Below are 144,179 nucleotides of genomic sequence, written 5' to 3' on the forward strand. Positions count from 1 at the left end.
ATGGTAGTTGTAGCATTGTGATAGTTTATAAAGCATGTAAAACTGTAATTACAGAAACAGAGTGGGATCATGAGAAGCCCTGAATCAGAGAGAGTTGCTGGTAGAGGATGGTGACAGGCCAGGAGGACATGGAGAAACAGGTAGAGAAGGAAAGCCATCAGATATGATACGACAGCCTTATTTCTTTGAATTGTGATGTTGTTATTATAGCTTGAGAATATTAGCTGAGTTAACAGCTCAGCTGTAGAGTTCAATAGTATCCTTGTTTAATTACTCAGTGTTCGCATTCAAAGGACAAAGAGAGGAGTGAGAGAGAGAGCTGGAGAAGGAAAGGGAGAGAAAGAAAAAGCTGGCTTAAAGAAGGAAAGACGGGCAGAAGAGCTGAGGCAGAAGGCTTTGGAGAAAGAGACGGAGGAGGAGAGAGAAGTAAGGAAGAGCAGAGGCATCATGAGGTGGAAAACCAGTGGGATGAGAGACTGAGGGAGACAGTTGTAATGACCTAGGGAGAGACCCACTTGGCCGTGAAACAGCAGGATAGATTGAGGGAGTTCAACAGACTCAGAGAGATGGAGAGTCTTACCAACCTGGACAAAAACAGGTTTGTATGTATTGTCTGTATATGTTTGGATTTGTCAGTGTGTATGCTTGATGATGATGTGTAATAAAGTCCTTGTCTTATCTAGCAGAAGATGGCAAAGGATAGAACGGTTGGAGAGGAAAGGCGGAGAAGGCGCAGAATAAGGTGCAAAACGAGAACAAGAAGTGGGAGCCGGCTATGGCTGTGCCCATGTCAAGGTTCATTGTCTGCAAGGGAAGGTCTCATGCCGACCTCACATCTAACTGTTGTCTCCAGACCCAGAATGACCCAGCTCTAGAGTCCGACCAAAATTGCCAAGCTCCAGAGGCCACGATGGCTGCTGCCGACGCCCAATGTTAGGTACTGGACATTGAGTTTGATGAGAGAGAACGTGTAGATGTAGATGTGGTTTACAGGGGACGGATCATTCCCCTTGAAGAGCCCCGAGAGGCTAAGCAGCGGCTCCTCCAGGAGGCTGGGGACACTGAATTCCAGGCCGAGGCCAAATCCAACAAAACTCAATGCAGGAACTACATTGACCAGCTGAAGAGGAACTCAAAGCCCTTCCTAGTGATAGAGGAGGAGGAGAAAGAGTCCAGTGGCAGCGAGAGCTCCAGCCTCAGTGGTGAGACTAAGAAGATGGAGGCACGTGCCAATGAGGAGGAGGGGAAGGACCTCAGAGAGGAGGAAGGAAGTGAAGAGCCCAAGAAGGAGAAGGGCAATGAAGGAAGGTGATTCGCTGGCTGAACGGAAAGGTTAAAGACCGCTACCAGAAGAGGAAGGAGCAAACCGACTACAACGAGGAGCAGAATGGGGTTCTAGGGGGCGTATGACATCACCCACACAGAGCAGGAGCAAATGAACCGGGCAAAGCTGCTGAAGGCTGAACAGAAGAGGCAGACGCTGGAGGACCGCTGGACAGGGTGGGAGAAGGAGAGGGCTTAGAAGAAAGAGGCCAGGAAGCTCGAAAAGAGGGAGAAGGAAGGTTCCAATTCTAGAGACAACATCAGCACATTGAAAATGGCCAGGGTAAATATTGAGCTGAGCTGAAAGGACATGGGGACGAGTAAAATGAGAGGTGTTTTTAGTATTTGAGATCAAGGTCAAAGTTTTCTGTGGGATGTACATCACTAGTATGACCCAAATATTACAATTGATATTTTGCTTTAATTAACTAGGCTAACACTCATTTGCCCTTTTCTGACCTGTTGTCCTTGTATTTTTCAGCTTATGGTGTGCTTGGAGACTCTTAATGGAATTCAAGTCCAGGCCACCTCCCCCACCACATGACCTTTAATTTATTTCCTTGTTTGTTTCTCCTCTACTATCTTATTCTTATTACTTAGTAGAAGTAGTACTTCTAACTATGGTTTCTAAGAATTATTGCTAATTTGTGGCTAATGAAAGTCAATATAGCTAATTGTATTGTTCCTTTGTCTCTTTGAGAAGCCAATTAACCAGACCTATTAATATTGTCTCTACATGTCACATCTTATGGTAGAGTAGAATACAATCAATTGCCAAATTGACCTCATGGTAGGGCAGAAGTAATTATGCGTTTTAAATGCCAGGCTTTTGGTTGTCTACTACTTATGTCCTTTTTCATAATCATAGGGCCTTGGCGCCACCATGTGGCTTACACTACCCAGTGACCAAGACCATTTTAAGCCAAAGTGCATCTACATTAATTTACCGAAGGGCGTCGCTGCAAGAATGCAAGTGGAGAATAAGAAAAACGTTGCAGACCGTCATGTCCCAAAACCACCCCTATTCATGCACTCATAGATAAAGAAATGGGTGACTGTGAACTAATTGTCTTGGGACTGGGCAGTGGGCACAGGATTTGCATTATCTTGGCTTCGTGGTTGCACGAAGACTGGTGACAATAAGGGACCACCGTCTTTTACCCATGTCACTCACCTGTGGAGTTCAAAATCATTTACAATAATAACAAGACATAACATGACAATCGATAATAAACCATTCAAATGTACCTACTGATCGCAACTGTAATGTTGTCTTGTGTTGAACTTAATTTTGAAGCATTTTACATTTTAGTCGTTTAGCGGACGCTGTTATCCAGAGCGATTTACAGTAGTTATGTAAGTATCTTGTTACCTGCGCTGGTGGACAAAGGACAATTCAGTGTCGAACAAGAATGTCGCACATCAAGGCCACGTCTTTATCGTTTTTCTTTACAGCCCTTTGGAATGGGTTATGGGTGAAACGTGTTATCAGGCTTGTAGGCAGTATGTGTTATAGGGCTAGGCCTAGTACATTCTAGGAATGTGAAATGGAATTTGCAGAGGGATGATAGCTCTAAGTCAATAGAACAACGAGTCAATTGTGTGTGGGAGATAGGTTGTCTAAGAATGCACAATAATGTGATGGGTTATCTGATCAAGTGTTGCAATTTCTAATCTATTTTTACTGTTATTATAGGGTGTATCAAATGTCAGGGCCGGAAAGAGCAACCTACTAGGTAAAAAGAAGCCTAGACATCCGGATAGTTTTTTTTTTTAACGGCTCTTCGCTGAGTCATTTGTGGATTGACAGACTTGGAGGTGACTTCGATACACTGTGGGTACGGACCATCTTCTTGACTTTCCAGAAGCAACAAAGTGTCATAAAAAATTGTTCAGACCAAAAAAACCTGACCATGGGTATGGTGTTTTTCATCTAAGGGAGTCCAAAACATTTTGGCGCCGATGAATCACTTTAAGGCAATCCGTGTCGTTTCGGAAAGAAATGTAACACTGGGTAGGTTGAGCAGCCACTCACAGCAGATAGGCCTAGTCGTTGTTTAACCCGCCTCCAAACTACCCCTCCCCCTCATTGGGCGGCTCAGAGAAAGATGAGCTCATATTGGTTAAAAATAGGTTCACTCTTTGAGGCTAAAAATAGCCCGGTATATAAAGCAGCAGTTTGACTCTACAGTGCGCTACTACCAAACTGGCCTCGGTCGGTGGAGGCTGAGATGAGGGAACAGGCCGAGAATGAAAAGGCGGCAACGGAGGCTTTTTCAGCTCTAGCCTCGTGTCACGGCTCCTCTCAAACATTGCACAAGAAAGAGCGAAGCTGTGCAATACATCAGCCTTTCTCGAGATGGGTGTTTGGGTGTAACCGGCTCATGGTTGGGGCTCGGTGACGGGTTTCCTTCCTTTTTAGCAGCTGTGTCAGATTTTGCTGCCTCAAAATGGTTATCCGTTGTTTTTTCAGTTGTAGTCTTGACAGCGGACAAATATGGAAGCTCCGCAAACAGAATGACTTGTCTCAACACTGGCACGAAATATTTTGCGCCAGCTATGAAGTTGTAATTTACAAGCCAATTGTCATATAATATAAGGGGCTAGAGGCTTTACCTTACAAACAGCCTAATTGATTAATATTCTACAAGAATGCATTAGTAAAGAGGGGAAAAAAATTGGAATCCTTATTCCTTAATCCAAGCTTTGTCAAAAAATAGCCAACCCAGAATTGGACTGGTCACCACTGAGCCTAGGCTAGGGAGTTTTTCCTGGCCACTGTGCTTCTGCATTGCTTGCTCTTATGGGTATCTGTTAAGCGTTTTGTAACAACTGCTGATCTAAAAAGGGCTTAGTCAAATAAATTAGATTGTTGTCAGGTGGTTCTCAACCTTTAACGTCTCAGAAAAACATCCTCACTCTAGTGCAGTCATTCAATTCCCACACCACAAAAAAAGGAAATGTGTTAAAGAATGTAATTTATTACACAATGTAACTAAGGCTAGTTTAAAAATACAGTTTCCAGTTATGTACGTGTGTACATATGAATATACCCATGCCTTATATTTACAGATTTGCATACATCATGTTTTCCTGTTTATTTGTTTCAACACTTACTTTACGGTTTCACATCCAAAAACTAAGAATGATTTGTACATAACAGACTACAATTTAAAGCAGTTATCAGCCCTGTTTGTGTTCCAAACAAACTGAAAGCAGCCAACACAGAGTCCAGGCAGGCAGAGCACTTAACTGGCAGTCCCGAGGCCAGCCCTTCTCCCGACAGGCCCAACAACAGCATTTGGAAGGTGAAAGATTTCAAGGTAAAGCATTTTAAAACCAAAAGCAGTCCCGGGTTCTCCCCTCACCTCCAATTTAAATACTGATAAATCTTTTCCATTACTTTTTTTTTTTTAAATGAGTAAAAAAAAAAAAAAAATTTATAACTAGAAAAAAAATCTACGTTCAGGGATCATCTCCCAAAGCAAGGAGACAAGCTCCAGCGGCCAGCGAGTGTGAGGGGGGGAGGGGGTCAGGGATTTGGTGGGATGTAAACGGGTGCTTCTCCAACCACACACTTGCCAGAGCCCCTGGTACATGGTCCTGTCATGCACTCTACAGCAGGAGACATTTATTGCTCTTCTTGCCCCTCCGGGCCTGTAGCGCCGCCCTGGTGGCCATCTCAAACACCTCCCGCACCCCATCCTTCGACTTGGCTGAGCACTCCATGTAGCCGAACGCTCCAATCCTGTTGGCCATGTCGCGGCCCTCCTCTGGCTTCACTGGCTCCTACAGAGAAAGTTAAGAGACACTGTCAGGACAACCAATGCACTGATCATATAATGGGGAAAGAGTGATACAGTTTAATGGTATATGCCAGGGATGGAAAAGGCCGTCATTGTAAATAAGAATCTGTTCTGACTTGCCTAGTTACATAAAAGGTCAAATAAAAAAATATTAAATAAACTGGCAGCCAGTGGGCCCTTTTTAAGGCCTTCGTATCAATTGTCTGATTCTCTGTAATAATGGTACGGGAATAACAATGCATTTTATTTTGAAAGTGGTTTCTTGCATCAAACATTTTCAGTCACCTTGTCTGAAGGACAAGTGGATAAACAGGTTAATGTCAAGCCCCGCATATACGTTTCGAAAGTCTCGTGGAATGTAGGCCTATATTGAACACCACACATTGGCTGCTACTGGTAGGCTGAATGATAGAACGGCTATTTCCATGTTTAAATGTTATGGAATGCCTTTTCTTATATTGTTTTTGGTGGTAGGCAACTCTGGTAGGACCACATTGTGATCATATAGCCACAGTAGCCTAATTGGCAACTGTTAAAACTTAAAGCAGGTACAGCCTCAGTGTTCACAGTAAACGCACGCTGGAAGTTACACTTCATTTCGATGTTTAAGTTTGCGCTCAGCAAACCAGTGCCGGAAAGAATTTGAGGGAACATTGCCTGGTGCCCCCATAGATTTCTTTGGTCAGTCTCACTCAGATATCATATTAAAAACTACAAACAATTCTTTCCACCCTCGTGGCAAAATGTGTAGAATTGCAGGAAATTGCTTCTAAAACAGACAATTTTCCACCTTCACCTCATGGCAAAACAAGCAGAATAAATTACATTTGTTATAAAATTGCTACATCGTCTCTTCCCCCTCCGGCAAAGTTTCGAGTGACAGCAAACCTGCTTTAAAACGGCAACATTTTTCTCTACTACACATTTTGTCATGGGGTGAATTGCATGAAATTAACTCTAAAACTTCAACAATGTCTCCCCGCTGTCAAGACGGGGGCCACTAACATGTTTTGCACACAATGTGGGAGGGATGGATGTGGGTACGCAAACCCCCCGAGCAACTGCGGTCCATCATGATGAGTTCAGATTGTGTCCCCCACCCCCACCAAAGGTGCCCCTCCCTGGTCTAGACCTAGGGCAAGTTCCCCAAAAGCTTTGTGGCCCTTTATTTCTCAACCCAGTCTGTTTACCAGCTGAAGAGTTGGTGTAGAGATGGGGAACATTGGTGTTCTTTCTACGTGCCTGTTTCATCTTGGCCAGCTCGCGGCGTGTGTGTTCATCATTGCGCAGGTCCTTCTTGTTGCCTACGAGGATGATGGGAACATTGGGACAGAAGTGTTTGACCTCAGGAGTCCATTTCTCTGGAATGTTCTCTGTAAAAGAGCAAAAGGTTGGGGGGGGTCAGACAGGCACACGCGCCAATGCTCTAGTGTGGTAGGCCAGCTGTAGGTAGTGTACAGTACAGAAGGTTGGAGAGAAGAGCTATTGCTGTCTTATGCTTGTGTGTGAGCGAGTACTTCACTAGCCAGAATTGGCTGAACAAACCACCTTTATTCCCGTAATGGCAATGGACATAAAAGGAAACTGTGCTGATGATGGCAAGACAGAGGGCAAGTCTGAGTGTGTGTGTGTGTGACCTCACCCAAACTGTCTGGGCTGTCAATGGAGAAGCACATGAGGATGACGTCAGTGTCGGGGTAGGAGAGGGGGCGAAGCCTGTCGTAGTCCTCTTGGCCAGCTGTATCCCACAGAGCCAGCTCCACCTAGTACAGAGTAGACAACCACCACTGGTAATCCACATTGGGCTAGACGTGCAACAACAAATCTCTATACCGTTGAGGATTGTTATACTTTATGGACTTGCTATACAATACACATACGGAACTGCAATATGTATCAAACCGGGACCTTGTTTTGAAACCAGGGCTGTACTACCAGCAATCCAATATATCTATTGTTCATCTTAGAAGACTGCCCATTTCAAAACCATTTCCTATTTAGTCCGTACTGAACAAGGTGCTGCTCCTATTACCACACCAAAAAACATTTTCACAAAGTGGCAAGTGTATGTGTACAGCATCCGTTAGTGTTCATGTGAATGGATGGCAGCTGTTTTAGTGTTCATGTGAATGGATGGCAGCTGTTTTAGTGTTCATGTGAATGGATGGCAGCTGTTTTAGTGTTCATGTGAATGGATGGCAGCTGTTTTAGTGTTCATGTGAATGGATGGCAGCTGTTTTAGTGTTCATGTGAATGGATGGCAGCTGTTTTAGTGTTCATGTGAATGGATGGCAGCTGTTTTAGTGTTCATGTGAATGGATGGCAGCTGTTTTAGTGTTCATGTGAATGGATGGCAGCTGTTTTAGTGTTCATGTGAATGGATGGCAGCTGTTAGTGTTCATGTGGATGGATGGCAGCTGTTAGTGTTCATGTGGATGGATGGCAGCTGTTAGTGTTCATGTGGATGGATGGCAGCTGTTAGTGTTCATGTGGATGGATGGCAGCTGTTAGTGTTCATGTGAATGGATGGCAGCTGTTTTAGTGTTCATGTGAATGGATGGCAGCTGTTTTAGTGTTCATGTGAATGGATGGCAGCTGTTTTAGTGTTCATGTGAATGGATGGCAGCTGTTTTAGTGTTCATGTGAATGGATGGCAGCTGTTTTAGTGTTCATGTGAATGGATGGCAGCTGTTTTAGTGTTCATGTGAATGGATGGCAGCTGTTTTAGTGTTCATGTGAATGGATGGCAGCTGTTTTAGTGTTCATGTGGATGGATGGCAGCTGTTAGTGTTCATGTGGATGGATGGCAGCTGTTAGTGTTCATGTGGATGGATGGCAGCTGTTAGTGTTCATGTGGATGGATGGCAGCTGTTAGTGTTCATGTGGATGGATGGCAGCTGTTAGTGTTCATGTGGATGGATGGCAGCTGTTAGTGTTCATGTGGATGGATGGCAGCTGTTAGTGTTCATGTGGATGGATGGCAGCTGTTAGTGTTCATGTGGATGGATGGCAGCTGTTAGTGTTCATGTGGATGGATGGCAGCTGTTAGTGTTCATGTGGATGGATGGCAGCTGTTAGTGTTCATGTGGATGGATGGCAGCTGTTAGTGTTCATGTGGATGGATGGCAGCTGTTTTAGTGTTCATGTGGATGGATGGCAGCTGTTTTAGTGTTCATGTGGATGGATGGCAGCTGTTTTAGTGTTCATGTGAATGGATGGCAGCTGTTTTAGTGTTCATGTGAATGGATGGCAGCTGTTTTAGTGTTCATGTGAATGGATGGCAGCTGTTTTAGTGTTCATGTGAATGGATGGCAGCTGTTAGTGTTCATGTGAATGGATGGCAGCTGTTAGTGTTCATGTGAATGGATGGCAGCTGTTAGTGTTCATGTGAATGGATGGCAGCTGTTAGTGTTCATGTGAATGGATAGCAGCTGTTAGTGTTCATGTGACTTGGTTTATCAGCAAAACCCGGCAACAGAAATAAACCATAGATGTGCCATCTATATAAAGTGAGTAAAATGTAAATTAAACAGTTAATGAGGTCTGCCTACTGCAGACTTTCGTGAACACACAGGACATTGTTTGGAAAAATTGGATAAACGGATATTGGTTTTAGAGGTAGGTCAACTTCAATAACTAATGAATAGAGGACAATGTCAGAAAAACAAAACTCTTTGAAAATGGATAACTGGACATTTCATTAAGGCATTCATCACTGACACACTAAAGGGAAAAAAGGAAATTCACTACCAACGGTGAGTGGGGAAAGCAAATTAGAGCAAGACACTTCTACGAGTATGACACATGAAGTGGAATTAATATAGCCAATAAAAACTAGGCTAGACGTCCCAGATTTCTAGTCAAACCATATTGAGGACAGGACACCTGGGTTTATAACCGCCTCGGACCTCTATCTAATAAAGTGCCATAAGGTCTTACATTACAACTTTAGATTACATTTGCATTACATTATTCAGCAGCATATGCTGCGCCTAATATGTTTTTATTACTTGGTCAACTGAATAAACATATGCCATGCCATTATACCCGTCTGCCTCTATAGCTACTGGTAAATTCAGCTCAATCCCAACCAGCCAATGCCACGACAGCCAAGACCAGCAATGCCACCGTTGAACACACCAAAACCGAAGCCACCCCTGAAAACCTGCTAGCAATTAGGCCTATGTATTTCACCTAACCTGGTTTACACCTTCAACTAAGAAATAGACAGTGTGTGGCTGTGTCTGTATGCATTACCTGCTTGCTGTCCACCTCGATGTCAGCCACATAGTTCTCAAAGACAGTGGGTACGTAGACCTCGGGGAACTGGTCTTTACTGAAGACTATCAACAGACAGGTCTTCCCACAGGCACCATCTCCCACGATCACCAGCTTCTTACGAATCGCCGCCATGCCTGAGAAGAGAGAAGACACATGAAGAAACAAGCAAGAAATCCTGTTCAATATGAGACAGCTTTTCACAACGTCCGTGGCCTCGTAGGATCAGTGTGATCGATTGACTGGACACTTCAACACTATTGTGGGGAAAGCAAAGCTAACAGCCAAACTTGTATTCTTGAATGACCCTCCCCAGAGGAAAAACATAGGATTCAGCACCAGCAGAGGTTAAGGGATAGTTTACGTTTATATTTAACCCAATGGTTGTCTGTCAGTGTCCTACAAGTCCCTGCCTGGGCAGAGGACAACAACCAATGTTAACCAACCAGACTGTTGATCCAGAACAAACTGCAGGTTTAACCCCCACTAATAACCGTTGAGTGAGGTTCCTCATGTAAATATGTGTGCAGGGAGGAGGGAGAGAGAATGATGCCGTCCATTTAGTTATTGAATTGATGGTCGGGTTAAACTAATTGTTGACCGTTGGGATCACAAGTCAGGACCCACAATGAATGGTGCATTCAAGGTGGAAAACACGTCCCATGTATTTTAGATTGAGTGACGTGTGGCCACACCACACAGAACGCAGTGCAAATGCCCCTGCAACTCAATGCTGCAAGGCAAATACAGTGTTCCGTTGGAAATTAATGTACTTCTGGTGTGCCAAAACGCAATTACTGTCGAGGCGTTAGCTTCTACCACGGCATGGTGTCCACAGGGTCGGTAGTCAAATGATGGCTTGACAGAAATGGTAGCAGAATGTCAATGTTGAACTTTTGTTGCACCCGTATCCAGATGCTGCTGCATAGCTACCATTTTGCGCAATAACACTGTTGGTGTGATCGAGGGGTAAGTATGTATGTCACGCAGTATCGTAGTGATCAGTGATGTCCCCATTAACCGCATGAGCAGCGCAATGAAGTTCCTCACATACAAGACAATCAGAAACCGTCACGCAGATTTTAGTTTATTGGCTGACCAGACATCAACCCCGACTTTTTAGGACGGGCAAGAATTTAAGTAGCTAACGCTAGCTACTATAGCTAAGTACATTTGCCTATAGGGTTGGTCATTAAAATGTTCAGTAAGATGGCGTCAAGACATCAACAGATCGTCACATTCCAAACAAACTCACTTCGCTAGCTCTCCACCAGCTAAACAGTCTCTGGTCACTGAAGTGAAAATTGTAAAACATTTAATACAAAAAAAGCTAATTAGAGACCAACGCTAATACTTGCAATGTATGGGCCGAGCTGAGCCACCCAATCAGATCTAAACAAATGGGGTTTGATAGCTAACAGTTTGATAACTAGTAGAGTAGCTAGCTTACAGGCTTGCACGTAAAAGTAAAAAAAAAAAAGCCACAGTAGTTAACTACTTGGCAGAAAACAGTTAACATAGCTAACTAACTGATCAGAATATGGTCGTGTTGATGATCGATAACGTTCGAGTTTGGCTAGTTTGCATTGGTCAAGTTAGTTAGCTAACGTAATTGTTACGTTAACTAGCAACAAACTGACACGCCGGTTTGTTTGAAATACTGACTTGTTACTGCTAGCTGTACCAAGTGAACTTCTGTGGATACGTTAGCTACATGGGCGTGATTCGGCGATTCAATTCATTTGAGGATAACAACTTTGTGATAAAACAATGGAGCTTATTTGTCAACGGTGTTGGCTAACTAGCCCGTTGGCTGTCAGTGCGGAAGCTATCGAGGACGTCCTCGGCTCGATTGGAAAAGCGAGACAGACGACGGTAAGGGACAACTTTCTAACAATTTATCCTACAATTACACTCCACCAATGTTGTCATATGAAACTTTTATTGCGATAAGTGATTCAAAAGTAGTTTTACCTGTTGTTTAGAAGGCTAGTAGTCGTTTTCCCAGGGCAATGGTGCTTCGTCGATAACCCTCGTTTCAATCCGATACAATGAATTACTTCGCGTGTACGCGAAAGGGGCTAGGGGGAGGGGTGGCGGAAACGAGCGTGAGCCACGCCTGCGCGTGCACGTTGCATGAGTAAAGTATTTCTGCCTTAACGTATCTCCGTTTGAAGATTCGGTTTCGATCCGCAGCCAACAGTTTTTTTGGGTTGTTGACATAAAAGCTAGCTAAGTGCATTCAGAAACATTTCCACACCAAAAAGGATGCAAGAAAGGACCCAAGAAGTGACTAACTAGTATTCTGCCAGCAGCACAAACGATAACGTCACTTAGTATGGTAATCACTAAACCTTCAAAATAAAAGCACGCATTTCTAAACATTGCAATATGATAAATAATTCAAATTATATCATTTTTTTAAATCAATGGCCACTTTTATTGTGCCAACAAGAAAATTCCATTAGTAATTTAAGAGAAAAAACAATAATGAAAAAAATACAATGTTGACACTGATAGAAGTATGTTGACAATATTTAAAAATATATATATATATTTCACCTTTATTTAACCAGGTAGGCAAGTTGAGAAAAAGTTCTCATTTACAATTGCGACCTGGCCGTAGAGATATTGGGCTGCAGAGAGAACTTTTCTACCTGTCTCAGCTAAAGGGGGGTGGGAAATAATCAGTAGGATATAACCAAATGTGGTTAGTTTTGGAGGGGCACTGTGTTTATATCAGTTTTTTGTTGCTTGCCCTGTTGCTTCCGGTGTGAAATAAAATGTAAACAAAGACAAAGACACAATGTAAACAGTGATGTACTGGCATACCTGTTAACGACCTAGATTAACCTAATGGTGATGGTAATAGCTGCACCTATACACATTTAAATCAGCCTAAGGCCAGCCTTCACAAATCAAATCAAATTTGATTGGTCACACACACGTGTTTAGCAGATGTTATTGCGGGTGTAGCGAAATGCTTGTGTTTCTAGCTCCGACAGTGCAGTAATATCTAACAAGTAATATCTAGAAATTTCCAAACATGTACACACAAATCTAAGTAAGGAATGGAACTAAGAAATATATATATATATATAGACGATCAATGTCAAGGCAGGACTAAGATACAGTAGAATAGTATAGAATACAGTATATACATAGGAGGTGAGTAATGCATAATATGTAAACATTATTAAAGTGGTCAGTGATTAAGTCTACAGTTGAAGTCGGAAGTTTACATACACCTTAGCCAAATACATTTAAACTCAGTTTTTCACAATTCCTGACATTTAATCCTAGTAAAAATTCCTTGTCTTAGGTCAGTTAGGATCACCACTTTATTTTAAGAATGTGAAATGTCAGAATAATAGTAGAGAGTGATTTATTTCAGCTTTTATTTATTTCATTACATTTACATTTACGTCATTTAGCAGACGCTCTTATCCAGAGCGACTTACAAATTGGTGCATTCACCTTATGATATCCAGTGGAACAACCACTTTACAATAGTGCATCTATATCTTTTTTTTGGGGGGGTGGGTAGAAGGATTACTTTATCCTATCCCAGGTATTCCTTAAAGAAGTGGGGTTTCAGGTGTCTCCGGTCATCACATTCCCAGTGGGTCAGAAGTTTACATATACTCAATTAGTATTTGGTAGCATTGCCTTTAAATTGTTTAACTTGGGTCAAACATTTTGGGTAGCCTTCCACAAGCTTCCCACAATAAGTTGGGTGAATTTTGTCCCATTCCTCCTGACAGAGCTGCTGTAACTGAGTCAGGTTTGTAGGCCTCCTTGCTCGCACACGCTTTTTCAGTTCTGCCCACAAATTTTCTATAGGATTGAGGTCAGGGCTTTGTGATGGCCACTCCAATACCTTGACTTTGCTGTCCTTTTGCCGTTTTGCCACAACTTTGGAAGTATTGTCCATTTGGAAGACCCATTTGCGACCAAGCTTTAACTTCCTGACTGATGTCTTGAGATGTTGCTTTAATATATCCACATAATTTTCCTCCCTCATGATGCCATCTATTTTGTGAAGTGCACCAGTCCCTCCTGCAGCAAAGCACCCACACAACCTTTCAGGTTATGTCGACATAGGACTCGTTTTACTTTGGATATAGATACTTTTGCACCTGTTTCCTCCAGCATCTTCACAAGGTCCTTTGCTGTTGTTCAAGGATCTCCTTCATGAGCGGCATGATGGCTGCGTGGTCCCATGGTGTTTATATTTGCGTACTATTGTTTGTACAGATGAACGTGGTACCTTCAGGCATCTGGAAATTGCTCCCGAGGATGAACCAGACTCGTGGAGGTCTACGATTTCTTTTGATTTTCCCATGATGTCAAGCAAAGTGGCACTGAGTTTGAAGGTAGACCTTGAAATACATCCACAGGTACGCCTCCAATTGACTCAAATTATGTCAATTAGCCAATCAGAAGCTTCTAAAGCCATGACATAATTTTCTGGAATTTTCAAAGCTGTTTAAAGGCAAAGTCAACTTAGTGTATGTAAACTTCTGACCCACTGGAATTGTGATACAGTGAAATAATCTGTCTGTAAACAATTGTTGGAAAAATTACTTGTCATGCACAAAGCCACTGCTAGCTAGCCTACTCCACCAGCCAGCAGTACTGTATCATTTTCGTCATTTTAGTCAATAAGATTTTTGCAACGTAAGCCTAACTTTCTGAACATTCGAGACATGTAGTCCACTTGTCATTCCAATCTCCTTTGCATTAGCGTAACCTCTTCTGTAGCTTGTCAACTATGTGTCTGTCTATCCCTGTTCTCTCCCCTCTGCACAGGCCATACAAACGCTTCACACCGCGTGGCCGCTGCCACTCTAACCTGGTGGTCCCAGCGCGCACGACCCACGTGGAGTTCCAGGTCTCCGGCAGCCTCTGGAACTGCCGGTCTGCGGCCAACAAGGCTGAGTTCATCTCAGCCTATTCTACCCTCCAGTCCCTAGACTTCCTGGCGCTGACGGAAACATGGATTACCACAGATAACACTGCTACTCCTACTGCTCTCTCCTCGTCTGCCCACGTGTTCTCGCATACCCCTAGAGCATCGAGCCAGCGGGGTGGTGGCACTGGAATCCTCATCTCTCCCAAGTGGACATTCTCTCTTTCTCCCCTGACCCATCTGTCTATCTCCTCATTTGAATTCCATGCTGTCACAGTTACCAGCCCTTTCAAGCTTAACATCCTTATCATTTATCGCCCTCCAGGTTCCCTTGGAGAGTTCATCAATGAGCTTGACGCCTTGATAAGTTCCTTTCCTGAGGATGGCTCACCTCTCACAGTTCTGGGTGACTTTAACCTCCCCACGTCTACCTTTGACTCATTCCTCTCTGCCTCCTTCTTTCCACTCCTCTCCTCTTTTGACCTCACCCTCTCACCTTCCCCCCCCTACTCACAAGGCAGGCAATACGCTTGACCTCATCTTTACTAGATGCTGTTCTTCCACTAATCTCATTGCAAATCCCCTCCAAGTCTCCGACCACTACCTTGTATCCTTTTCCCTCTCGCTCTCATCCAACACTTCTCACTCTGCCCCTACTCGGATGGTATTGCGCCGTCCCAACCTTCGCTCTCTCTCTCCCGCTACTCTCTCCTCGTCCATCCTATCATCTCTTCCCTCTGCTCAAACCTTCTCCAACCTATCTCCTGATTCTGCCTCCTCAACCCTCCTCTCCTCCCTTTCTGCATCCTTTGATTTTCTCTGTCCCCTATCCTCCAGGCCGGCTCGGTCCTCCCCTCCTGCTCCGTGGCTCGACGACTCACTGCGAGCTCACAGAACAGGGCTCCGGGCAGCCGAGCGGAAATGGAGGAAAACTCGCCTCCCTGCGGACCTGGCATCCTTTCACTCCCTCCTCTCTACATTTTCCTCTTCTGTCTCTGCTGCTAAAGCCACTTTCTACCACTCTAAATTCCAAGCATCTGCCTCTAACCCTAGGAAGCTCTTTGCTACCTTCTCCTCCCTCCTGAATCCCCCTCCCCCTTCCTCCCTCTCTGCGGATGACTTCATCAACCATTTTGAAAAGAAGGTTGACGACATCCGATCCTCGTTTGCTAAGTCAAACGACACCGCTGGTCCTGCTCACACTGCCCTACCCTGTGCTTTGACCTCTTTCTCCCCTCTCTCTCCAGATGAAATCTCGCGTCTTGTGACGGCCGCCCGCCCAACAACCTGCCCACTTGACCCTATCCCCTCCTCTCTTCTCCAGACCATTTCCGGAGACCTTCTCACCTCGCTCATCAACTCATCCTTGACCGCTGGATACGTCCCTTCCGTCTTCAAGAGAGCGAGAGTTGTACCCCTTCTGAAAAAACCTACACTCGATCCCTCCGATGTCAACAACTACAGACCAGTATCCCTTCATTCTTTTCTCTCCAAAACTCTTGAACGTGCCGTCCTTGGCCAGCTCTCCTGCTATCTCTCTCAGAATGACCTTCTTGATCCTAATCAGTCAGGTTTCAAGACTGGGCATTCAACTGAGACTGCTCTTCTCTGTGTCACGGAGGCTCTCCGCACTGCTAAAGCTAACTCTCTCTCCTCTGCTCTCATCCTTCTAGACCTATCTGCTGCCTTTGATACTGTGAACCATCAGATCCTCCTCTCCACCCTCTCCGAGCTGGGCATCTCCGGCGCGGCCCACGCTTGGATTGCGTCCTACCTGACAGGTCGCTCCTACCAGGTGGCGTGGCGAGAATCTGACTCTGCACCACGTGCTCTCACCACTGGTGTCCCCCAGGGCTCAGTTCTAGGCCCTCTCCTATTCTCGCTATACACCAAGTCACTTGGCTCTGTCATATCCTCACATGGTCTCTCCTATCATTGCTATGCAGACGACACACAATTAATCTTCTCCTTTCCCCCTTCTGATAACCAGGTGGCGAATCACATCTCTGCATGTCTGGCAGACATATCAGTGTGGATGACGGATCACCACCTCAAGCTGAACCTCGGCAAGACGGAGCTGCTCTTCCTCCCGGGGAAGGACTGCCCGTTCCATGATCTCGCCATCACGGTTGACAACTCCCTTGTGTCCTCCTCCCAGAGTGCTAAGAACCTTGGCGTGACCCTGGACAACACCCTGTCGTTCTCCACTAACATCAAGGCGGTGACCCGATCCTGTAGGTTCATGCTCTACAACATTCACAGAGTACGACCCTGCCTCACACAGGAAGCGGCGCAGGTCCTAATCCAGGCACTTGTCATCTCCCGTCTGGATTACTGCAACTCGCTGTTGGCTGGGCTCCCTGCCTGTGCCATTAAACCCCTACAACTCATCCAGAACGCCGCAGCCCGTCTGGTGTTCAACCTTCCCAAGTTCTCTCACGTCACCCCGCTCCTCCGCTCTCTCCACTGGCTTCCAGTTGAAGCTCGCATCCGCTACAAGACCATGGTGCTTGCCTACGGAGCTGTGAGGGGAACGGCACCTCCGCACCTTCAGGCTCTGATCAGGCCCTACACCCAAACAAGGGAACTGCGTTCATCCACCTCTGAGGAAGCACAGTTCCCGCTCAGCCCAGTCAAAACTGTTCGCTGCTCTGGCACCCCAATGGTGGAACAAGCTCCCTCACGACGCCAGGACAGCGGAGTCAATCACCACCTTCCGGAGACACCTGAAACCCCACCTCTTTAAGGAATACCTGGGATAGGATAAAGTAATCCTTCGAACCCCCCCCCCCCTTAAAAGATTTAGATGCACTATTGTAAAGTGGTTGTTCCACTGGATATCATAAGGTGAATGCACCAATTTGTAAGTCGCTCTGGATAAGAGCGTCTGCTAAATGACTTAAATGTAATGTAATGTAAATGTAAGTAGATGTCCTAACCGACTTATCAAAACTATAGTTTGTTAACAAGAAATTTGTGGAGTAGTTGAAACACTTAGCTTGGAGTCATTAAAACTAGTTTATGTAAACTTCCGACTTCAACTGTATGTATATAGGCAGCAGCCTCTCTGTGCTAGTGATGGCTATTTAACATTTACATTTACATTTAACATTTACATTTAACAATCTGATGGTCTTGTGATAGAAGCTGTTTTTCAGTCTCTCGATCCCAGCTTTGATGCACCTGTACTGACCTTACCTTCTGGATGATAAGGTGGTGAACAGGCAGTGGCTCGGGTGGTTGTTGTCCTTGATGATCTTTTTGGCCTTCCTGTGACATCGGGTGCTGTAGGTGTCCTGGAGGGCAGGTAGTTTGCCCCAGGTGATGTGTTGGGCAGACCGCACCACCCTCTGAAGAGCCCTGCGGTTGCGGGCGGTGCAGTTGCTGTATCAAGCGGTGATACAGCCCGACAGGATGCTCTCAATTGTGCATCTGTAAAAGTTTTAGGTGCCATGCCAAATTTCTTCAGCCTCCTGAGGTTGAAGAGGTACCGTTGTGTGGGTGGACCATTTCAGTTTGTCAGTGATGTGTATGCAGAGGAACTTGAAGCTTTCAACCTTCGCCACTGCGGTCTCGTCGATGTGGATAAAGGGGTGCTCCCTCTGCTGTTTCCTGAAGTCCACAATCATCTCCTTTGTTTTGTTGACGTTGAGTGAGAGGTTATTTTCCTGACACCACACTCCGAGTGCCCTCACCTCCTCCCTGTAGGCTGTCTTGTCGTTGTTGGTAATCAAGCCTACTAGTGTTGTGTCATAGGCAAAATAGATGATTGAGTTGGAGGCATGTGAGGCCAGGCAGTAATGGGTTTAGCAGGGAGAACAGGAGGGGGCTGAGCACGCACCCTTGTGGGGCCCCAGTGTTGAGGATCAGCGAAGTGTAGGTGTTGTTTCCTACCTTCACCACCTGGCGGTGGCCCGTCAGGAAGTCCAGGACCCAGTTGCACAGGGCGGGGTTCAGACCCAGGGCCTTGAGCTTAATGATGAGCTTGGAGGGTACTATGGTGCTAATGCTGAGCAATAGTCAATGAACAGCGTTCTTACGTAGGTATTCCTCTTGTCTAGATGGGATAGAGCAGTGTGCAGAGTGATGGTGATTGCATTGTCTGTGGATCTATTAGGGCGGTAAGCAAATTGAAGTGAGTCTAGGGTGACAGGTAAGGTAGAGGTGATATATTCCTTGACTAGTCTCTCAAAGCACTTCATGATGACACAAGTGAATAGTCATTTAGTTCAGTTACCTTTGCTTTCTTGGGTACAGGAACAATGGTGGCCATCTTGAAGCATGCGGGGACAGCAGACTGGGATAGGGAGAGATTGAATATGTCCGTAAACACACCAGCCAGTTGGTCTGCGCATGCTCTAAGGACACGGCTAGGGATGAGCCGGCAGCCCTGCGAGGGTTAACACGCTTAAATGTCTTACTCACGTCGGCCACGGAGAAGGAGAGCATCAGATCAATTGCTTGGCCTGACAAATAAAATATCCTGCATATATAACATACACCTCTTTGAATTATCTAGTAGTATAGCATTTTCAGATAATAACCCATTTGGGAAATAGTACACATTACATGGCAAATTCAAGTATCAATATATACCTTAGAGAATGTCCAATAATTCCTGAAGCAAGCTGTGTTCTATCTGGTATCGTATGAAAAGTAGCATAGTGAAAAAGTGCCATTTTTTTTCAGAAAGACAAAAGTAATGTGTTCTGCTGAGAAATGACTCATCTGGGTCTAAACGTCATATTCCAGAGACAGCCAAAAGTCTTCCATCTCCACTTGCTAAAGAGGATTATTACATATTAAACAGTGACAACAAGTTGTTCATTGACCGAATAACTGATGGGTTCAATGATCTTTTGAATTCACATCTGAAGGAGCAATTTGTGTTAATGTCTTTTGTGAGTCAGGAATTACGGAGCCTGTTTTGTGACAGCAAAGAGGCTATGCCAAATGTGCCTGGAACGGTGCACGATTGGTGGCGTTTTGAGCATGTAATAGTGCCTGTCAACTTAAAGTCACATTGGACAGTTATAGCCATAGATTTGCAGCATATGGTTAGCAGCAGTAATTGCATTACATTACATCTTAAAATGTATGGATTGCTAAACCAGTATGAAAGAGAATTAAAGGACACACTACTTCCACTTCAGAAATACATGGCATTACAGTATCTGGCAATGCATGGATTTGTAGTGGATGTGACACTAAACTATGATTTTCTCATTTGGTCACACCATTTATAAAACTGTTAGATGCTAGTGGTAAGGGTGTTTGTGTGTGCTTATTCTGTAAAGCAGTCTTATTAGAGGGCAGTGTGAATATGCTTTGTCACAATGGCATGCAAGTGTATGTTTTATATTTTAAACTCTACAGAAAAAGCATTTGTTGACCTTGATAATACATAATACAGAGACGGGATTATCTTTCAATCTTGTCTCTGCTATTGGTTTAGAAAACTTGGTTGATAGGCATTTACAGTATACTGCTAAAACAACACATTAGAGGCCTGTAACTTAAGCTTGTGTCAATCATGTTGAAGCTGTTGTTAATAGAAGTAGTAGTATTCTGTTCACATAAGGTGTCATTGAATTCCCTTTGGTTTTGTCTCCATGTTCTCCATTGTTGTTCTGAAAGCTTGATTGTACTGTTTACTGTCAGCCTTGTCCTCTGTAATGCATTGTAAACTCTACAAAAAGTGCCTTTGCTGTCCTTGATCGATAATCATGACAATATAGCTTGTAAATAATCCACCTTTTTTGTTGTTGTTGAAACTAGTTAATAGGCCTTTACTGTATACTGCTAAACTTGATAGATCAAAAAGCACATATCGGCCTACAACTTGTAAATATTTTTCTTCATTGCTGTTCAGAAGGTGTGATTTATACTGTGTCCTAGTAGCCTGGTTAATCATCACATTTCATTTGTAAATAAATTCAATTTATTTTTTATTTAAAAAAACATTAAGCTTTTGTTGTTGAGTGTGTATTCATTTCAGGACCACATTTGGTTAGTAGAGACCTTGCTGAGTATTTCCCACCTCACTTTAGCTAGGACAGGTAGTAAAGTGTTCTCTACAAGCCAATATGTATCTCATATACAGTCTATTACAGGGTATTGAATGAAGTAAGTAGAGTAAGAAGTCACCATCACTCTTTATTAAATTGATTTCCCAGCACCAGAGACCCATTTCACTTTTGGAGACTCTATTGAGTAATTCTAATAACATATATTTGTATTTTATTAAGTGTATTTCTTTAAATATAGCCTACACAATAGCTTTCAACATACCAGTATTTGTGTAAACTTTCAAAATAAATGCTGGTATAAATAATACAATGTTAAGAATAAAGTACATACCATTATCCATACACTTTTTCAAAGGTGGTTGCAATGCTGTAAAAACAAGATGTACTCCACTAGAGCAAAAAAAAAAAAAAAAATCGATATTCCCAAAGTTTAGCATGTCTTTTGCAGGGAGACTCTTATTTTGAAAAAAATGTATCTGCCAACATAATATACTGCTGCAAGGAGAACGATAATCAAGGAGTGGACCGGTTATGCTTCCTTACTTCCTTTAACAAATTTAAACTACCCTTATCACGGCTGTTAGTGTTAGTCACACATATCAGAAGTCAAGCTAGATACATGCTTAACATTACCATTAGGCCTTTTAAAGTAAATCAAGGCCACCTAAATAAGGCTAAGAGTAAAGCTTGTCACTTCAAAACTCTTGTCACGTTCATGACATTTTTATTTATTTTATTTCACCTTTATTTAACCAGGTAGGCAAGTTGAGAACAAGTTCTCATTTACAATTGCGACCTGGCCAAGATAAAGCAAGCAGTTTGACACATACAACAACACAGAGTTACACATGGAGTAAAACAAACATACAGTCAATAATATAGTAGAAAAATAAGTCTATATACAAAGTGAGCAAATGAGGTGAGATAAGGGAGGTAAAGGCAAAAAAGGCCATGGTGGCGAAGTAAATACAATATAGCAAGTAAAACACTGGAATGGTAGATTTGCAGTGGAAGAAAGTGCAAAGTAGAAATAGAAATAATGGGGTGCAAAGGAGCAAAATAAATAAATACAGTAGGGGAAGAGGTAGTTGTTTGGGCTAAATGATAGATGGGCTATGTACAGGTGCAGTGATCTGTGAGCTGCTCTGACAGCTGGTGCTTAAAGCTAGTGAGGGAGATAAGTGTTTCCAGTTTTACAGATTTTTGTCGTTCGTTCCAGTCATTGGCAGCAGAGAACTGGAAGGAGAGGCGGCCGAAGGAGGAATTGGCTTTGGGGGTGACCAGCTGCTATGGTGACCAGCGAGCTGAGATGAGGGGGAACTTTACCCAGCAGGGTCTTGTAGATGACCTGGAGCCAGTGGGTTTGGCGACGATTATGAAGCGAGGGCCAGCCAACGAGAGCGTACAGGTCGCAGTGGTGGGTAGTATATGGGGCTTTGGTGACAAAACAGATGGCACTGTGATAGACTGCATCCAATTTATTGAGTAGGGTATTGGAGGCTATTTTGTAAATTACATCGAAGTCGAGGATCGGTAGGATAGTCAGTTTTACGAGGGTATGTTTGGCAGCATGAGTGAAAGATGCTTTGTTGCGAAATAGGAAGCCAATTCTAGATTTAACTTTGGATTGGAGATGTTCGATGTGAGTCTGGAAGGAGAGTTTACAGTCTAACCAGACACCTAGGTATTTGTAGTTGTCCACATATTCTAAGTCAGAATCGTCCAGAGTAGTGATGCTGGACGGGCGGGCAGGTGCAGGCAGTGATCAGTTGAAGAGCATGCATTTAGTTTTACTTGTATTTAAGAGCAGTTGGAGGCCACGGAAGGAGAGTTGAATGGCATTGAATCTCATCTGGAGGGTAGTTAACAGTGTACAAAGAAGGGCCAGAAGTATACAGAATGGTGTCGTCTGCGTAGAGGTGGATCAGAGACTCACCAGCAGCAAGAGCGACATCATTGATATATACAGAGAAAAGAGTCGGCCCAAGAATTGAACCCTGTGGCACCCTCATAGAGACTGCCAGAGGCCCGGACAACATGCCCTCCGATTTGACACACTGAACTCTATCAGAGAAGTAGTTGGTGAACCAGGCGAGGCAATCATTTGAGAAACCAAGGCTATTGAGTCTGCCGATGAGGATGTGATGATTGACAGAGTTGAAAGCCTTGGCCAGGTCAATGAATACGGCTGCAAAGTATTGTTTCTTATCGATGGTGGTTAAGATATCGTTTAGGACCTTGAGCGTGGCTGAGGTGCACCCATGACCAGCTCTGAAACCAGATTGCATAGCAGAGAAGGTGCGGTGGGATTCAAAATGGTAGGTAATCTGTTTGCTAACTTGGCTTTCAAAGACTTTAGAAAGGCAGGGTAGGATAGATATAGGTCTGTAGCAGTTTGGGTCAAGAGTGTCCCCCTCTTTGAAGAGGGGGATGACTGCAGCTGCTTTCCAATCTTTGGGAATCTCAGACGACAAGAAAGAGAGGTTGAACAGGCTAGTAATAGGGGTTGCAACAATTTCGGCAGATAATTTTAGAAAGAAAGGGCCCAGATTGTCTAGCCCGGCTGATTTGTAGGGGTCCAGATTTTGCAGCTCTTTCAGAACATCAGCTGACTGGATTTGGGAGAAGGAGAAATGGGGAAAGCTTGAGCGAGTTGCTGTGGGGGGTGCAGTGCTGTTGACCGGGGTAGGAGTAGCCAGGTGGAAAATGCTTATTGAAATTCTCAATTATAGTGGATTTATTGGTGGTGACAGAGTTTCCTATCCTCAGTGCAGTGGGCAGCTGGGAGGAGGTGCTCTTATTCTCCAAGGACTTTACAGTGTCCCAGAACTTTTTTGAGTTTGTGTTGCAGGAAGCAAATTTCTGCTTGAAAAAGCTAGCCTTGGCTTTTCTAATTGCCTGTGTATATTGGTTTTTAGCTTCCCTGAAAAGTTGCATATCACGGGGGCTGTTCGATGCTAATGCAGAACGCCACAGGATGTTTTTGTGTTGGTTAAGGGCAGTCAGGTCTGGAGAGAACCAAGGGCTATATCTGTTCCTGGTTCTACATTTCTTGAATGGGGCATGCTTATTTAAGATGGTGAGGAAGGCATTTAAAAAAAAATACCAGGCATCCTCTACTGAAGAGATGAGGTCAATATCCTTCCAGGATACCCAGGCCAGGTCGATTAGAAAGGCCTGCTCGCTGAAGTGTTTCAGGGAGTGTTTGACAGTGATGAGTGGAGGTTGTTTGACCGCTGACCAATTACAGATGCAGGCAATGAGGCAGTGATCGCTGAGATCTTGGTTGACAACAGCAGAGGTGTATTTAGAGAGTAAGTTGGTTAGGATGATATCTATGAGGGTGCCCGTGATTACGGCTTTGGGGTTGTACCTGGTAGGTTCATTGATCATTTGTGTGAGATTGAGGGCATCAAGCTTATATTGTAGGATGGCTGGGGTGTTAAGCATGTCCCAGTTTAGGTCACCTAGCAGCACGAGCTCTGAAGATAGATGGGGGGCAATCAGTTCACATATGGTGTCCAGAGCACAGCTGGGGGCAGAGGGTGGTCTATAGCAGGCGGCAACGGTGAGAAACTTGTTTTTAGAGAGGTGGATTTTTAAAAGTAGAAGTTCAAATTGTTTGGGTACAGACCTGGATAGTAGGACAGAAATCTGCAGGCTATCTCTGCAGTAGATTGCAACATCGCCCCCTTTGGCCATTCTATCTTGTCTGAAAATGTTGTAGTTAGGGATGGAGATTTCAGAGTTTTTGGTGGTCTTCCTAAGCCAGGATTCAGACACGGCTAGGACATCCGGGTTGGCAGAGTGTGCTAAAGCAGTGAATAAAACAAACTTAGGGAGGAGGCTTCTAATATTAACATGCATGAAACCAAGGCTATTACGGTTACAGAAGTCATCAAAAGAGAGTGCCTGGGGAATAGGAGTGGAGCTAGGCACTGCAGGGCCTGGATTCACCTCTACATCGCCAGAGGAACAGAGGAGGAGTAGGATAAGGGTACGGCTAAAAGCTATGAGCATTGGTCGTCTAGGACGTCCGGAACAGAGAGTAAAAGGAGCAGGTTTCTGGGGCGATAAAATAGCTTCAAGGTATAATGTACAGACAAAGGTATGGTAGGATGTGAATACAGTGGAGGTAAACCTAGGCATTGAGTAATGATGAGAGAGATATTGCCTCTGGAAACATCATTGAAACCAGGTGATGTCATCGCGTGTGTGGGTGGTAGAACTGAGAGGTTGGATAAGGTATAATGAGCAGGGCTAGAGGCTCTACAGTGAAATAAGCCAATACACATTAACCAGAACAGCAATGGACAAGGTATATTGACATTAAGGAGAGGCATGCTTAGCCGAGTGATCATAAGGGTCCAGTGAGTAGTGAGGTTGGTTGGGGTCACGGCGATTCAGACAGCTAGCCGGGCCGTGGGTAGCAAGTTGGCAGAAGATGGAGGTCTGTTTTTAGCCACCTCATGCATTTCCGTCGGTAGATTAGTGGGGTTCCGTGTGGTAGAGGGGACCAATCCAATTGGCAAAATAGTTAGTGGCCCAAGAAAATTGGCCGATAGACCTATTCAGATAGCAGCCGATAAGACAGCTAACGATTAGCTGGCCGCAGATGGGCATTCAGGTTACGTCGCGACGGAGGGGCCAGTTGGATAACTCCCTCGGGCAGATAACGTCGGTAGTCCAGTCGTGAAGGCCCGATGGGGCTCCGCATCGGCAGTAAAACGGGTCTGGATACGTGATTGTAGCCCAGGAGTGGCTGATGGAACTCTTCAGCTGGCTATCTCCGGAATAATTGATGTTAGCTCTGGGACCGACGTTAGCCAATAGTCACTCGGATAGCAGCTAGCTAGCTGCAAGATCCAGGTGTAAATGTCCAGAGCTTGCGGTAGAAATCCGGGGATATGGAGAGAAAATAGGTCCGATATGCTCTGGTCTGAGTCGCGTTGTACAAAACTGGCGATAGCTTTTCGAGCTAAGGGATAGCTGATGACCGCCAACCGTGGTTAGCTGAATTCTAACCTTAGCTAGTGAACTGGCAAACTTCTGGCTAACTTCTGTTGTGGATTTCATATTTGAGGTAAATAATACTTATTTTTTTAAATTGGTGAGGCGGGTTGCAGGAGAGTGTTTAAGTTGAGTGTTTAGAAAAAATATATAAAAAGATATGCGAAGAAAAGATGTAAATATATATATACACACCGGACACGATAAGACGAGGACAAAGGACGTCTGACTGCTACGCCATCTTGGATTGATGTAAATGCACATACAGTGCATTGGGAAAGTTTTCAGACCCCTTGAATGTTTCCACATTTTGTTACATTACAGCCTTATTCAAAAATGTATTAAATTGTCCCCCCCCCAAAAAAACTAACGGAAATATTACATTTATTCAGAGCCTTTACTCAGTACTTTGTTGAAGCACCTTTGGCAGACATTACAGCCTCAGGTCTTCCTGGGTATGAAGCTACAAGCTTGGCACACCTGTATTTGGGGAGTTTCTGCAGATCCTCTCAAGCTCTGTCAGGTTGGATGTGGAACGTCACTGCACAGCTATTTTCAGGTCTCTCCAGAGATGTTCCATTGGGTTCAAGTCTGAGCTCTAGCTGGGCCACTCAAGGACATTCAGAGACTTGTCCCGAAGCCACTCCTGAGTTGTCTTGGCTGTGTGCTTAGGGTCGTTGTCCTGTTGGAAGGTGAACCTTCACCCCAGTCTGAGGTCCTGAGCGCTCTGGAGCAAGTTTACATTAAGGTTCTCTGTACTTTGCTCAGTTCATCTATCCCTCAATGCTGAATAGTCTCCCAGTCCCTGCTGCTGAAAAACATCCCCACAGCATGATGCTGCCACCACCATGCTTCACCATAGGGAAGGTGCCAGGTTCCCTTCAGATGTGATGCTTGGCATTCAGGCCAAAGAATTCAATCTTGGTTTCATCAGACCAGAGAATCTTGTTTCTCATGGTCTGAGAGTCCTTTAGGTGTCTTTTGGCAAACTCCAAGTGGGCTGTCATGTGCCTTTAACTGATGAGTGGCTTCCGTCTGGCCAATCTACCATAAAGGCCTGATTGGTGGAGTGCTGTAGAGATGGTTGTCTTTCTGGAAGGTTCTCTAATTCTTGGAGCTCTGTCAGAGTGGCCATTGGGTTATTGGTCACCTCCCTGACCAAGGCCCTTCTCTCCCTATTGCTCAGTTTGGCTGGGCGGCCAGCTCTAGGAAGTCTTGGTGGTTCCAAACTTCTTCCATTTAAGAATGATGGAGGCCACTGTGTTCTTGGGGACCTTCAATGCTGCAGAAATCTTTTGGTACCCTTCCCCAGATCTGTGTCTCGACACTATCCTGTCTCGGAGCTCTACGGACAATTCCTTCCACCTCATGACTTGATTTTTGCTCCTACATGCACTGTCAACTGTGGGACCTTATATAGACAGGTCCAATCATTTGAATTTACCACAGGTGTACTCCACTCAAATTGTAGAAACTATCAAGGATGATCAATGGAAACAGGATGCACCTGAGCTCAATTTCGAGTCTCATAGCAAAGGGTCTGAATACTTATGTAAATAAGGTATTTCAGTTTTTTTTTTTTAAATGTGCAAACAGTTCTAAAAACCAGTTTTCGCTTTGTCATTATGGGGTATTGTGTGTAGATTGATGAGGGCAGCTGTTTCTGTTGTCAGAAGAGTATAAGAGACTGTGTTAACTGCTCCGCCTAGTGGCACATTTGAGGGGCAAGCAAGCAGCACCCTAAATAAATATCAGCTGAATTGTCCTATACTACTACCTACCTACCCAGTGTTGCAAAAAGACAATTCATTGTCACATTTCATACAATCGTATTTTATTTCATATAGAGACAGAGAAATATCTGAAACTAAACAGGAGTCTGCGCAACGGTCACGGTACAAAGAGAAACACATCATTAGTGGAAATCTGAGGAACCTGTCTGGTGCACGGAAAACCTGTGAAAACCAAGCTTCCCCAACAAATTAAACAGAACTGCATCCGTATTGGCATCATTCACCACACCTTAACATTTCAAACCTCATAAATAAGGTGTTTGATTTAAAGACTCACGAGTGCAGATCTTATCTTAACCAACGTTCAGAGACGTGACACAGATAGTGGGGGAAAAGGAGAAACTAGAAAGAAACAAAGAGCAAGAGATTTCGACAAGATGTTCCCTGGGGAGAAGAGAGCCTGTCAAGACTGCATCAGTGGCTGTATTTCGCCGTCGTTGTCAAAAGCTGCTGAACTTTGTCGGGCCAAAACCATCCAGGAATGACAGGAAACCACTGTGTACAACATCTACCTCTCCCTGTTACACACGTTTGGATAAAAAGAAACAATAAAACTGGCTGGCCAGAAAAACTAAAGATTCTGACAGAACTCAAATCAACAGTATGAACAAAAATGAAGATAGACCCACACACCTTCAATCTATTATGGCCAGGGTTCCCCTTCGAGTAATCCAACTCCGACTTCAGAGCAAAAGTAAACAACTCAAAACAGGAACCACATCATCATCATCATCCACAGAGCAACTTGTCCAATTATCAGGTGTCCCATAAATGTTGGAAACATTTGAAAACAGAAGATCTAGCAATGGTAAAATAGCTGGGGGAGGGGGGTAAACCTAGACCTACAGTTGCGGCCAAATATATTGTCACCCTTCTAAAATAAGTTGAAATAGAAAAAAAAGTTTGGTCTCCACACATTGTTATTGGATTTTCCACATTGCAGAACCAGTTTTATTTTTGTAAACTTAAATTTGCAATTTTAATTTAGAAAATAAAGACAAATGGCATGAACAAAATTATTGGCACCCAGGAGCTAGTACTCAGTCAAGATACATTTCAACAAATGCTTCTTGTAGCCATCAATAAGCTTTCTGTACCTTTTCTACTGGCAAAATAGCCCACTCTTCAGCAACAAACTGCTCTTATTCTCCAATGTTTGACAAGTGCCCTCTCTCGCCATAGATGGATCATCACAGATGTGATTCAGATCTGGACCCGTTGCTGGCTATTGGAACAGTCCAGGGTGCTTTTTATGCGTTTTTGTGGTTGTTGTCCTAATGGAAGATCCACAACCTTCGACAAAGACACTGGGTTGAACATTGCACTCCAAAACACCTTGATAATCTGTGGATTTCCTAATGTTCTGCACACATTCAAGACCCGCACTACCAGAGGCAGCAAAGAAAACCTACAGCTTTATCAAACCTCCCCATGGTTGATTGTAGGGGGGGGTGTTATTTTCTTTGAACGCTTAATTTGGTTCTCGGTAAACATAGGAAGACCCCACTGCTGGAGACAAAAAAAGCCTGTTTGAACTTTTCAAAAACCCACCTAAACAATCCTAAATCCTGGGGAAAAGGTTCGGTGGACCAACGAAACAAAATCAGAGCTCTTTGGCAATACAGATCTGTGTTTACTGACATTATTTCAATGAAAATAACACCCTCCCTACAATCAAAGATGGGGGAGGTTTGGTAATGCTGTGGGGTTGCTTGAAATTAGCAGATTATCAGTTGTTTGGTTGTCCAGTGTTCAACCCTGTGTCCAAAAAATGTGTCTCCACTGAAGGTTGTGGATCTTCCAGCAGGAAAACAACCTCACACACACATCAAAAAGCCTCCAGGAATGGTTAAGAGATGCTGGACTGTTCTGAAGTGGCCAGCGAAGTCACATCAAAAACTTATTGGCGAGATCTGAAAACCGCAGTTGGTGGACGGCCCACCTGAAGTATTGAAGAATTATAGAAGTATGCTGCTGAAAAGTGGGCCAAATTGTCAGCAGAAAGGTGCAGCAAGCTCATTGATGAGAGAAGCGTTTATCTGCAGTTATCTTGGCCAAAGGTTGCCAATTATTTTGTCCATGTCATTGGACTTTACTTTCTAAATTCAAAACAAGCTAAATTGGTTCTGCAATGTCGAAAATCCAATAATTTTGTTTGTTTTTAATCAACTTATTTTAGAAGAAATAGGGAATTATTTAAGAAAAGTGCAAGTGTGCCAATATATATTTGGCCATAACTGTATTTCAGTCTTTCAGTGATGGAGAAAAGAAAGATGTCAAAGACATTGAAGACGAAACACCAATCAGCACAAAAGGATGACCTAGAAAACCACTGAGAATCTGCATCCGTTTGCTGAAAGCTTGCTCTGGGACAATAGTAACACACAGCAACAGATGGGGAGTTTGCCAAGAGTCTCTTGCTCCAGTCGTAGCGTCTCAGACACAAGGTCTGGGAGTCAGACGAGCAGCAGGTGTGGAGCAGGTATTTCGGGTCAAAAGAGCTGTAATTTAAAAAAAAATACATTTTGTACGACCATTCAATAGTTTATTCAGGACAGACGTGACAAACTAGGGAGAGTCCAATGTGTTTGTACATTGCATTGTTTCAATGGACATATGCGGGTGGGGGCCAGGAGAGCAATCTGTGTACAACTTCGGAGAGTCAGAGCAAAAAACTGATAAGCCTGACAATGTGTCAAAAACTGCTAGAGCTAATGTGTGTGTGTGTGTGTGTGTGGGGGGGGGGGGGGTGTAGTCACTGTAGTGTGTGTGCTAGTCAAAACTTAGTATGGCTGAGTGTGTATCAGTGTGTCTTATGAGCTGGAGGGGGCGTCCTCAAAGCTGATGATGCTGGACTCCTGACCCGTGGTGTTCTGGGAACCATTAGAACCCCCTGCTGGCGAGGTTCTCTCATGTCCAGAGAGCAGCGGGGTGTCGGCCTGAACCTCGTCCTCATCGTCGTCCTCTTCGTCGTCCATGCTCGGCCAGGCCGACTGGTCCTCCACCTTCTTCAGTCGCTCGTTCAGGGCCTTCAGCGCCAACTGCCTGTAAGACGACCAGACAGAGTCAGTTGTAAAATAAACTGTGTCTGCCCATTACCAAGCAAGGCCGAGCAAATGTTTGCATTACATCATGGCATAGCAGGTGTCTCGGAGTCCCTTTCAAACAGCCACTGATCCTCTCCAGGTGCAGAGCGAGGTGATATGTAGGCCTAACTGCCGTCTACGTAACAGAGGACAAACAGTGTATGCATGACAGCTTGCAAGTGTGTCAGCCACATAAAGGAGGAAAACAAATATTGGGCTGTGTGCTGTAATGGATCCCTGTGTGTTTATTTGGGCCTCTACAGCACTCACCTCCTCCTCTCTGTGTCCTGGGGATCCGCCCCCGGCAGACTGATGGTGATGGAGGACGGTGCCCCAACGTCATAGCGCTTCACCATCTTCCTGCACACCTTGATCTTCACCAGGGCTGCGTGCACCAGGCCAGCCAGCAGCCCCACCACTGGCTGTACCGCTTCAGGGAAGAAGGAGGCAAAGGCAAAGTGGTCTGACATGTCCCCGCGGCCCCGGCTGTGCCTCTGGTAGAAGCGCAGGTAGACCCAGCCTGCCAGGGCACCAAAGCTGTAGGCCGCCAGTGGGGCGGCATTCTCCAGCAGGCCAGAGAGGCGTAGCAGGGCCAGGCAGAGGAGGACCAGCGCCGGGGACGCTTTGAGCCTCACCTGTGGAACCCGCAGCACAGTCGTGTCCCCCATGGTCTGCTTGAGGGCCACCAACACCCCCCCGAGGAAAGCTGGTGCCCCATGGACACGCACAGCAAACAAGTAGTCCAGGTCGAAGGTGGCGACATACGTGAGCAAGTAGCAGAGGCCCGCAAGGAGGCCTGCAGAGATGTTGACCACGGCGAAAAAGATTAGCAGCTCCAAGGCGCCCCACAGAGGCTCCAACAGCCGGCCACAGGCCATGACAGTCCCAACATTGGCCACCAATCCCCACACATGCTGCTCCACCACGGCATGGGTCACCAGGGTCCAGATCCAGAAGTTAGGGGGGAAGAGGTAGCCAGGCGTCACACCCAGGGCGTATGGAGTGTCAACTGCCCATGAGAGCAGATACAGAAGTAGCACTATGGCACTTATGGACTTCACCACAACGCTAGTGTTGGTTAATGCGCCCAAGAAGTGCTGTCGTGCAACTGGCAGATAGCGATTCATTGTGTCGTTTGTCAGTCACCAGGGCCGATCAGTAAGTTCGTATGACCTGCAGCTGCTCACGTGTTGGCCGTTAATCAGCAGTGCCAAGAAGAACAAACGTAATCTGCTGATACAGACAACATCCACTCTCGACAGTGATGCTTCATAGGGGAAAGAATCTGATTGACCAATGCTAATGGGTGGTTTAAAATTAACCTTTAATGTTATCGCTGTTAGAAACACTTGATGGGGAAACTTTCCTACCTCGCGATAACCCTTTATAGCTGCCGAACTGAAGTGACCTTACTAGTGTGATTAGATATTAAGAGTAGGTAACTGGGCTAATTTACTAAGCTAACAGATGTAGCAACCTGTGAATTACTCTCAATTGACACCAAACGGTGTCATACTCGAAGTTTACATACATCACAAATATTAAATAGCTACTGCACTTTAGGAATCATACCAAGAACTTCAACCAGCTAGCTAAATTAATATTTCAGCATTTGCTTGCTGGCTAGCAAGCACTGGAATAAGTAGCTTTTAAGCTAAGTTAGCTAGCTTATTGCTAAATTACTATTAAATAGCTAGGGAAATAAGTCTGACAGTTTGTTACGATGTTTTATATCCACCATTCGAATTCATAAGATGACCAGTCAACATTTGATTAATGGGTTTGAGTTGTATAACTCCAAAAACGATAAATTAGTACCAGCGCCTCTTGTTTTCCTCGGCCCAGGAATCACCGCTAGTTAGCTACAGTAGCTCGAGTTTTTCCTGTAACGTTAGTTAGCTGTAGCTTACAGGCCTTCAAAACAATGCTGTCGAGGTGATCAAACATCGGAGATTCACGCGGAAATCTTCACAATGTCAGAGAGCCTATTCGGTTACGTCAACGTTATTCCGATATAAAATCACAGATTACTGGCAATCCAGCGTTTCACACACTGACCAACAAAAAAAACTGAGTCTTGGGCTCACTGTCACCGTCACACGAAGCGTCAAGTCACGCCAGCGTGGTGCACTGGAGCACTATGGGAAACAGTTTTTTTGTTGTTGTTGACTTCTTCATTATGGTGGGCCGCAAATAAATATTATAGGTGCATGCCACCACCTACTGTATTGACTGTGCATCAGCCTACTATCATGTAGTATGAATTCATTACACTATGTGAAAAAAATTGCCCTACCAACTAACACTACACCCTTTAAAACCTCATCACTATTCCACTACTTTGGCCCCATTTGATCCTACACCAGGCAAGCAGCCTAGGAGGACGGGACACTATCGTTTACATCACCTTGTAACTCTTCTACAGTAAAATCTCGTACACCCAAGTACTTCTCTACAGCTGCCACCACAACATCTATCCTCTGTGATTTTCATTCCATTCCTGCGGTACAGTTGATCACCATGGCTATGAATGCCAACAAAAAAAAAACCTACTGAAGCACATGCTATTCCTACCACTACTGATTTCAGAGGGGTTGGGTTAAATGCGGAAGACACATTTCAGTTGAATACATCCAGTTGGACAACTGACTAGGTATCCCCCTTTCCCTTTTTTTGGCCTCAGTCCACTCATTGGGATCCTCTTAGGATCCCTCACCCTGGACCCATCTTCCTCTACTACTCTCTTCCCTGCCTCAGCATACTACAACTTCTGTACTACTCTGATGCTGGCAACCTCAACCTGCCTTTCTCTCCCTGGACACCTCTGATCTCCAGCAACATGGGTACCCCTACAGTTAAACATACAACATTTCCCACCGATACTACACATTTCTATGTCTCAAGTCCTCCTGCACACTTCTCACATCTAGGATTCTCCCTCCTACACACTGCTGCCACACGACCATAAGCTTGACACCTAAAACACCATAATGGGTTTGGGACAAAAGCTCTCACGGGATAACTGACAAATCCTAACTTGACTTTAGACTCTGCATCAAAACTCAATAGTACAGACAGTGTCTTCGCTGTTTCACCACGCTCTTCACCGGGTCTGCATCGCACCAAACGTTGGGCGTCACAGACAACAGGAATCTTCAACTTCAGTTGACCCTCCTCAACACTTAACGCCACTCCAGTTATCACTCCTTTCAACAGGGCCCTGCTCCGGAGAGGAAAGCAAAACACAGTTATTGTCCTCAGGCATGTGGTGCGGAGCGCATGCTCCCTTTGAATGGCAGAAACGCAAAAAATCGACACGATTCCACTTCAAGTCACTTTCACGACCCTACATTCCCCAACCTCTTTTATCCACCCAACCTGACACTACATATGGATCAGCCAGAAGGCAAGGATCCATTTTCTCCCAAAATCTCACTCCCACTGGGCAAAAATCATCTTTATCACCATCTGGATGAGGCTCAAACTCAGCGGTCTTGAACCGCACCTGCCACCGCAGTTAATTAATCCTCACTCTCATCATGTTCAATTTCCTGCTGCAGCACTCGATATTCACTCTTAATGTGTTCCACTTTCTTATTTTTTTCCCTGCCCGTCTTCTGGCCGACCTCTATGGGTTCCCCTGACTCCATCTCCAAGTCTGACAAGCATTCTGGTGTACCCACCATCTTGTTCCACTCGCCAGATACCCGTTCACCCTCATTTAGCTCCACATGGTAGGGCAGCCTATAGATGGGTTAGCTGACAAGCAGAAGTCTGTGAGATGTTGTGATTCTGGATGGCCAGATAGCTAGCTACCAACAATGACAAGAAACTGCCATGTGGTGAATCGGGACTCGTTGCAACTAGTTTAATCTTGTTTTTGATACCATGTCTTGATTTGAGGTGTTTTGACTGATTTCATGTCAATGCTAATATCGTTAAAATGCAGTAGCTAGCTAACCAACAGCTGTAATGATGTGTTTGAGAGTCAAGTGCTCAGTGTGCAAATGTATGCGTTTTCAATAAACATTGGAAAGAAAATATTGTTTAAATGTTGCCAACCCTGTTTGTTTTGCACCATAGTTTTTTTTGCTAAACAATCAACCCGTCTATGGGTCATGGATAGCTTTTTTACTTGGATTATGATCTAGGCTAGGCTGCTCTTCAGAGACTAGATTTATTTCAAATTTAGCACAATTTTGTGTCAACCCCCCCCCCAACACACAGCAGTCAAGGGATGCTCTAGTCTAGGTGCCTGCCTGTCAGTCTCCAGCTCTTTATGCATAGCCTAATTCCCAACATTTATTTGCTTTGAGGATTCTCTTGCAATCAGTTTTTTTGTGATAAGCCAATCCTTAATATTTTGTGTGTTTACATCATCCCTGGTCCATCTCTCTGCCCACCTGGAATACTTACCTCAAATATCATCATGTTGTTTTTGCCAGAGATCTTATTACATTTTAGGGATTCTATATGGAATTCTATAGATTTTTACTGGACTGGCTACAAATGGAGTGTTAGCTGTCTGAGTAGTGAGAAGCTAATCTGACTACGAAAACATAAATGTATTCAAACTGACATGTTTGGAGATGGACAGCAGCACACCACCCTGCATTCCACTGCTGGCTTGCCTTTGAAGCTAAGCAGCATTGGTTGTGGTCAGTCCCTGGATGGGAGACCTGATGCTGCTGGAAGTGGTGTTGGAGGCCCAGTTAGAGGCACTCTTTCCTCTGGTCTAAAAACATAACTCAATGCCCCAGGACAGTGATTGGGGACCTTGCTCGGGTGTATGCAGTCTTTTGGATGGGACGTTAAACAGGTGTCCTGACTCTCTGTGGTCACTAAAGATCCCATGGCACTTATTGTAAGAGTAGGGGTGTAAAACCTGGTGTCCTGGCTAAATTATAATCTGGCCCTCAAGGCCATATAATCCTCCCCAGCTTCCATCTGGCTCATTCATCCCTCCTCTCCCCTGTAACCATTTCCCAGGTAACTTACCTGGTAAAATAAGGTTTAAAAAAAAATGTGCGTGTTGAACACACATTGATTAAAGAGACAGAAATGACTGGGATAACTGCATACACATTCATTTTATTCAGTAATTAAATTGCCATTAAAAATATTACACTAAAGAATTCACATTTCAGGTGTAAAAAAAGACAAAACCCTCTGCCAGCAGAACTCTATGAGAATCAAACATCACAGATAAAGAGAGCACAGCAAAATCTGATCCGAAATCAAACCAAGACAACGTGAATAGCTCACTGGCAGAAAATGCAGTGGACAATGGTTGGCTACCAAAAAAACAAAACAAGTGAGGGACCTTTGACTGGCAAAGAACAATGGTGCGTTTGCACGTTGTCCTCTGAAGACAGGCATACAAATGGACACACCCGCAAACAAACTACCAAAAATGTGTAAAGTTAGCAGAGTTGTAATGCGCTTGTCCACTTACAGTGATAAAAACACGAGACAAAGGCTGTTTTATCGAGACCCAGATGAGACATGCTTGGATCTGGGATGCCTCAGTGGAACTTTCCTTATACAACACTCGACGCAATTGTACTGCTCTGATATTGACATTTGAAACAATGTCAGCATTTTGGAATATTTATGCATCTCTCTGAATAACAGTTCTGCTTTTACAGAATCAAAAGACAAACCACTGGTGCTGTGAGGTTAAATTGTGAGTGTGCGATGGTGGTGAGGGAGACAATTTGCATGAACCAAATCCCTGTGAACGCTTGACTTATGTAAAAGGGTTGGTTTATGTAAAAGACCAAGGTTAGGCAACCCAAACAGAGTCTTCAATTCAAAAACACACAAATATCCACGCGTCTTGGTCATGTAAGAGGACCCATACTGGGACAGAAAACCATGGCAGTGTGACAGTCCCAGATCTCTGCCTGCATCTCCCATTCCCAAGCCGTTCCAACTTTACATTAGAGATCAGACGGCAACGCAGAGCTACAACACCAAAGAGCGGTAAACACATCAAGTGACATCCAGTCCACCGTGGCCAAGCTTCCTGGAATAAGCAGACATCATGGAATTCCTTTTTACAATGTTAAAATACGTAAAAGCACTTGTTCCCAGATACAACTGAACAGAATCTGCTTGCATAGCTGATGATGAAAATCTAAGGCTAAGTCATTTAAGATATCACTGGCGAAGTCGATGTACAGAATTTCAGTTTCATAGTCAAAACATGTAAACATTATCAACTTGAAGGCTGGCAGACTTCTCATTTCACCAAAGCTGATGTAAACACTAAAAAGCATGCACCAGACAACTATAAATTAATACTACATACAAAACAGTAAACCTGTCTCCGTGTAAAGATAACAGTTTTGATCGAACGTGTTTGTTTCTACTTTTAACGCATTGTCATCCGGGACAAGTGATTGAGTGGCTGACAGCTATTCTCAATTTTGCCCTCTTCATCTGATTTCAGGTCATGTCATCTGATGGATATGACTCTGGACAGGTCTCTAGGCCAAATGCTCAGTCCCCTCCAAAAGTGAAGCGAAAGAGTTACTTATGTTCAGATCGTGCTTGAGAATCTGTGTGTGAGATAAGATACTAGTGTGCGATTAAACATTTGCGTTTTTATCAAAGTAAATGAACTTGAAATGCCATTCAAAACATTATTTTATTTACAAAAGATCTTAAAGCCATCCATTGTTACATGTCCATTCACAAACGATGTACTGTACAGGCTTTGCTAACCATGCTAGCACATACTCAGACTTCCTGTCATCGTGCCAACGCTAGTTAGCATTGGCTCGCAAAAAAATACCTCTAACTTCCCGAACTATCCCTTTAACTAAATGGAATTTACTTGACAGTCAGTTGGTTGCTGACTGAATCGATTTATAAATAAATACTGAAATTCAAGTAGAAAGCTATGAAAAAGATCAGTTGGTACAACAACTGAAAACATTGAAAACTGAGGGAACTACCTTTCATTTGCCATTAGGATATATAGATTCAAATGAACATCTGGATGATATGGACATGAACAAAAACAAAAGCACTGGGTGACATTTTCTCTCTGCTAATGAGTGGTTTGACCGCCCGTGACTGGTTGGTCCTGAAACTCACACACCGAGTCAGATGTCTAATATCCCATTTCTCAAGTCACGGAACACAATAAAATCCACGTGTTCCAGTAAATTAACATTAAAAAAAATTCCCCTTAAACAAAAACAGAACAAAAAAAGTACAAACATTTAAAATAACAATGAATAAATATGCACCGTCATAAATACATTAACTTGGTAAATGCAAACATTGAAAAAAGAAAAAGTACATTAAGTATGGTATGAATGAAAAGAAGAACAAGTCTGATGATACTAGGGTATCGTAATCAATGCAAGAATTGGAGTTTAAAGCTCCTGCTGAAGAGACTCAAGGCTAGGGACTTGGTGGAGGTGGTGTGCTGGCCTTCCCTCTTCCCAAAGTGGGTTGAATTCAGACAGTAAGTCTATGTAAGTAATGAAAGGGGCAGTAACAGTCAGAAGTAACGAAAATGAAAAAGTGCTGGTTATTAAACAGAACCAGGTCTCACACACACCTGACCGTCCCCTCCCCTCCCTCCCCTTTACAATGAGCTCACAACGAAGTCTGTAATAACATTCTGTGACCAACTTCGAAAGACACCCTCTCTTCTTTAGGCCAATAGCAGTTGGTGACATTTGGTCGCGTCAGAGAATGATCCTCTCCGGAGAGTGCTTTAAGTTTTTTTTGGCACAGCTATTTTTGAATTTGCTCAAATTATTTTGGTTTGACAATGACCTCTTGAACGCTGTTTGTTTTTTAGTTGAAATCACATATGCCAGAGATGAGACAAAGGAACAGAAAACAAGTGTTCAAGCTATCCACCGAGACAGAGCGAGCCATTATGAGACAAGTTCTCTACTCTAGAACACTTGTGTACCCAATGCAGAAACAGACAGGGAAGGAGACACACACAGAGGGGTCACAGGTCATATTTGCATCACTTAGAAAAGCTACAGTAAGACTATGGGTGAGATCCAGGTCCTAGGACTGCCCGTCTCGCTGTTTCTCTACTCCCACTAGGTAACATTCAGAGACAGAGGCAAGGCATTTTCAATTCACCGTCCCTTTGGACAGTTGGCGCTTCGCAAGAGCACAGTTTCACATCACCACCTATAGACAGGCAATCAATTAGAAAAATGCAGAAGATGACATAAAACGTGGAAATCAGATCTTCCCAAAAGTGATGCCTGTCCCAAAGATCTGCGTTAAAGGTGTAAATAAGCGTACATTCTTTGAGTTGAAGGTTCTTCCTTTAAAATTTTCACCCAACAAAGAGCCTAACTGTTTCTTGACTTCAGTCTCGACTAGTCCATTTTCTGATTATCATCCAATTTCTCAAAAAACTCAACACTTCTGTCCTGGCAGTTAATTCAAGAGCAAATCAAATTGATTTTGAAAACAGTTTTAGAGTAGGACTACCATATAAAATAATATTCAGTAGCAAATAATGACAATCAAGAACAATATCATCTAACAGATATTTTGTGCCATACCATAATTACTACCAACTATGTCTCTCAATTAGATTTATTAACTCTAGTCTATTGTCAGTTAGTTATTAACCTAGTCTATCATCAACTGTTGGAAAAATGCAAAAAAGTTATAGAAGACAACCAAGCGAATTAGTCAGTCTTCTGAACAAACAGTACACCCTGGTGGCGATTCAGGGTCACTGCAGGTTCAAACCCAGCTGTCGCTTCAGTGATTTGAACAAGGACAGGACAGAACATTTTGGAAGCCCCAAGTCCATTTCCTTTTCATCTACGTTCTCTCTGGTGCTCAGTTCTTCTATTTTCTTCTTTTTAAATTAGATATTCAGCATAAGGATTTGTTGCTTTGTCCAGTTTGTGTTATATTCCAATACAGACTCGTTTTCTGAACGGCGTGCATGTTGCACTTGGGATGGGGAAAAGGGCTAGTGGAGGTGGATGGGGCTTGATTGTCCCTTCCTTTCCTCTCCAGATCTCCTAGCACCAACAACCCACTAACTGTCCCCTACAACCCACATGCCTCTTCCCTACGGTTGGAGGCTCTCATTGTCCAGTCACCTCAATGACATCATCGTCATCATCGTCGTCGCTGTCTGAGCTGCTACCAGCGTTCTCTGCCGAGCCGTGGGCGTCAGAGCGACCCAGCCCCGCCCCCATCAGGTCAGAGGAGGGGAAGTGGGAGAGGAAGCTGGAGCCAGCGGGGCCTGGGGTGGCGGCCGGGAGCCCCCCAGGGAGCAGCGAGCTAGGGTACATGCCCACGGACTGGCCGTAGGACAGCATGCCAGCCATACCAGCACCCAGCATGAAGGGAGCCAGGGAGGCTGAGTCAGAGGCAGCCGAGGAGGAGCTGGTAGTGGTGGAGGAGGAAGACCTGGAGGAGGAGCTAAGTAGGGTGCCGTCCCCCTGGCCGAAGTGGTCAGAGGTCATGGGGAACATGAGACAGGGGTCACCCAGCTGGCTGTGGGGCTGGAAGTAGGGCGAGCCAGCCCCCATGAAAAGGGGTTGCTCAATGGAACCCAGCATGGCCGGGTTGAGGACCATGGGCGGGAGGCCGTAACCCCCGGTGAAGGGAAAGGCCCGGGGGGGCAACGGGGCCGAGGTGCGCTTGCCGGTGGCCAGCTGCTTGTTGTTGGCCCATTCGTCGGCAGACGGGGTAGAGGCTTTGCGCTTGGTGCTCTTCAGGTCCAGGGCGGCTGTGTAGTCTGTGTTGGGCTGGGCCGCGGTCTCTCCCCAGGGCTTGGCATGGCTGGTCATGCTGCTGCCATTGGTGCTCTCTGCCAGCGCCGTCTCCAAGGATCCTGCAGACGGAGCCTTGGAGGCCTGCTGCTGCTGGATCTTGTTTCCGGCTGCAGCTGTGTACCTCTGGAGCTCGCTCAGGATCTCGGGGCTGTCAGGGGAGAGCGGGCGAGTCACACAGCCACTGGGGCCGTTCGTCGAGTCCTCTGATGCCTTCTGGGTGTCTGAGGGAGGGGAGGGAAGACAGACAGGTCAGATACTGCTCTCTGTTCTAGATTAACAGAAACCACCAGCACTCAAAAACAGATCCATATGGACCAAATGGGTAGAATTTATACTGACTAAGAGTTGAGTTGGGATTGTTACTTTTGGGTGCAACGGCTGAGTTCTCCTCCCCTGCCTTGAGCTTGCTTGCAGCACGGATGGCAAAGATCCTCCCGTCACAGGTTCTGATGTAGGTCCCTTTAGTTCCTCTGATGACGTGGATGCTCTCTCCTGCACTGATCCTGGCCTTGACATCAGTTGAACTGTTGGTTCCTGGTATCACGATATCTGTGGTGGTGACTATCTTCTGGACGAAGACGCCTGCCTTCTGCAGGTAGTTGACGGGAAAGCCCGAGCTGGAGTCGGAGTCTGCCGTGGAGGCGGAGGCATGAGACGCCTGGCGAGGCAACATGGGAATTGGAGTTGACTGAACGGGGCGGATGCTGGCCACGGCCTTCTCATCTTGGCGAGGGGGTGGGCGCCTGAAGGGGGGTAGGGGTGGGGGAGGGTCAAGGGAGAGGAAAGATGAGAGGGTGGCGAATTGGCAGTCCAAATTGAGGGCGGAGGGGTTAAAAGAACAGTTTAAAAGAATTAAAAACTTGGTATCACATTGACTAAGCAATTGTAGTATTGTACAGTATGTTACTGAGAAAAATAGATTGATCGGGTGAAAACAGGAACTAAAAGAGTGTCTGTCTTTGGGGGACCATCTCACCAGTTGCGCTGGCTAAAGGCAGGGATGTTGGTGAGGCTCTGGTCGCTGGCGGGGTAGTAGTGGGCGTAAGAGGGCCGCGTGTAGGGCACCGACGCACGCTTCTCGTCCTCGTAGCTCTTTTTGGCAGCCTTCTTCTCTGCTTTGGTGAGCTTCATCTCCCGCCGGTCCACCAGGAGAGAATCATGATGGAAGGGTTGCTAGAGAGACCGACATGGAGAGTAGTTTGAGTAAAATTATAATTATATACTGAGTGTACAAAACATTAGGAACACCTTCCTAATGTTGAGTTGCAACCCACTTTGCCCTCAGAACAGCCTCAATTCATCGGGGCATGGACTCTACAAGGTGTAAAAAACTATCCACAGGGATACTGGATCCAGGCATACTGGGACACTGGATCCAGGCATACTGGGACACTGGATCCTGGGACACTGGATCCAGGGACACTGGATCCAGGGATCCAGGGACACTGGATCCAGGGACACTGGATCCAGGGATCCTGGGACACTGGATCCAGGGACACTGGATCCAGGGATCCTGGGACACTGGATCCAGGGATCCTGGGACACTGGATCCAGGATCCAGGGATACTGGATCCAGGATCCAGGGATACTGGATCCAGGATCCAATGCTTCCCACAGTTGGGTGGTGGACCATTCTTGCGACACAGGAAACTGTTGAGCGTGGAAAAAAATAAATAAATCAGCAGTGTTGCAGTTCTTGACACACTAAAACCGGTGCGCCTGGTACCTACTACCATACCCCGTTCAAAGGCACTTAAATCTTTTGTCTTGCCCATTCACCCTCTGAATGGCACACACACACAATCCACGTCTCAATTGTCTCAAGGCTTAAAAATCCTTCTTTAACCGGTCTCCTCCCCTTCATCTACACTAGGGGTCGGCAACCTTTCGTGTGTGGAGCGCCAATTTACAATTGATCCTCCCATTTCTAACGATCTGCGTGCCAGTTATGATTGTCATACGTGCATTACAACTGTCTATTGAATATCTAATTGCCTACAAGCGGAAGAATTCCACAGCTCGCTAAACAGAGGCGCTGTCCATTAGCACCACAGGCTTGACCTTAGAACAGATTCTCTTGGTGAATGATAGTGACACGGGGTGGCCAATCTCATCTTCAAAATCAGCTTTGCGAATCTTTTATGTTTCCCCACCATAGCTTGGGGCACCGGCAGTTGGAATAGCGAATACGTTAAGAAAATCGACACCTCTCCTCAAAATGATCTGTTAAGGCTTTTGCTACATCTTCCCCTTTAGTAGTATCATGCATGGGTTTGAGACAAAGCAGCTCCTCACGTACCTGCGCTGAATCACAGTATCTCGCAACAACTGCCAGACGTGGAATGTTATTCACATCCACTCTCATCAAAGAGCCACATAGGTGCATTTTTTTTTAACGCTACAGTTTGCTGCTCCTATACATTTCCAACCGTCTCTGTAACGCGCCTTTCAACAGTTCTGGCAGACGCAGGCATGTCTTTGATCTATGAGATGATTGTGTCTTCGTTAGGCAATCCATCAAATAAAGCCTGCGAACTACTGAGGAAAGCCTCCACGGCCCTCGATTCCTTCAGCCTTGTCCACCTCATCCTTGAAGTTTTCCTCATGTCTCGTTTCAAAATGACGTCGTACACTTGATGTCCGACACACAGTTTTACAACACAGAGCGCAAACAGACCGGTCCTTCAGTAAAACTAATCCATATTCCTTAGTCCAAGAGGCAATAAATGAGCGGACATCTGCCTTATTTTTCTTTGCCGATGACATTTTGCGCCCTGAACTTTTTTTAAATAACAAAAGAAGGCTTGCTAGCTGATAGCCACGTGAAAACGAATCTCTCATCTTCAGTGCTTGGTTTTGAATTTGACGGGAGAGGCGGGTCATCTTGCACTGAACTAATAATATGAAACTCCTGCAAAATCATGAAAGCCCATTGGCTAAATCAGGATTGACATACCAATGCAATTTCAATTATCTTCTCCAGTTTATAAAAAAATTTGATAAGTGAGATAATAAACGTCAAGCCAAGGCTTAGCAAGCCACGTAGAATAATACAATATATCCATTTATTTTTGTATTTTTTGGGGGGGTGGCCAAAGCAGATACCCTCACGTGCCAAGGCTGGCACGTGTGCCTTAGGTTGCCAAGCCCTGATCTACACTGATTGAATTGGATTTAGCAGGTGACATCAATAAGGTATCATAGCATTAGACTGACCAGGTGAATCCAGGTTGTCATGGAAAGAGCATGTTTTGTACGTTCAGTATAAATAATACAGAGGTTATTTAACAGTTGGGCACCAAACCTGTCCCATATGAAATAGTGAAATCTATTGTAGTTATAACCTTGGTCACCAGATGTGGGTAGAGTCTATAATACAGTATGGTGTTTATGGATATGTACAGTTTCTTCAGAAAGTATTCAGACCCCTTGACTTTTTCCACATTTTGTTAGGTTACAGCCTTATTCTATAATTGATTACATTTTTTTTTTTTATCTCGTCAATCTACACACAATACCCCATAATGACAGAGCAAAAACAGGTTTAGAATCTTTTGCTAATTTATAAAAAAAACAAAGGCATATATATATATATATATATATATACACACACACACATATACACACACACACACACACACATATACACACACACACACATACACACACACACACACACCTTGGTGATGAGGTGAGGGTAGAGCTGGCAGGCCTGTCTGATGTAGTGTGTATATAGGTGTATATAGGTGTATATAGGTGATCTGTTACCATGGTGATGAGGTGAGGGTAGAGCTGGCAGGCCTGTCTGTCTGATGTAGTGTGTGTATATATAGGTGATCTGTTACCTTGGTGACTAAGTGAGGGTAGAGCTGGCAGGCCTGTCTGATGTAGTGTGTGTATATAGGTGATCTGTTACCTTGGTGACTAAGTGAGGGTAGAGCTGGCAGGCCTGTCTGATGTAGTAGTGTGTACATAGGTGATCTGTTACCTTGGTGACTAAGTGAGGGTAGAGCTGGCAGGCCTGTCTGATGTAGTGTGTGTATATAGGTGATCTGTTACCTTGGTGACTAAGTGAGGGTAGAGCTGGCAGGCCTGTCTGATGTAGTAGTGTGTACATAGGTGATCTGTTACCTTGGTGACTAAGTGAGGGTAGAGCTGGCAGGCCTGTCTGATGTAGTGTGTGTATATATAGGTGATCTGTTACCTTGGTGACTAAGTGAGGGTAGAGCTGGCAGGCCTGTCTGATGTAGTGTGTGTATATATAGGTGATCTGTTACCTTGGTGACTAAGTGAGGGTAGAGCTGGCAGGCCTGTCTGATGCTCGCCTCCATCTCCTGGCGGGACTGCAGCTGCACCTGTGACACGTCAGGCTCCTCCTCCACAAAGTGCAGCAGAGACTCCACCTCCCTCCGTGTGAACGACAGCATCGGGTTCAGGTCATCCACCACTCGGTCTGCAGAGAAGAGAAGAGGGATTGAGGGAAGAGAAGGAGTTAGTCTACTACACAAATACAGAGGAGAAGATTGTATGCCTTTAGACCCTCCCTGTGTGTATAGGACCACCAACAGCTAAATGAAAAGTTATCTGTGTGCAACATGAAACGTGGCATACAGAAAACCCTGGCCATGTATAAAAATGGAATAAATCTGTTATTTTTCAACTAAAATTCTAAGAGTGTGGGCCTTCTCTGTTTGTGTATACAGCATAGCTGAAATTGGAGGGGACCGACATAACGTGTTAAGAAAACAATGATGTCAAAGCACTTTGGCCGTGGTGCACGTGAAGTAGAGTAGGGATGCATGGAGTGCACTTAGCCTGAGAGGAGTCATGACTTCGCAGAGTCCGACAGAGCTCAGAGGACTGCTGTACATCACACACAATGTTTAGTATGCTAGTGAAGCGGACTGGCCGGATGAAGTGCAATTAGCAGGGGAGGCTTGGGGTAAGAGTAGACTGCAGTACTGATAAGAGGTTCACGTAATATTGAGCCTAATAGACTCAGCAGGCCAGTGAGTAGTCTGTATCTATTCCATGCGTTTGTTTGGCTAGCTGGTTACTTACCAGACATGCCCTGCTTGGAGATCTGTCGGTCGTAGATCTTCTTCTCCAGGGTGAAGTCACAGACCAGGCGGTAGATGTGGCAGGGCTTCTTCTGGCCGTAGCGGTATACTCTACACACAGCCTGGGCGTCGTGACAGGGGTTCCAGGAGGCATCGAACACCACCACGCGGTTAGCCCCAATCAGGTTCACCCCCAGGCAGCCAGCCCTGGGGATGTGGAGAAGCACACGTCACTGACCTGAGGTGTGTTTGTTTTGTGTGTGTAAGACTGTGTATGTGTGTGTGAGAGAGAGAGTGTGAATGAGGGATTGTGTTTGTAACGAATGTGGTTTCTAGTGTGACTGTACAGAAGCATGATTATAAACAAATGCTAATTATTTCTGCCAGTGTGTTCCTGAGGTCTATTACCTGGTGGAAAGCAGAAAGACCAAGGTGGAGGTGTTGGACGGGTCGTTGAACTGGTTGATGAGTCTCTCTCTCTCGGAGGCAGACGTGCTCCCATCCAGTCCTAAGGAAAGGAACCATAGAAAGAGTCATTCCCCGGTCTCCAACACACAGGACCAAGAACAATGGAGAGATACCAAGATAACCAGCAGGTGGCGATAGTCAATGTAAGTCAATAGGAAAAGTGGCAGCATGGGTTGGAGAGGCTGAATAACAGTTTGTATAGCTACAGTAAAAGATCTCACTGGATAAATGGAGTCAGAGAGGTGTGGTGACAGCAGTGGTTGAGACATTTTAGAAAATGTATTAAAAATAAAATACGGAAATATCACATTCAGACCCCTTTACTCAGTATATCATATATCTTAGTCATTTAGCAGACGCTCTTATCCAGAGCGACTTACAGTAGTGAATGCATACATTTCATATTTTTTTTTTGTACTTTGTTAAAGCACCTTTGGCAGCGATTACAGCCTCCAGTATTCATGGGTAGGACGCTACAAGCTTGGCACCTGTATTTAGTGAGTTTCTCTTATTTTTCTTTGCAGATCCTCTCAAGCTCTGTCAGGTTGGATCGGGAGCGGCACTGCACAGCTATTTTCAGGTCTCTCCAGAGATGTTCGATCGGGTTCAAGTCCGGGTTCTGGCTGGGCCACTCAAGGACATTCAGAGACTTGTCCCGAAGCAACTCCTGCGTTGTCTTGGCTGTGTGCTTAGGGTCGTTGTCCTGTTGGAAGGTGAACCTTCGCCCCAGTCTGAGGTCCTGAGTGCTCTGGAGCAGGTTTTCATCAAGGATCTCTGTACTTTGCTCCGTTTATCTATCCCTCAATCCTGACTAGTCTCCCAATCCCTGCCGCTGAAAAACATCTCCACAGCATGATGCTGCCACCACCATGCTTCACCGTAGGGATGGTATTGGCCAGGTGTTGAGCGGTGCCCGGTTTCCCCCCAGACGTGACGCTTGGCATTCAGGCCAAAGAGTTCAATCTTGGTTTCATCAGACCAGAGAATCTTGTTTGTCATGGTCTTTAGTACTTTAGGTGCCTTTTGGAAAACTCCAAGCAGGCTGTCATGTGCCTTTTACTGAGGGGTGGCTTCCATCTGGCCACTCTGCCATAAAGGCCTGATTGGTAGAGTGCTGCAGAGATGGTTGTCCTTCTGGAAGATTCTCCCATGTAACCAGAGGAACTCTGGAGCTCTGTCAGAGTGACCATCGGGTTCTTGGTCACCTCCCTGACCAAGGCCCTTCTCCCCCGATTGCTCAGTTTGCCCGTGCGGCCAGCTCTAGGGAGAGTCTTGGTGATCCAGACTTCTTCCATTTAAGAACGATGGCGGTCACTGTGTTCTTGGGGACCTTCAATGCTGCAGAAATGTTTTGGTACCCTTCCCCAGATCTCTGCCTCTGTCTCTGTCTCGGAGCTCTACGGACAATTCCCTCGACCTCATGGCTTGGTTTTTGATCTGACATGCACTGTCAACTGTGGGACCTTATATAGACAGGTGTGTGCCTTTACAAATCATGTCCAAATCAATTGAATTTACCACAGGTGGACTCCAATTAGTGGTGTAAGGGACCGTAGTTACTCCGTGATCCGTACAATCCCCCCCCACGGTTCGGCACGCATGTGAACCCAAGGTTTAACCATCATAGTGTGAAATACTGTTTTACTGCCGCTGTTACTTTTTAAAGTAATAATTCCCTAAATCTCGATGCAGAGTTGCAGTGAAAAGATAAAGACAAGACAGATGCGCGTTGTGTTTTACTCTGAAGCCTGAAGGTTGATTTGATTTTTTTTTTTTAAAGCAGTTGCGTGTACTGTTCACGTGAACGGAGCATGTTGAATCCCAACGAATCAGTCCTGGATGCTCGCGTTGTAAAAAGTAAAATAGAAAAAAGTGCAATGACAGCCATGGCTAGCGGAGGAGCTGAAGAACTGGCTTCATTTAAGTCTCATGTATGGGAGCATTTTGGCTTCCCTGTCAAATATGACGACGGAAGAAGGGTGGCGGGCAACACAATTACGGTGTGTAGGCATTGTGCCACAAGAAAGCCGTATGATCATGAACTACATGGAGCATGGCCACACATTTAAAGCGTCATCACAATGGTGTGTCAGTGACGGGAGCCAACTCAGCCAAGAGACAACAACTTCTCACTGCAGCATTTAAGCAGCACTTTGTTACAGAATCAGACCGGGCTAATCTATTGGGATGTTTATCGCTGCAGACATGAGGCCATACTCTTGTGGAAAACAAAGGGTTTAAAAATACGGTGAAAGTGCTTGAGCCACGCTACGAAATCCCCTCGACGAAATCCCCTGGCGCAGCCACTTCAGTATGAAGATCGTGCTAGATCTTTATGAACAGGAAAATATCAAAATTGTCGGCGAATTATCCAAGGCATCCTGTGTTGCCCTCGCCACAGACGGGTTGACCTTCAGGGAAACGGAAAGCTACGTGACTGTGACTGCTCACTACACCACAGAGGAGTGGAAGATGCGAAGTCCGGTGCTACAGACATGCCCCCTCAGAGTCACACAGGCACAAATCTGGCGCAGGTACTGCTAGGAGCAGTAGCAGAGTGGAAGCTAGAGAGGCCCAATAGCAATATCCCAACCACCACAGATAATACCAAGAACCAAGTAAATGCAGTGATAGAGGCTGGACTGGGGCCACAGATAGCGTGCTTTGCATATGTGATCAATTTAGCATCCCAAAGGGGAATCTCAGTGAACCAGATGGACCGCCTCCTTGGGAGGATCAGGAAGGTGGTTTCTTTGTCCACCGAAGCACAGCCGCCGCTCATGTGCTTAAGACCAAGCAGGAAATGTTACAGCTACCGACCCACAAGTTCATCACGACGTCACAACAAGATGGAACTCCACTTATGACACGTTGGAGCGCTATCTTGAGCAGCAGGCAGCTGTATACTCTGCACTGACAGACAAGACCATGAAAAAAAAATAAAGACATCGTCACCTTGTCTGATGACGTGAAAGTGGCAGAGGAGGTCCTCCAGGTCCTCAAACCCCTCAAAACGGTTACAACCCTACTGAGCACTGAAACTGCACCGTCTGTGTCCATGATCCTACCTCTGAAAACAAGGATTCTACAATCCGTGGCCCTAAGTGAGGAAGATGGCACCATCACTAGAGATGTCAAGGCTGCCATTAGAGAGGACATGAACCCCAGATACCCCCCTAATGTACAGGACTACCTTCATAGATGTACTGCACTGGATGCAAGGTTCAAGTCCCTGTCTCACCTAGACCCTGCCCTACACCGGAGGACATACAGTGATCTCACCACTGACATTGTGGCCACCGAAGAGGTAAAACAATAAAATAAGAGTGAATTACTTAATAAATATACTGCAGTCTAATGTTAGTCTATGCTATTGCTGTTAGAATCATCCATTTTTTATTTGGAATAATAATGGCTTTTATTAAATGTTATTGCCACAATTATAGTTCTATGAAATATGAAAATAAATAGTTAGTTTAATAGATCAAGTCATTTTTTTCTGCAGGGTCAAACCACAGATTCGACAAGACCAGACTCAGAGGCATCTCCGCCACAAAATCATTCGGCCATGAAGGAGCTTTTCGGGGAGACCTTTGCGAGCAAGGACACAGGCAAGATGTTTGCCAACACCATCAAAGAGGAGGCATCCTACAAGGCAGCAAGCAGCATTCCAGTGGATGGTGATCCACTGGCATGGTGGAAAAGCAATGAGTGTAAATACCCTCACATTGCCATGATGGGAAGGTGCTACCTGGCTGTGCCTGGCACTTCAGTTCCGAGCGAGAGGGTGTTCTCCACGGCAGGGGACATAGTGACTGCAAAGAGGTCAACCCTCTCCCCAGACAATGTAGAAATCATCATCTTTTTGAAAAATAATTTGAAGTTATAAGCTCAGGTCTGCTTTGCTTTCTTTCTTTTTTTATGATGTGGACACAGGCACATTTTTCATTCACTATTGTTCAAAGGAAGAAGGTATCATACCTCATATTGCACTTTAATTTAACAATTGAGTATTTTAAGATTTTATTTCAACATTAAAAAGCTCCTTGCTTTAAGTAATAAATGTAAAGCAAAGTTATATTTGTCTGTTTTTTTTGCTGATCCGAATAATGATCCCATCCGCGACTCAAAACCGTGATCCGATCCGAACAGTGGGTTTTGTGATCTGTTGCTCCACTAACTCCAATCAAGTTGTAGAAACAGCTCATGGATGATCAGTGGAAACAGGATGCACCTGAGCTCAATTTTGAGTTTCATAGCAAAGGGTCTTTACTTATGTAAATAAGGTATGTTTTTTCTTAATTTGCAAACATTTCTAAAACCTGTTTTTCGCTTTGTTATTATGGGTTATTGTGTGCAGATTGATGAGGAACATGTCTTTTTTTAAATCCATTTTAGAATAAGGCTGTAACATAACAAAATGTGGAAAAAGTGAAGGGGTCTGAATACTTTATGTATGTATGTATGTATGTATGTATGTATGCATGTATGTATGTATGCATGTATGTATGTATGTATGTATGTATGTATGTATGTATGTATGCATGTATGCATGTATGTATGTATGTATGCATGCATGTATGCATGCATGCATGTATGTATGCATGCATGCATGCATGTATATGTACACACACACAAAAAATACAGTCATGGGAAGCACAAATAAAACATACTATAGTAGTTGTGGTTACGCAGCCAGTTTTGGTTGTTTCCCTCTCTGGCACTGCCTGCCGGTATGGGCCTCTTGGCCAAGAACTCCTCGATGACCGACAGGGTGGACAAACTCTGGCTGCAGGAGACATAGTGGAGAGGGCGATACGGTGAGGAGGGGTCCTTGGAAATTACAGTCAAACTAATTAAACCATTTGAGATGAGGTTTGTCCGTCTATATATGCTACTATTTTACATTTACGTCATTTAGCAGACGCTCTTATCCAGAGCGACTTACAGGAGCAATTAGGGTCAAGTGCCTTGCTCAAGGTCACAGACGCTAGGCTACCTGCCGCTGGTTAAGAATTTACATGGCAACAGTTGTTTTAAAGCGGCTAAAAGAAAAATTAAGATCAAAACAGTAAAACTTGGTCTTGTTTTTGTGCCGACCTGAAGACCAAGATCTTGTCTCCCTTCCTGACGCTCTCGTCGATCAGGTGAAACAGCAGGACCATCTTAGCAGAGTTTTCCAAAATCCCTGGCTTATAGTCAGACATGATCTCCTTCGCCTGCAACAGAGAGAGATAAGTCAGTACAGTCTAATTGTAGTGCACAGGTAATAACCAGTTTTCACTGAAACCTATGACAGTATCCTTTCTAAATGAGCAGTCCTCAAATTGTTTTCCAACTGGCATAAATCCACGATGACAACCAACTGCCACTTAAACGGAGTGGGAAACCAAAGGCTTGGCAGTGTTGTGTGGCTGCGTACCCATTCGTAGGTGATGACCTGATTGGCCTTCTCCTGCAGAGCGTTGAGACTCAGCCCGCCGATGCTGTTGGGGTCCTCCGGAGTCTTGCCCTTCTGGTTGGGGGCGGGGCAGCGGGCGTGGCTGTTGGTCATGTCATCCAGGTCCAGGTCCTGCTCATTGGCCAGATTCTCCTTCTGCAGTGCCTCGTACAGCACGTCTGTGTGGTTCCAGATCTGGTGCAGGCAAACGTTACTACAATATTAGGATGACGTTTGAATGAAATGTGGACTTGAATATGTACTTCACAACGGTTTTTAATTCCTGTGCATGTCAAAACACACACACACACACACACACCTTGCAGCAGACGCAGAAGGCCTTGAGTGGGTTGAGGCTGAGCCAGCCACTGTTGCCTGCCTCTCTGAAGCGGTTCATAAACTCTGTGTAGAGGGCCCTCTGCAGGGGCGACAGTCGCACCAGTATCACATGTTCGTCCTTGGAGGGGAGCTGGTCCCTCAACACGTCGTGACCACGCCTGGGAACAAACACAACCCGAGTTAGACCACAAATATCTCTGCCATATACGGTGGATCTCCACATTCATGAACAAACACAACCAGACTACAACTAGAATCTCTATTGAAAGTGCTTTTTAGTCCAGAAACAGACTACTGTACTAGCATCAGTTCATGTGGGTTCTAACCAGCTGCACCAAGCCAGAGATCTCTCAGTCTCACCTCTGGACAAAGCCCTCCAGCAGGCTATGGAGGACATGACTTCGGTATCTCATCAGTTGGACGTCCTGCGGCGTGCTGTCCACACACTGCCCGTTCAGAATGGGCCTCTCAAACATGTTACTGAACTCCTGCCTGGTACCCAGGAAGTCAGGCCTGACAAAGTCCACCATGCACCAGTACTCTATCAGGTTGTTCTGGAGTGGGTATCCCGTTAGGACCACACGCCGCCGGGTACGGATGTTCTTCAGGGCCTGTGAGGTGCTGGCGTGGCAGTTCTTAATGCGGTGGCCCTCGTCACAGATCACCAAGTCCGGGCCGGGGCGAGACAGGGCCTTCTCTATGCCTACAGGAGGGTAGAGGAAGAGAGAGGGGGGATGTCAAGTTAAGAGCCATTTCAGGTACAATGGTAGCCCTGAAGATGTGTATGTAGGAGTACGATCCAAGCAATTACTTTATGTTCAAATTCATCTATGTGACTCATGTTATCTGAGTCACTCATAATGGCAGCTGTGAGTCATGCTAAAGTGACGGAGCTACTGTGTGACTGTTATCGACAGTAACATGGGTTCTAAGAAAGGGTGACACATTAGATCGAGCAAAAGCCTTGTGTGCAGATGGCCTTGCTTTGATGAAAGAAAAGCTGCCATAACTTCTGGTCTGAAAAGTTTGAAAGTGCAGACCGTGACCTTTGACCTACTGACCTTTGAGGAGCTCTTGATGCCGGTCCTCTTCGTCCAGGTCGATGACCACCGGTCCTTGGGCCTTCTTGGACTTCTTCCGGCCCGCCACAAAGCTCTTCTTCAGGGACAGCAGGCGATACATCTCATATCCCATCAGGAGCACGCCGCCGTCCCGCGACCAGTCAGAGATCACCTTCGCTCTGGTGGTCGTGGTTCTGAGAAAAGAAGACGACAGAACGCACACAGAAAGTGAGCACAGAGAGAGAGCAGAGAGAGAGCAGAGAGAGAGCAGAGAGAGAGCAGAGAGAGAGCGAGCAGAGAGAACAGAGGAAAAGAGATAGCACATCAGTGACAATGTTGGACACATAATAGCACAGCCATTTAGACACATTTAAGTAGACCTGAAGTAGTTACACACTTGGGCGATAGACGAGTCATGTTTGTGCATTTATTTATGAATTCATATTTATTTATGCATTTTTTTTTTACAAACATTTCCCTGGTTCCTGTACAGTCGGGATCATTGACTGATAACTCTGCAACACTGTCTGGTTTGTCTGATGAGCGCGGCCAGGCTTACAGTGAGAAAAAAAATTAGAGCCAGCAGCCAAAGACTCGGCTTCACTTCACTCACAGAGAGGGAGGGAGCGAGGGAGGGGTCGATAAGAGGACAGGATGAGGGACAGCAAGAAAGGGAGAAAGAGAGGGATTGAGCAGAGGAAGCGATTAGGTCACTGGGTCAACTGCTATGACATGTCTGCAGGAGAGCAGTAGTGTGCAAAGCTGTGTGCGATGGAAAGCCACACACTTGATACACAGCAGTGGAAGCACTAGAGCCATATCGTTAGGTAGTTGTGTGATGCAGAACACTTAGCAGAAGCAGAGCGAGAGCTATGAGTGAATCATCTCTAGTCCCGCACAAACACAAAACCATGATCAAGCCTAAGAAGGCTTCAGCTTTTAAAGAGGAGGGAGTGGGATATCTCCGTTCCCAGAGAGGACGGGAAACTCACTTGTGCTCGTCGTTCAGGATGTGGACCTTGAAGGTGCGCGGGGAGACCTGGGTGGGGTCCACGTCCACGGGTAGCGCATCAAAGGTCGGGACCCAGAGGTTAAATTCGGCCAGCCAGTTCTGTAGCGTGTTGACCTACATATATAGAGAGAGAAAGTGTGTGAGAGAGAGGAAGAGTAAATTCTCAGTCAAGAGACTACAAGCTACATCCAGTATGTACGCAAGTAGGCATTTCACTGTTTGTAAACAATGGGGGTGGACTAAGCATGTGACGAATAACATTCGATTTGGATCACAAAGAGAACACCGAACGCAGAGAGAGAGGGAACAGAGTACAGGTAGTCACTCACAGGCACGATGGCGAGCACAGTGTGGGCCTGGGTGTGTCTGAGCACAATGTCTATGAAGGAGATGACCTGCAGGGTCTTGCCCAGACCCATGCTGTGGGCCAGGATACAGCCCAAGCCACCGCTGCTCTCATAACGCTCCAGAGACTCAACCAGGTTATCATACAGGAAACGGATCCCACCGATCTGACAGAGGAAAAGGGGAGAGAGAGAGACAGAATAATTAAATTGTTGCATTTGTTTGACTGCAATGGTTCGTCTCCGTGGGGTTTCCCCAGAGACAGAAACTTAATTGAAAGTGCTTTTTAGGCTTCATATGGATCAGGGAAACTGTCCCTATATTAACTGCTAGGCTGCCTGTGTTAACAAGAAAATCCATGTCTGTACTGAGTCAGTTGTACCTGATGAGGTTTGACAACTCGGGCCAGCTGAGGGGAGAGGAACAGGTCTGCCTCCTCGGTTGGGTGGTTCAGGTTGACCAAGACACGCCCCTGGGCGTCCGGTTGGTTCACAGCGTCGTTTGCGTGGGCGCCGGTCGCCTCGGGTGCCGCCGACCGGTCCTCCTCCTCCTCATTGGTGGACTCGCTGCTGATCTGCAGGGCTTCGTCCTCGTCGGAGCTCAGCTCGATCACGTCTATGGTTGAGAAAGGAAAAAGAGAGAGTGTTTTTGTTAGTATTGTAGATGGAAATGGAGAAACATTTAATATATATCTACTTCAGGGATGGGCAACTTGGCAGCCGGGGTGGGGCCCATTGATCACCAGTTATATTAAAAACGGCAAATATTTGCCTCCACCCGATGGCAAAATGTGTAGCATTGCAGGAAATGATCTTTAAAATGTAATTTTTTTCCCTCTTCGCTGTCAGGAGGGCCGCTAAAATGTTTTGCTGGTGAGCCACTGCAGCCCCTCATGATAAGTTCTGTTTTTCTGTGGCCCCCACCCACATCAAAGTTGCCCATACCTGATCCATATAATACCCAGTTTCCATTGCATTGTGCAGGTGCCTTTTGATCAAAACAGTCATTTTGACCATTATGTTACACAATACTTCCTAACATACAAATAAACTAAATATTATATTTTATTTGTTTCAATAATGAAGTGTTTCAATAACACCATTTCTCCAAAAGATAGAATTTGTGAAAACACATGCCATGAAATGAATGTAAAAAAAAAAAAAAATATTCTGGCATCATATTTGTCTTAGTATCTTTAGGTAAATAAATCTTTCAAAAAGTTCCCACCTGACTTGTCCTCGTCTCAAATAGCCACGTCAATCTGTTTGCCCCCCCAAAAAATAAATAATAATAATATCCATGTCTTCTAAACGGCTCTCCACGTCATCCATATTAAGTGATAAGTAACGTTTGTTAGACTTCAGATGTGGCATGGAGGAGGGGAAGAGAGGGGAGCGCGATAGAGGGCTTATATAAATCTGGTGAATAGGTGGTTATACAAGTTGGATTATAGGAGGTGGAGGACGGTTTTACATAACCCTGGGCAGAAATGTCACCGCGCTGCCTGGGCTGAGGCTGGCTGGCGCTGGCTGGCGCTGGCATTAACCAGGATTAACCAGCCATTTGCTCTATAAACCAACTTCCATTTCTGACATTGTCACCTTATCTGCCTTCCCTCTTGCGCAGGACCCAGCAACACCAGACTGGTCTCTGATGAACCCCCTTCCACCCTGCTGGCTTTAATTGGGAACGGATCTGTTCGGTGTGGATCTATACCCACAAGCAGACTGGTGTGTGTGTCTGTGTGAATAAGTGACAGTGTGCGTGTCTCTGTCATGGCCAGCGGAGGAAAATCACACGATGCCCACCGGAGATTAAGTAGTTCTATACTAGCGACTCTCCTTCTCTAGCCAGCTAATCCATCTAAGACTGCTCAGAGCCGGTCCCAGTCGATAACTAACCCATACTGCTATTTGGAGCACTATTTTGAGCTAATTTCATGAAGCACTTTCATAAAAAGTACACTCTACAGCGAGCCCATTTCCATTACTTGACATACAGTAAGTATCTGACCCACATTTGATCCCGTTTACAAAACCTGGGGTTCAAAGGTCATTTCTGTTTATAGGTTATAATGAGTGACATTGAAAAGCTAGAGAAACGGGTCATAACATTACCTAGCATATCAAACATGGAAATCTGTCCGTCTGGCGCAGGAGGACCACAGTCAGTCTCTAGTACAGTCGTGGCCAAAAGTTTTGAGAATGACACAAATATTAATTTCCACAAAGTTTGCTGCTTCAGTGTCTTTAGATATTTTTGTCAGATGTTACTATGGAATACTGAAGTATAATTACAAGCATTTCGTAAGTGTCAAAGGCTTTTATTGACAATTACATGAAGTTGATGCAAAGAGTCAATATTTGCAGTGTTGACCCTTCTTTTTCAAGACCTCTGCAATCTGCCCTGGCATGCTGTCAATTAACTTCTGGGCCACATCCTGACTGGCAGCCCATTTTTGCATAATCAATGCTTGGAGTTTGTCAGAATTTGTGGGATTTTGTTTGTCCACCCACCTCTTGAGGATTGACCACAAGTTCTCAATGGGATTAAGGTCTGGGGAGTTTCCTGACCATGGACCCAAAATATCGATGTTTTGTTCCCCGAGCCACTTAGTTGTCACTTTTGCCTTATGGCAAGGTGCACTATCATGCTGGAAAAGGAATTGTTCGTCACCAAACTGTTCCTGGATGGTTGGGAGAAGTTGCTCTTGGAGGATGTGTTGGTACCATTCTTTATTCATGGCTGTGTTCTTAGGCAAAATTGTGAGTGAGCCCACTCCCTTGGCTGAGAAGCAACCCCACACATGAATGGTCTCAGGATGCTTTACTGTTGGCATGACACAGGACTGATGGTAGCACTCACCTTATCTTCTCCGGACAAGCTTTTTTGCAGATGCCCCAAACAATCGGAAAGGGGATTCATCAGAGAAAATGACTTTACCCCAGTCCTCAGCAGTCCAATCCCTGTACCTTTTGCAGAATATCAGTCTGTCCCTGATGTTTTTCCTGGAAAGAAGTGGCTTCTTTGCTGCCCTTCTTGACACCAGGCCATCCTCCAAAAGTCTTCACCTCACTGTGCGTGCAGATGCACTCACACCGGCCTGCTGCCATTCCTGAGCAAGCTCTGTACTGGTGGTGCCCCGATCCCGCAGCTGAATCAACTTTAGGAGACGGTCCTGGCGCTTGCTGGACTTTCTTGGGCGCCCTGAAGCCTTCTTCACAACAATTGAACCGCTCTCCTTGAAGTTCTTGATGATCCGATAAATGGTTGATTTAGGGGCAATCTTACTGGCAGCAATATCCTTGCCTGTAAAGTCCTTTTTGTGCAAAGCAATGATGACGGCACGTGTTTCCTTGCAGGTAACCATGGTTGACAGAGGAAGAACAATGATTCCAAGCACTACCCTCCTTTTGAAGCTTCCAGTCTGTTATTCGAACTCAATCAGCATGACAGAGTGATCTCCAGCCTTGTCCTCGTCAACACTCACACCTGTGTTAAGGAGAGAATCACTGACATGATGTCAGCTGATCCTTTTGTGGCAGGGCTGAAATGTTTTTTGGGGATTCAGTTCATTTGCATGGCATAGAGGGACTTTGCAATTAATTGCAATTCATCTGATCACTCTTCATAACATTCTGGAGTATATGCAAATTGCCATCATACAAACTGAGGCAGCAGACTGTGAAAATTAATATTTGTGTCATTCTCAAAACTTTTGGCCACGACTGTACATGTGCAATAATATGTCATGTGTGACAGACCCCCGAGTCTTCTCTATTTTAATGAGCAATACTACAAATCGGTGTCTAATAGTGACTGGGGTCTCACCTTCTTTTGGGGCGTGTGCTTCTGTGATCAGAGCCTTGGAGTCGTCCTCATTGACATTAGTGCTGCTGTAACTGGTGCCCAGGCATATCACATGGTCCCGTTCGGCCACACTAGCAGACATACGCTGATCTCCTGGAGAGGACCGAGGCAGATATGCAGTGGTTAGTTACCGGAGTGGGTTAAGTATCAAATCAGTACATTGATATTATGATATATTATATTTCAATACAAATACATTTCTGATTTGACAAACTTTTCTAATTTCACACTCCAGCTATCAATCACGTGTGTGTGTGTCCTACCTGGAGTGTACTCAGGTAGCAGGGGAACGGGGAAGTGCCCTTCCTTCCCCTGCTGTTCCAGCCTCTGCCGCCTCTCTAGCTCCTCCTGCTGGGCAGCTTTGGTCACCGCCTCCAACTGGTGCTCCCTCAACAGCTTTCTACATCCCAGAGAGAAAGAAAAAGAGAGAAAGAGAGAAAGAGAGAAAGAGGAGAGAAGAGAGAGAAGAGAGAGAAGAGAGAGAAGAGAAGAGAGAGAAGAGAGAGGAGAGAAGAGAGAGAAGAGAGAGAAGAGAGAGAAGAGAGAGAAGAGAGAGAAGAGAGAGAAGAGAGAGAAGAGAGAGAAGAGAGGAGAGAGAGAGAGAGAGAGAAGTGGAGAGGGAGAGTAGAGATCTCAGAATAAGCCTCAGGCATCCATCTCTGTTATAGGGCCAACAGACTGACTAGAGCGTGCCAGATTGCATGGGGATACAGTACATTACTAATGCTGTATGTGTTTAGTGCAGGGTTTCCCAAACTCGGTCCTCAGGACAAAAAAAGGTAAATAAAAACAAAATGTGGGGGTCCTGAGGACAGAGTTTTGGAAATTCTGGTTTAGAGTGTATTTGTGTTTGTGAGTATATCTGTCTGTGTGTGAGAGAGAGCTCTAATAATGTAATAAACACTGGGGAAATAATCCCACTCATGGCAGCATGGTTGACATGTTGCCAGACTGAGTAATACAGAGATCTTCTTCATTCACTAGAGAAAACCAACAAGACAGGCTAGAGAACGCTGGAGAACACAGCTTTAGATGCACTACGTGTGCTGTATGGATGATTAAGATCACAAGTTAGGGAATTAATGGTTGAATATCTCTGTTCATTGAATCTTTGAAGTTGGTTAAGGGCCTATATTAGATGTTGCTCTCTATATATGCGAGTTTGGATGTCGTAAGAGGGCAGAGGTCATACCTGATGTTCCTCCTCATGTGTGCGGGTTTGTTGGAGTAGGAGAGGGAGCTCTTTTTGGTTTCCCTCAGGGACCGCGAGGGGGTGTGGCTCTCGGGCCGCGAGGACGGCGTCCCCCCCGAGGGTGAGGTAGATGGGGCGGTGCACTGCCATCTCGCAGAGCCCCCTCCCTGCGCTTCATTCTCCGAGCTGAAGGGAGCACTATGAGGCTGGTCTGTGGAGAGAGGAGGGAGGAGATCATGATATGCAAGACGTGAATCAAGGAAAATGTATATGTCGATTGAATACCTATAAAGGCATGCTGTATAACAGGCATGGATTTCTCCATCGCTGAAGGAGTGGTATAGACTGATTCAAGAACAGTTTTTTTTTTTTAAAGACCCAGAAGGATTTATATTTAAGATCCATTGAGACAGTGATCCTTTGTGTTTAAGAGGGAGTAACCTCGACAGAGCTTGATACGACTCTGTCTGTCCCTCCTTCCCTGCAGACAGGAGGCACCCTGGACTAGATCTGAGGTGCTTATGTAAGTGCTCATAAACATGGAGCGCTTATGAAACACTGAGCGCTGGTGCTGGGGTTATGGGCAGGGGGGCTTTTGGTGCTTCATGGGCCTGGACAAACCGGTTTAAATCACCAGCTTTGTCAGTCAAAGATACTGCCCACACAAACAGCCCCCCCCCCCCCCCTCAGTATGAACCACATACATCTTCACTCTCTCATTGTAACCAACACTGACAGGCCCAATCCAACCAATACAGCTCAACCCAGCCCCACCTAACCAAGAGTAGAATAGACACTGCAGATACGGCGCCTTCAGAAAGTATTCACACCCCTTGACTTTTTCCACTTTTTTTGTGTGTCACAACCTGAATTTGAGGAGGTAGGAACACGTTGTTTCATTGAGGTTGCATCCAAAACAGTACCCTATACACTGCACCCTGGTCAAAACAGTACCCTATACACTGCACCCTGGTCAAAACAGTACCCTATACACTGCACCCTGGTCAAAACAGTACCCTATACACTGCACCCTGGTCAAAACAGTACCCTATACACTGCACCCTGGTCAAAACAGTACCCTATACACTGCACCCTGGTCAAAACAGTACCCTATACACTGCACCCTGGTCAAAACAGTACCCTATACACTGCACCCTGGTCAAAACAGTACCCTATACACTGCACCCTGGTCAAAACAGTACCCTATACACTTTACCCTGGTCAAAACAGTACCCTATACACTTTACCCTGGTCAAAACAGTACCCTATACACTTTACCCTGGTCAAAACAGTACCCTATACACTTTACCCTGGTCAAAACAGTACCCTATACACTTTACCCTGGTCAAAACAGTACCCTATACACTGCACCCTGGTCAAAACAGTACCCTATACACTGCACCCTGGTCAAAACAGTACCCTATACACTGCACCCTGGTCAAAACAGTACCCTATACACTGCACCCTGGTCAAAACAGTACCCTATACACTGCACCCTGGTCAAAACAGTACCCTATACACTGCACCCTGGTCAAAACAGTACCCTATACACTGCACCCTGGTCAAAACAGTACCCTATACACTGCACCCTGGTCAAAACAGTACCCTATATACTGCACCCTGGTCAAAACAGTACCCTATACACTGCACCCTGGTCAAAACAGTACCCTATACACTGCACCCTGGTCAAAACAGTACCCTATATACTGCACCCTGGTCAAAACAGTACCCTATACACTGCACCCTGGTCAAAACAGTACCCTATACACTGCACCCTGGTCAAAACAGTACCCTATATACTGCACCCTGGTCAAAACAGTACCCTATACACTGCACCCTGGTCAAAACAGTACCCTATACACTGCACCCTGGTCAAAACAGTACCCTATATACTGCACCCTGGTCAAAACAGTACCCTATACACTGCACCCTGGTCAAAACAGTACCCTATATACTGCACCCTGGGAAAATGTAAGGAGTAAAAAGTACAATATTTTCTCTAGGAATGTAGTGAAGTAAAAGTAACAGTATAGTAAAGTACAGATACCCCAAAAAACTACTTAAGTAGTACTTTAAAGTATATTTACTTAAGTACTTTAATCCAATGACATCTACTACCATTCACTGTTCAAAGGCACTTACATATTTTGTCTTGCCCATTCACCCTCTGAATGGCACACAATCCATGTCTCAATTGTCTCAAGCCTTAGAAATCCTTCTTTAACCCGTCTCCTCCCCTTCATCTACACTGATTGAAGTGGATTTAACAGGTGACCTCAATAAGGGTTCATAGCTTTCACCTGGATTCACCTGGTCAGTCTACGTCATGGGAAGAGCAGGTGTTCTTAATGTTTTGTACATTCAGTGTAAATAGAGGTTACTGAAAGGTTGGGCACCAAACCCTTCCCATATGAAATAGGTAATTAAACCATTTAGGGATACGCAATGTAATCCAGAAGGTTGTTGAAAGTTTGTGTAAGTCTACTTGTTGTATATCTGGGCTTTGTCCCTCCGTTACAGCCCCTGTAAAATTCCAGACGTCAATTTTCTCTCTGGGACGGATCACAGCCTAAAATGACCCTTCTGTAGGAAGCACACCCTTTGTCAATTGCCAGGCATTTTATCAGTCCTGCTCTACATCACCAATCACTCCCACCTCCCTGCACTGGGTCAAAGGTTAAAAAAAGGGAAGAAAACTGTTTCAGTCTGAGGTAATTCAGAAAACAAATCTTTTAAATGCCTTAATGAATATGACCCTGGTGTTAGGGCCAGGGCCAAACCCTTGCAAAAGGTGACTTACAAAAAAAAAAAAAAATAACTCAAAAATTCATGAAGGTTACAAGACAAGGAGGGGGAGTGGTTAGCATCTTCCAAAATCAAGCATTCACTTGGTAACAGCAGAGAACCCCCTCTTGGATCAAGAGCCTCGCTGACTAATATTTATTTTGTGCGTGCAGCAAAGCGTGAGTGGCATTTTTGAGTTACTTGTATAACTTTATGAGCTGGTAGGTCTGTCCTGCAAATAGTTTAGGTCAGAGACTGTATAACATGTTAACCCTGCCCTCGTTAGCATTTTTTTTTAATGGGGATTTGGCATGTACTTGTTAGCATTGCTAAGCTTCAGATTACAGATGCTAAGTGTGTTTTGAAAATTGTGCCCCTTGTGTTCAGTGCCGGTATTAACGAATATCCCAGGATGGCACAAGGTCGGTACGAAGGTATGACAATCTGGACAATGTGCGTGACCGGTGTACTAAGCATGTTTATGAAACAGCCGGCACTAAGCCTATTAATAGCTAGGTCAGCTTTGATTACAATTAGATTACTATTGCTATAGGAGCCTCTGACCAGGTGAGTTGCCAGTGGACGCACACACACACACCTTGAGGAGAACATCAGCACTGTCCAACCAAACAGTGGGGACACGATGTTACAATACACAACCCACTGTTACATAACCAAAAATAAAAGTTCCATTCTCCCAACACAGGACCCAGGAAACCCCCCAAAAAACTTTCTGAATGGTACTGAACAAATCATGGCAATACAAACACTATCTCCCCTGTGTGTGAGCAGGGACGGAGTGGACTAGCTCCATAGCAACGACACTACACACACGTCGAGCCGTGGCAGTGGTCCAATCATAATAGCCAGTGAGATAAAAGGGGCCGTGACACTGTAGCACAACAGACTATTATTGCACAAGGTTGGGGAACATAATACAGGGATATGAGTTAAATCAACCCCCCCCCCCCCCCAAACTCAGCCGTCCAACCCCAGTAATCCTATTAGAGGGAGGGGCGGTCTGACAGAGGACTGCTGGGATATCAAATAGTAAAACAGCCATGGAGTGAACCGAGGCAAGGAAATGAACCAGTTCTAAGTCACATGCCGCAGAATAGGCCTCAGGACCCAATACCACCGACCCCCACCACGGTTTCCTTCCTGGGGACCGGGAGGGGGACAAAGGGCATTCTGAGGGAAACAGTGAACATCGCTCCCCCGCCACCCCTACAGTACGCCACTAAGCCGTATGTTTTTTTGCTCGGTGGTGTTATTGTGTGGAAAATTCTGCCGTGCCTAGTTGGAGATGAACAATGCAGTGTACCAAAACAGCATCTCTGGTCTCTCTAAACCCACTAGCTAGTAATCCTCTTCAGAGAATACAGAATTCACACTCATTCATAATTCTCCTGCCTGGTTCCATTCCACTAGATTACACAACCACATAAAGCAGTTATAGTACACATGGGAGAGGGGATACGTTAGTCCTCTGACTGAAGAGACTGTCTCTTATCTATAGACATCATTGGACCTGTGGGCAGGGGTCTACTTTGGAGGGAGGGGAAGGGAGTAGTGGGACGGGAGTCATATTGAAGGCATTTGAGGCAACAAAAAAACTGACTAACACACAAAAAGGTCACCACAGCGACGACAGACTACCATTCAACTTCCTGCCATAATTCAGTCCAGAAGCATGGAGAATGCAGACAAATTTTTCACATTCATTTGACTCGTATGCATACTGTGCTTCTTAAAGGAGCGTCGCATTTACACACGCAGCAGGCCTCCACTGACTCCCTCCCTCTCTCCTGTGTCGCCTGTGGATGACTGACCCCTCCTTCGTATAGAGGGGCTGGGGTTTCTGGGATGGGAGGGGTGTAAGGGAGGGGTGTAAGGTAGGGGCGTCTTCAAAAAGCCACTGGGTTACACAACCGTGATACACTGACTTGGCTGTTTATGTAACACTGCTTTACAGGCAGCTCTAGCTAGCGTCGCCTACAACAGAGCAGCAGCATGTGCGTAGTACCGAGTACCAAAGACAAGACAATTATCAACCCAGAGTGGCAGTGTGCCCTGGAGAATACCAGGGGGTGCCATGACGACAACATGGTCTCCCTTGTATGTGCCACTCAGACAATGATTTGTCTAGAATGAGTTCCACTTTCTCTTCACCATTCACTTTTTAACCCAGGGTTTCTCAACCCAGTCATTTTACAAAGTCCATTTGATCTATTCTACCACACTTGATTCAACTCGGAAACTAATCGAAACATCAAGCCCCTGAATGTTGGTATTACAGTAAAACTTCAAATAGTCACCTTTGCCATTTAACAGGCGGCATCATTCCAGCAAACAAACACCCGTTTCAAATAAACACCGGATCTAAATAAAAAATTGTTTACAAGGTTACCATGGACACATCTTTGATATTCCAATAGTCATGTGCATGAAAAAAAAATTAAAAACATTGGAATCCATCATCGTTGCTTACCATGGCGACATCAAATTCGCAGCGCAAAAGTCAGGCAAGACAACAGCCAGGCATTTTGGAATTGATCCAAAACAAGTGAGAGAATGACGTCTTCAACGTTGGTCTGAGGTAGACCAGAAAAAGGTAAGTAAATAAATACAGGCCTGGCTCAAATAGAAGCCCGTCTTTAATAAGCGCAGGTTGTAGCCAGTGATGTTTTAATTCATTGAAGTTTTACGGTAGATCAAATATGTGTCGCCATCATAAAACATGCGAGGAGTTGAGAAACAGTTGAAACTAGGGCTGAGAATTCCCAGGGACCTGACGATACGATATTATCAAGATACTTAGGTGCCCGTACTATATGTATTGCGATTCGATGCTGTGATTTTGATGTTCCAAACATATTGCTCACTATACGTCTGCTCTAGAGAGACAAGAGAGCATGAGGAATTTCGTTTTGATCAGTCATGGAAATAAAAGTGCTGAAAACCTGTTCACCATTTAAAAAGATGGAGAACAAGCTATAGGATGAAAAATACGCAACTAGCGCTACCTAGTAATTTTTTAAATTTTTTATAAATCAATACTTGGGAGCCAAAGTATCCAATATAATATTGTCCAAAATAATACTGCGATATGTAACTATCGATTCCCCCCCATCACTGGTTGAAACCACAGGCTTTCAGAATGTCATCTGAGTGGAGTGGACATGTGACACCGGTGCTGATTTCGGTCCATAAATGCCTTGAGTGTAGTGTTTCAGAGGCCCTGTTTCCTGGCCTACATATTTGTGTTTGTCATTTTGATACTTTATACTCTGCTGCTGACGCTCGCTCTGACCCACTGAGTTACACAACAGGTCTGCAGGCGGCGCGGGACTAGGCCAACTAAACAGGATGACGTCGCGGACAGTGCGCGCCTGGGGGACTGCGAGGACAAGAGATAAGAGACCCCAAGCTGGGTCAGAGGGGGCCTGTGGTAGGCAGGGTTGCCAGTAGCATGTTTTGGGGACTAGTGTGTTACCACAGGGACTAACGGCCCGGTCCAGTTCCAGAAGACCAGAGCCTGCAGGTTTTGACCGGACACCTCCACAGCTCTTCAACAGGCTCCAGGCTTGGCCTCTGTCACACCAGCTACCAGGCAGCCGTACCAGAACATTTACCAGAGCGAGATCACGCCGCAGAATAGAAATGACTAATTCTGCAGATCCCACAAACCACTAAACCAGAATCAGATAAACTAACACAGTGCTTCTGATTGGAGGAAGCCTTTTGGTCTACTAGGAACCGAAAATAATAAGAGCAGGTCTGATTAGGGAAAAGATAGAAATGGAGAGACATTCGTTTTTACACTGAGAATTTAATTCACACACACACACACACACACACACACACACACACACACACGTTTTAAAACTGACCCACTGAAAAAGGAGGAGGAAAAATGGCACTACTAGAACGGTCTCCCTCTACGTCAGTAAAGAGATTATAGATTACGCTCAATCCAGCGCACGAGTGAGTTTTACTACAAAAACCAGAGAAGACCCTATGCTCGGTGTCACAGCAGCAACACATGTTCCCTGAGCCACTACAGGTCACAGAGCAGGAAAACTGCTGGTAGCTTCAATACAGGCCAACTTATCAGGAGGTTGTCATCAGTTTCACATTAGGCCAAAGGATTTACCAGACAGGCCCTAGCAGGCATTAACCAGGAGTTGTAATACGCTTGAAATGACTCTCAAGTGTGTATAAATTATACACGGACCATGTGAGCCGGAGGAGATTATTCACAAAAGACACAAAATCAGTATCAACCTAATAGAAGGCTTCCTGTGTAAATTCGACGTGAGAAAGGTCAAGACGTGCCAACTTGGAAGATCTCGGAGTACTGCAGCTGTGAACAAAGAAGGGCTCAGAAAGTGGTCAATAGGCTGTATTGAAATCGAGGAGCTCAACGGGTTCTCCCCCTCTCCCTGCGCTTACCACCCTGTGGCAAGGAAGCTTCTGTTGACACACACAGGCCACCAGTGCAATGATCATGGACTAAGGTAGAGGGAAGCTTATGTAACGGCAGAGTGAGTGCAGCAATTTCAACAGCCCCAAGCAAGTTGTTCTTGTGTGTTTTACAATTGCTTCCATAGGAAACAACCCTCAGAGACAGAACGTTTCTCATCTTCCTATGAACCTGTTGCTATTAAATTAATGTTTTTTTGACAGAAAACCCACAGCTAGGATAGGATTCTAGGCAAACCTGGGCTGGCTCCGTTCTAAGATCGTCAGGAACAGTCGGAAGTGGAGGGGGCTGTGGCGCCATTATCCTAGTGGTGCTTGTGGAAGGGTGGGCAGGCTCTGCACTCGTCGCTGCTGGGCTTGGCGGTGGGCTCGGCGGTTTGATGCTGCTGCTCATTGCTCTCCTTTGGCTTTGTTTGGGTGCTTTGGCGAAGCCAATTTCTGATATCCATCTTGGCAGATTAGCTGGTTCGAGCTAGCTAAATAGGCTAAGGCGAATAAACACTAACGCTTTATACAGGTAGTTAAGAAGCTAACTAAACGCCGTAGTGGTGGGGCGTGAGGCAGAGTTGAGTGAAGCAGCTTCAACGGTAAACTTGACCCGCCCTTATAAATCAAAATCACATTTTACAAGCGGAGGCGCATCACGTTATTCACTTAGCCTATCACAGATGAGAAGTGTTTTTTCCCGCTTTAATGGAAACCCAAATTAATCATATCTAACCACCCCAGTGACTTTCCATAGCCCCCCTACACACCACAGCACGCTCTGCCCATTGCACTAAACGGTCACTCAATCGTTTTAACTTTTTGGACATTAGACCGGTAGAAATCTGTCCTTTGGTCTGATGAGTCCAAATTTGAGATTTTTGGTTCCAACTGCAGTGTCTTTGTGAGACGCAGAGTAAGTGAACGGATGATTTCCGCATGCGTGGTTCCCACCGTGAAGCATGGAGGTGGTGGTGTGATGGTGCTAATGGCCTAAATTTATTCAAGGTTACAGTAATTTATTCAAGGCATACTTAACATGGCTAACCCCGGCATTCAGCAGCGACATCCCATCTGGTTTGCGCTTAGTGGGACTATAATTTGCTTTTCAACAGGACAATGACCCAACACACTTCCAGGCCGTTTAAGGGCTATTAGACCAAGGAGGAGAGTGATGAGTGCTGTATCAGATGGCCTGGCCTCCACAATCACCCGACCTCAACCCAACTGAGATGGTTTGGGATGACTTGGACCGCAGAGTGTAGGAAAAGCAGCCAACAAGTGAACTCCTTCAAGACGGTTGGAAAAGCATTCCAGGTGAAGCTGGTTGAGAGAATGCCAAGCTTGTGCAAAGCTGCCATCAAGGCAAAGGGTGGCCACTTTAAAAGGATAGAAAATATATTTTGATTTGTTTAACACTTTTTTGGTTACTACATGATTCCATATGTTATTTCATTGTTTATGTCTTCGCTATTATTCTACAATGTAGAAAAAGAAAAACCCTGGAATGAGTAGGCGTCTCCAAACCTTTGACTGGTACTGTATATTTTTCAGTTAGGGATTTTTGTCCACTTTAATGATCCCAATTTCGTTTAAACGTTCATACCCTAATAGAAAATCCATGTCCATCTAGAGGTGGCCACACTGGGATCACAACACAACTGTCCATCCAATCAACTACCAAAACCAGAGGAATGGACAGAAAGAAGAGGATAACGAGACTGAACCACAGGCTACCAGTAATCCCCATCTTATAGAAACAACGTGGCCACATCCCTGTATGATGTGGGCTGCCGTGTATAAAACCATGGTTGTTGTAGTTGACCATATGTTGCTCCTAATGCTGCACCCAGACAGACTACTACTAGTTTAATCTAACACTAATCCTCCCACTTGTTTAGGTTACCATAGAAACAGTCAATCAAATAGCCCCCAGATCAAACAAACGGAGTGCTCCCCAACAGGGAACAATATGAGAGCGAAGAGAGCGAGAATGAAAGGCTAGCGGGTGTCAAACTAATGCATAAGTAGGGAGCGTTACACAACGCTGTTGCGCTCACTTACAAAACAACTCCAGTTCACAGACAGTAACCACAACTTAAAACACCCTTGTTAAATCATCACCATTTCTCACTCACAACAAATAATCCATCCACACCTCTTTTACCGGTCATCCTTTATTCATTCGAAGTGTCCTCCTCAGACATCCCCCCGACTTGCTGCGGTCATAGGGGTCAGTGACGCTCGCACCGAGAAGGGTCAGTGTGGCAGCGGGGTTCAGGGGATCGCCTACCTGTAAAGGTCTCCGACTCTTCCAGCAGCAGCATGCTTAGTCTCCGTGAGTGGTGTGTGGGTTGTCCAGAAAGCGTGTAGAGGGTGTGCAGTTTGCCCCTCTGAGTAGTCTCCCTCTCCGTTCCCCTGCTCTGATGGTGAGGAAATAGGTGGTCTGAGTCCGACTACCGCTGTCTGCTCCCAAACTCACTAACACACGTCCTCTAGTGGAAAAAGTCTGCCTCAAAGCTGTAAGGCAGAACCTATCTTCTTGTTTACCTTTGTCTCTGTCGCTATCTGTTTATCTGATGAGATGTTTTTCCTACTGACTTACTGACTGACTTACTGAACCCGTGAGTGGCTGGCAATGTGAGTTGAGTCAGGCTCACAGCAACCAGGAAACTACTAAAAACTCCTTACATAAGCTCTCATGCTGGAGCCGGCCCCTAGTCGGGGGGGGGTGTGTCCATGTACGCACATATAGACTATTGAAGGATGGAAAGAAAGTGCAAAAGACGCTCAAGCTGAGAGAAACTCTCAAAGACTAAGTAGTAAACAAAAAGTATACCAAAACCTGACAATATGATAAAACCTCTCTCCACTGCCATTCAGCTCTTGCTAGAGCCAGATTCTCCCTTACTCAGAATTTAGACACTTACCCATCACCTCTGTATGAACGATGATATACTCCTACTCTGGAATGGGTTTCATGTCTGTCCTCTTGTCAAGCCAGAGTATCCATGTCAGCTCTACTCTGCCTCTGCCATGCTGCCCCAGTCTCACAAAGAATAGAGAGCATGGTTCTGTAACCAGGGCCACCGCCACAAAGGACAGAAGGTTATTGGGACCATTATAAAACGATGAGGCGCTGAAAGCAGCCCGGCCCTGCCTGCCAGTCACAAACCCCCCTTCCACCGCTAGTGTCAGTATGTCGTCAGCAGACACCTCCCCCTTAGCAAGGCTGCCTTAGGTAACAGAGGTAAGAGAGTTCATTCAGACAGGGGGAACGAGGGGATGAGGAAATAAAAAGGGGACGTTCAAAACAATGCAGGTCCACCGGACCCTTTCAAACACACAAACCCATCCAGCTTACCCAGATCAATTTACAACACACACACACACACACACACACACACACACACACACACACACACACACACACACACACACACACACACACACACACACGTGTGGAGGCTGCACACAGTAACCCACATCGTTACACTTCCCTCCCCACCTTGTGAGGAAAGAGCTAGAAACAAGAGAGGGAGGAAGGAGGAGAGGTTCAACAGCCCTATGAAGGTTGCTAGCTTGATAATACATGACTCAAAAACTATCTTTTGGTATTTTCATATGATGTGGCTGGTGACACTTTGCATCTTGAAAGTCCAATATCTTGAAAACTTGACTGCTGACATGCAAAACATGTTTGGAATGTATCAACAGTGGACTAATGAAAAAAATAAAAAAAATAAAAAATTATATATATATATATATATATATATATATATATTGTTTTGAGTGTATTTCCCTTTAAGTCTCCTCTCACCCCAAAGAGAAGGCTGTTTTCCCCCATGCTCAACTTTGCAACACTTTCCATAGACACGCCTTTACTTTGCGCAAGTAATTTAGCTCACATTTCTCTCTGTTTACATAATCAGTCCCAGCAAATGAAAGGGAGGCAGGGACTGAGTAATTGACACTGATAAACAACATTTCAATCCAAGTCAGAATGTACCCGTTGAGTGACATTGCAAAAGGAAAGCAGGGACAAAACAACTGGATTTGTTTACTGCTGTACAGAACAGACTTCCCTACTATTTCCCCCAACAGGCACACTGAAAAACCACACAAACACGTGCGTGCACAGGGCTCTAAAGTGGGACCATTTTGGATGGCATTTGCACCTATATATTTTGCTCTACAACCTGGAATTTTCATATAGGAGCACGAGATAATAGTAACGATTAGGCTTCTCCCTACCGTTGTTTCAGTGCTTCAGAGAAAAGAAATAGCGCATAGGCATTAGCATCATGATTGTACCATTACTTCAGCGTCAACGGCTTGTTTCTAACACAGACAGTTCAACAGTTATGACCCGTATTACAGACGCAACAGTTTTTCTTTCTGCGGCAGATTGGCTGGCCATATTACATTTTTCCATGGGCCATTTGTTGACGCCTTGTTCAGTCACGTTACCTCGATAGCTAGCTAGCTGACGACCTGGTAACTTTACTGGGAGGCTACATCCGAACGTTTGGGGGGCACAGAAAGAAAGGAAAAGGGATAGCTTCGTCAGGAGATCAATGATCATAGCAATGAATGAACAACAGATATCTTGCATGTCTTCACTTACTAACGATGTTCTTAAAGAGACAACATTTTTATGGAAGATAGTGCTTTTCACAATGTAGAAACCTAATATTCCACAAAATGACTGGTATTTGCGTCAACATTTCTGGTGCTGCTAAATGTTATGTCGTGCTCCTAACTTTTATAAAATTGGGAGAACCACTGCTACCAATGAAAATGTTTAATTTAGAACCCTGATGACAAGTGCAAAACATTGAGCACACACACACACACACACATAAAACAGCTGTATTCTTTGATGGGGAGCAGCTATTTCGTGACAGTGACAGCGTGACACAGCCTTTGTAGTACCTGCCCTGCCAGTCTGTTCAATCATTACTTATCCCCAGGCCCAGCTGTGTCTCCAGTCCCCCATCCCTCTTGTTCCCATCTGCTCTGCTCACCCAGTATCCAGGTCTCTCTCACACACACGCACAAAACCTGACCCAAAAACAGGAGCTGCTGCTGGGCCGAGGAACCAGCTCTTGGTGTGCTTTCTGTAATTATGAAAAGCCCAACCAGTGCTTGTGAAAGTGTCTTTTGGGGCGTTTAAATGAAACAAATCTGCCTCCGAATAATGCAGAGGACAGCAGCAGCTCCTGCATTTGCACATCCGTGGCGTGACGATATATAAACACGTGAAAACATACGCACACACCCCCCACACCCATGACCTTGTACAGAGCCTCCACCTGGTCTAGTCTCGTCAACCGGGTGCTCTCAGCCACCCTCAACTATTTGTTTCAAAGTCAAATGTTTAACCAATGGCTCCTGTTGTTCACTGGACTGTGGTGCATATGCTGCAGCTCTGTGCTGCTCCACAGGAACCAGGGTGTGGGGATGCCTGTAGACCCTGCTCGTTTTGCTCCTCTCTCTCCATGCCTGCAGCCTGTCCTCCTGCTTCACACAGCCAGTCACTCTATACTTTGTTTCTGGCAAACCTTTTGTGTCTGTCTGACCTCTGCTGCCACCCTACATGTACATTTCCACTGCCTCAATGTGTGGCTGTTGGTGTTGTTTTGAACTGTATGTCTCAGCTGGGTGAGTAGGCAGTGGAAAAAATTAAGAAAACTGTGGAGCTGGGCCTGGCTGCATAAAGCATTCTGGGGGACAGGGTTCAGGGCCACAGCACAGGGGGAAATGGGCACACCTCACAGAGCTGAGCTCTCACACCAACACAAGGGAACCAAAGGCAGACGGAGGGAAGGAGGAGGGCCACAGCACAGGGGGAAATGGGCACACCTCACAGAGCTGAGCTCTCACACCAACACAAGGGAACCAAAGGCAGACGGGAAAAGGGATGGGAGGAAAGAAAGAGGAGAGAAGTGGGAACGGAACTTCCCGTGGGAGCGTTGGTAAGGTATCGTAGCAAAAGGGTTGTTCAAGAAGACAAAACAGGGATACAGAAAGAGGGAGAAGAACAAGTATGCTCACGACTTTGAGAAAGAGGGAGAGAGAGAGAGCGTCCAGGCTCCGGTTGTTATGGCGACAGTAACAGCGCAGAGAGAGGGTGGCATGGGTGACGGTGCTCTGTGACTATTACCCGAGAGAGAGGAGAGGAAGGAGGGGAGGGAGAAAGAGCACAAAATACACTTCAGAGCCCAGATTAAATATGCTTATTCAAGTAATATAAGAGAACGAACAGTTAATTAGCCAGCATGCATGAGTCAAATGGCAACATACAGGCTGTTGCTGCCCCAATTATGACAAACATGCATTAAGCTCCCCCTCTCTGTGTGTGTGTGTGTGTGTGTGTGTGTGCAGTGGTTGGCACAAAAATACAATAACAGGAAATCTGTCACGTTAGTTACATGGCCCCAAAAGACACCATGTTCTCTGTGATGCTCCATCTTCCATGGTCTAAGGTAGATATCATCAACACAGCTTGTAAGTGGTGTACTTGTAAGCGACACTCTGCTTTTCTGACACCACACTCCACAAAGCAAGTTCTGCAGGCTCTAGTTTTGTCTAATCTTGATTATTGTCCAGCCGTGTGGTCCAGTGCGGCAAGGAAAGACCTAGTTAAGCTGCAGCTGGCCCAGAACAGAGCAGCACGTCTTGTTCTTCATTGTAATCAGAGGGCTGATATAAATACTATGCATGCCAGTCTCTCTTGGCTAAGAGTGGAGGAGAGACTGACTGTTACTTTTTATAAGAAACATGAATGTGTTGAAAATCCCAAATTGTTTGCCTCTCCCCTATTTCACCTAGATAGTTTGTGTGTATGTATTGATATGTAGGCTGTGTGTGCCTTTAAAAACAAATCTTATGTTTTTCTGTCCTATTCTGAGCTATTCTTGTCTATTAATGTTGAGTATTATGTCACGTTTCCTGTTCTGTGTGGACCCCAGGAAGAGTAGGTGCTGCTTTTGCAACAGCTAATGTTTATCCTACTAAAATACCAAAATACTAAGGATGGTGTGGGATTTTATTTGACTTGATGGGAAAAATAGGCCCAATTCCCAGGCTCATACAGCTACAGCTGAATGGCAACATGATAGTTGATACATATATCATGTGGCTCAGAAGACTATTTTGAGAGTGTTTTCATATTTCGTTAAAGAGACTGTGCCGACCTGAGGGTACATGATATGTTATGAACGAGGTCAACAACCTTTCCTGCAGCTTGGAGACCTTTACGGTATACCAGTGATTTTTGTTTAAAACAAGCAATTCTGTTTTCAAAATGGCACCAATCACTTTTTAAGGTGTGTTCTGAAAGTGTATTTCTGCACTACACTGACTGGAAGCCACAATAAAACAACTCTACTGAATCATGTTTAGGGTTCCAAAATTCTGGTTAACTTTCCCAAAAGTCAGAGGTATTCCAGAAATCCCGATTGGAAGATTCCCAGAATCAAGAAGGAATAAGCAGGAAATCTGGAATCCTCCAACCAGGATTTCAGGAAAAAGCTGGGAATTCGGGGAATGCAAGTAGAACTACGCAACCCTAAGCATGTTGAATGTCATGTTGAAGCTGATGGATCAGTGCAGCACCTGCTTGCAGCTATATGGATAGATATCTGGTAACCAAAAGACAGGAATAGGAAGAAATTAGACAGATATAGAGTTAGTATGGAGATGGCAGAGGGAGGGAGCGATCCTCACTTCACCGGGCCTGCCGTTGGTACTAGTGACCTTAATCCTACAGCAATACGTTAATATGTTAACATCCAGACAGGCCGGGGCATAGAGCACAGACGGGGAGTAGGGTTACGTAATGTGTACATATGTCTGACGTATGTGTGTCAGAGTAAGTAGGAGCGTGAGTGTGCATAAGACCTGATACTGAGTAGAGCTAAAGTACAGTAGCTAGCCTACATGTTGAGTAGTTATGGGGGGGCATATTTTTCCTTTTTTTATAGTTACATATCGGGATATAATTTTGGCGCTAGTTGGGAGTACCTGCACCAAACCTCCAGTATTTTCCCCTTCATAGTTTGTTCTTTTTTGTTTTCAGCACTTATTTCCCTGACCGATCAAAACTCGTTCTCTCATGTTCTGGTCTCTCTGCAGCAGACATACGGTGAGCGATATGTTTACTACATCGAATCGCAATAAAATCACAGTAACGAACGGCAACACACATCATATCGGCACCTAAGTACGGTGAAGTATCGTGAGGTACCTGGAAATACCCAGTCCTAATGTTGAGGGCAATCCAGTTTCCTGACTGTGAACCAACTATTTCTATAACAAAACATGGCAAAGAACAGAACACACAGACTCAAACTCTATTATTAAACCTAACTGTGATGCTTAAGGTCGCTGTGTGCGTGTGCGCACTGCAGTAGAGCTGTGCTGTATGGCTGAACGAGGCATAGCTGCGCAGACACAAAGACAACCGGAGGAGACGAGGGGTAGAGAGGGCTGTCTCTTTTAACGCTGTGTCACAGTGACATAGACAAAAACGGCTGTGTGAATGTCACCACAACCCAGGGAGTGAGCAGCACAGAGAGGTTAGGAGAGGGAAATACCTGCCCAGAGTGGGTGAAATTGCACTTTTGTGATGAAATTCAACTTACTGATGTTTAAAATGCATTTAACATGACAAATATGATTATTCACGTTCTGAAACATCTTTCTAACATTGCATTACCAGTATGTCCAAAAATACCGATTTCGTAACCTAATACATGCGGCAATAAGCACCGAGCTGTTGACAGAGCGGTGCAGCTTTCTCACAGCAACTTTTAGGATTTGTCATGTTGAGCCTGTAAACTAGCCTTTATTCTCACACAGCATCCAGCCTAGCTGACGCGATGCGGAGCAATTTTCCTTCATTTTAACCACTTTTTCTCTCTGGCCCCCATTGATTTAGTCACCTGAATTTTAGCCATCATACTAGGGTAAAAACTCCAATAACATTTGAACGGATTATGACAAAGACATGAGGTTTGGACCATTGGTTGTTTTAGAGGATTATCTACACAATTAACATTTTACCCATTGGTCAAAATATGAATTTTTCATTGGACACCCTACCCTCTCTCTCTCATAGGTATGTTCACGGTTAATTAATTAAGAGAATATCCGAACAGACTTTAGTATTCGATTTTGCTTATTTGTGAGAGTATTTATTTCTATTTTTTTAAACAAACTATACAAACAATGAAAAAACTTTTCCTGAATTATATAAATGTGACATTTATAGAAAGTATTCAGACCCCCTTGCCCTTTTTCTACATTGTTACATTACAGCTTTATTCTAAAGTGGATTAAATTACATTTTTGCCTCAATCTACAACCAATACACCATAATAAAGCAAAAACAGGTTTTTAGAAATGTTAGCAAATGTATTCAAAATAAAAAACAGAAATGCCTTATTTACATAAGTATTCAGACCCTTTGCTATGAGACTCGAAATTGAGCTCAGGTGCATCCTGTTTCCATTGATCATGTTAGAGATGTTTCTACAACTTGATTGGTGTTCACCTGTGGTAAATTTAATTGATTGGACATGATTTGGAAAGGCACACACCTGTCTAAATAAGGTCCCACAGTTGACAGTGCATATCAGAGCAAAAACCAAGCCATGAGGTTGAAGGAATTGTCCATAGAGCTCCCAGACAGGATTCTGTTGAGGCACCAAAACATTTGTGCAGCAGTGAAGGGCCAACACCACAGTGGCCTCCATCATTCTTAAATGGAAGAAGTCATGTCCAAATCAATTGAATTTACCACAGGTGGACTCCAATCAAGTTCTAGAAACATCTCAAGGATGATCAATGGAAACAGGATGCACCTGAGCTCAATTTCGAGTATCAAAGTAAAGTGTCTGAATACTTATGTAAATAAGGTCATTCTGTTTTTTGTTAATTTTTAATACCATTGCCAAAAATTCTAAAAACCTGTTTTCACTTTGTCATTATGGGTTATTGTGTGTGATACATTTATATTTATTTAATCCATTGTAGAATAAGGCTGTAACGTAACAAAATGTGGAAAAAGCCAAGGGGTCCAACTACTTTCCGAATGCACTGTATCTTGTAAAACTGGGAATTTGTTAATTTGATATTCACGTTTGTTTTATTACCTATTGAAGACACAAGCATGTCCCGAAGTTGGAGGATTTATTGATCCCCTCGTCACTTTCTGGAAGTCACCCGCTGAGTTGTGTCAGCAACACGTGCTAACGGAGAGCCCTCCGAGCGAGTTGGTAGGGGCGGTTTGGGATTCACTGTTTCGCTACAAGGATTCAGTCTGGTGAAGATCGGAAGATGCGAGGCTAGAGCCCTCAACGTTTCGTCAAACCAACCAGGCTGGTTTTGTTGATGACAAACACAAAGCACCGTTGTTGACAGGCTTCAGTTCAGTCGGCATTTCTTTACTCAAGCCAAGGTAGTTAGTAGCTAGCTACGTTAGCTAACGTTTTTGTCCTGGTGCTCGATGTGCATTTCTCTGGAAAGGGGGCTAGTCTTTGTTTTACTTCCGCAAAATGCAGTGCTGTGGCTTGTTTTCGGATTGGTTGAACATGATCCAATCGCTTTCTAATTTGTTTTGTGCAATGCCCCTCGGGCAGACTGATAGCCTTGTAATTACCAGATTGCTGCTGCGCTAAGGGAGCGCACCAAATAGCCCTGCTAGCTGGCTATCGTAACTAGCTTCTTTACATCGATTTGACGCAGTCAAGACAGCCACTACCAGATGGTATGATAACTTATGAAACAGTAACACGTTTGTCTAACCACCCGACCCCTCTTGAAGCAGAACAGAGTTCAGACCGGATTCATCTCCTGTAAAGTCATGCTACCAAAGACTACCCCGAAAATCTGTGTAAACCCCGCCAGGTACAGACAATAACAACACACACAGACGGACGCCCACCACTGAGAAGATATGACTGTAGGTTTTCAAACAACTTTCATTAAATCAGTTCAATATCACTCCTGGTCACTTGCACCTCCGCAATGACAAGTATTTTCCTCCCATTAAAACACGTTGTATAGGCATCTTAGTTGACCCTTTCCATGCCAGACATAATATCATTGGACTGTTGCATATGGAATCATATCATCTCTACTCATGGAATTTCTTTATACAACATTTATCAGTATGCGTGTGTGTATTTCAGTTTCCACCTACCGGGGACATCATCTTCATCATCGCCATCATTCTCATCCTCCTCCTCACTGTTGAGGCAGTGGGCCTCCATGTATCTCCCCGAGGTCTCCTCGTCAGACATGGTGTCCCTCAGTCACCCGGGGCATTACCTAGGCATCCTCACACACACAGGCCATCTGCAACACACACACACACACACACACACACTTCTTATTTGGACACAGCTTTGGCATAAAAATGTAGCCTACAGAGTTATTTAATTTTTGTCCATTGTCACAATGTAAGAAATCCACATTTGAAGCATACAGTGGCTTGTGAAAGTATTCACCCCCTTGGCATTTTTCCTATTTTGTTGCCTTACAACCTGGAATTAAAAAAAAAAAAATTTGGGGGGGGGGCTTGTATCATTTGATTTACACAACATGCCTACCACTTTGAAGATGCAAAATATTTTTTGTGAAACAAACACAAAAAAACAGAACTTGAGCGTGCAGAACTATTCACCCCCCCAAAGTCAATACTTTGTAGAGCCACCTTTTGCAGCAATTACAGCTGCAAGTGTCTTGGGGTATGTCTCTATAAGCTTGGCACATCTAGCCACTGGGGTTCCGCTGGTGTACAGCAATCTTTAAGTCCTACCACATATTCTGAAATGGATTGAGGTCTGGGCTTTGACTAGGCCATTCACCTTAAACCACTCGAGTGTTGCTTTAGCAGTATGCTTAGGGTCATTGTCCTGCTGGAAGGTGAACCTCCATCCCAGTCTCAAATCTCTCCCTCAAGAATTTCCATGTATTTAGCCCCATCCATCATTCCTTCAATTCTGACCAGTTTCCCAGTTCCTGCCAATGAAAAAACATCCCCACAGCATGATGGTGTTCTCGGGGTGATGAGAGGTGTTGGATTTGCGCCAGACATAGCGTTTTCCTTGATGGCCAAAAAGCTAAATTGTAGTCTCATCTGACCAGAGTACCTTCTTCAATATGTTTAGAGAGTCTTCCACATGCCTTTTGGCGAACACCAAACGTGTTTGCTTATTTTTTTCTTTAAGCAATTACTTTTTTATGGCCACTTCTGTAAAGCCCAACTCTGTGGAGTGTATGGCTTAAGTGATCCTATGGACAGACACTCCATTCTCCGCTGTGAAGCTTTGCAGCTCCTTCAGGGTTATATTTGGTCTCTTTGTTGCCTCTGATTAATGCCCTCCTAGCCTGGTCCATGAGTTTTGGTGGGCGGCCCTCTCTTGGCAGGTTTGTTGTGGTGCCACATTCTTTTCATTTTTTAATAATGGATTTAAATGGTGCTCCGTGGGATGTTCAAAGTTTGTGATACTGTTTTATAACCCAACCCTGATCTGTACTTCACAACTTTATCCCTGACCTGTTTGGAGAGCTCCTTGGTCTTCATGGTGCCACTTGCTTGGTAGTGCCCCTTGCTTAGTGGTGTTGCAGACTTTAGGGCCGTTCAGAACAGGTGTATATACTGAGATCATGTGACACTTAGATTTCACACAGGTGGACTTTGTTTAATTAATTATGTGACTTCTGAAGGTAATTGGTTGCACCAGATCTTATTTAGGGGCTTCATAGCAAAGGGTTGAAAACATATGCACGCACTACTTTTCCATTTTGTTTTTTAAATCATTTTTTGAAACAAGTAATTTTTTTTCATTTCACTTCATCAATTTGGCCTATTTTGTGTATGTTCTTTACATGAAATCCAAATAAAAATCCATTTAAATTACAGGTTGTAATGCAACAAAATTGCTTGTCTATGGCAATTTGAGAACTTTTGTGGAAAAATTACACTTTCATTTCCCCCACTGTAAAACAGTATATCGGCAGATATATTGGTATCGGTAAGTTGTTCCCACTCAAAAAAATCTGAATCGGACCCAGTGCTTGACTTTGGCAGGAACTGAGTACCGGCACCTCAAATTTTCTACTGCTTGAGTTCCTGGATCTCTAATAAAATATTATCTCAAAAGTATTGTGCAGTTACTGCACCAAAATATAAAACAGTACCGGCATCCAAAATGAGTACCGGCACCTATTTTAGACCAAGTCAAGCACTGATCGGAACCCCCAAAAAAACATATAGGTCGGGCTCTACATAACATTGGCTTCATCATCATCACACGTGCCTATATCAACAACCAAACATCTCCTCCCATCTTCAATGTTTCCAATACAACAGTCACTGAGGATTCCCTGGGTGTCATCAGGGGAACATGATGGACTTTCCAAGAGGGTGGATCAGAAGTAAGGTGCAGGGGATCATTCATACCCCAACCCTGTTCTCTTGATTTCTCCCCCCCTTCTCTCCTCCAACACCTCTCTCTTCCTCCATCTTTCCCTCTCTCATTCCACCCCCTTTTCTCTCACCAGTGGTTAGAAGGACCCTCCAGTGATCAGCCACCTCCACTCTCCTCTGAACTTAATCTCCAGCACCACTGATTCCTCCTGATTCTCATTTCCCCCTCTTCAGTCTCAGCACTACGAGTCTCTCTGGCTGCTTACATAACAATTTTATTTGCTGGTTTTAAGAATTAAGCTTTCAGATAGCTCTTTGTTGACTGTTGCTGGGTGTTATCATCCACCATCAGCACCGGCCTGTACCATACCTGCCCTAAGCTCTCTCCTGGCCCCTTACACCAAGTCTGAATTTGTCCTGCTAGGTGACCTATACTGGGACATGCTTAAACCCCCTGACCAAGTCTTAAAACAATGGGACTCCCTAAATCTCTCTGATTATTATCAGTCCCACAATAATCCTGATAGGCAGGCATCAGTCTGGTGTTTTCTGTATTGACCTTAGCGATCACTGTTTTACAGCCTGTGTTCGTAATGGCTTCTCTGTTAAACGACCTGTCCTGATTTGTCATAAATGCTTGCTAAAAAACATTAATGAGCAAGCCTTCCTTCACGACCTTGCCTCTGTAAATTGGTATAGAATCAGCTTGATCCCCTCTGTTGAAGAGTTGGCAGAGTTACTCCACCTCAATAACACCATTTTGCGAAAGGCTCTGCACACAAATACTCAGGCTGACTGGCTCTTGTTCAGGCAAATGAGAAATAAGTGCACTCAGGCTATCTGGAAGGCCAAAGTTAGTTACTTTAAGGAGCAGTTCTGTCTCTGTGGGTCTAACCCCAAGAAGATCTGGAAAACAGTTAAAGACCTGGAGAATAAACCCTCCTCACAGCTGCCCATGTCCCTTAATGTTGATGATTTGTTGTTACTGACAAGGAGTGTATGGCTGCGTTCTTTAATCAACACTTCATTAAGTCAGGATAACTATGATCAGCCATGCCTCCTTGCCAGCAACATTTCCTCATCTCCCAGCCTTTCTAATGCAACTAGCCCTGATGCTCCTCCCTCTTTTTTTCCGTGCCCTGCTACACAGTTTCTTCCTGCAGGCGGTCACTGACTCTGAGGTGCTAAAAGAGCTCCTTAAACTTGGCCCCCAAATAATATCTAGGTCAGATGGTTTAGTTTAGGGATGCACGATACATTGGTATTGGCCGATATTAGCTAAAAATGCCAACATCGGCCTGATGTCCAGTTTAACACCGATGTGCAAAACCGAAGTCAAAGCTGACATGCATACCTATATAACGTAGGTAGATGACGTAATGACGCCACAAACAAAAAAAACACAGCGCTACACAGACCTAAAGCAGAAAAATACTAAGCGCAAACTTCCAACAACTAAACAAGTTGCAGTCATTTGAAAGCGCAAGAACATTTCAGCGAAAAACATTAACGCCAAGATAAGGGAATTCATTGCCCTTGACAATCAATCGTTCTGTCGTGGATGATGTTCGCTTTCGCCGACTGGTCGAGCACCGGTACACACTACCAAGTAGGCTCTATTTTTCAGATGTTGCCCTACCGGAGTTACACAGTATTGTTGAAACGCACATCTATGAGCTACTTGCTATGGGCGTCACTGCAATTAGCTTCACAACTGATATTTGGACCAGCGATGTCAGCCCCATGAGCATGCTGAGTCTGACAGCACAGTGGGTCGATGATGATTTCATACTGAGGAAAGCCGTATTGCATGCTCAGGAATGTGCTGGTTCTCATACCGCCGCTGCCATTTCAATGACATTTGAGAACATGTTTGAAACTTGAACATACTCCTAGCTCCATTCGAACAACTGACTGGAGAAATAAGCTACATCAACTGCGTCTGCAGCAGACGTGATACCCTCTGTCATGGCTAGGGTTGCACATTTTGGGGATATTCAGAGGTGGAAACTTTCCGTGGGAATTAACGGGAATATATGCAAATTAATAGTAATACCATTTAAATGTAGAGGTGTTTTGCATTGGATATATTTACCATATGGAGACAGAAACAAAAACCTTTTACCTTATCATAAGTAGATAATTGCAAATGATTAAGCAATTTTAATAGAAAAAAAATGTATTTACGAATTGAAGTTTAATTAAATGAGTTGACTCTTCACATGGGATGATTTCACTGAACAACAAAAGGGAATATTGAATGATCCCCAATGATCCATCGCAGCTCCCAAAAACATTTTCAACATACATCTGTTAAATGATAGTCTAGAAACTAAAGCTTTGGTTGTCTTCCTCTCAGGCTTCCATGTCTTCTCCCTGGACCTCCTCAATGTCCACCTGTTGAACATCAGACGCTGAGGCCTCATCTTCACTGTCACTTTCCAACATTGTTGATGGATGGTTCGCTGTCAGGCTCAAAAATCCTCAAATTTTCCCGATGGCCAATAATTTTATATATTGGTCAACCTGTTGCGTACTTTGGTGCGTGTGTTCCCAAACAAGGACCAGTTGCGCTCTGAGGGGGCTGATGTTGGTGGGATTTGGAGGATGGAGGCAACAGGCGAAAGAGCCTCAGATCTACAAAGTCCCTTCCACCAGGTGGCTGATGAGATATGTTGGCACGACTGCCATATTGCATCTCCATCCCAAAGCCCTGGCGAGACATGATAGTGATGACACCATAGGCCTTGTTGATCTCTGCACCAGACAGGATGCTCTTGCCAGCATACTTGGGGTTCAACATGTACGCTGCGGCGTGTATGGGCTTCAGGCAGAAGTCTTCACAATTTCTGATGCATTTCAGAACTGCAGTTTCCTCTGCTTGGAGCAACAGTGAAGTGGGCAGGGCAGTACAGATTTCTTCTCTTACATCTGCAAGCAGAGTCTGAACATCAGACAGGATGGCATTGTCCCCTTCAATACGTGCAATGGCTACTGCTATAGGTTTCAGGAGTTTCAGGCTGCTTACCACTCTCTCCCAAAATACATCATCCAGGAGGACCTTTTTGATGGGGTTGTCCATACCAGGAGACTGTGATATGGCCATTTCTTTGAGAGACTCCTTCCCCTCCATGAGACTGTCAAACATGATGACAACACCACCCCAACGGGTGTTGCTGGGGAAGCTTCAATGTGCTGCTCTTATTCGTCTCACTTTGCTTGGTGAGGTAGATTGCTGCTATAACTTGATGACCCTTCACATACCTAACCATTTCCTTGGCTCTCTTGTAGAGTATATCCATTGTTTTCAGTGCCATGATGTCCTTGAGGAGCAGATTCAATACATGAGCAGCACAGCCAATGGGTGTGATGTGAGGGTAGGACTCCTCCACTTTAGACCAAGCAGCCTTCATGTTCCCAGCGTTGTCTGTCACCAGTGCAAATACCTTCTGTGGTCCAAGGTCATTGATGACTGCAGCTCATCTGCAATGTAGAGACCGGTGTGTCTGTTGTCCCTTGTGTCTGTGCTCTTGTAGAATACTGGTTGAGGGGTGGAGATGTAGTTAATTATTCCTTGCCCACGAAGGGTCGACCACCCATCAGAGATGATTGCAATACAGTCTGCTTTCTCTATGATTTGTTCAACCTTCACTTGAACTCTGCATCTAGCAAATGCGTAGATAAAGCATGTCTGGTTTGAGGGGTGTATGCTGGGCAAAAAACATTCAGAAATCTCTTCCAATACACATTGCCTGTGAGCATCAGAGTTGAACCAGTTGCATACACAGCTCGAGCAAGACATTCATCAGCATTTCTCCGACTACGTTCCTCCATTGAGTCCCACATTTTTTTGGATTCCAGCAGGACCATGAGCTGTTGCTATCGATAAGGTGTCTGATTCATCATTTTGACCTAGAATAGAAGTAGAGGGACTTTTGTCAGAGGTTGCTTGTTGTGAGCACTAAGGGAACTTTATGCACTTGGCCAGATGATTCTGCATCTTTGTTGCATTCTTCACATATGATTTGGCACAGTATTTGCAAATTTACACAGCTTTTCCTTCTACATTAGCTGCAGTGAAATGTCTCCACACATCAGATAGTGCCCGTGGCATTTTCCTGTAAAGATTAGAAAAAAATGAGTAAAACAAATACAATTCCATGTACAAATAGTTAACTTTTTATGGATAGGGGGCAGTATTTTCACGGCCGGATAAAAAACGTACCCGATTTAATCTGATTATTACTCCTGCCCAGAAACTAGAATATGCATATAATTATTAGCTTTGGATAGAAAACACTCCAAAAGTTTCTAAAACTGTTTGAATGGTGTCTGTGAGTATAACAGAACTCATTTGGCAGGCCAAAACCTGAGAAGATTCCAAACAGGAAGCGCCCTCTCTGACCATTTCTTGGCCTTCTTGATCATCTCTATCCAAAACAGGGGATCTCTGCTGTAACGTGACCTTTTCTAACGCTCCCATAGGCTCTCAGAAGGCACCAGAACGTTGAATGGTGACTTTGCAGGCCATGGCTGAAAACAGTAGTGCATTTGGATAGTGGTCGATCTGAGAACAATGAGACTGGGGCGCATGCATGAGCCGACACCATGTTTTTATCTTTTCGTCTTTGAACGAAAACAGGGTTTCCCGGTCGGAATATTATCGCTTATTAAGAGAAAATCACATAAAAATTGATTTTAAACAGCGTTTGACATGCTTCAAAGTACGGTAATGGAATATTTTGAATTTTTTGGTCACGAAACGCGCCGGGCGCATCACCCGTCTTTACCCTTCGGATAGTGTCTTGAACGCACGGACAAAACGCCGCTATTTGGATATAACTATCGATTATTTGGAACCAAACCAACATTTGTTATTGAAGTAGAAGTCCTGGGAGTGCATTCTGACGAAGAACAGCAAAGGTAATCCAATTTCTCTTATAGTAAATCGGAGTTTGGTGAGGGCCAAACTTGGTGGGTGTCAAAATAGCTAGCCTGTGATGGCGAGCTATCTACTCAGAATATTGCAAAATGTGCTTTCACCGTAAAGCTATTTTAAAATCGGACACCGCGATTACATAAAGGAGTTCTGTATCTATAATTCTTAAAATAATTGTTGTGTTTTTTGTGAACGTTTATCGTGAGTAATTTAGTAAATTCACCGGAAGTGTTCAGTGGGAATGCTAGTTCTGAACATCACATGCTAATGTAAAAAGCTGGTTTTTGATATAAATATGAACTTGATTGAACAAAACATGCATGTTTTGTATAACAATGTCCTAGGAGTGTCATCTGATGAAGATCATCAAAGGTTAGTGCTGCATTTAGCTGTGGTTTTGTTTTTTGTGACATTATATGCTAGCTTGAAAAATGGGTGTCTGATTATTTCTGGCTGGGTACTCTGCTGACATAATCTAATGTTTTGCTTTCGCTGTAAAGCCTTTTTGAAATCGGATAGTGTGGTTAGATAAAGGAGAGTCTTGTCTTTAAAATGGTGTAAAATAGTCATATGTTTGAAAAATTGAAGTTTTCAGATTTGAGGACTTTGTATTTTGCGCCACGCCCATCATTGGATATTGGAGCAGGTGTTCCGCTAGCGGAACGTCTAGATGTAAGAGGTTATAAGCAGTTAGATTAAACAACTCCTTTGTAATGGGCGGCAGGTAACCTGGTAGTTAGAGTGTTGGACTAGTAACCGGAAGGTTGCAAGATCAAATCCCCGAGCCGACAAGGTAAAAATCTGTCATTCTGCCCCTGAAAAAGAAAGTTAACCCACTGTTCCTAGGCCGTCATTGAAAATAAGAATTTGTTCTTAACTGACTTGCCAAGTTAAATAAAATGTAAAATAAAAAAACACTTTTTTTAATGAAACATGTATGGAAACAGGTGAATTAACACTCAGCAGGCTCAGGCAAGCTAAAACCCACATGGTAGCAAAAACTAACTAGCAGAAATTGATAACAAGTTAGAAATTATTTAAAACACTTTACTAGTTAACCTGTCACGGCTAGGGGGCAGTATCTTCATGGCCGGACGAAAAACGTTATTTTGTCAACGTTTATGATGAGTATTTTTGTAAATTGATGTGCACATTCACCGGACATTTGGTGGGAATACATTTTCTGAATATCGCGCGCCAATGTAAAATGCTGTTTTTGGATATAAATATTAACTTTATCGAACAAAACATACATGTATTGTGTAACATAATGTCCTAGGAGTGTCATCTGATGAAGATCATCAAAGGTTAGTGCTTCATTTCGCTGTGTTTTGGGTTTTATTGACATGTCCTTGCTTGGAAAATGGCTGTGTGATTATTTTTGTCTATGTACTCTCCTAACATAATCTAATGTTTTGCTTTCACTGTAAAGCCTTTTTGAAATCGGACAATGCGGTTAGATTAACGAGAAGGTGGGACGCTAGCATAGAAGTTAACAAAAAATCATGTATGTCATAAAATATATTCACCCCACCCAGTATTGTAATCCAAAATTACCAGAAAGCATGTAGTCTTTGGCTCAGACAGTGTAGTAGTGTGGGCTCAATAGCATCTCATTAGTGTGCAAGATCTTGAGAATGAGCTGTACATGTGATGGAAGACTAAACTGCACGTGATGGAAGAATGCACTGTGCATGCAGAGGGTTGTAATTCCATTGAATTCGGGATAGTTTAACCAAAATATGCCATAAGACCTAGAATTGCCTGGTGAATCCCACAAAAAAGGTTCACTGTTATAAGCTAACTTTTTTGATGAATTTAAGCAAAATTCCCCAAATACCAGGACTCACCTTCCCATGGAAAAATTCTGGAAATTTAACGGAAAGTTTGCAACCCTAGTCATGGCATTGAAACGCCTGCTCAACAAAACTGCTGACACATACCGTGGGGTTAAAACTTGCAAAAGTTAATCTACAAGAGGCTGCGAACAAGCGATTCAGTTTGCATTCTCTCTGAGCCTCTTTACTGTGTCGCCACCATGCTCAATGCTAGGTACAAGGACCACTACTTCGATGCAGACAAGAAACAAGGTTTAAGTGAAATGTTAGACAAAGCTGGACAAGATGGAAACGGACACAGTGACAGTGCGCACCGAGGAAGAGAGGCCACGGACAGACAGAGCTGAAACTTCATTGATTGACATGTATGAAGGAAAACCTGGTTGAGACTGAAGAAATTAACAATGAAACAGCACAGCAAGTAAGTGAAAGAACTATGCTTTACTGGTAATGGGGACATACGTAAATACCCCCAGAAATATTTTTGATCAGTGTGTGTGTGTGTGTGTAACTATTAAACTGTACTAGAATGCATAAAAGGCAGCAAAAGTTTTAAATATTGCTTATCGGTATCGGGTTTTTTTGGCAAGGAAAATATCGGATATCAGTATCAGCCAAAAATGTCATACATTCAGAGGTCATTCAATTCAATATTCATCAATAATAAAAAAGCACTTTCTGGCTAAAGAGACAAGACTAACAAGGGAAATGCATGAACTAATAGTACAGGAAGATTGCAATAAAACTACAGAGATACAAAATAAGTTTGTTTTTCCTCTAAGAACTTATTCAAGAACGATCTAATGTAATCTATTACAAAAATAAAGCAAACTTGATGGAATATGGAGAAAAATGCACAAAATTCTTCCTGAATCTCCAATACAGGAATGCTAACAAAAAGAATTTGCAGAAACTCGTTACTGAAGACGGAGTCATCTAAGATTCTCTGAATTATATTTTAAAAAGAGGAAGCTAATTCTGTTAGGCAGATGTTCTCTTTTCCGTCTCACCCGCACTGAATGAAGATTATGGTAAGGAATTCTTTCCAAATAATATATATTTTATTAATTTTTTATTTCACCTTTATTTAACCAGGTAGGCAAGTTGAGAACAAGTTCTCATTTACAATTGCGACCTGGCCAAGATAAAGCAAAGCAGTTCGACAACATACAACAACACAGAGTTACACATGGAGTAAACAACATACAGTCAATAATACAGTAGAAAAAAATAAGACTATATACAATGTGAGCAAATGATGTGAGATAAGGGAGGTAAAGGCAAAAAAATGCCATGGTGGCAAAGTAAATAAAGTATAGCAAGAAAAACACTGGAATGGTAGATTTGTAGTTTGAAGAAAGTTCAAAGTTAAAATATAAATAATATGGTGCAAAGGAGCAAAATAAATAAAATAAATAAATACAGTAGGGGAAGAGGTAGTAGTTTGGGCTAAATTATAGATGGGCTATGTACAGGTGCAGTGATCTGTGAGCTGCTCTGACAGCTGGTGCTTAAAGCTAGTGAGGGAGATAAGTGTTTCCAGTTTAAGAGATTTTTGTAGTTCGTTCCAGTCGTTGGCAGCAGAGAACTGGAAGGAGAGACGACAAAGGAGGAGTTGGCTTTAGGGGTGACCAGAGAGATATACCTGCTGGAGCGCGTGCTACAGGTGGGTGCTGCTATGGTGACCAGTGAGCGGAGATAAGGGGGGACTTTACCTAGCAGGGTCTTGTAGATGACCTGGAGCCAATGTGTTTGGCGACGATTATGAAGTGAAGGCCAGCCAACGAGAGCATACAGGTCGCAGTGGTGGGTTGTATATGGGGCTTTGGTGACAAAACGGATGGCACTGTGATAGACTGCATCCAGCTTGTTGAGTAGGGTATTGGAGGCTATTTTGTAAATGATATCGCCGAAGTCGAGGATTGGTAGGATGGTCAGTTTTACGAGGGTATGTTTGGCAGCATGAGTGAAGGATGCTTTGTTGCGAAATAGGAAAGCCAATTCTAGATTTCACTTTGGATTGGAGATGATTGATGTGAGTCTGGAAGGAGAGTTTACAGTCTAACCAGACACCTAGGTATTTGTAGTTGTCCACAAATTCTAAGTTAGAACCGTCCAGAGAAGTTATGCTGGATGGGCGGGCAGGTGCAGGCAGCGATCGGTTGAAGAGCATGCATTTAGTTTTACTTGTGTTTAGGAGCAGTTGGAGACCACGGAAGGAGAGTTGAATGGCATTAAAGCTCGTCTGGAGGGTTGTTAACACAGTGTCCAAAGAAGGGCCAGAAGTATACAGAATGGTGTCGTCTGCGTAGAGGTGGATCAGAGATTCACCAGCAGCAAGAGCGACATCATTTATGTATACAGAGAAAAGAGTTGGCCCAAGAATTGAACCCTGTGGTACCCCCATAGAGACTGCCAGAGGTCCAGACAGTAGGCCCTCCGATTTGACACACTGAACTCTGTCAGAGAAGTAGTTGGTGAACCAGGCGACGCAATCATTTGAGAAACCAAGGCTACTAAGTCTGCCGATGAGGATGTGGTGATTAACAGAGTCAAAAGCTTTGGCCAGGTCAATGAATACGGCAGCACAGTATTGTTTCTTATCGATGGCGGTTACGATGTCGTTTAGGACCTTGAGCGTGGCTGAGGTGCACCCATGACCAGCTCTGAAACCAGATTGCATAGCGGAGAGGGTGCGGTGGGATTCGAAATAGTCGGTAATCTGTTTGTTGACTTGGCTTTCGAAAACCTTAGAAAGGCAGGGTAGGATGGATATAGGTCTGTAGCAATTTGGGTCAAGAGTGTCACCTCCTTTGAAGAGGGGGATGACAGCAGCTGCTTTCCAATCTATGGGAATCTCAGACGACACGAAAGAGAGGTTGAACAGGCTAGTAATAGGGGTTGCAATAATTTCGGCAGATAATTTTAGAAAGAAAGGGTCCAGATTGTCAAGCCCAGCTGATTTGTAGGGGTCCAGATTTTGCAGCTCTTTCAGAACATCAGCTGAATGGATTTGGGAGAAGGAGAAATGGGGGAGGCTTGGGCGAGTAGCTGTGGGGGGTGCAGTGCTGTTGAATGCAGTAGGGGTAGTTAGGTGGAAAGCATGGCCAGCCGTAGAAAAATGCTTATTGAAATTCTCAATTATAGTGGGCTTATCGGTGGTGACAGAGTTTCCTATCCTCAGTGCAGTGGGCAGTTGGGAGGAGGTGTTCTTATTCTCCATGGACTTTACAATGTCCCAGAACTTTTTAGAGTTGGAGTTGCACGAAGCAAATTTTTGTTTGAAAAAGCTAGCCTTGGCGTTTCTAACTGCCTGTGTGTATCGGTTTCTAACTTCCCTAAAAAGTTGCATATCGCAGGGGCAGTTCGATGCTAATGCAGAACGCCACAGGATATTTTTGTGTTGGTTAAGGGCAGTCAGGTCTGGGGAGAACCAAGGGCTATATCTGTTCCTGGTTCTAAATTTCTTGAAAGGGGCATGCTTATTTAAGATGGAGAGGAAGGCATTTAAAAAAAATAACCAGGCATCCTCTACTGACGGGATGAGGTCAATATCCTTCCAGGATACCAGGGCCAGGTCGATTAGAAAGGCTTGCTCGTTGAAATGTTTCAGGGAGCGCTTGACAGTGATGAGTGGAGGTCGTTTGACCGCTGACCCATTACGGGTGCAGGCAATGAGGCAGTGATCGCTGAGATCTTGGTTGAAAACAGCAGAGCTGTAATTAGAGGGCACATTGGTTAGGATGATATCTATGAGGGTGCCAGTGTTTGCGGCTTTGGGGTTGTACCTGGTGGGTTCATTAATAATTTGTGTGAGATTGAGGGCATCAAGCTTGGATTGTAGAATGGCTGGGGTTGTTAAGCATGTCCCAGTTTAGGTCGCCTAGTAGCACGAGCTCTGAAGATAGATGGGGGGCAATCAGTTCACATATGGTGTCCAGAGCACAGCTAGGGGCCGAGGGGGGTCTATAGCAGGCGGCAACGGTGAGAGACTTGTTTTTGGAGAGGTGGATTTTTAAAAGTAGAAGTTCAAATTGTTTGGGTACAGACCTGGATAGCAGGACAGAACTCTGCAGGCTATCTCTGCAGTAGATTGCAACACCGCCCCCTTTGGTCGTTCTATCTTGTCTGAAAACGTTGTAGTTAGGGATGAAGATTTCACATAAACGGAAAATTAACGAAAATGTACAGAAAGATGAGTGTGAAGGCCAAATTACAGAGGAAGAACTTTGAGGCTATTAAATCCGTTCAGTCTGGAAAAACCCCAGGGCTTGATGGCATACCGGTAGAGGTATATCAAGCCTTTTTTGATATACTAAAAGCTCCATTGTTAGATTGTTTTAACTACTGCTATAGAAATGGTCTGTCAGGTATTCAGCAGGAAGGTCTGATTTCTCTATTATTAAAACAAGACCCAGATGGCAAATCTAAAAAACTAGAGACCCCTTACACTTCAATGTTGTGATGCAAAAATTCTAGCGAATTGCATAGCACTCAGAATTAAAAGGGTTTTACCAGGTATTGTTCATCCTGATCAGACAGTTTTTTTACATGGACGATACATTGGAGATAATATACGACAACTACTAGAAATAATAGAACATCATGAAACATCTAAATACCAGGCCTGGCTTCTTATAGGAGATTTTGAAAATGCATTTGATTAAAGTAAGACTGGATTTTATTTATAAAATGCCTGGATTTTTTCAATTTCGGTAATTCTCTTATAAAATGGGTAAAAATAATGTATAGCAACCCCAGGTGTAAAATAGTAAATAACTGCTAATTCTCAGAGTTTTGAATTGTCAAGAGGATTTAAACAAGGGTGGCCGCTGTCACCATATCTATTTGTTATGGCCATCGAAATGCTAGCTATTAAAATCAGATCCAATAACAGAGGATTAGAAATCCAAGGCTTAAAAACAAAGTTGTCCATGTATGCCGATGGCTCAAGTTTTATATTAAGTCCGCAAGCTAGATCCCTGCAATGTCTCATTGAAGATCTAGATAACTTTTCTGTACTCTCTGGACTAAAACCTAATTATGATAAGTGTACAATATTACGTATTGGATCTTTAAAAAAATTAAACTTTTACATTACCCTGCAGTTTACCTATAAAACGGGCTGATGGTGAAGTAGACATACTTGGTGTCACATACATTCATGTCACAAAAAAATATAAATAAGCCCTCCACAATGAATTTCAATGGAAAACTTGTAAAAATAGACAACTCCTTAGTCATATGTCAGTTTACTCACTTATGGCGCTGCCCACTCCTGATTCGTTTTTCAAATCATTTGAGCAAAATATATTTAGCTTAATCTGGGACACTAAACCAGACAAAATAAAAACGTGCCTAAAAAAACTCAGCAAAAAAAAGAAACGTCCTCTCACTGTCAACTGAATTTATTTTCAGCAAACTGGGGGGGTCAAAATCAAAACTAACAGTCAGTATCTGGTGTGGCCACCAGCTGCATTAAGTACTGCAGTGCATCTCCTCCTCATGGACTGCAACAGATTTGCTAGTTCTTGCTGTGAGATGTTACCCCACTCTTCCACCAAGGCACCTGCAAGTTCCCGGACATTTCTGGGGGGAATGGCTCTAGCCCTCCCCCTCTGGTCCAACAGGTCCCAGACGTGCTCAATGGCTTTGAGATACGGGCTCTTCGCTGGCAATGGCAGAACACTGACATTCCTGTCTTGCAGGAAATTAGCCATAGTGCTCATTCTGTGCGTGATGGCATTGTCATGCTGGAGGGCCATGTCAGGATGAGCGTAGCCTGCAGGAAGGGTACCACATGAGGGAGGAGGATGTCTTCACTGTAACGCACAGCGTTGAGATTGCCTGCAATGCTGTGACACACCGCCCTAGACCATGACGGACCCACCACCTCCAAATTGATCCCGCTCCAGAGTACAGGCCTCGGTGTAACGCTCATTCCTTCAACGATAAACGCAAATCCGATCATCACCCATGGTGAGACAACCGCGACTCGTCAGTGAAGAGCACTTTTTGCCAGTCCTGTCTGGTCCAGCGACGGTGGGTTTGTGCTCATAGGCGACATTGTTGCCGGTGATGTCTGGTGAGGATCTGCCTTACAACAAACAGGCCTACAAGACCTCAGTCCAACCTCTCCCAGACTATTGCGGACAGTCTGAGCACTGATGGAGGGATTGTGCGTTCCTGGTGTAACTCGGGCAGTTGTTGTTGCCATGTCCCGCAGGTCTGATGTACCGATCCTGCACAGGTGTTGTTACACGTGGTCTGCCACTGCGAGGACAATCAGCTGTCCGTCCTGTCTCCCTGTAACGTCGTCTTAGGTGTCTCACAGTACGGACATTGCAATTTATTGCCCTTGCCACATCTGCAGTCCTCATGCCTCCTTGCAGCATGCCTAAGGCACGTTCACGCAGATGAGCAGAGACCCTGTGCATCATTCTTTTTGTGTTTTTCAGAGTCAGTAGAAAGGCTTCTTTAGTGTCCTAAGTTTTCATAATTGTGACCTTAATTGCCTACAGTCTGTAAGCTGTTAGTGTCTTAACAACCATTCAACAGGTGCATGTTCATTAATTGTTAATGGTTCATTGAACAAGTATGGGAAACAGTGTTTAAACCCTTTACAATGAAGATCTGTGAAGATATTTGGATTTTTACGAAATATCTTTGAAAGACAGGATCCTGAAAAAGTGACGTTTCTTTTTTTGCTAGATTTATATAATGAATTGGGCGGGTTGAGATTATTAAATATAAAAGCACTAAACCTCTAAAAGCGTCCCTTATTCAAAGGTTTTACTTGAACCCTAAATGATTCTCAAGTAGATTACTAAGAAAAGCTCATCCACTGTTTAAAAATGGCCTTTTTGCCTTTGTGCAGATTGCCATGTCTCATTTTCGAATTAATTGAAAATTATACTTTGAAAAAAGTATCTCTTTTTCAAACAAACATTGCAGAGCTGGCTACAATTTCAATTTCATCCCCCTGAAAAGATAGAACAAATATTATGGCTGAACTCAAATGTGCTGTTCGATAAAATACCTGTACTTATTTATGCATATCGATGCATCCCTAGTTTAGATCCTTTCTTCGTCTTTAATGCTGCAGCCCCTATCATCATCCTCTGTCTCTCCTCTCTGGGGAGGTTCCCATTGCTTGAAAGGCAGCCATGTTGCATCCTTTATTTAAAGGGGGAGTGATTTAAAGGCCAATTTCTATCTTGCCCTGTTTATCAAAAGTGTTGGAAAAATTTGACAATCAACTGACTGGCTTTCTTGATGTCTATAGTATTCTCTCTGGTATGCAAACTGGTTTATGCTCAGTTTATGAATGTGTCACTGCAACCTTAAGATCAAAAACATAGCTCAGGCAGTAAGTAGGAAGCTCTCTCCATTTATATGCAGATGATACTGTTTTATACTCAGCTGGCCTCTCCCCAGATTTTGTGTTAAATGCTCTACAACAAAGCTTTCTGAGTGTCCAACTTTCTCTGCCCTTAACCTTATTTTGAACACCGCAAAAACAAAACGTAATATGGTTTGGTAAGAAGAATGCCCCTCTCCCCACTGGTGTGATTACTACCTCTTGAGGGTTTAGAGCTTGAGCTAGTTACATAAATACAAGTACTTGGGAGTATGGCTAGATGTTACTGTCCTTTTCTCAGCACATATCCAAGCTGCAGGCCAAGGTTAAAATCTAGACTTTCATCTATGGTAATCGCTCCTCTTTCACCCCAGCTGATTCAGATGACCCTCCTACTTATGCTAGATTACGGAGATCAACAGGTAAGGGTGCTCTCGAGCGGCTTGATGTTCTTTACCATTCGGCAATCAGATTTTCCACCAATGCTCCTTATAGGACACATCACTGCACTCTATACTCCTCTGTAAACTGGCAAGCTCTGTATACCCGACGCAAGACCCACTGGTTAATGCTTATTTATAAAAACACTCCTAGGCCTCACTCTCTCCTGTCTGAAATTACTACTGCATGTCTCATCCTCCACACACACCCGTTCTGCCAGTCACATTCTGTTAAAGGTCCCCAAAGCGCACACATCCCTGGGTCACTCCTCTTTTCAGTTTGCTGCAGCTAGTGGCTGGAACAAGCTGCAAAAAACACTCAAAACGGGACAGTTTTATCTCCATCTCTTCAGTCAAAGACTCAAATCATGGACACTCTTACTGACACTTGTGACTACTTCGCGTGATGTATTGTCGTCTCTACCTTGTTTGCTCTTTGTGTTGTCTGTGTCTAACAATGTTTGAACCATGTTTGTGCTGCTACCGTGTTGTGCTGCTGCCATGTGTCGCTGCCATGCTGTCATCTTAGGTCTCTCTTTATGTTTTGTCCTACATATTTTTTTATCCCACCCCCGTCCCCGCAGGAGGCCTTTTGCCTCTTGGTAGGCCGTCATTGTAAATAATAATTTGTTCTTAAAGGACTTGCCTAGTTAAATAAAAAAGGTGCAGAGAGGACACCTCCTTCCCTTCCACTATTCAAAACACACACACACACACACACACACACACACACACACCAGGGAGCCGGCCAATTGTCTGGGAGATAATGTTTATTTTAGCCTATTCACTGATGGAAATACCAGTCAATGGAAATACACTTGACCGGTCATGCTTATGGATGTATAGGTTCATTTGCATAATTTAGTGGAATTAAATTGGTACAGAGCTTGTAAACGGAAAATCTGTCAGATGGCGCAAGACAGCTGCTGCTAGAGCTTCTCAAACGGCTCATTTGTTGCTGCTGGAATGAAGCGTGCTTTTATAAACCCAATCATTGCGTAACAATTCTAAGCGCAACCGCGTGTTAACTGTTTAAGGCCACGATTAAAAATAGCTACCATTTTAATTTCTCAACTGGTAATTGATGCGCGCTTCCCATTCGCCATTCAAGTGCTTATAGGCAACGGTAGGCAGGCTTCAGCGTGTCACACACCACTTTACAATGAGCTGGGGGCAGTATGTATTTTGAAAACATATACTTCAATTGTTGGAAACCTAAACGTTTTACATTACGAGGCATGTCTTACCTTGCTTCAAATTAAAATCCGACCATAGAAACATAAAGGCAATTTTATAAAGAGACTTACTTCCATATGACATTAAAACCAGTAGCCTGTTTCTATTGGTTTTCAAATCAACTTTCTTTCATTGTCCAGTAGCCAAAGGCACAATCCGAGTCATATTAGCAACCTATGCTATTTGTTGCATCTTTACATATCCCCTCTTTCAAAATTTCTAACAGATATTTTAATCTCTGTCACAAGAAACCACTTTTTACAACAGTGTTTCGGCTAATTGCATTGTGGAACAAACATTTGCGCGTAGCTTACTGCTTTGTGTGCATTGCTGCGCTTATAAAGTGAAGAAATAGTACATCAACATTTTAAGCTAAACGTTCTGATCCGATGTATAAGACTCATTGCTTTTTAAAGTGTTTTCTTTTTTTATGCAGCCTGTAGGCCTACTGGTTGTATTCATTTGGGATATCACCCCACAACTGTCCCAGAGTCTGTTTGGAATAGGCTGTGTTTTTTTCCTCGAACAGAACGACAAACTGACCAATAGAATATGTTGCTGCTATGAAAGTGAACTGTGTCTATGCGTGATCAGGGGTGTATTCATTCCGCCGATTCTGTTGGAAAAAAAGTTTCTTAGACGGAAGCAAAACAGAACAAAAACGGGGATAAACATATCTGAATTTGTCCAATAGAAACTCTTGTTTGCAACTGTTGGACTAATGATTACACCCTATATCAAGCTAGATGCAGGCAAGAGTACGTAAGGCGGTAGTGAATGTCACTGTCTGTCCATGTGTCACGGTCTGTCGCCTGAAATTTGTCTCGACCTGTGTGCACCTACGTTGTAAACCTTCATTCATAGGCTAGGTTGTAGCAACCTCATGATGGGTATAGGGAGAATGTGAGTATCATGTAGTAGCCTAAACCTATCACTGTTACATTGAACTGGGTGAATGGAATATGAATGAGTCATCCAATATGCTGTAATAAAAATAAGGCCAAACTCATGAAGAATTGTTTTTATCCTCCCTCATCTTAAACGGCACTGACTTGGCCTTACGTAATGGAAAAACAATACATCACTCCTTGTGATGTAATGCAATTAACAGTCTTTGCATAACTGGGCAGCAGAGAGAGGCAGAGCTAGAAGTATATTCCAAGGCTAACAATGTGTCAGGGTTGGATTACGATACACTGTTTACTGACAGGACCAGACCTGTAGACAGTGAGTCAAATCATGTCTAAGGGCTTTCCTACCTCACAGAAACACTGGGATACATACAGTACAAACCCAGTTACACTAAAGTGTGTACTGTTTTTATAGGGCTCTCAAATCACTTGGGGTTTTTTTTAGATAGAAAAACAACACAATTGGATGTTCAAAGTCCACAATAATGTTTAAACCACATCAGGAGACAATTGTTTAAGCCTGGGAAAAATGGAAGAAATTTCAATTTTTGGGTGTAGTTACCCTTTGATGCAGTGCATCAGGAAGAGACCGTTGATTGGTTAAGCGGTGTTGCTGTAGCGCTCATGTGATTGCAGAGTTTACAAAACAAATGGCCACTGGATTGATGGAAATAATCATGATTTCATTCTGCCAGCTACTTTGTAGTTAACATTTCATTGAGAATATTTTTGGGAAACCCTTTCCATCCATTCAAAGACTTATTTGTGATTTAGCCACCTCTGTTGTATTTGTTGACATGCCAGATCACATATCCTAATGGCTAGCATCAAATGTTTTTCATTTAGGACTTAGCTAAAGCATACAGGTCTGGCAATCAGAGTTTGCTTTAGGCTCCTTTCGATAAAAACAACTATAGAGAGGGAAAGAAACCCTAATCTTTCTTCCTTTCCACACAACTCCTCCTGTGGGGTTTTCACTGATGAATCGTGCTGCTGTTTCGTCAAAGAAATACTGTAGACAAAGAAGCGGCCTGGACACACACACAAAAGATGTAAAACACAAACAGACTAGAGGGAAGACTTGTCAGAGTTGTGGATCCCTGGGAAGAGTCAAACAGCAGAATGAAAGGCGCTGGCAGCAGCCTATTCCTGTGAGGCAAAGCTCTCATGATGCATTGTCGAGCTCATCACTCAGCTTGGTGAAATTAAATTCACATCACTCACAGCCTTTTCCTGTGCCAATGCAGTGCATATCATCATGATCCAACCCAGCTTCAATGTCAGGTTAGCCGACACAACCTTGAGCAAAGAGCTTTTAAGGAACTTTCTAAAACACCGACGCTAAGTAGCTCATAGAACACAACTTCCAGCTATAGTGGCTTGAATTCAAGGAAGAAAATGATGGTTGGTGGGAAGAGGATAGCGGAGGAATTGTCAGTAACGAAAGAGCTAATTGGAAGGTTAACAATGACCTTGTTAGCCTCCCAGGAAGGGGTCGGGTCACTGTTTCAATTCTACAGGGAGAGGGGCTGCCTTTTCAGACAGGAGATACAACAAGCCCTATTCAGCGGTACATGACCTTGGTTTGTGAAACGACTGTATCGAAATATATGGTTTGTGTTTAATATAAGTGTCTCTTTCTCCATGTAGAGTAGGGGGAAAAACTACACTACCCTTCACGAAGATCAACGGGGGAAACCAGTCGATAGAGTGACCTGGGAATTGAGATAGATAAACTGAAATTCAAAGAAAACATAAAAAATGACAACAGAAAATGCTCTTTTTGCACAACCTGAACAAGGTTTGGGCATTATACAGTATACTGGGGGATTTTGATAAAAACACAGGATGGTTTTCAATACCGTCAAGTTTTTTAAAATGAATTTGAATATTTGCATCTACTTTTTAAGTAGTCAACTTTGACAAGTTGACCTGTAGTCAACTTGTGCAATACAGTGGAAGATAAAGTAGATCGCTGTCTTCATTTTACATGTCACAATTTTTCATTATGAAGCTTACTGGTAGTCCCCAGTCATGTGGCGTTTGTTTCCAAGCACACAATGATGAGACCGGAGACTTGTGAGTAACTCACTGTTGTGCAGCTCGCACCAGGTGATCTAGTTACAGTATGGAATTCACAACTAGATGTTTGACAGGTAGATATCTTTTAAATATTAACTTTTTAAAATGTGCTAAATGTTCTGCAGTTGCACAATTGGTTTGCTAATTTAGTAGCTTGTTAGCTTCTTCCAAAATCCAGCTTTGCTTGGTAACAGCAGAGAATCCCCTTCGGGATCAAGAGCCTCGCTGTCAAATGTTTGTTTTGTGAGTGCAGCAAACTGAGTAGCATTTTTAGGCCAGAGCCTTGTTAGCATTCGCTATGGGGACTCTACATGTACTTGTTAGCAATGCTAACCTTCAGATTACAAAAGCTCAGTGGGGTTTGAAAATAGCGCCCTTTGTGTTCAGTGTCGGTATTACCAAATATCCCGCTATGGCACAAGGTCGTTATGATGGCATTACAATCTGGATACCGCCCAAGCCTAAACTGATCTATTGCAATGTTGATCGCCATATCTTGCCGATGTTTTACAAATCTGTCCTGCAGAGTGTCCTGTCATTTGGCCTGTTATGCGCGTTTGTAAACATGAGAGTGCAAGACTAAACTGCAGCAACACATAAAAACAGCAAGCAAGATAAATGGTATAGGCCAAGAGTCGGCCAACAGCCAGTACACAAATCTCATACTCCAAAAACATGACAAACATTCTAAAGAAGGATCATTCTAAAAAGGACAGTACCAACTTCCTCCTAAATTCACCCAAAGCAGCCGCAGCCTGACTGGGGGAAAATACTTATTGAAAAGAAACAAATAGATACAGGGACTTTCAGCCATTAGGCTGTTTAATGGAAAGACTTAGCAAAGACTATTTATTGGTTGAAGGGAGTGTGTATTGAACATCCACTGTAAATATGTAGCCCATTGAACTTTTCATATCAATTTTATTGTGCACCATTCTGTGTTTGTCTTTTAAGCACATGACCAAACAAATTTCCCCCTGGTGGGATAATAAAGTGAATCTAATCTAAGGAGTTATGAGAGGTCTTCATGACATTTCAAAACATGCATTGCATCCTCCTCCTGAATGAATCCTCGGCAGCAGTGGGACGGGTCGGGGGAGGGGTTGAGGTCTGGTTGTCTCGTGTCCTCAAAACCCACATGCCAAACGGGGGTGGGGAGTACATAGCCTAAACCCTGCTGAAATAGAGCCACCCAGCATCTAGATGAGGTAACGCAGGGTCAAGGGACATGACATGGTCAGAAGGATACGAGCCCAGCACCCTCAGGACAAACGGCCGGACTGCTGGAAACAGGAAGCGAGAGGAGTCGCATGGGGCTGCAGTTGGGACTCCCTAAAAACACGACACTTCGATACAGCTACGCAGAGAAGTTTATTTTCGTAGCAGGTTAGGAGAACATTTTCTCTAACCTTAACCAAATTCTACTAACGTGCTACATTAATTCTACCGACCTGCTCCGTAAGCTCTCCTAACCTGCGAAAAAGTCACTTCCGGTCATAGCTGTCTCGAAGTGGCATGTTTTTAGGGAATCTCGTAGGGCCAGGACGATTCCAGTATCGCGATACTCGTTAGTATCGTGGCAAGGAAACAAAACACGAAGCGGACTAGACTTCTTTAGGAAAATTAGCCCCAATGTTGGAAACAAACATTATGTTGTCATCCAGATTTACATACATTTACACTGAGTGTACAAAACATTGGGAACACCTTCCTAATTTTGAGTTGCACCCCCTTTTGCCCTTAGAACAGCCTCAAATCGTCGAGGCATGGACTCTACAAGGTGTCGAAAGTATTCCACAGTTGTGTCAAGTTGGCTAGATGTCCTTTGGGCAGAGGACCATTCTTGATTCACACGGGAAACTGTTCAGCGTTAAAAACCCAGCAGCATTGCAGTTCTTGACACACTCAAAACAGTGCACCTGGCACCTACTACCATACCCCGTTCAAAGGCACTTAAATATTTTGTCTTGCCCATTCACCCTCTGAATGGCACACATGCAGGTCTCAATTTCTCAAGGCTTAACATGTCTCCTCCCTTTCATCTACACTCTTTTTAGTGGATTTAACAAGTGACATCAATAAGGGATCATAGCCTTCACCTGGATTCACCTGGTCAGTCTGTGTCATGGAAAGAGCAGGTGTTCCTAATGTTTTGTACACTCAGTGTATTTTACAAGCTATAGCACACAATATTTTACAAATGCATGTTTTTAAAAGGACCAAAAAGTTATCTGCCTCATGTTTTCATTTTTGCCTTGGAAAAAAAATGGATACTGGTATTGTCCCGGCCATAGAATCTCGCTACAGTTTCCTCATCACTTCCTCACACAAATAAACACACACGTTGAGATATAGGTCACACACACAAAACGTGAGATGTCACACACTTCTGTGTGTCTACCATGTCCCTTAGGGTGAGGGGTGGGGGGTCAGGGTTTGACAAGTTCATTTTGTACGTGTCGTGTTGCCTAAGCCACTTCAACACAATGGTTTCAACTCTACCACCAAAAGAGAAAGAGAGGGAGTGAAAGGCATTTTGTTCATCTGCGAAGGCAAGAAAAGTGGAGGGGGGGGGGAAATGCTTAACGAGGCCACTGAAACGAAAGACAGCTGCTTGCATAAGCTGACTTACATAAGAGCTGGCTAATGCCGCTGTTACTTCCAAGTAAAGTTATATGAGATATGCTTAAACAAGATGCACACAGTTAGGAATGCACGTCAGCGTAGGTTGAATACGCTGTTCCTGCTTGTCCTTATAAAAACACAAAAAGGAAATCCAGCGGTGAACATTAAAATGGGCCTAGTTCCAGACTACAGTATACAGTCCAGGGCACAGTGGGAAGTCCCCCTCTGATGTCCTGAGATCTGTCTGTCTCCAAGGGGACAGAGCCTCAGTCAGGCACTTTGATGAACACCAAAAGGGCATGCATCAAAAGGGGCACATAGTGGGCAGTGCAGCCCTTCTGATGTATAGCTAAATATGGATGCGAGTCTGTCCCTTGATACAGTAGGTCTATAATGTGCTGTATCTCCAAAACTCTATCAGTAACCTCTACCATTTCATCACTAAGTAAACATAAAAAATAAAAACGTTGACAAGCTCAACTTAAGCTGATCAATTTGCTTGTGTAACAAAAAGGCATGTTGGGTAAGACTAAACTATCTACAGAGAGAAAAAAAACCCATCAAAGTAATGTCATAAAACAATTGTTTTGCTTTGGTGGTTCATAACGCAAATTGATTTTTTTAACCCTAACCCCCCCCCCCCCAAATACAATACCCAGTAGAACTGGCCGATATGGACAAAAATCCATATCAAACTGCCTGAATTGAAGTGATAATGATCAATAGAACATGTGACCCGATTCAGGAAACTAGGCGTATGTCGCAAGTCACTACCTCACAGGAGAGTCGTTTGAACGTAAAAAAATTGTTTTTTTTCATCAAAATTTGTTTTTTTGGGGCAGACATGCCTTCTTGAACATGTGAACTTTCATGTGCCTTAATAACAAACTCGTATGCCATCTGTAAGTACGAATACAATTGTTAAATTACGAGCCTTGATAGTTAAGCCACAGAAAAAGTGAGCAACCACCATTATCTCAGCCATGATTGGCTGAGATAATGAGTGGGCTGGACATGCCGACAGAGGAGTTCGGATTGGTTTGCCATAGAAGTTCATCAGTCTGTGTTGGTAATCCTGTCAAACACGGCTTTTAAAAAAACATATTGTGTAGTGGAGCTGCATAAGTGTGGCTCACGTTTTGATATCAGTGGAATTAGAGTATGATAGCTAAAGAGATGGAGGAAACACCTGTCTCCGGATTACATCTTCAAACTAAGGGCAACCGTGGCATGGCATTCCTGACTTGGAGATGCGTCCATGCACGATGACGTATACATTTAAGATTAAAAAAAACATGTAACGCTAGACTAATTTTGACAGAAAGTAGTTTCATTTCAAGCTAGTGTACTGTTAGCTAGCTAGCTAACCTTAGCTGGCTGGCTCCCTAGCTGACATTATCATTCATTTCCCAGTGTCGTGTGCTGTTCTAGTTAGTCTAATGTTATCTAGCTAACATTGAACATGGTTGGTTAGCTCCCAGCACTGTGGCATTGTTTAACTAGCTAACGTTGGCTGGCTGGCTCGTTAGCTAAAGTTACGAGACGTGTGTACAACACCCATTGAATATGGCCGGTGTCAGTAAATGTCTGCAAAAAAGAGTAATGAAATTGTTGCCAGCAGAGCTGGTTAGGCTATTTTCATGTCATCCAGAGGTAAACAAATCATCGGCCAGAGCGTCAAGTGTGCCCTCCGAGAGTGAAACGAGATGGGTGGGGCTAAAGCTTTGGGTGAGAACGATGCTGAATGGGCGTAGACAAAGAAGAGCTCTTCACTAGATAGCAAAACATTCAAAGGCGATTTTCTCAAAAGTGAGTTTACAAGTTGATCAACTTTCAAAGCAGAATTACTTTCCCATTGTTCTGCAAATGCAGTGTATAATATACCAATTTGTAGCTCCGAGTCGCTACTCTTATAATGTAAAAAACACAATTTCAAAATGTTGTTACAGAAGACCAAATCCAGGTGTCGAGTCACATATGTTTATAACGTTAAAGAGATTATCTGGTACTTTTGTATACTTTTTCGCCAGAACTTCTGAAAGTAGCACTCATGGGCCAAACGTGGTCCCAGAATATTGCGGAACACGTCACATGTGCAGATATGTGCACCACGTCATTGCTCTCGCTCTGCTGTGTGCATCTTGCTAGCGATCACTAAAATGGCAACGGGCTGAAGCTCATTCGCTAGAACTCAAAATGCTAGGGGGCTGGCCCACGTGGGAGAAAATGTAGGGAAAATGGCTCGGCACAGCTTCCAGAAAAACAGTCACTTTCAAATGTTGTGACTAATTAAGGTAAGACAGTAATTCTGTTCATAGATTATGCATGTATGAACTACACATTGACACATCCAGCCCCAAAGCAAGAGGTTTAAAAAAAATAATAGTTGGTAGTCACCAAAGTTTCAGAGCAGGTCTTTAATGTGCACCACAGTTTATCTTTTAAACTACTACTGCTACTAGTTTGATGGTTGCGGTCATCAAATGTCCCATTAACAATCACCCATGTTAGCAAGCATTTCATTTCAAAGGTCACATTTCTCTATTATAGGCTACTTATCGTAATGAACGATATCAGCAAAATGCCTGCGATCGGTGTCAATAATGTTCAGTTTATCGTGCCACTTCTAATACCCTGCTAGATCATTAGCTTACATTCAGCATTTAGCCTAGTGGTGAGGCAGGCAGACGGGGGCAGATTGAAATAGCTCCCTGATGACTCTATTAAAAGCTTCTCTGTTTGTGACCCGCTGCGGTGAACAATGCTGACCCCGGGTCACCAAGGTATTTTTAGGAGATAAACCCAATGCCAACAGAGGATTTTCTAAAACAGGAAGCCTAATCCCCTCCCACGTTTAAAAAAAAAAATAGTCATGTTGTACAACCTAGCTTCTCTACGCCAATAAACTATAGTGGATGTGAAAAAACCAATGATCTGAGTGAGCAGAGAAGAAGTACCATCCAATCCGGTTTTAGCAAAGGGTCACTTGGACACAACAGACAGATTTGGTAAGGAAGGAGGACGAAAAGGAGTGGTCTGGGAGGGGATCGCATATCCCTGTGTGGGTTGGTGGGGACAAACAGGGTTTCTGTTGAACAATCCCCTGCTCACTGGTACATCATCAACAGTGATGCTGTAGCCTAGATTCGGACAGACACCCTACCTTCCCTTACCATTCAAACAGACTGCTTATATACTCAGCAGACAGACAGACACCATATCCAGTGACCCACACGTACCAAGAGAGATGGGCATACACACACGAACAACCCCTTCCCTTCTATTCAACACACAAACATGCGAGCACACACTATACGAAGTAAAACAAAGATATCTTAAACACACCACACCCCTTGTTTTTAAGTTGTGAATGTTGAGAGGTGTTTAAAGACATAAAGAGACTACCTAAAAACATTGAAATGGGCAGCCTGAAAAGTGCCAGAACGATAGGCTATTATCAATGACCTTAGCCTCTAAATATTTTAGACTGTTCCATCAAGAAACAGGCAGCCAACCGGCAAAAACAGTGGTCTTATTTATTTGGTTTCAGAAAGCGTTCAAAAAGAGCTCTTCAACGGACTCAGCGTTCAACTGGCGTCTTGACAAAGGACCCTTGTGGATCTTAGAACAGTTAGCCTATCAAATGATGAAATTGTGCGCTCAAAACACGCATTTAACAATATCCTGAGTGAATCAGCTAGTGACTAGTAATGGAAAACTAAAACATGGTCACTATAAAAATGTATTTGTTGGAAAATGAATCAAAGAATCATCGCGGTCAAAAGAAAAACCTTGTATCTCCAAAAGTGAAACTTTTCAGGAAATGGAAAACTAACAAATTTGACCTTGAACATATACACAAAACAGAGGTAAGTGTTATAAAATCCCAGTCTTACTGGCAGCTACTCAATTACATAACCCAGCACATTCCAAGTATAAGAATCATGGTGATCCCGGTCTATGGACTGCCTGCTGGGATCTCATCTAGGCCATGTGAGTGATATGCCTATCTCTGTTCTGCTGGGCTCGCTTTTAAACCTCTACTTAATAGGCTACTCTTCTTCAGAGAAGCCTTTACCCAGGCGGAAAGATGCCCCTCCACTCGGTCTAGTACAGTACGTACCACGTACAGACCATTTGGACATAAATAATGGAGCTAGGTTGAATCGGCTTCAGCAAAAAGAGCAGAGATGGTGCAGCTCAGAGCCATTTAGTGTATATTTCTACATGTGTCTTTACACCTGGAACAGGGGCTTGAGAACATAGCCTGCTGGGTGTACGGGGTGAGGGGACAGTGAATATGAACTTCATGATTAAGAGGAGACAAGGATGAGACCGGGACAGAGCTATAAGCTTGGGGAGTTCGAGGGAGGAGATAAAGAGGAGCAGCACCCCTCCTCTGTTTTCAGGCTAGACAGGGAGTGAGGCCAGTGCGTAGGAGAGACAGTTGGGCTAGGTGTCATGTCACCCTCCCTCGCCCGCTGTGCTCGTTAGCGGGAACAGTGAGCGAGCGCCGGCAGCAGCCACCCGCGGACGCTCTAAAAGGAGAAGGCCTTTTAAAATGTTCCCGTCGGATCACATCTGGTATCTGTGTGCTGCTCTGAGACACTCCTCACGTTGAACTGAGGTGAGAAAAAGGCAGAGAGTACAGACATACTCTGAGCACATCGTTGTCTTGTGTGGTTAAGACTTTTCAGCGTGCACAAAGTGGGGGTAAGGAAAGACACGACAACCACAAAGCTAATGGAGTGGTTGATTAAAGGTAAAGAAATCCCCATGGCTGGTGAACATGACAATGGACATGGAGCTGATGCGGCAGCTTGAACATAAATTCCCCCCCCCCAAAATGGATTACAAGAGCAAAGGATTAAGAACAAGTGTGATGGATTAAAAAGACAGAACAGACAGCTTCTTCTTCGCAGAACACTTAATGTTGTGTCTGGGACAGACCTGGGTTCAAATATTATTTAGGGTATTTCAATTACTTTCAAAAGACATTCGGGACTGGTACATAGAGTTCATCAGATACATGATCTAAAAGGGAGATTAAGCAAATACATTTGAATTCCTTTCAACAAAAGAACTAGTCTGTTAAACCAGGGGATCAGGGCAGGGCAAAGAGCCTAATCACTCAGCACAACACACCTTTCAATCCCATTAACACCACATTTAGATAGTTGAATCTCTGGTAGGCCTAAATCCCAATTCTTATTCTCCCAAAATATGGTTATGCAACAAAATTAAACTGGAGGTAAGATGTTGAGGCAGATAGACTAAATGATCTAAACAAAATGTACACAAGATAACATAATACATGTTCTTGTGTCACATCAAAATAACACCGCCAAAACCACAGGTTAAACTAGTTTTAAATTTCAGATCTCACTTTTAGCAAGCCATAACTATTATAACTCTCTATTGGAAGTTAATTATTATTTTGTCTGTTGTAGAATTGCAACAATGAACCATCCTCCATTACCAATGCTTTGCCCCCCCGACTCGACTCCGGAACACGCTGACTGTAGTTACGAAAACCCACGCGTTTCATAACATGCGCTCACTGCAATGGCAATGCAGTCTGAGCACCGTCGATGTGCACTAAGGCTCTCATTGCCCACAGTTGACACAGACAGCCAAAACACGACCAATGTTCCCACAATGAAAACCCCCACAATTAAATTTGGCATGTAAACGAAAAAAGTATGCTCACCTTTCGTATTCACTGCGTGAAATGTCTTCAATAATTTACAGTCAATTCTCAATAAATGTTCAGTTACATGCAGGTTGAAATTTCTTTAGTCAGTTTCTTGAGGAACAGCGATGCTATGCTGTCGGTCCCCTTCAGGAATACAAAAAAACCCGAAACAATACGAGAGTTCCCGGAAACGCACTGCCAAATGTTTAAACATTCGTCGACGAGGGGGGAACAAATTGAGTGAGACACAGGGTCGAGTTTGCGTAACACATTAATATAAATAAAGTTAAATAATACATTAACTGTGCAAACTGGTTATTATTACGTTGATTCAAGTATGGTTTTGCTTTTGCTACACGTTGAGCTAAACTGCACTTTAGACAAACATGTAATATCCAATTGCTATACCATCTAAATGAAGAAATATGATAAATTCGGCCTAAATATCAAACAACCAAGAAGCATGGCCAAAGCCATAAAATGAACCACTTTTAAATTGTTGTCCAATTCCTATGGGTTTTCAAGTTATGAAATGGAAGCTTTCCCAATCTGATATGCTCTTCATTCTCTCTATTCCTAACAGTAACACATTTAATTCTCGGTTAATTGATCAAGGGAATTATATATTTGCCATCATTTTTTCTAGAGATTTCACCCAGTAGGCTAGCAGTCTACTGAGTAATGATCCGAAAAAAGTCTGCTGCCTAATTTATAAATTGTCTCGTTCTTGTGGCGCCCCCTACTGGCCATTTATGTTAGGCGCCCCTTGATTTAGTTGGTAAGAAGACTGACGCTGAGGCTCAGATTTTTCACTTTTAAATGTATGCCAAACAAAAACCAATGCTTCTACATATGCATTGCTTGCTGTTTGTGGTTTTAGACTGAGTTTCTGTACAGCACTTTGTGACATCTGCTGATGTCAAAAGGGCTTTATAAATACATTTGATTGATTGATTGCAAAGTTAAACCAACCATACAAACTCTATGCATAAGGACGACTTTAACAATTTCCACAGAACATTTTACAAAAACAAATTTACTTGAAGAACAGTCCAGATGCAAAGTTTGGCAACAGAATGACGGCACAAATGTCACGAACGCTTCATGCACTTCTTGTTCGTTGCAGAGTTTGTCTTCTTTCCCTGATGTGAGTGACATTATACACACGGCCATATTAGTTTGAGCAACAAAAAACAACGCAAGTTTTCCAACTGGGTGACTGATATTGTAACTATAGTAACTAATAGTCTATTGATCACTAGTACAGTTGAAGGCGGAAGTTTACATACACCATTTTCTTTCCTCATAATTCCATCTATTTTGTGAAGTGCACCAGTTCCTCACGCAGCAAAGCACCCCCAAAACATGATGCTGCCACCACCGTGCTTCTCGGTTGGGATGGTGTTATTCGGCTTGCAAGCCTCCCCCTTTTTCCTCCAAACATAATAATGGTCATTATGGCCAAACAGTTCCATTTTTGTTTCATCAGACCATAGGACATTTCTCCAAAAGTACGATCTTTGTCCACATGTGCAGTTGCAAACCGTAGTCTGGCTTTTTTATGGCGGTTTTGGAGCAGTGGCTTTCTTCCTTGCTGAATGGCCTTTCAGGTTATGTCGATGTAGGACTTGTTTTTACTGTGGATATAGATACTTTTGTACCTGTTTCCTCCAGCATCTTCACAAGGTCCTTTGCTCTTGTTCTGGGATTGATTTGCACTTTTCGCACCAAAGTACATTCATCTCTAGGAGACAGAACGCGTCTCCTTCCTGAGCGGTATGACGGCTGCGTGGTCCCATGGTGTTTATACTTGTGTACTATTGTTTGTACAGATGAACGTGGTACCTTCAGGCGTTTGGAAATTGCTCCCAAGGATGAACCAGACTTGTGGAGGTGTACCATTTTTTTTCTGAGGTCTTGGCTGATTTCTTTTGATTTCCCCATGATGTCAAGCAAAGAGGCACTGAGTTTGAAGGTAGGCCTTGAAATACATCCACAGGTACACCTCCAATTGACTCAAATGATGTCAATTAGCCTATCAGAAGCTTCTAAAGCCATGACATCATTTTCTGGAATTTTCCATGCTGTTTATAGGCACATTCAGTGTATGTAAACTTCTGACCCACTGGAATTGTGATACAGTGTATTATAAGTGAAATAATCTGTCTGTAAACAATTGTTGTAAAAATTACTTGTGTCATGCACAAAGTCCCAACCAACTTGCCAAAACTATAGTTGGTTAACAAGAAATTTGTGGAGTGGTTGAAAAATGAGTTTTAATGACTCCAACCTAAGTGTATGTCAACTTCCGACTTCAACTGTATGTAACCACAATCTATTGGTCACTCTATGTCTCAATAGAATTGGTCCGATTTTATTAAGACTCACTCATCAATCACATTATGTTTTGCATTCCCATTATGACTGGTCCCTGAACGCATAGGAGGCCATTTTGAAATGTATAAAAAGCTCCTTCAATGTTCATTCTAAAACCCCTATAGAGCCCCACAGTGGAGGTGTAATAATACCCATAAAACCTAGCGGTAAAACAGGGAAATGGTTTTAGTCGTTTTTCCACCATTCATTTTTCCAATAGAGAATTTTAGAAACACTTAAAATAAGGGCTGTTATTCGTGTAGGCTTACCCCGACGAGACGTTTTGATAACCATGTAAATCTCTCTCGGACAAGGTGACTTTTATCAATATATTCGCCTCTACTTAATCTCAGATTTTAAAATGCTAATTAGCATCAAAGTAGACTTCATACAAGACTACAAATCCCTGCAAGCTCCTGCACGTCATCTCTAGCTGACACCTTTGCTAACAGGTATGGTGTCAATTTAAAACTTGCATAAGATAGTTCACAGAATTTTCAATTTGAAGAAATGTTGACAATTTATTAATTCCTAAATTTAGCAAACAGAGATTCTTACCTTTGCCTTGATTCAGCAGTCTCGTCCAGATCATCATGGCATTTGTAGTTCTTTACGATAGCCACATTAGCAGCTAATTAGCATTTCATTTTTATGGGATGAATACAGGCGAATATGTTGATACAGTGCCGTCGGAAAGTATTCAGAGATCTTGACTTTTCCCACATTTTGTTATGTTAGTCTTATTCTAAAATGGTTTAAATAAAATAAAACATCTCAGCAATCTACACACAATAACCCATAATGACAAAGTGGAACCAGGTTTTTAGAGATTTTTGCAAAGGTAGTAAAAATAAAATACAGTAATACCTTATTTACATAAGTATTCAGACCCTGTCCTAGAGGGATAAACACAGTTATCAAAACATCCCGCCATGGTAAGCCTACACAAAACACAGTACTTATTTTAAGTGTTTCTATATTCCCTATGGAGAAAAATGAATGGTGGGAAAATGATTGGAACCATTTCCTTGTTTGACTGCTACGTTTTATGGGTATTATGACTCATTCCGTGGCACTCTATTTCTAGAAGATACAAAAAAGCTGAGAAAATATATATATTTTTTGGGACACATTTAACCCCTTATTTTTGTTGCCATTTCTATTCATTTGTATAGTTTTTTTTATCTCACCTTTATTTAACCAGGTAGGCAAGTTGAGAACAAGTTCTCATTTACAATTGCGACCTGGCCAAGATAAAGCAAGCAGTTTGACACATACAACAACACAGAGTTACACATGGAGTAAAACAAATATACAGTCAATAATACAGTAGAAAAATAAGTCTATATACAATGTGAGCAAATGAGGTGAGATAAGGGAGGTAAAGGCAAAAAAGGCCATGGTGGCGAAATACATACAATATAGCAAGTAAATCACTGGAATGGTAGATTTGCAGTGGAAGAAAGTACAAAGTAGAAATAGAAATAATGGGGTGCAAAGGAGCAAAATAAAATAAATAAATACAGTAGGGGAAGAGGTAGTAGTTTGGGCTAAATTATAGATGGGCTATGTACAGGTGCAGTGATCTGTGAGCTGCTCTGACAGCTGGTGCTTAAAGTTGTGAGGGAGATAAGTGTTTCCAGTTTCAGAGATTTTTGTAGTTCGTTCCAGTCATTGGCAGCTGAGAACTGGAAGGAGAGACGACCAAAGGAGGAGTTGGCTTTAGGGGTGACCAGAGAGATATACCTGCTGGAGCGCGTACTACAGGTGGGTGCTGCTATGGTGACCAGTGAGCGGAGATAAGGGGGGACTTTACCTAGCAGGGTCTTGTAGATGACCTGGAGCCAGTGGGTTTGGCGACGAGTATGAAGCGAGGGCCAGCCAACGAGAGCATACAGGTCGCAGTGGTGGGTAGTATATGGGGCTTTGGTGACAAAACGGATGGCACTGTGATAGTCTGCATCCAGTTTATTGAGTAGGGTATTGGAGGCTATTTTGTAAATGACATCGCCGAAGTCGAGGATCGGTAGGATGGTCAGTTTTACGAGGGTATGTTTGGCAGCATGAGTGAAGGATGCTTTGTTGCGAAATAGGAAGCCAATTCTAGATTTAACTTTGGATTGGAGATGTTTGATGTGAGTCTGGAAGGAGAGCTTACAGTCTAACCAGACACCTAGGAATTTGTAGTTGTCCACATATTCTAAGTCAGAACCGTCCAGAGTAGTGATGCTGGACGGGCGGGCAGGTGCAGGCAGTGATCAGTTGAAGAGCATGCATTTAGTTTTACTTGTATTTAGGAGCAGTTGGAGGCCACGGAAGGAGAGTTGTGTGGCATTGAAGCTCGTCTGGAGGGTTGTTAACACAGTGTCCAAAGAAGGGCCAGAAGTATACAGAATGGTGTTGTCTGCGTAGAGGTGGATCAGAGACTCACCAGCAGCAAGAGCGACATCATTGATGTATACAGAGAAAAGAGTTGGCCCAAGAATTGAACCCTGTGGCACCCTCATAGAGACTGCCAGAGGTACGGACAACAGGCCCTCCGATTTGACACACTGAACTCTATCAGAGAAGTAGTTGGTGAACCAGGCGAGGCAATCACTTCAGACAAGTCCCGTGACACTCCGCAAAACAATGAACACCTTCATGTTTGTGAGAGTCATCTTTCCATAGAGTGGTCAAACAGACATTTTCGTGAGAAGACCGATTTTCGGGATGTCTCATGGTCTGAAAGCCACTGCTGTAGCTCGGTCACTTTCCACCACAGGTGCGGAAGGCCGACATAGGCGGATGCGGTGGACCAGATATCTCTTAGTTAAACTAACTGATTTTGATGGGGATTTTATTATGCTACTTGGATTGAAGCACGGGTTTGAAAGCCCGAGCTGACTAGGTGAAATAAATCTATCTGTTCCCTTGAGCAAGGCACTTAACCCCAGTCGCTCTGCATAAGAGTGTCTGCTAAATCAGGGGGAGGACCAAGTTTGAGAAACCTTGTGCTAATTTACTAAAATGTATAGCTGTATTTCAATAGCCACAACCATAGAAGCCATCAGTCCCGAGAAACCGTCAGCATCACCACACTGGAACAGTTGGTTATATCATTAAAGAAAGGTTTTTATCAACTTCCACTGCCCTACCAGAGTTGCCAAATCTCCTCTTCACTTCACTTTGCGCTTCAATTCATGCACCTGGTTGGAGAGTGAAGTAGCAGCAGTGTTTATTTCCACTCTAACAAGCAGACAGAATTGATCTGTGAAAAGCATTAATTAGCCAATCAACAGCTAAATTAAATCCATGTAATCCTTTCTTCTTCTTAACTTGCAATGATTGCTTTGTTTCTCCACGACAGCGCTTTGAAAATGTTACGTGTTTGGAATGCAATTGGAACACGTTTAGTAGGGGCGCGGAAGCTACTGAAGAAAGTGAGATAATTAAAAAAGGGGAGTCATGATGAGTTTCATGACTCTTGGACTCATGATGAGGTATGTGAGTGGAGCCTTTCGTAGCTCCATATGCCTACTCTACAAAATGTACCTTTACTAGCTTTCAGACCTGGGTCAAAATCAATGCCTTATTCCACATTCTTTTGTGTTACAGCCTGAATTAAAAATGGATTCAATATATTTTTCTCACCCATCTACACACAATACCGCACATTTCTTTTTTTGGACAAATTGACAAAGTGAAAACATGTTTTTAGAAATGTTAGCAAATTTATAGAAAATTAAATACAGAAATATATAATTTACGTGAGTATTCCCACCCCTGAGTTAATAAATGTTAGAATCACCTTTGATAACGATTACAGCTGTGAGTCTTTCTGAGTAAGTCTCTAAGAGCTTAACACACCTGGATTGTACAATATTTGCCCATTATTCTAAAAAAATACTTCAAGCACCGTCAAGTTGGATGTTGGTCATTTCAAGTCAGCCATTTTCAAGTCTTGCCATAGATTTTCAAGCCGATTTAAGTCAAAACTGTAAGTAGGCCAGTCTGGAACAATCAATGTTGTCTTGGTAAGCAACTCCAGTGTATATTTGGCCTTGTGTTTTAGGTTATTGTCCTGCTGAAAAGCAGATTGAACCAGGTTTTCCTCTAGGATTTTGCCTGTGCTTAGCTCCATTCCATTTATTTTTATCTTGAAAAACTCCCTAGTCCTTAACAATTCCAAGCATACCCATAACATGATGCAGCCACCACTATGCTTGAAAATATGGAGAGTGGTACTCAGTAATATGTTGTATTGGACTTGCCCCAAACATAACACTTTGTATTGAGGACAAAAAGTTAACTGCTTTGCCACATATTTTGCAGAATTCCTTTCGTGCCTTATTCTGTACAGGCTTCCTTCTTTTCACTCTGTCAATTAGGTTAGTATTGTGGAGTAACTACAATGTTCTTGATCCATCCTCAGTTTTCTCCTATCATAGCCATTCAACTGTTTTAAAGTCACCATTGGCCTCATGGTGAAATCCCTGAGAGGTTTTCTTCCTCTCCGGCAACTGAGTTAGGAAGAACACCTGTATCTTTGTAGTGAATGGCTATACAGTCAGACTGGTCTCTCTACTACCGCATGGCAAGCGGTACCGGAGTGCCAAGTCTAGGACAAAAAGGCTTCTCAACAGTTTTTACGTGCAGGACAAAGTCATTTTCCGTGCTACATTTTTTGCAGTTTTACTTTAGTGTCTTATTGCAAACAGGATGCATGTTTTGTAATATTTTTTATTCTGTTAAAGTCACTATTGGCCTCATGGTGAAATTAACTTAACTTAACTCATGTTAAACACTATTACTGCACAAATAGTGAGTCCATGCAACTTATTATGTGACTTGTTAAGCACATTTTTACTCCTGAACTTATTTAGGCTTGCCATAACAAAGGGGTTGAATACTTACTGACTCAATACATTTCTGCGAGGAGCGACGCTGTTAGAAACGAGAAGCAGGTACAGGGAGGGAACATTTAATTATCAACGGATATGGAACAGGATAGGAAAACGTCTGTACATGAACACATAACGGCATTAATGCAGACACAGGGAACAAATGGGGGAGCAGACAGTTATAGACGGGGCAGTCAACAAAGGGAAGGAGTCCAGGTGAGTCCAATGAGCGCTGCTGCGCGTAATGATGGTGATAGGTGTGCGTAATGAAGGGCAGCCTGGCGCCCTCGAGCACCAGAGAGGGAGAGCAGGAGCAGGTGTGACAATTTCAGCTTTTCATATTTGTATTAATTTGTAAAAAATACAATTAAAACATAATTTCACTTTGATGTTATTTAATCAATTTTAAATTCAGGCTGTAACACAACAAAATGTGGAAAAAGTCAACGGGTGTGAATAATTTCTGTGGGGAGTGCACGTCAAATGCAAATGTATGGCCTTTTCACATCGACTCATTTCCCTCTCTGTTTATTCTTTCCCAATATTCTGTTCTATGTTATGATGGCACATTATCTATCTATAATCTGTCTATCATCTGCAATAACTCTTCTATCAGCTCAAATGCAGTCAGTCAACCCTCTGTCTGTCTCCCACTCCGTCGACAGGAATCTGAGGGGTTGTGAATGTGGTGGGAGATTGAGACCAAAATATGTAGCCGGAGAGCTAAGGCCCTGAGCTATGGAACTTGTTCCAATTTCCTGAGGAGCCTTCGGTTCTCCTTCCCTCACTGCTCCGCTGATCCCCCCTACATCAATCACAACGAGCCTTGGCTGGCAGTCAGTCAGGCATACAAGCTCTCCAATGTGAAGTCAACAGCATTCCCAGCACCAGGGCCTAAAATGACCCCCAACCCAGCCCAGCTTATCCTCGTGTAACAGTGTAGGTTCCGTCCCTCTCTTCGCCCCAACCCGGGCTCGCACCAGGGACCCTTGCACACATCAACAACTGACACCCACCGAAGCATCGTTACCCATCGCGCCACAAGAGCCACGGCCCTTGCAACCCAAGGGGAAACCCTACTTCAAGTCTCAGAGAGAGTGACGTCACCGATTGAAACGCTATTAGCGCGCACCACCGCTAACTAACTAGCCATTTCACATCGGTTACACTCGGAGAGATGCTGTCGTTCTTCCATTTCAGGCCTCTGTCAGTTTTCTGTGGCTTATCATGTTTTGTTTTTAAATCCTCTGCTGTGAGACAGAGCAAAGCAGGGCTCATTCTGACAGTGGTCTCACTGCACCCAGATCTGAAAGAGAGGCATCATACCCTACTGCCATTACAGGATTATTGTATTATTTTGGTAGGCCTAAACAGGGCACCCTTTCCTTATTACATATTGATTCAGGTGATAAGCTTATGTTCAAGAATGCAACCAAATCACAGACACTCATATAATGGTTCTTATATTGATTACTGTGGTATTTCTAAAGAAGTATGATACATTGTCGACTGGTTGTGCAGGCTTTTGCTCCATCCCTACATGAATACAACTAATTGCAGGATCGGTTGTGTTAGATTAGGAATAGAACGAAATCCTGCAGGAGGGTAGAGCTCCAGGAGGAGGGTAGAGCTCCAGGAGGAGGGTAGAGCTCCAGGAGGAGGGTAGAGCTCCAGGAGGAGGGTAGAGCTCCAGGAGGAGGGTGGGCCAACCTTGTGCTACACCAACTGATCACTTTACTGATGATAATGCTGCTGTTTGCAGCTATTAGTGCAATGACGGTCCTCATCCACTAGATGGAGTAACTCACCATGGACATTTTCCTAGTGCACTCTGAGCACCAAACAAGCATAGGAGGTTGGTGGCACCTTAATTAGGGCGGACCGGGCTTGTGGTCATGGCTGGAGCGGAATCAGTGGAATGGTATCAAATACATCAAACATATTGATTCCATGTGTTTCGTGCCATTCCAATCGCTCCGTTCCAGCCTTTATTATGAGCCATCCTGCCTTCAGCAGCCTCCACTGCTTTCATCTAAGTATAGACCGCATTGCTTTTAAGTTGTGTCATTATAACAAATCCCTTTTGGAGCACAGCTGGAAATAATAAACCTATAGGAAGCGAACAGAGCATTTTACCCTTGATGATTCCATGTGCTTGTCTTCTGTAAGTAGACCCAAATGAGTCACTGCTCATTTATCAGTGGTGCCATATGCTGTTTTACATAAAGCAACACTTGAAAAATGAAAGGAGAGCCGCACACTCTAGGAGCTCAGATGCAATAACTTAATAACCTAATGACCAACGTTTCGACAGACAAGCTGCCTTCATCAGGGTATAAAGCAACAGCCTTGTGAGTGTTTTACATCAGCCTGCGAGTTGTTTAAAATCCTTTATAGAGTTCCTATAGGGCTGAAAATGACATTAAGTACCACATGACTGTTTTATATGTTGTTTGCGTGATGCCATATTACCACGTTTGCCATTGTTTTCTGTCTCAGATCGTTCATCGGCTGTTGATCATCTGGACAGATTTCAGAAATGAGGGCGTGGTAATATTGGTCTTCACCTCAGTTGACCTAACAGACATGGCCAAACCCCCTCCTCCCTCCCAAGTCTCTTCTCACACTACCCTTGTAGTTTCAGAGTGTGTCTTGAAGTCAGAACACACTCTGAAACGCCACAAACATCCTCAAATGTCCAATAGCTTTCAACACAGTGCCCACCGAGCCTCTGAAAAGTTACGAGGTTAAAGTTTTAGAAACGGCCCTCTGTCTCTGTCTCTCTGTCTCTCTCTCTCTCTCTCTCTCTCTCTCTCTCTCTCTCTCTCTCTCTCTCTCTCTCTCTCTCTCAGCCATCTGTCTTTCATATTTCCCCTGTGTTTCTTTACACAGCATCGACACGCCAGCAACACGTTCCGTTCTGACAGCAAAGAGAGACTGTCGGGAGAAAGGAGAGGTGGATGGTGAGGACAGGGGGAGAGAGGGAAAGGTAGCAGGAGGGATTGAGAAGTGGAGAGAGGGGGGAGGAGAAGGGGAGAGCGGGAAAGGTAGGGAGTGAGAGAGAGGTCTAGAGGGACTTCGAGACCTCAATGTAGGGAAGGTAGTGAATGAACCCATTCATGACAGGGAGAGGGAGAGGTTTATGTGTCCTTTAAATTCCAGGTGGATTAGGCCTGGCTATATGCCATAGCCTATATGGCTATAATGCCTATAGCCAGGCATTGTCACAGGGCTTATTCTCAGAGGCATATTTAACTCTATACTGTGTATCTATGGCTCTGTTCTGAGTGTCCCTCTGGCATCCCATTTATTCTCCTCTTCTGGATTGATTAGGCTTTCCTAATCAATGCTCAAACTGATATGACGGATATAGACTGTGTGTTCTGTGGTTGAGGGGCCTATGTGGCAATGTATTGATAAACACAACTGCTTCATTGTACTGTAGTGAAGGTGGTCCAGTCATTTGGAGATTCAGGTATGAGGTTCTTTTTTAAAAACGGACAAGTAGATTCCAGTGATAGGCCTACTGAGGTCCATTGGGACCTGAACAAATGAAAATGCCAACAGAGAGAAAATCTTTAGCTTAGCTCATTTATAGCATCACAGGAAGAATCTGTTCATTTAGAGACAAAGCTGTCTAGCTGTAGTCTAGTCTGACTGTGATGGAATGGGGAGAGGGGGATGAGATAAGTGACTGGCAGACTGGCACCGCCCAGCCTCTGCTCTTCTCTGTGGTCCAGGGAACAGGTAGGCAGCCAAAGTGCTGATCAAGGCTGGCACACTGCCAATCAATCATCCCAGCCCAGCCAATGGGATTCATCCGTCCATGCCGCCTGAGGTGGTGTTGGCACATGCCTAATTTTAATCTCCTTAAGTATGCGCCATTGCCTCCATATCGTCAACGCAACGGGCTAGGCTGCCTGTCAGAGTGACTGATAACGCGGGTTGTCCATCCAAGACGCATTGGTGGCCATGCATTGGCAAATTATTTGTTGGGTTTGGATCTGAATATGTGATGGTGGCTGGAAGGAAGTTTAGGAAAAAAGTTGTCATTTTTTTTTAGCTACAAAGGGATTTGATCAGCCTTGAACTGGGACTGTAACCTGTCAGGATTTATTCATCTGTATTATTGGGGCTCTGAGGGCTTGGTGTCACAACAGAAAATGTTGCTCTCACCCTGCAGAAGTGGTGGAATGCGTACTAATAACCTGGACCAGAGCTAGTCTATTTTTAATTTAACTAGTCAGATAAGAACAAATTCTTATTTACAATGACGGCCTACCCCGGCCAAACCCTAACGACGCCGGGCCAATTGTGCACCACCCTATGGGACTCCCAATCACAGCCGGTTGTGATACAGCCAGGAATCGAACCAGGGTCTGTAGTGACACCTCTAGCACTGAGATGCATTGCCTTAGACCGCTTAGACTGCTGCGCCAGTTTGAGAAAGTTGTGTCCAGCTGCTCAAAGAGGACATGTTTTTTTGAGTAGGAAAGGTGTATGGAGTTACTTTTTGCCATTAATATCAAGCCGAAATTCTGAAATCGAGAACAAAATTCTTAATATTGCAAATGAAAAGAATGGTATTGAAAGCAAAACATAAACCCCAAAGTATTGAGAGCATGAAAAATACAATACAGCAAGGATTTTTTTATGTGAGAACAAATTAATTGTAAATAAATGTAAAACAAAAGCTTTCAGCGAAACATGTTTAATTATAAACAATTGAGATCAAACGCCTCCCTCTTTGCCTGCATTTAAAAAAATGTTGGTTACATTATCACCCTGGCTTGTGCTTTCACTGCCTTTTTTGCAGTTGCACGTTTTTTATTTATACATTCCAGCAGGATACCACCTGGCATCCCACTGCTGGTTTTTTATTTATACATTCCAGCAGGATACCACCTGGCATCCCACTGCTGGTTTTTTATTTATACATTCCAGCAGGATACCACCTGGCATCCCACTGCTGGTTTTTTATTTATACATTCCAGCAGGATACCACCTGGCATCCCACTGCTGGTTTTTTATTTATACATTCCAGCAGGATACCACCTGGCATCCCACTGCTGGTTTTTTATTTATACATTCCAGCAGGATACCACCTGGCATCCCACTGCTGGTTTTTTATTTATACATTCCATCAGGATACCACCTGGCATCCCACTGCTGGTTTGCCTCTGAAGCAAAGCAGGGTCACTCACTGGATGGGAGACCAGATGTTGCAGGAAGTGGTGTTGGAGGGCCAGTAGGGCACACTCTTCCCTCTGGTGTGTCACGACTCCTACCGTAGGTAGCTCCCCCTCCTGTTCGGGTGGCGCTCGGCGGTCGTCGTCGCCGGCCTACTAGCTGCCACTGATTTCCTTTTCCCCTTTTTGTTGATTGTGTGCACCTGTTTTTGGTTTGGGCTGATTAGTTGGGCTATTTTAGCTATTTTAGCCAGGAGGCCCGCCTGCTCTGTGTGCGGGATTGTTTGGTACTGTATTGCTTGTGTATGCAAGCTCATTTGTATTTTTGAAGTGCGAGTGCGTATGTTGCGCCGACCTGTTTTTGTCCCATGTGTTTGGGCACGTTGGTTTTGGTGTGCGCTCTAGTTCGCTGTTGGGGCGGCTTGTGTTTTTCCGTTGTGTGTTAAATAAATAACACTACCCTGCATTCTCTGCCTCCTGCTCCTGACTCTGCACCCACTACGCCCTAGCGTTACATGGTGTTAATATCAAATCCCAATGCCCCAGGGCAGTGATGGGGACATTGCCCTGTGAAGGCTGCTGTCTTTCAGATGGAATGTTAAAAGGATGTCCTGATTCTATGTGGTCAAAAATATCCCTTGGCACTTATTGTAACATGAGGCTGAACCATTACTCCAAAACTGATTGACCAATGGAGATGCTTCCTCTAAACCCGCCTACACAGAATGGATTGATTGATTGGATTTATACATCACCTTTCTAATCAGGTAATCAAAGAGCTTTTACATAGTAAGGGGAAACCTCACCTCATCCACAACCAATGTGTGGCAACTACTTTGTGCCGGAATGCTCACCACGCAACGGCTAGCATGGTTGAGAGGTGAGGAGTGATATATACAAATTAGGTGGCTATGATGGAATAGGGCCAGTTTGCCAATTTAGCCAGGACACTGGGGCTAGCACCACTACTTTTACCATAAGCGCCACAGGATTTTTAATGACCACAGAGGGTCAGGACTTCTGTTTCACATCACATTCGAAAGACGGCACCCTATGCAGGGTAATGTCCCCATCACTAGCCTGAGGCAATGGGATTTGACCAGCAGCATCTGATCTCCCTCCCAGGGACTGACCAGGACCAACCCTGCATAGGTTCAGTGGCAAAACCCCAGTGGGATGCCTGGTGGAGTACTGTTGGAATGAATAAAAACCCCAGTGGGATGCCTGGTGGAGTACTGTTGGAATGAATAAAAACCCCAGTGGGATGCCTGGTGGAGTACTGTTGGAATGAATAAAAACTCCAGTGGGATGCCTGGTGGAGTACTGTTGGAATGAATCAAAACCCCAGTGGGATGCCTGGTGGAGTACTGTTGGAATGAATAAAAACCCCAGTGGGATGCCTGGTGGAGTACTGTTGGAATGAATCAAAACCCCAGTGGGATGCCTGGTGGAGTACTGTTGGAATGAATCAAAACCCCAGTGGGATGCCTGGTGGAGTACTGTTGGAATGAATTTTAAAAAACTTGCAAGTGCAAAAATACATAGCCAAAGAAAAATGTTTAACTGATAACAAATTGTCTTGCATTCATTTACAATTAATTTGTTTCGCCTTTCTTAATAATTTCCTTGCAATTTTTTTGTTGTTGCTCCCAGCACTTCTGGGTTTATGTTTTGCTTTCAATGTCATTCCTTTTGTTTGCAATACTAATACTTTTGTTCTCGACATCAGAAGTTCTGCTTGATGTTAATGCCACGAAAGTAACTCATACATCTGCATCCTACAACAGATCATCCCCCCAAGATATCCTCTAGGCTGTCTCGCTCCTCCAAGAACCGGGAGATACTTCTGATATAAGAACGTGCACGGCAACCTCAGCGTCATCAGCAGAGCTCGTGCCCTGGCTGTTTCTCGCCTCCGTCTGTGCGCGTGCCCCACGCAGGTCTCTGGATCGGAGGTGATGATGGCGTTGGAGGAGCAGCATCGCTGAGTTCGCTCCTCTGAGCTTTTTATATCATTATAATTATAACAACGGTCGAAATACAATTACTCTCCTCGATCTCCTAACCAGAGAGGATGGGGAACGAAGGGAGCATCGAGGGAGGCGGACAACCCGGGGAACCGGGCTCCATCTCTATGGCGGGAGCGCCTGGTTCCATTTCAGCACCACTGGGCTCTGGACAGCTCATCAAGCCCGCCAATGGTGCTGCTGCCGGGGGAGGAATGGGTGGCGGACCGGGAATGAATAGGTAAGACCCGTCATTAGCAACGGTGCAGTTGATGCCAAGTATTTGACAAATGATAGATTTGATATCCTTATACACTTGACATTGTATATGATGCTTTACATCATTTATATCGTCAAATGCTCTGCTGTGTTGTGTTGTAGGCAGGGAAACGATGCTGTTAGGCTCTGGCAGTTGGTTTTGTGATGCTTTTACGATTTACTTGGCTTTTGCCTAGCTGTTGGGACGTGTCATGGGTAGCGTTTTCCCTTCATCAACTGTAAAGTCATTGGTAAAAAAAAAAGTATGTAGCATTAAAAGAAATGACCACTGAATTGTGGCTTATTTTGAGGTTGTCATGAAGGATGCTCGAGCTCATTCGTTTCTGCATGGGTGTTTGCAGAGGAGGATGATTTTGCTGCTGCTTTTTGTGTGCGTGTGTGTGTGAGAGAGAGAGTGTGTTGTTTACCCTTTATAGTATGTATGCTATCGTAAGACATTGAAGTACGTGTCGCCACTCTCTCGATAATGATGTGCAAACGACCCCATCTTCAGATTCTGGATGTTGTGTGTACCAGCTCGCATCAGTGTTGGGATGGCTGGCGGAATGACATTCATTGGTAATGCATAGCCTAACATATATTTAATTTGAAATACATCGAATTATCAGTCCTTTTGATTATTTACATTTTTACATTGTGTTGTAGAAAGACAGACATATCAATGGCTTGATAATAATGTGTAGCTTAACACAGCATATCCGTCATTATATAATAGGTTAGATAGCTTTCGAAAGGATGACAGCTCATAGCTGCTGCAGGAAAAGTGACATTTCTGCATTTGAAATGGAATAAATTCCAAGTATTGACACACAATAATGGTATTATGTAAAGTCCCAGTTGATCATAACGGTGGCGGGTTGGTATAACGGCATAATAAAAGTCCATGTGAACCTATCTAATCACGTGCAGCGTGAATTTGCTCGTCACCCTTTTGCACGAATATCGCTCTATTGGTGGTTGTATAGTTAGAGGAGATGTGTTAGGCTTGTCCCCTGCTATGACATTTGGACACGAGTGTGACTGTGACATCACAACACGGCATATTTATTTCCCCCCTATTTTGTCACCTTCGTCTGGTCTTGTCATCACATATTACAAACTACAAATCACAGTAACTAACTGTTATTGGTAATAAGTAGACCTACTTGGTCTGTGTTGCGATGAGGTGTGAAAGAGCTAATCATGCTACTGTGTGTGTGTGCATGTGTTAGGATGTAGGCCTACGTGCGCTCCCTGGAGGGATGGGCCCCAATTTTCATGTTCATTATGACTGACACATAGACCAAGTGTGTGTGTGTGTGTGTGTCCAACCTGGACTCAGGGTGTCGACGAAACATAGTAAATGTACATTTGATTCCCTCCACATAGTATGATACGTTACATTCGGTATGATATGTATGAATTTGTGGATGTCCGTCATCCATTTCATACCATATGCTACGTCCTACAATTGGTATGATGTGTTCCAAACTCTAATTCGTACAATATGTTACAAATTGGAAAGACGTATGATATGTTACGAATTCGATTATGTTGTGGCTATTGGCTAGGTGGCTAATGTTTGCTAGGCTAGAGGCTAGGGGTTAAGGTTAGAGGTAAGGCTGAGCTAACAAGTTAAGAAGTTGCAAAGTAGTTGAAAGGAGTAAGTAGTTGCAAAGTTGCTAATTAGCTAAAATACTGAAGTTGTCCGTGATGTGATTCAAACGTGCAACTTTTGGGCTGCTAGACGTTGGCGTTATACAAGGCATTTGGAAAGTATTCAGACCCCTTGACTTTTTCCACATTTTGTTACGTTACAGCCTTGTTCTAAAATGGATTCAATTGTTTTTTTGCCTCATCAATCTACACACAATACCCCATAATGACAAAGCAAAAACAGGTTTTTAGAAATGTGTAAGAAATAAAAAAAATGGAAATATCACATTTACATAAGAATTCAGACCCTTTACTCAGTACTTTGTTGAAGCACCTTTGGCAGCAATTACAGCCTTGAGTCTTCTTGGGTATGATTCTACAAGCTTCGCACACCTGTATTCGGGGAGTTTCTGCAGATCCTCTCAAACTCTGTCAGGTTGGATCGGGAGCGTCGCTGCACAGCTATTTTCAGGTCTCTCCAGAGATGATCTATCGGGTTCAAGTCCGGGTTCTGGCTGGGCCACTCAAGGACATTCAGAGACTTGTCCCGAAGCCACTCCTACGTTGTCTTGACTGTGTGCTTAGGGTCCTTGTCCTGTTGGAAGGTGTACCTTTGCCCCAGTCTAAGGTCCTGAGCGCTCTGAAGCAAGTTTTCATCAAGGATCTCTCTGTACTTTTCTCTGTTCATCTTTCTCTCAATCCTGACTAGTCTCCCAGTCCCTACTGCTGAAAAACATCCCCCCAGCATGATGCTGCCACCACCATGCTTCACCGTAGGGATGGTATTGGCCAGGTGATGAGCGGTGCCTGGTTTCCTCCAGACGTGACGCTTGACATTCAGGCCAAAGAGTTCAATGTTGGTTTCATCAGACCAGAATCTTGTTTCTCATGGTCTGAGTCCTTTAGGTGCTTTTGGCAAACTCCAAGCAGGCTGTCATGTGCCTTTTACTGAGGAGTGGCTTCTGTCTGGCCACTCTACCTGGATGGTGGAGTGATTGTTGGAGTGCTGCAGAGATGGTTGTCCTTCTGGAAGTTTCTTCTATCTCTACAGACGAACTCTGGAGCTCTGTCAGAGTGATCATTGGGTTCTTGGTCACCTCCATGACCAAGGCCCTTTTCCCCCGATTGCTCAGTTTGGCCAGGCGGCCAGCTCTAAGAAGAGTTTCGGTGGTTCCAAACTTCTTCCATTTAAAAATGATGGAGGACACTGTGTTCTTGGGGACCTTCAATGCTGCAGACATTATTTGGTACCCTTGCCCAGATCTGTGCCTCGACACAATCCTGTCTCGGAGCTCTACGGACAATTCCTTCGACCTCATGGCTTGGTTTTTGCTCTGACATGCACTGTCAACTGTGGGACCTTATATAGACAGGTGTGCGCCTTTACAAATCATGTCCAATCAATTGAATTTACCACAGGTGGACTCCAATCAAGTTGTAGAAGTATCTCAAGGATAATCAATGGAAACAGGATGCACCTGAGCTCAATTTCGAGTCTCATAGCAGCAGGTCTGAATACTTATGTAAATAAGGTATTTCTGTGAAAAAGAAAATATAAATTTGCAAACATTTAAAAAAAACCTGTTTTCACTTTGTCATTATGGGGCATTTTAGAACAAGGCGTAAATGTGGGGGGCTTTTGAAACCAGAAAAAGTGTGTGTGTACGTTTGTTTAGGACTGGCACGTACGCAGGGGGGTGTGTGCGTGTGAGGGTGGGTAATTGTGTGTGTGTGTGTGTGGGTGTGTCTCTGCATGGGGGTGCTTTTGAAACCAGAAAAGGTGTGTGTAAGTTTGTTTAGGATTGCCGGCTTCTCTTCAATTGGTCTAGGCACTTTCCATTTTATTACCCCCCAAGCCCTTTCAAATACGTATTTATCTCACCTTCAAACGTGTGGGGGCTAAAAAAGTGAAAAAGCCCAGGCATAAGACATCAGGTCTAGACGAACTCCTACTGTTTAAAACATATGTTATTTTCTAATCAGCGCATATACTAACGGTCCCCCGTAACGTAACAAAATGTGGAAAAAGGGAAGGGGTCTGAATACTTTCCGAATGCACTGTAATCCTACCCATCCTCCCTAATCAACCAGCCTCTAGGTTTAGGACATTTACTAGCTCATACCAGTGACAAATTTAGCTAGCCATTTTATTGATATGGCAGTACATAAACAAAATCCAGAGATCCTAAGATCACAAAATAAAATTTCCCATTGAGGAAAATCTGCAATCCACCCCTCCAAAGAAAGCATGGCTATGGGGTCTTCTCCGAAATGCCCCCAGATCCGAGATCGGATCCATGGCTGAAGTGTTGCATAAACCCACACTCGGCAGGCTGTATAGAAAACTCTCCCGGAGCCACAGAATAGCCGGATTACCGCAACTATACAGTAAGTGACCTCCGTTGCTGTCAAAACTGCTCTTTCCATAGGTTTGTATTATCTATAACATGACAGCATCAGCAGTTAGCTACCAACAGCTTGCAGAAATATTTACATTTGGTTAGTTTTATTAGTGCTATTTAGATGGAAGACGTTAGCTAAATGCGCTATAGCTATCTAACGTTAGCATGGAGGTAGCCAGCTAGCTCTTTCACTTACCTGCTCACTTCCATTCTCACAGTATTTGCTGGTGCTGCTGGCTGTTTGAGATGCTTTAGAAGCCCCATTGATGGTAAGGGCAGCATCCACATTGAGAAGCAACTTCTTGCTGAAGCCCTCCTTCCTTTTTTGATAGTTGTAGAAGTTTAAGTAATGAAATGTGCCGTACATATTGACGAGTAGACTCCCAATTCTCCCGCCTCATTCTCACAAATGTAAGTTTTTCATTGATCGTGTAACGCAGGATGTTGTGGGATTATTTCCAAAATTAGAGCTGATTTGAAGTTAACCTCAAACCCAATTTTTAGAACAACATTATAAGATCATAACAATTGATTTAAGAGTTTGTAATTTGGCAATGTTTTCTTGGGGTGCTCTAAGTTACAGTATACTGTCTTATGTAACCATACTAAACATAACATATCATACAGCAAATTTGCAAGTGTTCAAATCTCAGTGTTAAGGTCAAAAGTGCTGTGAGTGTTATATCTGAGTGTTGAGTCTAGTGGGGTTAACACCTGTGGGATTGAAATTGACAAAACATGCAGTGAATTAGAGGTCGGCCGATTAATCGGAATGGCCGATTAATTAGGGCCGATTTCAAGTTTTCATAACAATCGGTAATCGGTATTTTTGGCCACCGATTTGCCGATATATATATATTTTTTTGTAATGTTTTTTTTTTTTTTACCTTTATTTAACTAGGCAAGTCAGTTAAAGAACACATTCTTATTTTCAATGACGGCCTAGGAACGGTGGGTTAACTGCCTTGTTCAGGGGCAGAAAGACAGATTTTTACCTTGTCAGCTTGGGGATGCAACCTTACGTTAACTAGCCCAACGCGCTAACCACCTGCTTTACGTTGCCAAGGTAAGTTGGTAGCTAGCATTAAAATTATCTTATAAAAAAACAATCAATCAATCAAAAACACTAGTTAACTACACATGGTTGATGATATTACTAGTTTATCTAGCTTGTCCTGCTTTGCATATAATCAATGTGGTGCGCATTCGCGAAAAAGGACTGTCTTTGCTCCAACGTGTACCTAACCATAAACATCAATGTCTTTCTTAAAATCAATACACAAATATATATTTTTAAACCTGCATATTTAGTTAATATTGCCTGCTAACATGAATTTCTTTTAACTAGGGAAAATGTGTCACTTCTCTTGCAAACAGAGTCAGGGTATATGCAGCAGTTTGGGCCGCCTGGCTTGTTGCGAACTGTGAAGACTATTTCTTCCTAACAAAGACAGCAGACTTCGCCAAACGGGGATGATTTAACAAAAGCGCATTTGCGAAAAAAAAAGCACAATCGTTGCACGACTGTACCTAACCATAAACATCAATGCCTTTCTTAAAATCAATACACAGAAGTATATATTTTTAAACCTGCATATTTAGCTAAAAGAAATCCAGGTTTGCAGGCAATATTAACCAGGTAAAATTGTGTCAGTCCTCTTGCGTTCGTTGCACGCAGAATCAGGGTTTACAGAATCTAGCTTGTTGCGAACTAATTTGCCAGAATTTTACGGAACTATGAAATAACATTGTAGGTTGTGCGATGTAACAGGAATATTTAGACTTATGGATGCCACCCGTTAGATAAAATACGGAACGGTTCCGTATGTCACTGAAAGAATAATGTTTTCGAGATGATAGTTTCCAGATTTGACCATATTAATGACCTAAGGTTTATTATATTATAGTTAAGTGTATGATTTGATATTTGATAGAGCAGTGGTGTATATGGTTTAGAAAGAAATAGTCGATGCGTCATAATTCCTGTAATAACTTGCAGCTGAACTTGAAAGGGGTTCCTTCGTTATTTTACCGTTCATGTCTTCCATAGAGAATGTCTTGATCTACTTCAAATAAGGTCTGTGTTTTGTGCTTAAACCGCCTCGGCGTTTTGATACCCGTGTAAATCTCACTAGGTAACGTTTGTCAACATATTTTCATAAATCCACTCTACAAAAAAAATTATCTTCACTTATATTGATCAGAGTTATATCCTATGGATATCTACACAGTTATAAAATTGGCAAGGTGGTGTAAGCCTAAACCAAACACAGACCTTATTTTAAGTTAATCTAAAAATATCCTATGGAATAAATGAAGGAACCGCTTTTCAGATTTTGCTAGAAGGTGTCATGGGAATTATGACTCGCACTTTAGTAGTCAATTCTTACCAGGCCCATTATTAAAATAGGATTTCCTGCATATAGAAATTACAGTTTTTGTTTTCAGCATTCATCACAGGTAACTTAAACTCTATTTTTATTATTCAAACAGTTGAGAGTATTTGTCTCCTAAGCAGACTCTTCAGTATCGTTGTCACTTCAGAGCTGTGTGTGTATGTGTGTGTGTGTGTGTGTGTGTGCGTGTGTGTATATATATATATATAAATAAATATATATATATATAAATATATATATATATATATACACATATAAAAAATCATAATAATAATCGGCCGAGTAATCGGTATTGGCTTTTTGGGTCCTCCAATAATCGGTACCGGCGTTGAAAAATCATAATCGGTCGACCTCTACAGTGAATAAATGAAGTCTTATTTGAATCACAGTGGAATCAATTTCCATTAACTCTCAGAGTGAAGAAGATGTGAGAGGGGCATTATCATTCTTCCCAGAATGTGTTGTTGCAGGTAGATTCTTTTCAAATAGTTTGTTTTAATATCTACAGTTGAAGTCGGAAGTTTACATACACTTAGGTTGGAGTCAATAAAACTCGTTTTTTCAAACACTCCACAAATTTCTTGTTAACAAACTATAGTTTTGGCAAGTCGGTTAGGATATCTACTTTGTGCATGACACAAGTAATTTTTCCAACAATTGTTTACAGATAAGATCATTTCACTTATAATTTACTGAATCACAATTCCAGTGGGTCAGAAGTTTACATACACTAAGTTGACTGTGCCTTTAAACAGCTTGGAAAATTCCAGAAAATTATGTCATGGCTTTAGAAGCTTCTGGTAGGCTAATCAAGGAAGAAGCCACTGCTCCAAAACCGCCATAAAAAAGCCAGACTACGGTTTGCAACTGCACATGGGGACATAGATCGTACTTTTTGGAGAAATGTCCTCTGGGTTGATGAAACAAAAAGAGAACTGTTTGGCCATAATGACCATCGTTATGTTTGGAGGTTAAAGGGGGAGGCTTTCATGCCGAAGAACACCATCCCAACCATGAAGCATGGGGGTGGCAGCATCATGTTGTGGGTGTGCTTTGCTGCAGGAGGGACTGGTGTACTTCACAAAATAGATGCATCATGAGAAGGAAAATGATGTGGATATATTGAAGCAACATCTCAAGACATCCATCAGGAAGTTAAAGCTTGGTCACAAATGGGTCTTCCAAATGGACAATGACCCCATGCATCCTTCCAAAGTTGTGGCAAAATGGCTTAAGGACAAGAAAGTCAAGGTATTGAAGTGGCCATCACAAAGCTCTGACCTCAATCCTATAGAAAATGTATGGGCAGAACTGAAAAAGCATGTGCGAGCAAGGCGGCCTACAAACCTGTCAGGAGGAATGGGACAAAATTCACCCAACTTATTGTGGGAAGCTTGTGAAAGGCTACCCGAAACATTTGACCCAAGTTAAACAATTTAAAGGCAATGCTACCAAATACTAATTGAGTGTATGTAAACTTCTAACCCACTGGGAATGTGATGAAAGAAATAAAAGCTGAAGTAAATCATTCTCTCTGTTATTATTCTGACATTTCACATTCTTAAAAAAAATAACTGACCTAAGACAGGGAATTTTTACTAGGATTAAATGTCAGGAATTGTGAAAAACCGAGTTTAAATGTATTTGGCTAAGGTGTATGTAAACTTCCGACTTCAACTGTATGTTTATGCATGCCCATCGATTGATTGATCTTATACCACACAAAGATAAATAAGTATTTCTAAATTAATCCAATCTGTAAGGGGTTGGACTTATTACACCCGTTACTGAGATGGTTGTTCCAGTTTAAATGGTTTAGGTAGTCTAGTCATTCACCATAGCAGTCATTCTGAATGCAGGTTGTGGGTGATAAAATATTCCAATTGTTGGATATCCTTCCTCTGGCTGGATTCCGATAGGAATTACTAGTGATGGAGTAATGAAGCTTCCTGAAGCGTTGAGGCTTTCCAGCCAATTGTGTCGGAAATAGGTTAATTACGAGAGGCTTTGATCAACACAGTGTACACTAGTGGCCCCTACTGGTGAAAATAACTTAGAGCAGCCAAATTATTATAGATGATGTCCTACACGCTGTAGTGCATGCGCAGAGTAGCTTTTTTCTCTTCTACTTAACCTCTCTAGGGTATGTGGGACGAAATCGTCCCACCTACTCAACAGCCAGTGGAATCCCGTGGCGCGTTATTCAAATACCTTAGAAATGCTATTACTTCAATTTCTCAAACATATGACTATTTTACACCATTTTAAAGACAAGACTCTCGTTAATCTAACCACACTGTCCGATTTCAAAAAGGCTTTACAACGAAAGCAAAACATTAGATTATGTCAGCAGAGTACCCAGCCAGAAATAATCAGACACCCATTTTTCAAGCTAGCATATAATGTCACATAAACCCAAACCACAGTTAAATGCAGCACTAACCTTTGATGATCTTCATCAGATGACTATCCTAGGACATTATGTTATACAATACATGCATGTTTTGTTCAATCAAGTTCATATTTATATCAAAAACCAGCTTTTTACATTAGCATGTGACGTTCAGAACTAGCATACCCACCGCAAACTTCCGGTGAATTTACTAAATTACTCACGATAAACGTTCACAAAAAACATAACAATTATTTTAAGAATTATAGATACAGAACTTCTTTATGCAATCGCTATGTCCGATTTTAAAATAGCTTTTCGGTGAAAGCACATTTTGCAATATTCTGAATAGATAGCCCAGCCATCACGGGCTAGTTATTTAGACACCCACCAAGTTTAGCCCTCACCAAAGTCAGATTTACTATAAGAAAAATTTGATTACCTTTGCTGTTCTTTGTCAGAATGCACTCCCAGGACTTCTACTTCAATAACAAATGTTGGTTTGATTCAAAATAATCCATAGTTATGTTCAAATATCCTCTGTTTTGTTCGTGCGTTCAAGACACTATCCGAAGGGTAAAGAAGGGTGACGCGCCCTACGTGTTTCGTGACAAAAAAATTCTAAATATTCCATTACTGTACTTCGAAGCATGTCAACCGCTGTTTAAAATCAATTTTTATGCCATTTTTCTCATAAAAAGGCGATAATATTCCGACCGGGAAACCCTGTTTTAGTTCAAAGACAGAGAAAATAAAAACATGGGGTCGCCTCGTGCACGCGCCTCAGTCTCATTGTACTCTGATCGACCACTTACCAAAGGCGCTAATGTTTTTCAGCCAGGGGCTCCAAAGACATCATTCAGCTTTTTCCCGCCTTCTGAGAGCCTATGGGAGCCGTAGGAAGTGTCACGTTACAGCAGAGATCCTCAGTTTTCAATAAAGAGAGTCAAGAAGCCCAAGAAGTTGTCAGACAGGCCACTTCCTGTAAGGAATCTTCTCAGGTTTTTGCCTGCCATATGAGTTCTATTATACTCACAGACACCATTCAAACAGTTTTAGAAACTTTAGGGTGTTTTCTATCCAAAGCCAATAATTATATGCATATTCTAGTTTCTGGGCAGTAGTAATAACCAGATTAAATCGGGTATGTTTTTTATCCGGCCGTGCAAATACTGCCCCCTACTCCCAACAGGCTAACCAATACTAAACCAATCAGGTGGTTGTTCAACGAAATGAAACTTTGTACATCATAGATCACATGCTTCTGATAAAGTGATACAGGCATAGGCACACTGCTTCAAAGTAAACTGCTTAGCGATTTCGATGCATGCCTCAGAGCTCCGGTATCAAACGTAATATCAATAGGAATTACAAATCACTTCACAAACCGTCTTATTGTGACCTGCAGGTTTGATGTGGCCCATGAGCCAAGATTTTCAGAACACAATGTTGATGATAACTAGGCCATAAATAAATGTATAATATATGGTCATAAAGGGTTTACTTTTAATTGAAACACATTCTATGTCTTACATTCACTTGAAAGGCATTCTGGGAAATATGCAAATAACGCATTGCAACTGACAATGTTAAAACACCCCCCCCATCCCCAAATACTGTAACACTACATGTGTTATTCCCTAACACTCAAAAAGGTGTAACAGCAACAGCATTTAAGTTACAATTTGCAACACCCATGGTGTTAGGGTCTAACACTCTAGGGGAGTTAGTTGGTGAACACTTTGAAAAGTGTTCGTTTAAACATTCCGAATGTTGAAAATCATGTTTTTCATCAAATTGGATGATATTTGGATAAATCCAGTTCAAAGCATGAAAAATAAGTGTAGCTGGTACATTCATAAAGTTTGATCATAAAGTTACTGGTCCCCTCCCCACATGTCAAACACTTGGATTCAGGAGGCAGGCATTACCAAGGATTTACTTCCAGCTTTATACAACGTCACATAAAGCCGGAAATGTAATACACCAATGGTAGCGTCTTATCATCTTAACTAATTTAAATATGTACTGCCTTAAAACCGTCATCACATGTGCGCCTGCGCCTTGCTTTGGCTTTGTTTACAAACCGTAAGATAGCTACTAGTAGCTAGCTCAAGCTGAAAGTACGATCAAAGATACTGGTGACCTTTCATCTGTTGTGGGACTGTTAGCTAGCAAGCTACTTATACCGGCAAAAGCACACTGTGTGGTGATTGGACGCCATACCGTAGAAGAAGAAGGAAGACATCCGACAGCAGTGGCTGCTTTTCATTTCAGGTGGACAGGCTGCACAGAAAATTCTGATCATGTGCAGTGCACATTTCAAGGGAAGTTGCTTTATTAATTGGGGAGAACATTCGATGGGGTGTTGCCAGGAAGCTAATCCTGAAGACGGATGCTGTACCATCATTGACAGTGGATCAGTGGACCTTGCAAGCGCTGACCATAATGTAAGTATCAGAGTTTGATGAGTCTGACACGGTAGCCAACATTTTGGGGGGGATCGGGGGTCTAACGTTAGATAATGCAACTGTGGCTGTGGCTGCTTTGACTTGTGAATGGTATATTTTCTGTAACACACCTGATAGTCACTATATGGTTTTTGTTCTTCCATCCCTAAACCCTAAGTGTCTGAGAACTGCCAGCACACAGCTGACACGAAGGAATGTTGTCCACAAAAGGAGTTTCGGGTATGTATAGCATTGGCAATTTACCCCTGAAAATCGTATTTTTTCATTCTATTGTATTTGTCTTTATTAGGGATCCCCATTAGCTACTCTTCCTGGGGTCCAAACACATGAAGGCACTTACATCACACAAAAATCAAAACAATTAAACAGTAGATCATAAAACAACATTACATCACTACATATCTACAATACAAAATGTGTAATACTGCCATATTACACATATTACAATGTATGTGTGTGTAGAGTTTGCGTATGCGTGTGTGTTCGTGTGTGTGTGTGTGTTCACAGTCCGCATTGCTCCATTGTGTGGGTTGTCTTACAGTTGATGTAGCTTGTATCATTGGGGCTAATCATGATGATTGGGAGGGGTGGTATTATTATTTCACTTTCCATCTCCTGTTGTCTCTCCACTATCATCAAGCTGTAATGATAGACATTTTAGAAAATGCAACAACTACTCTGTCTGCACGACCTCCCAGGCAACCATCACAGCAGGAATGCTGTGAAACAAAATTAGCTTTCCCAAGGCAAAGAAGGGGAGGGGGGATATGCTGTGAAGACAGACCCAACATACTGTAAGTCATAGATATTCATTTCAAATATGCATCATATGAGCATTTCATGCACACAAACATTCCAAATACAAACATCAAACAGTTTCACCAAAAAGTGCGCAACCAAATATTGAATATTTGAAATTGAGTACTTCAAAAACACCAGAAAAACATTGTAGAATGAGTAGATCACTACATCAATGAATTGATAGCAACTCAGAACACTAAATAAAATGAAATGTAATTCACTACCCGTTTAACAAACATTTCCCTTCCAAAAACATTACAGTCGATGTAGACAGGCTCCTGGATCTCCTGTTCAACGAAGTCCTCCTTGATCCAGAGCCATATGTGGGGAACCTGTGTGAACTGTCCATCCCAGGACCCGGAGATGAGTGTTACAAATTGTACGAATCAATGGGTCCTGCACGCTGTAGGGCAGCCGGAGGACTATGTTACGCTTTCTCTAATTATTTCTCTAATTTATGTTAAATGATGTCTCAGCATTATTTGATCACCTTTATGTGTTCATGTTGATCAATATTTCAGCTATGCTGGCCTAATTGTATAAGATCAAATAAATGTCTGATCAATACTTACAGTTCTGAACATATTGTCGTTTATAATGGTAATGCAGAGGCACCTATAAATTGTCCAGTTCACTTATTGTATGCTGTTTTTTTTATGTGCATTCCCTAATGTCTAAGATTCTAAGGTGACTCAGGCTTTACTAATTCTCGTGAAGAAGTGTCTCAGTGAACTGTATTCTGTAATTAGTTACAAAACAATAGAAATGCAATTGTGTATTGATTCTGTTTGTCTGATATCCAACAGTCCATGTTCAGCTCTGTTGACCATGAGAGCATTTTGCAGAGAAAATGGGTTGAGGCTTACTATTTAGGCTCTGAATGACATGTGGCACATTGTTTACCTTGTCATCAATGACATGTGGCCCATTGTTTACCTTGTTACCTGGCAACAACCACAAGGGTGTTTCAAAGAGCTGTCAGTCAAGGAAAGCTCATGAATATAAGCTCCACTGCCCACTGAGTCTGTTCTTTCAGGCTTCCTGATAGAGATGAGAGTAAAGGTACAATTTCTTCAATTCTGAGCATTTTAATAGTGTACAAATATTACAAATTATGTTTTGGTCAATCAAAGGCTAATTTGACTTGGGAGATAGGATGACTGTATGGGGACATTTAACACTATTTTGGTGGTTCACATCATTTGTAAGAAACTGTTACATTTAACATTGTGGGTGTTAAAATTCTGATCTCAAATTTGCTGTATACCTTTACTATGTTACGTCTAGTCTGAGAGGCCAGGCTGGTGTGTCCTGGTGTCATTTCTAAGAAAGTGTTACATTTAACACTGCGGGTGTTAAAATTTGGATGGCAGATTTGCTGTGTACGTTTACTATGTTAGGTCTGCTCTTAGAGGCCAGGCTGGTGTGTCCAGCTGTTTTCCCGCTTATCAAAAAATCCCTCCCTTAAAATGGCATCATACTAGGGTACTGTAGTAGGCTACAGCATCCACTCCACTGCTCTATAAAAGGCCTAGTGGGTCCAAGGGGTTGAGCTGGTCTACAGTTTTTATATGCTTGGTCCTTGTCTTTGTCATCGAAAAGGGTTAGAAAATAGTTTTGTGTGTGTGTGTCTGTGCGCCTGTGTCTCTGTTACTTTAAATGCACTTCCTCGGGGTCGGTGTCCCTTCCACGGGACGGTTGAGCTAACGTAGGCTAATGCGATTAGCATGAGGTTGTAAGTAACAAGAACATTTCCCAGGACATACACATATCTGATATTGGCAGAAAGCTTAAATTCTTGTTAATCTAACTGCACTGTCCAATTTACAGTAGCTATTACAGTGAAAGAATACCATGCTATTGTTTGGGGAGAGTGCACAATTTTGAACTGGAAAAGTTATTAATAAACAAATTAGGCACATTTGGGTAGTCATGATACAACATTTTTAACAAATATACAATGGTTCATTGGATCAGTCTAAAATGTTGCACACACACTGCTGCCATCTAGTGGCCAAAATCTAAATTGCACCTGGGCTGGAATAATACATTATGGCCTTTCTCTTGCATTTCAAAAATGATGGTACAAAAACATACAAAAGAACGGTTGTTTTTTTCTTTGTATTATATTTTACCAGATCTATTGTGTTATATTCTACTACATTCCTTTCACTTTTCCACAAACTTCAAAGTGTTTCCTTTCAAATGGTACCAAGAATATACATATCCTTGCTTCAGGGCCTGAGCTACAGGCAGTTAGATTTGGGTATGTCATTTTAGGCGCTGTGATGTCCAATTTCCTTCACTGTGGTTTACTGCCCAAGAACAGTCTCTACTTTTTATTCCAACTTTTTCTACATTGACTGAAAGCTGTGTGTTCACAAACCACGTTACTTGGCATATTTTTTCTAAGCACCGCACTGCACCCATTGCAATTTGGAATCTGCAGAGTTTTGCCAAGCATAAAACAAAAAATGTAGGCCTACTGTTTTATCACCATGAAATTAAGTAACTGGATTTTCCATTTAGGTCTGTTGATTGATGATTCCAAAGGTTTGGTCATATTTTTTTCTGCTTTCTGATTGGCTGGTTTAATTGGCTCAAACCGCTCCCTTTTCCGTCACACAAATCAAGATTCCTTCACTCCCATAAACCATCTGTGTACTCCAGAACTGTGGGCTGTTGTAGGAGGAAAAAGATGGATTCAAATCTTCTGACTCAATGTCGGTTCGAGGGCTGAAACACTTACGTTTTGTATCCTCTCCTTCTAATTAAGGGACTAATTCAGACCTGGGACACCAGATGAGTGCAATTAACTGCCAGGTAGAAACAAAAACCAGAAGTGTTTTGGCCCTCCAGGACCGGAATTGAACAGCCATGCTCTAACACAGGTTTTCCCAAACGCGGTCCTGGGGCCAAACCTTAATTCTGAGTTGGTTATTTGAGTCAGCTGTGTCATGCTAGTGCAAAAACCAAAACATTCCACCGTGGGAGGCAGGACTGAGTTTGGAAAACCCTGCTCTACTGTAGCTGCTTCCCTTCCCTCTGCCCTTGTTGTTTTTCCCTCTCATATCTGAAAGGGATAGATAGATGTAAACAGTATGGTAATACCTTCATTTTCCCTCTGGTTGGACTAATTACGTCAGTAAGATAATTTATCCTGCATAGTTAAACACATTTTGATTGGTGTCTTCAGAAGGCTAGTCAACAATGGCAGAGCGAACCCAGCTAGCACATTTGGTTCCTTGGAAGTTGTGGGAATTTAAGTTTTAGGTCTCCCTTGATTCTAGGAACGAAGCCATATGTTTCCTGACCGGTAAAACTGCCTGTTTTTTTTTAAATGTTCTGAGAATGGATGTGAACATTTTGCCTGTTCTGGGAATGTATAATTTTTAGATTTCAGGGAGGTTCTGAGAATGTTTTACTATGATTCCCTGAATGTTTTCCTGGGAGGTTCTATAATTGTAGGTATTTGAAGATAATTAAATAATGTTCTGAGAACATTCTCTAAGGTTAGGTTTTTGAATAACTTCCTTAAAACCTTCACTGAATGTTTCAATAACATTTTTATTAACACTGCTAGCGTAACTGTTTTGAAATCCAAGTACAGATAGGACACATTGACATTTATTTGCTTAGGCATTAATCATGCAAACCCATTTTGTTTTGATTGTGGCATGGCGTCAGTGAGATTCAAACCTATGATGTCCCGTTCTCTATCCATGGAGTTAGTCCACTGCACTCCACGATAGAACTAGCATGCCATGTGTTTTTTAATTCATACGAAGTTGTTAATTTTAGTCTATTCAAAAATACCCCTTTTCAAAAGGAAACAAGCACTCATTAAGATCAGTTGTGGCCAATTAGTGGGTGTGGCCAACACACCTGAACACACTTAACAAGATAGAGGATAGAGTTTTGTGACACTGACACGGAACCCAAACCGGCTCCGTGCGTGCGCCATCGTGCATTAATTTATTTTGTCCCCCCACACCAAACGCGATCACGACACGCAGGTTAAAATATCAAAACAAACTCTGAACCAATTACATTAATTTGGGAACAGGTCGAAAAGCATTAAACATTTATGGCAATTTAGCTAGTTAGCTTGCACTTGCCAGCTAATTTGTCCTATTTAGCTAGCTTGCTGTTGCTAGCTAATTTGTCCTGGGATATAAACATTGAGTTGTTATTTTACCTGAAATGCACAGGGTCCTCTACTCCGACAATTAATCCACACATAAAACGGTCAACCGAATCGTTTCTAGTCATCTCTCCTCCTTCCAGGCTTTTTCATCTTTGAACTTATATGGTGATTGGCATCTAAACTTTCGTAGTATTACTACACCAACCGGCAACACAGTTCGTCTTTCAATCACCCACATGGGTATAACCAATGAGGAGATGGCACGTGGGTACCTGCTTCTATAAACCAATGAGGAGATGGGAGAGGCAGGACTTGCAGCTCGATCTGCGTCAGAAATAGAAAGGAGTTCTATTTTAGCCCTTGGCAACGCAGATGCTCGTTGGTGCGCGCGAGCAGTGTGGGTGCAATAATTGAATAACATAGATTTCGAAATTTATTTTGCAACGCTTGCGCACGCGACGCGAGCAGTGTGGTCAGCCTATGAGAACAGAATGTATATGTTTTTAAATAACTTTCTTAGAACATTCTTTGAACGTTACTAATGTTTTCTTATGGTTATTATGGAATGTTTTCTTAATATTCTGAGAACATGACCAATAAAACCACGAGGAAACCTGCAGAAAAACATTATGCTGAAGTACTCAAATTCCCACAGAGGAATGTTGTTTCTTAACATTCTCTGAACATTCTGAGAACATTACTTTAAATACAACCGTGTGTTGTGTTCAGCACTGATTGTTTAGTATAGCACCCATGATTTGTATCATCGTTTGGACATTATTTTATAGATATGTTTTTCTCGGAAATCACTAGGTGATTTGGTGGTTCAATTTGTATTTGTGTTGCATTTGAGATGCTACACATTGAGATAAATGTCAGCCTTAACTGAGAACAAGTGCTTGTTTGGTTCTTTTTAAACATAAACATAACATAACGAACTGGCACAGAGAGACAGGAAACCCCGGAATGAATACACTATGGAAAATGAGCGACACCTGGAGGGGGTGGAGACAATCACATGGACTGGTGAAACAGATCAGGGTGTGAAAGGGAGTAAATCGTTAGACTACTGTAGGTGGCGAGACAAATATCGCCGTGTCTAAGGGTAGTACATGCTAAATAAAGGATACATAAATGATGGGGTGGATTAAAACAAACGATTAATGAGTGGAGTGAGGACAGTGGCCTCCCGGTGAACAGAACTTATTTGACTGTAATTGAAAACTTTTTGTTCACCTGGTAAAGTAACGTTAGACGGAAAGACAAAGGTAGAGTATAGTAGAGATTGTAGAGGGAAAGTGTTAGAGTGGAAGGGGAATCTGATGGTGATTGAAAGGGCTTCATGAGTTAAAGGAAACAGAGATGTAGACTAGTGAAGGTAACAAAGGAAATGGGAAGTTAATTGGAAAGTAAGAATTTCAAATTGTTATTGTTTGGACTGATTAAGATATAGCAAAATGAAAACGAACGAAATGTTTATTTTCTCTCCCTTTGAAATGTTTGCCGTGGGAGAGTAGTTAGTGAAATTCTGCAGTTTCATAAAGTATAAAGGTAATCGGATTCGGGAGTAAAGGGAGCTCCCAAATAAGTAAGGCCTGGCCATTTCTTTGTTTTTGCCTTACGTTTTACCACGAACACCAACACGCACACACAACTCAATTGTCAATATTTGTTAAGTGGTGTTAATAACATGTTTGATTTATTGTGTGGGGTCTTTTTTCATTTGGTTGTAAACTGGGTACGCAGAATGAGGGAAATGTTTGAAATGTTTTTAAATGGTTTCTGAGGGAAAGAAAAGGGATAGAAAACAATAGGGGTGAGATTTAAATGGGCCATGTAAACACTAATACTTAGGAAGAAGTTTATCATTTAGCAATAGACCTATGTGTGATTTAGAGCACGAGAAGGAGAGACAGTGCTGCCCCTGAATGAGGGACACCTGGCTCTAGTCTATTTTATCATTACCTTATTATTTCCTTATGGAGTTATAAAGAGTTGTAATTTTAATTTGATTTGTTATTCTAATTTGTTTATTTTTTATTTAATAGGCAGTGTTGTTGTTTTTTAATTACCGGTCCCCTGGGGCCTTTGGTATATATGCACATTTGTTTCTTCACAAGTCTGCCTATAAAAGAAAGAAAGGTCTCTAGTTTATATGAACAAGTGTATTGCTATTGTTGTGTTGTTTGTTTTTGCCTTGTTTTGAAACAAATCTCACCAGATTGGGTCTGCTGTACAGTCGGGATTTCTCCCGAAGAGGTAACTCTGCGGGGAGGTCGCCAGTATGATAAGGGAATATAAGCAAATTTGCAAAATGGTTTCAACAAGTGGGTTGTTATGTTCTTTGAGATTTGTCTTAGAAATGTTGGTATTAAGAAAATTGGGAATGTAATAATTTGTCATAGGGTGAATATGTCTTAAAATGTTGTTTTGGTCTGTCCTCTTTCGAAGTTATAGCGATAGTGACTACAGATGGTATCTTGATGCATGGAAAGGATAAATCGATGGTAACAGTGTGAACTTCACACCCCCCCAACCAGCTGAAGAAATGGCGTTCACTATGACCTTGTCCTTCACTACTCCTACCGTGAGACCTGTGTCGGAGCCAGCAACCAGTACACAGCATCCAGTCAAAGCTATCAATTGCCTTTTCTCTCAGGAGTGCGACATGAGTCCACGTGGAGTGATCATAGAAAGAGATCCTGTCAAAACTTATTTCATAATGCTGGTGTACTGGTAGGAAAACGGACAAGACATAATGGACTGTAAAAGACAGAGCGGCTCAGGTGAGAAACATTATCAAGGGCCTTCCATTTTGAACATGTGCCATTGCCATCTGAAGCAGAACATTAAGAAACGCCAGAAGAAGAGTGCTGGGAAGGAGGGGGACAGTCAACTGTGCCTGAAAATTGATTTAGGGTTGCCCTAAACTGTTTATTTGAAGTATCATTTTGATTTTGGAGGTCTAAACACTGGGAAGTTTATTAGAATTTAGATTAAAATACATTGAGATACCAATCTGTCATTACCACAAGTGATGAGAATAGTTTATGCTGGAAATATATGATGAATATACTGTTTGTAAATGTACATTCTAACCGTGTCGGTGTGTGCTAAGTTGAGGGTCTTGAATTTGAGTGACTCAACGTGAAGCATTAAGGACTACTGTCATTCTAAATTTGGGTTGTATAACCATGATGGGGACATTGATAGTAGGGGTTTTGTTTTACCATGCTATTAGAATTAAAATGTTAAAGCGCATCAATACATATGGGTTTCTGGATGATGCAGTACAATTGACTTGAGCATGTTTAGTATGTTTATAACTATAGAAGTGGACTAGAAGTAGTGACTAACATGTTAGGGGTAAGATGGAATGATTTATGAGCAAATGTATTTGTAACCGGAGGCTAAGTACATATGGGGCATGTATTTGAGACAAAATGTTTGCATAAGGGTGTTAGTTGCAGATTGTAGCAGAGATAGTGTTGTCATTTCATACACTAGTGTCAACTTTCAGTGAGGGGTTTGTTAAAGAAGGTACAACACTTGAAAGAATAGCCACAGATCCCTGTATACAGTAGACCACCTCACTGGAAGGGAAGTTTGCTGTAGTAGTAGCATCACATCTCCTGCAGAGTGTGCCAAATGATAGGTGACCATTGCTGTACATTCATACCCCAGGGTGAGGGTAACTTGACTATTGTAGTGGAACATCTGAAAGAGCTCAGCAGTGATCTCGCAAACAAACACCAAATGAAGTGATTGCCTTGTGTGTGGTGAAGTGTGTACTGATGTTTAATTCATATGTTCCTTTCCCCCTCTGAGAATGAATTCTACTATGTGAAGTTTTGAAACTCAATGACAGAGGTAATTTACAATTTTTATGTACTAAGTGTAAGAATGTATTTCCTTTTCACTCTTTCCAAATTATGTTCATGCTTGCTTGATGAAAATACTAATAGTAATTTTCCATTAGTTAGGGACTTAGTCTCAAAAGGGAGGAAATGTTGGGGAATATTACAAAATGAGACATACTATGCTGTTTTTACTTAGATAATTGTCCATTGTTATATTCTAGTGGTTTTTTTTTGCTGGTGCAGTCTTGTCTTGTGTGACTTAGCCATACGTCTGGGCACACAGATAAGAGCCGGGTGCGACCTCAGTATGTGACATCATGTTTGTACTATCTGTAGGAACTCCTCTGTGTGGAAACTTGCAGGAAGGAACAGACAATGGTGGCAATGTCAGCTATCTTAATCTGCACAGACAAGCTAAATGCCTTTTATACACTATGTTCCCCACCCCTGTTTGCACACATTTGCTAACAGCCACATAGACAAAGAGGTTGGACTTTTCTATAAAAGCTGAGAGCAAACTCTGTTCATGGAGCTTTCAACTCTGACTATTCTTCATTTTTGCAAATCTTATAATAAAATTGTTTTGAAGAATCTGCAGTCTCTCTTCCTATACAATTTCTCTGATACATACATACTAGCTACCGGACTGGATGTCGTTAGCCTTGAGAGGAAAAGGGCCATTCCTCCCCACTGTTTCAGTGCCTGTAACGATGTGCTCTGAGAGTCAGGAAGCAAGTACAGAGGGTGAGTGTTTTAATAAAATAAACGGAACATAATACAAAACAATAACCTCGAACAATGCACAGACATGAAACACAAACAGAAACAATGACGCCTAGGGAAGGAACCAAGGGGCGTGACATATATAGGGCAGATAATTAAGGAAGTGATGGAGTCCAGGTGAGTCTGACGATGCGCAGGTGCGCGTAACGATGGTGACAGGTGTGCGCCATAACGAGCAGCCTGGTGACCTAGAGGCCGGAGAGGGAGCACACGTGTTAGTACCCCCTCGCCGACGCATGGCTCCAGCCGCAGGACGCCGACCAAAATGATGATCTCGGGGAACAGGAGCAGACCAGTCACCTCTGCAGAGGTGCAGGAAACCTGTCAATCCGGCTGAGACCCAGGAGCATGGTGACCTAGAGCGCCGGAGAGAGAGCATAACTGACGGTACCCCCTACCCGGCGCGTTTGGCTCCAGCCACAGGATGCCAACCCAAGGGACGATCCCGGGGATCAGGAGCGGACCGGTCACCCCCGCTGATGCACAGGAACCTGTTGCTGGCTGGGATGTGGGAACCTGACAAACCGGCTTCGGCATGGGAGCCTGGCGATCCGGTTGAGGCATGAGAGCCTGATGAGCCAGTGGAAGCAGGGGAGCCTGGCGATCCGGCAAAGGCTTGAAAGCCCGACGAGCTGGGTGAGGCAGGGGAGCCTGTCGATCTGGCTGAGACATGAGAGCCTGTAGAGTCTCCCGGACCCAACGTCATTCCCACCTAACCAAAAAAAATATAACAAATCCCTGATGCTTCCCTTAGGTGAGGCGTCATTTTGTAACGATGTGCTCTGAGAGTCAGGAAGCAAGTTCAGGGAGTGAGTGTTTTAATAAAATAAACGGAACATAATACAAAACAATAACCTCGAACAATGCACAGACATGAAACAGAAAAAATGACGCCTGGGGAAGGAACCAAGGGGAGTGACATATATAGGGCAGGTAAATAAGGAAGTGATGGAGATCAGGTGAGTATGACGATGCGCAGGTGCGTGTAACGATGGTGACAGGTGTGCGCCATAACAAGCAGCCTGGTGACCTAGAGGCCAGAGAGGGAACACACGTGACAGCGCCAAGGGCCTGCGCATCTTCCAAGAGCTTGGGGAAGCACACACATATGATGCAGCTGTTGAACTTTTGGTTGGACATTTTGTAAAGAAACAGAGTGTGCTTCTGAAGAGGCTGCATTTTCAAAAGCATGCACAGCGTGTGGTTAAGTCAGTGACACAGTATGTCAATGATCTTAAAGGGATAACGCAGTCATGTCAGTTTGGTTATCTTAGAGATTAAATTATCAGGTACCAGTTAATTGAAAGAACCTCAAGCTCACTCATGCGGGAGAGGCTTCTCCTTGAAGATGATGATTTGACTTTAGCAAAAGCTGTACCCATAGCTTCCCAAGTGTAATCAGTAGTTCACTGTGCAACTAAGATATCCTCTTGGGGACCCCTTCCCGTTCTTATCCCGTTAACGGGATTGATTTTGACAACAGCCAGTGGAAAATCAGAGCGCCAAATTCAAAACAGCTAAAATCTCATAATTCCATTTTCTCAAACAATCAACTATTTTACACCATTTTAAAGATAAACTTCTCGTTAATTCAACCACATTGTCCGATTTCAAAAAGGCTTGCTCGATAAAGTTCATATTTATATCCAAAAACAGCATTTTACATTGGCGCGTAATGTTGAGAAATGTTTTCCCTCCAAACCTTCCAGTGAATGAGCACAATGAGCACACATATTACAGAAATACTCATCATAAACTTTGATCAATATAGAAGTGTTATGCACAGAATTATAGATACACTTCTCCTAAATGTAACCACTTTGTCAGATTTCAAAAAAGGTTCACGGCGAAAGCACGATTTGCAATAATCTGAGTACAGCCCAGAAGACACCAATAACAAGCAAACAGAAACCCTCCATCTTG

General features: G+C 43.4%; 3 protein-coding genes and 1 long non-coding RNA gene across 9 annotated transcripts; 1 reads left to right on the plus strand and 3 right to left on the minus strand.

Annotated features, from left to right (window-relative positions):
- Positions 1-4,284: 4,284 nt before the first annotated feature.
- Positions 4,285-11,628, minus strand: rhoab (ras homolog gene family, member Ab). The gene is made up of 5 exons (XM_029720080.1): positions 11,382-11,628; positions 9,387-9,544; positions 6,772-6,892; positions 6,372-6,502; positions 4,285-5,112 (listed from the first exon to the last, which is right to left on the minus strand). Exons 2-5 carry the CDS (start codon positions 9,540-9,542, stop codon positions 4,939-4,941), a joined length of 582 nt encoding a protein of 193 aa, XP_029575940.1. The 5' UTR covers positions 9,543-9,544; positions 11,382-11,628; the 3' UTR covers positions 4,285-4,938.
- A 15,542-nt stretch (positions 11,629-27,170) lies between these two features.
- tmem115 (transmembrane protein 115) lies at positions 27,171-32,356 on the minus strand. Of its 2 annotated transcripts, XM_029720081.1 has the most exons (3): positions 30,508-32,356; positions 30,015-30,196; positions 27,171-29,652 (listed from the first exon to the last, which is right to left on the minus strand). In XM_029720081.1, the coding sequence occupies exons 1-3, from the start codon at positions 31,362-31,364 to the stop codon at positions 29,588-29,590; spliced, it is 1,104 nt and encodes a 367-aa protein (XP_029575941.1). In that variant the 5' UTR covers positions 31,365-32,356; the 3' UTR covers positions 27,171-29,587. The 2 variants fall into 2 exon arrangements, with proteins under 2 accessions (XP_029575941.1, XP_029575942.1); XM_029720082.1 differs by having other exon boundaries at positions 27,171-30,196.
- A 2,952-nt stretch (positions 32,357-35,308) lies between these two features.
- On the minus strand, positions 35,309-106,803 carry LOC115166254 (helicase ARIP4). 4 transcript variants are annotated; one of them, XM_029720084.1, is made up of 20 exons: positions 106,652-106,803; positions 77,279-77,433; positions 58,816-59,026; positions 57,887-58,023; positions 57,585-57,716; positions 54,136-54,368; positions 53,738-53,920; positions 53,389-53,522; positions 52,397-52,590; positions 51,696-52,038; positions 51,316-51,493; positions 50,979-51,191; positions 50,657-50,775; positions 50,230-50,345; positions 45,497-45,596; positions 45,090-45,295; positions 44,306-44,481; positions 41,005-41,201; positions 40,392-40,771; positions 35,309-40,249 (listed from the first exon to the last, which is right to left on the minus strand). In XM_029720084.1, the coding sequence occupies exons 2-20, from the start codon at positions 77,376-77,378 to the stop codon at positions 39,333-39,335; spliced, it is 4,269 nt and encodes a 1,422-aa protein (XP_029575944.1). In that variant the 5' UTR covers positions 77,379-77,433; positions 106,652-106,803; the 3' UTR covers positions 35,309-39,332. The 4 variants fall into 4 exon arrangements, with proteins under 4 accessions (XP_029575944.1, XP_029575943.1, XP_029575946.1 ...); XM_029720083.1 differs by having other exon boundaries at positions 40,380-40,771; positions 106,652-106,802; XM_029720086.1 differs by lacking the exons at positions 77,279-77,433; positions 106,652-106,803 and adding an exon at positions 69,000-69,090 and having other exon boundaries at positions 40,380-40,771.
- Positions 106,804-132,242: 25,439 nt separating this feature from the next.
- On the plus strand, positions 132,243-134,039 carry LOC115166255 (uncharacterized). Of its 2 annotated transcripts, XR_003870294.1 has the most exons (4): positions 132,245-132,644; positions 132,823-132,884; positions 133,306-133,459; positions 133,728-134,039. It is a non-coding gene; the product is annotated as an uncharacterized LOC115166255 (long non-coding RNA). The 2 variants fall into 2 exon arrangements; XR_003870293.1 differs by having other exon boundaries at positions 132,243-132,644; positions 132,823-133,459.
- Positions 134,040-144,179: the final 10,140 nt, after the last annotated feature.

This window comes from Salmo trutta, chromosome 28 (genome assembly GCF_901001165.1).
Source record: "Salmo trutta chromosome 28, fSalTru1.1, whole genome shotgun sequence".
Lineage (NCBI taxonomy): Eukaryota > Metazoa > Chordata > Actinopteri > Salmoniformes > Salmonidae > Salmo > Salmo trutta.

Excerpts from the sequence above, each read along its gene's own strand:
- LOC115166254 (XM_029720083.1), bottom strand. The coding sequence starts at position 77,378 with ATGTCTGACGAGGAGACCTCGGGGAGATACATGGAGGCCCACTGCCTC. Across the intron at positions 50,346-50,656 it reads GACAAGATCTTGGTCTTCAG|CCAGAGTTTGTCCACCCTGT; the intron begins GTCGGCACAAAA and ends TGTCTCCTGCAG. Across the intron at positions 45,597-50,229 it reads GCGTAACCACAACTACTATA|GACTGGATGGGAGCACGTCT; the intron begins GTATGTTTTATT and ends TCCTTTCCTTAG.
- tmem115 (XM_029720081.1), bottom strand. The coding sequence starts at position 31,364 with ATGAATCGCTATCTGCCAGTTGCACGACAGCACTTCTTGGGCGCATTA. Across the intron at positions 30,197-30,507 it reads CAGGACACAGAGAGGAGGAG|GCAGTTGGCGCTGAAGGCCC; the intron begins GTGAGTGCTGTA and ends GTCGTCTTACAG. Across the intron at positions 29,653-30,014 it reads TGGTTCCCAGAACACCACGG|CTCTTTTGACCCGAAATACC; the intron begins GTCAGGAGTCCA and ends TTTAAATTACAG.
- rhoab (XM_029720080.1), bottom strand. The coding sequence starts at position 9,542 with ATGGCGGCGATTCGTAAGAAGCTGGTGATCGTGGGAGATGGTGCCTGT. Across the intron at positions 6,503-6,771 it reads TGACAGCCCAGACAGTTTGG|AGAACATTCCAGAGAAATGG; the intron begins GTGAGGTCACAC and ends GCTCTTTTACAG. Across the intron at positions 5,113-6,371 it reads AGCTGGCCAAGATGAAACAG|GAGCCAGTGAAGCCAGAGGA; the intron begins GCACGTAGAAAG and ends CTTTCTCTGTAG.